The 144,179-nt window shown below is 42.5% G+C and overlaps 1 protein-coding gene across 1 annotated transcript; it reads left to right on the forward strand.

The window, feature by feature from the left end:
- Positions 1-22,011: 22,011 nt before the first annotated feature.
- Positions 22,012-107,170, forward strand: tmtc2b (transmembrane O-mannosyltransferase targeting cadherins 2b). Its single transcript, XM_031870077.1, has 12 exons — positions 22,012-22,491; positions 59,610-60,186; positions 77,171-78,017; positions 79,738-79,852; positions 80,309-80,394; positions 82,164-82,348; positions 83,312-83,390; positions 86,762-86,883; positions 92,064-92,145; positions 93,663-93,777; positions 98,505-98,568; positions 104,771-107,170. The coding sequence occupies exons 1-12, from the start codon at positions 22,409-22,411 to the stop codon at positions 104,948-104,950; spliced, it is 2,535 nt and encodes an 844-aa protein (XP_031725937.1). The 5' UTR covers positions 22,012-22,408; the 3' UTR covers positions 104,951-107,170.
- Positions 107,171-144,179: the final 37,009 nt, after the last annotated feature.

The following is a 144,179-nucleotide window of genomic DNA, read 5'->3' on the forward strand; positions in this document are numbered from 1 at the left end:
GCTTTCTCTCATGTGCAATCATCTGAGCTCTGATCCGTTTGCCATACGCAGAGCGCCACGCCTCCTGACAGATTTTACTGTTGTACCAAATCTTATGTGACTGGCTGCAAAAATCCTCTGCTATAGTGAGCTTTCTCCTTCCTAAACTCCTAAATGACATCATTGAGTTGCACCATTACAACTCAAGAGAAGCTACGTAAAGACTTAAGTTATGTGTAAATTGGTTTCTGAGAGACAAATGTAGCGCTGTCCAATCAAAAACAACCGGGAAGTCACTGTAGCATCTGTAGCTGTTACCTGACTACCAAACATTTGTTTTCGGGGGGTGCTAAAGGATATATTAAGGCTAACTGCCAATCCTTTGTAAATGTAGGTGTGACTGTTTTATCCAAGGAGAAAGATTTGTGTTTTTGTTTTTCAGGCTTTTTAGAATGAGTGGAAAGTATCTCACCAAATACCGATTAGCTAACCGATTAGCTAGCTAATGGGATATATTCCATCATTTAGTCGAACAATATTGGCGTCACATTTTGTAATAGGAGATATATTGTGTCATGGTTGTAATTCCACATTTTTTAAGTTTACTTCATTATTAAACATTTAAACAACATTTCATTCAGCATTTTATCAAGAGTCAGACCAGATGTGTCGACCATAGTCTATAGGTGCTTTGAAGACATTCTTGTCAAGATAAGACTAGCTCCTTTGCGCTTTCTCTACGAAAAAAAACCTTCTTCTTTCTTTTTTTTTATTTCATGAAAATCTTCAGATCAGCTTAAGTTTAACACACTCACGCTCAGAATTGAGAGCGAGTGACGGGAGGACTCACGTGTGTCGTCGGCGGTTGAAAACTTCAATACATATCTTTTCACGCTGAGGTTGAAAGGGATTTGTCTGTATCCCATCCAGACCTTCCTGCCACAACGGATCGGCACTGACATCCTCTTTCTATGGATAACAGCATATAAGACATGTGGTTCACCCCCAAAAAGTCATTGTTGAGTTAAAACTTCTCCAAACAACTGCTTTTGAATTGCAAAGCAGACTCTTTTCGTATCACTCACTGACGCACACTGTCGTATCCAAAGTTAAAACTGCTGGCAGCAGCTCATTTTCTTTGCTGCTGTTTGCATCACTTGCTCACAATGCTGTCTGGTCAGTGTGTTAAAGGAAGGTGCGGCTCTGTGTTTATGACAGCAAACATCTGGCTTTAAATCAAACACCTATCCACCATCAAAAAAATGCCTTAATTATCTTAATTGATTTTTTTGTGTAGATCATTGCATAGTTTTTTCCTTATACTCACATTTCTTCTCGTATAGTTAATTAAGCACTACATGGCGTGAGTTCATGACATACCTCTACAAATTGTAACTTTGTTTTGAAAGGTACGATATAAATAACATTATTATTAGTATTGTATATGTGTTTGTTTGTGGAAAAACATACATTTACCATTTACCTTTCTCTCAGGTAATCTAATGCATGGCTTACATTCTGGCACATACTTGTGTGGCAGCATATGGTACTTTTAACCCATTGGTACTTTTCCTCAGAGCATCCACATTGTGGCAGATCCATGGTACATAACCACAGGGTTATGTGACACATTAGCACAGCATTTACTCTTAATGAGCCAGAGGAAGTTTTATGACTCTAAACGGGTCACAAATTAGCTAGCTAACGTTAGTTTCGTTAGCTACGAAACAGATAGACGTTGCAGGTGGAAAGTACAAGTTTGCTGACTCAAAGCCACAATGGCCTCCGGCCGTTCTGGTAACCCCACACCCAGTGTATCCATGGTTGATGAGTGCATGGGGAGCTGTGGGAGCGGGCTGTAATGGACTTGTCAAACGAGTGAGGGAAGAGATCAGGTCCTCAGAACTGTTCTGTATGGGGAGAAAATGCTGCGTGTCCTCGTGGGAGGCTACCACGCTGCATATCATTAATTAAACTGATATACCGGCCTTTTGAAAGACATAAACACAACTGTGAAAGCAGAAACCCTGCCTTTCATTGTGGAGGCTGAATTTGAATTATAATACTAGAGCTTGAGACAAATTGTCTGTGCATCCAAGCAAATCAAATCAGAAACACGTGAGCCCCCTATTGCAGATTATTTTGTGTGATTTAGCTTGTTTAGCAGAGGATGGTGTGGGGCTCTGTCAGCACTCTAGCAGATGTTGTTCTTTGATTCCATGAAGTGATTATTAAAACATACGTTTCCACCAGGGTGTGGTGGCTGCTGTCAAAAATGTGTCTAATGAAACCGAGGATCTAGGTTGTTTTATTATTATTTATGTCATGAGGTTTATGTTTCCCACCGAGAACACATGATTATCTGCACCAACGGTTCTGAGGTATTGTAGCCCGGGGAAAGGAACAGCCACTTATTTTTCATTCATGCATCTTAAGTGTTATTTCATGTCCCCAATTAACATCAACGTGTTATTGTCAGATACATTTCAGTTCAGCAGATGGGACAGATTCACCACTGCTGTTCATTCTTTATCTTTGTATGTACACATTTCGATTCTTTATTCCTCAAGTCACTTATAAATGTCTTTTCTGGTGAAAGAAATCTAGGAGTAGCTGCTGTGATTTGACAGTTGTTTCCTTTTTTCGATGACGATTGGCTTTCACATAGACTGAAATACCATTTACTGGACGGATTGACACTAAACTTGGTACAGATATTCATAGTTCCCAGATGATGAATTGATCCCCTGACTTTACCTCCATAAACTTCACATATATTGGATGTATTGTCATGAATTTTGGTTCAGGCATTTATGAATTATGATAACTTTCGTGATCTTTTAACTTTTAATCTAGGGCCGTCATCGAAATCAAAATTCTAAATTATTGAAATTTTTTAATTATAATTCATACCTGCAAAATATGTGATTTTCCCATCTACCTCAACTGCACTTTGTGTTAAGTGCTAATTAGCGAATGTTAGTATGCTGACACACTGAGAGTAAAGTGTAAACACGGGTTCCAATAAACCTGCTATTCGTCAGCATTTTAGCATCAATTGTGTGTTTTCGCGGGCTGACAGCTCAAAGGGCCGCTGTGCCCAAGTGCAGCCTCAAAGCCGCTTGCATGGCTGTAGATTGGGCATCTACATTAAAAGTGAGTTGTGAGCTGCGTGTAAGCACTTCTGAAGCGTTCTTCTGACTCCCACCTCTATTCGGCCATCTCTGTTGTCAAAACCAGCTTTATCTGTGCCAGCATAGCTCCGCCAGGCTGACTGGTATTAGAAATGTACTGAACAAAAGCCATTTTCCAGTAGTCTGTGGGAGGATTTTACAGGGAATAAACAGCATTGTTTTTTCATGATTCTGTTGATTTCATTCCTGTCTACAGTGAAACCAACAAGTTCATAGCCACACTTGGGAGCCACACCTTGATCAATCATTAAACATACTGTGAATAAATTCACAACACACACACAGCAGGAGAGTTTTATGATTTACACAGCTGTGTTCTGTGGAGATAAGGCTTCACGGAGCACGTCAGAGGTTAAGAAAAATGGATCGACTCAGAGCGTTAAAAAAACTCCACGGTGTCCTGGGGTGACGTGCATACCACAAGCATGTCTCGGAGTCATTGTGGATACATTGATAAAATGGAAGTGTATCTGTTCCATAAGACAGGCGAGTGACGGACATCAAAAACACTGTCATGAGCACAATGTCGCTCACGGTTATGGCCCTTTAAAGCACTTTGATGTGGATCAGCATAACCATCATAGGCTTTATCGTTTCTCATTTAGGTACAGCACATTCAGACCAGATTTGTTTTTGCAGGTCAGGTCAGACATTTCTCAATATGTACAGTATCTATCCTTCACTTTTACGGCTGATGATCTCATGAATTTCATTGTGTGGAATTTCCTGTAGGCTAACTCATTAAAGATGACTAAGCTACAACAAATCAACTCCACAGCTGAAACTTTAATAGGCATAACTTTTCCATGTTACAAAGGCAGAAACGTGATTCATCAATTGCTGTGTCGACCAAATAAGGCTAAATATTCCTGTTGGAGAGATATATTGATGGCTCATGGTTGTGACAAGGCAAAACAGCCACCTGACATTTTTCTGAATACATAACGCTGCCGGGCGCTTTTCCTGACTACAGCCTAAGTCACGGGGGAACGGCACACATCACAAGCGAACCCATTACGGTTGAAAGCTTGCTGTTCTGCAGGCCACTATGACAGTGCCTCTGACACGAAGGGAATTCACTCTGTCACATAATAAACACACTCACACCTGGGACATTGGTGTTTCCAAACCCGCTGTGAGGGAAGCTGAACCTCCTCTCGTGTATTGAAGTTCATACATTATCTCATAGGCTCTTAGAAGGACATTCGATTGCTGTGTGGGAGTATGAGTGTTGAGTTATGGACATGGTGCAATGCCACAGAGAGGCGATGGCTCCCACATGGCCTCTGATTTAAAGTCCCTCCTCAGCCTGCTGCATTGTTTGCATGTCCTCGGGACTGGGTTCTTGGTCTGAATAGGAAAAAGTCGAGGTAGGTTGATTTCATCCCCCCCAAGGCTTGAATCTTGTGAATCTGTCCATCACAAATAATGACAACGGAGCTGTTACTGATTTTCAGGGTGTATGGTTCTCTCTGGGTAGATGTAACAGCACCACAATGGGTCACTACTATAGATGTATCTTTCTGTAGCGGCAATAAAGCCTGACAGAAATGAACTTCCTTGCACAGTGCCGCAAACCTTTCAAACACAGCTGAAATGTGTTTGTGTTTCCTTTTTACTTCGTACTCACGCACTGTACTTACTCACTACCGCTGTAGTCAAGACAGCTCCTTTATACTTCTACTCCATTACATTTCAGGAGGAATTAGTTTAGTTGTCACTTAATTCATTTGAGAGCTTCAGTTACCATATCGTCATTATGACCTCTCACAACAAAGCAGTGTGAGGTTTGGGCTGATTGTCACATTTCAGAAGTCTATGAGTTGTTCACGTGGTCTTATTTAAATGACTGTTCACTGCCCAAAGAAGTCCAATCATCCATTATTTCCCAAAACAAGGCAGAAATTCTATCCTAAAAATGAATACAAATTTGTTTACCAAAACTTGTTTTTTGCCTTTTTCCTCTCCCATTATTCATCCTATGACCTCAGATTTATCGTGTGACCCTTTGGAGGGGTCTTCACCCCCAGGTTGGGAACCACTGGACTAAACTACCTTGCTGTGTATCAAGAAAGTTAAAACTGGCTACCCGATCTTTGACCCGCTACAACTGTGACTACGCTACCTACAGTAGGCCTACACACTGATGCATCAGTATTAACAGCTGAATATTGTCATACATCAGCCCGCTCTCACTGCGTATGAATGACGCAACAATACGTAAGTCATTTTGCATGCAATAAGAAGACCTTTCTTACTTTTCACAGTTAATTTGTACGCTATGTAGTCTGTATTGAATATGCTATGCTCTACGTTTGTGATGGATTATCCTATTAAGTTGTTAATAGTTTTGTTTTTCATACGCCTTCCCATGAAATTGGGTCTCAAATATAATATGTTAGTCGGAGAGACGAAACAAGTACTTTTACTTTATAATTTAAGTTTCTTGCCAAAACTTTACTATACTTAAGTAGGATTTCTCATGCAGAACTTTTACTTGTAGTGTGTTTACATTGCCGTATTGGTACTTTTACGGATCAGAATACTTCTTCCACCACTGCAAGCCGGGGAACACAGTGGAGCATAAAGAGCCACACGCACACACACGCACACACACGCACACACGGAGACATAAAGGAGAGGTGATACATCAGTCAGTATAACATTCACAGTAATTACAGAACCCATTGTAAAGGCTTATTTACTGCAGAGAAGACATTCATCTTTACGTGTCCTTTGAAGGTCACTGCGTCTGTTTTGTCTACGAGATACAACCTCGTACCTCAGGTGCTGAATCCTGATGGTTTTGTTTCAAATGCGGATCAGCTCACTTCAGATGGGTACCATTTTGTCACGGCATTAGCATATCATTTACATTAATTTACATCAGTGTTTGGTCATCATCCCCTGGGTCCCGTTGATCAATAGCACTCTAATGACAATACTACTGAATAAATAAAAGGGAAAAGGTGCACCTGTCCATCAAATGTGTCACATGACCTGCTGCTTGATTTGAATGAACAGCATTAACATGCTGCCATTGTACAATTTTGTCTGTATTTTTGTGCTTTTCATTTTTGTCTTTTGAAGAGTGAGTTTATCCAAATGACAAAAAAGTCTGCCTTTTGCCTACAGGCTATTTCTTAGATAGAAAGTAGTTCCAATGAATGAAAGCTGTCTGATTTACTGCTGTTATTAATTGTGGTAAACTTTAACATGTGTGTTACCATTCAACATTATGGCAATCAGTAATGAAGGATATTGGAAAAGTTACATATGAAGGATATTGCAGTGTGATTGTTTTAATTCCTATATATTTTTCACTCTAATTATTTAATTGAACACTTAAATCTCTTTTAAAACAGGTTGTTCGAAATGTGTTATTTTATGAATTATATTGTATTATAATACTTTTAATAAATAGGCTTGATTTCACTTGACTTTGTTTGTGGATTAATGTGTGAATTTCTACATTCTGGTAGAAACACTAAACAGTTTCTCCAGTTGTGCAGTTACACCATAGAGACCATTGATGTTTACTCTTATAGTAGCTGAGAGAGCGAAGAGGTCAGGTGAAAGTGAACGGCGAATGTTTTGTCCTTCACTGAGCACTGCAAAAACATCAAGAAACAGCTTTTCGGTGCCAGCTCCAGCATCCCTCCACTGTGGGCACCTTCTGATGTTCATGTGTTAGCACAGCTCTGCTTTCACATAAACTCCTGTCTTCGATAGGTTTTTTAAAAAGGATTTATATGGCAGTTCAGAGGCTTTACTTTCAGCAACAGTCTAACATTCCTGCATGCTTTTCCATTTTTGGTGTACCGCCAGGACCGGCACCTGTCGGCTTTACTTGAAAATATGAAACATTGGTCTGCGAAACCGTCAAAGTAAAATGCAGCTCGCTAGCAGGAGACTTTGAAACTGAGATAAGCGAATAGCTGCCTGACACACATCAAGATGCGCGTTACTCAAACCCAAAAGCCAGCGTCGAACCCAACTTACTGAATCAAACTCTTCTTTGAAGCGTAGAAATGCGATGCTTGACTTTCCACTCTTAGGTCATCTCACCGTTTGCTGCACGAACCCTCCCCTCTGCTCCACTGTCTGCAGTGCACGTGCACGCATGTGTGCATTGTACATGCACCTTATAATCTAGAACATCCATATGTGTGCACAGATGAGCCTATGTTTGTACAGTGAGATACACCGGAGTGATATCATTCTCTCGTACATGGGACTTGTGCGATTGAGGTCAATGCCTGTGAGAGGGAGTGTGAAGATGTGCTCCAGATGGCTGGATGGTGGAGATTTATGGACAAAAGGTGGCTTTGTAATGTGAGCGTGTGGGACGGGGGAGAGATCTGAGACCTCAGCGCTGCTGCTTCCACACTGCGATGAGTCTGTCTCCAGGTTTGCTCTGCCTGGGACTCCTTGTGATTGTTCATCCCTAAGCTCTTCTCTGGGACACTGGGAGCAGGAGAAAGAAACACTTCTGGCAGTGATTATGAAGCTAGTGAGTAATAAATCCACCGTATTCTACAGCCTCGCTTCAGTTTTTGTGGAGTGAATTTTACTCTGCAGTCCTAATTCATCCATCCAAAACACTACACCTGCATTCACTCTCATTCTCCTCACTACATTTCTCCTGCAGGAGGTGCTGTTTTCTATCTTCCAGAACAGTTCCTCCGCTATGTCCCTACCATGTGGACAAACCCCATAGTTCTTATCATCAAAAGGACTTAGCCAGAGGCTAATTGGTTTCTCACCGGCCTCGGTTCACACTTTCTGGGAATGCCGCATATGGGTGGAGTGTGTTGAGTCCAGCCGGCCCGCCACTTCTAAAAGAGAGCGGCTGCATGAGGAGAAAAAGAAAAGAAGCCTTGATGAGATTAAGCGCTTCAAGATGTTCGCATGTTGGTTTAAAGCCGAGAAGGAGAGAGAGAGAGAGAGAGCCACTTGGGGCATTGCATTGTCACACATCCTGTTGATTGTAGTGTTGTGCGCTCTCCCGCTCTCCGATACTCACACAAAGCATGCAGATATACAATGGCAACACTGTCTTCGTATGAGTCTGGCGGTAGTAAACAATCTCCATCAATCTTCAGAGACATGAATAAAAGTATGAATATTGGAAGAGATGCACTTGACAACTTTTGCTGGAACCCTTTATTGGAAGTGGAAAGTGGGGAACTTGTTGCACAAATAGAGTGGAAAATGTGTCCGATTGGCTGTCAGAGGACATCTTTAACAACTTAAACACATTAGCTACCTGCTCCAAAGACATAAAAAGTTTCCGAGTCATATTAGTACATGGCAGGATTTTCACATTCAGTCATGGTTTCAAAGCAAAGAGTCAAAGTCCAAAACAAATGCAGTCGGGTTAGTTAATTTATAGGCACGCATAGCAGCACACTGCACACATATTGACACAGCCTGAGGCCATGCTTTGTGTCCTGATTTGTGTCCCGCCAAAGCTTTCTAAAATAGCATGCGTTTCGTTTCACTATGCAAAAGTTCATTACCCCTCTTCCTTCCAGTAGAAAAAGGGAAACTACAGTAGAATGACTTTTTTGTGCTTGGCACTTGTGGCGTTATTGCATGGTGAGAGTGAAAATGACTGTTTTAGAGCATGAGGCTCAGACGCACACACTTACAGAAGGCCAGGACAGCAACCACAGCTAACAGAGAGCTGGAAGCAGCAGTGATGAAAGGGCTTCTTAGCAAACACTATTCACTTATGTAGTATAAGGATTGCTATACTATTTATATAGCTTTGTAATGTAATCTCTCAACTTTCTTTATGTTTGCATTTATCCATTTCATTCCTATTATCTTTCTTTAATTGGAGGTAAAGGGTCCACATATTGTTGGCCAAATACTGTGTGTGTGTGTGTGTGTATGTGTGTGTGTGTGTGTGTGTGTGTGTGTGTGTGCGTGCGTGTGTGTGCGTATGTGTATGTACTGAAAAGTACATATTGTCCATTTTGACTTTGGGTAGAAGTGGAAAAAAGTTTTCCGTTTTTTGTCTTCATTAAAGTTTATCTTTTATTCTTCTTCCATTATGAAAACAATTTGTTAACCTGAACTTTGCGTAACCCGCTCTAAATGATTACAGCAAGGACAGAACATTGCTTCGAAGATTTAATGTGTAATCATCAATGAAAAATTCAAGGCTGATCCACCCACTGATCATCATCATCATCATTAACCTGATAATTCTTCCACGCATGCAAAGTCTGGAATTCATAGCCTGCCATTAGTATTCACAGCATCAATCCAGTGATGAATTGGTGACACTCCGACTTTAACAGCAAACTAAACCTGGCCAATTTCAAATGGAAAAAACATTAACAATCTACCTGTAAAGGGCAGCTTACACTAAATGAGAATCAATATGACTGATGCTAGTTCAGTCTAATCAGCAGTGTCTGCTTTGCTGCTATTGGCTTAATGGTTTAGGTTGCATTCATCACCACTGTGACCTTTGTTACTAATCTAAATCACAGCCTCCAGGGTAGCTCTCAGAAACACTGGAGAGAATGTGATTGTTAGATCTTGAAGTTCAGTTAACCTGTTCATGTTAAAGGGGTTTTTCCAACGATTTTGCATTGCACTAGCATAGAGTTGGGACAGAGAGACAGAAAAATGGTCCTGATATCCTGACTTTTTGCCAGGATATCAACCACCTGACAGGCCATCAATGGAACTTTCAAAAAAATACTTGGCAGGTGATTGGATGGACCATCTGTCAATCAAACTCTTACCGAAGCGAAAAACCTCCGCTCTGGCTTGCTGGACACAAACGCATTATTGAAGCCTGACAAGATAGATTTTTGTTTGATATGTGATCCACGATTATTCCCGTTTGATCTCGTGACATCGCGAGAATCCAGCTGCCGTGCAACGTAATACAATTTCTATAATGCAACAAAATAGTGTCTTTCGTTAAACCCTTGTGACATTATCAGAGTGCATTTTTTAACACAATTCATATGCCATCAACGGCAACAGATGGTTAATGCGTGGTGAGTCATTGTCAGTGCATCAGTGTGTACTTAACGAGAGACAAGCATCATCATAACAGAGGGCTTGAAAGCAAATTGTACATAGTGGCCAAACAGTGGAATTTCCATTTCTGGGTCGGTCACATGATGCCATGGGGCCCAATATGACTTGCATCATAGACTTGCATTGGGAAAGAGACGTCTGTAACACAGCGGCAACATTTGTTTTTGTTTTATAGTAAATCAACTTCCCAGTACGAACACATGAATAGGCCTTATTGAAATCATTAGATCCTAAAAGTTGTAAAATGCACTACTAGCTGAATCCAGAGCTATTTTCCTTCCTCTGTTCAAGTCAATTAGTCCGAGAACGTAGCTGGACCGAGGGCTGGGAGGCACTAGTGGGCATGCTCTACGGGCCCCAGACATGCAGATGGATTGCCAGAAGGACTGGGTATTTATATATATATATATATATATATATATATATGAATTTCATACTCAGAAGTCAAACTTTTTTTGCTTCATGCGACGGTAAAGCCTCCAGAGGACAAATGATAAAGAGCTGTCAGAGGCTTGGAACATTTTATTGATCAACATATAGAGTTTTGACCCGACAAGGATGCATTGAAAATCTGGGCCTTTGAGTCTATAAGGGTGCTGGATGTAAGATCAGGACCCTTCCAGTGGTGTATTGTGAGAATGAAATCCACTGGACATACAGTTGAAGAGGGTATGTTGGGTCCATCTTAGTGGCAGGGAAATTCCCTGTGGGGAATTCCCCATTTAACCTCAGTGGGCAATTCACCTAGGTGTCTCAAAATGTGCAATCAGCCTGCATGTTGATATTGTTTGCTGTAACCTTTAAAATAAAGTTGCAGGGTGATGTTTGTGCGAACAAATCGCACATTTTATTGACCGCATTAAAACTCTTTAAATAAAATAAAAGGAACTGGAACCAGTTGATCTCTGTACATAAAAAGCTTAAATTCTTCCTTGAATCACTTCCAGATGTCCAGGACAGAAACAAAGTCAAACAAACACATAGACCTGCACAACCCAATCTCCTTCAAAATTGAAATGTTGCAGAAAATGTCCAAACATTATCAAGCCACTGTTTATCACCAGTCAAAATATTTCCCTCCACATCCTCCACATCTGTCCCCACCCATGTGTGCTGCGCCCGGCTGCGCTGTTGAAAGGATGTGCAGATTAAAGGGCCCGTTAGAGCCTCAGTGACACTGTATCCTATATCACAGGGGAGTGTGGTGGAATCGCAGAGCAAAGGGCCTGCGTAATCCTAGTTGACAATACAAACAGTTTGAAATATCTCGGGCGCCCGAAGCGCAGCGAGGACAAAAGACAATCATTATGCGTGTGGAGGAATTTCACTCACGGTCATTATTTGTGATGTGAGGCTGCAGAGCTGCGGTATCAGAGCGCTCTCTGTAATTTCATATGGGAGTTGGAACCATTTTTCTCTGCTCATTATCTCTCAGGCTTTGGCGATGGTAGTCTGTGTATGGCCTGTTTACTACTTTAAATGCGCTCTCGCTCTCTTTTACAATGTTACTGACGGATAATGGGCTACTGCACTTATCACACCAGTATGCTGGAAGTATACTACAAAACAGTCTAATATCTGTTTCAGGGGCACATACAAAGCAGATTTTCATTTTTAAACACTGGGCTGGAGATGGACTGCTTGCCAGCTTTGGGCACTGGGAGTAATGGCAATCAGTGGCAAACAGCATCTGCTGCACCCCATTCTTTCCCCCTGAAAACCAGAAATTATAATGGTGGAAGATAGCCTTCAGTGAGAGCCATGTGATTCGCCAAAATAGCAAGGGACTGAGTTGAAAAACACGTTCTTAGTTTACTGAAAAAAAAAATAGATTTTAACTGAATCACATGATATCGAGTCCAAGTGGGGCACATTTCTGTCCATGCAACATTTAAATCCAATTTCATTACATTTGACGGAAAGTAAGAGGCTGCTTGTGGTATTCTGAGCGCTCGGGCTTTGTTTAGGATCTGTCATCTCTTTTCCTCGCATTTCGTGAGCTGGCAAACATGACTGCACTGAGAACCCTTGTTTTACAAAATGCACCGTGGAACTCAGACTTGCCAGACAAGAAGACATCTTCAACGAATGCAAAAAGGCCAGGTTGCATCTTGTTACATCAAGACTGATCTTTCAGCATTGATCTCATTTGCAGTCGCTCAAGATGCAAAGGTCACATTTCTTTTCATTCTGTTGTGTTAGAAGCCCAACACAATGCCACTGTGACTGAGATCTGTCATCATGGTCCACAAGAGCTAAGTTCTAGTGGAGCACGCTGGCGTGTCACTTCCATTCTGTTGAATTTGGCTCTGCTATTTCCTTTGACCATTGAGTAACAAATTTAAATGGTATTATGGTATTAAATGGAGTTATGTTTGATCAGGGTCCTGAGTAGTGGCCTTTAATAACGTACGTTCTTGCCAACAAGGAAAGGACAAAATCATTGCAATATGTCGCTAAATCCCAGAATTAAAGCAATGACACATGAAACTTATTAAGTATTTAGGAAAACAGCTGACTTTTGAACGGTTTCTGCTTGATGTGTTTTATCCCACTTGCTTGTCTCTGATGGCACTGGTCTCTGTTCTGTCATACGTGTAATGACATTATTACCAGTGTAAAAGATGTGGGTTCCCTCTGATGTATAAGAACACATAATCACCTAGACCACATTATATGGACAAATTGCAGCCTGAGTGCAGTGTGTTTTAGCCCCCAAACAGAGTTCACTGTGTGTCTCCTCCATATCTCTCTAGTCTGAAACCCTGGTGTGTGGCTCCGCTTCAACACTGAGGCACCATGTGAATATATTGGCGCTGAACACCACTGCAGCTGAGGGGGAAAAGAAAGCAGAAGGAGAACAAAGGAAAACTTTGGAGCCCGCTTGCTTGCTTTTCCTTGCTTTTGCGTGTTGTCTTCACCACTGAAACTGTTCCACTACGTAGAAAGCACGAGAGCGGCCCAACAACAATTTGTCAACTGAGTGTTGTGTCCTTAGAGAGAGCGGAAATGTAAGCCAGAGCGACAGCAAGAGCAGGAGAGCGGGCACAAAAAAAGAGAAAAGGCAAAAACGGAAGAAAGAAATAGTGCGAGAAGTGTGTTGGCAAAGGCGAGAGGGGGAAGACATTTGTATGCAAGGCTTAACTTTGGCACATTAGCATTCAGTGACTAGTCACTCTCCACCATGTGCTCACCCCACTATAAATCAAACAGCATGTTTACTGCGTAGGAGTGCAACGATGGAGGAGTTATTGCTGATGCAATGCACACCATGAGAACACTCTGAGCGCTTCACATTTGATTTTGATTTTATGTGCAAAGCCTGCAGTCTAAGCTGGTTTCTCTATGCAAATTACATTCAGGAGAAGAACATCTTGATAAAAATTGATTTGACTGAAAATTGGCATCCGACAGACAATAAAACCTCCTTTTTGCCAGGAACGACTTCCAGTAATTTCTGCAATTCAATCAACTATCTGTGTCACGATCAGGCTTTGCCCTGTGTTCTGTGTCTTTGTTTCTTTCTGTAGCTCCTCACTCACCTAATCAGTTCATTCAGTGCACCTGCCAGTCACACTCAGCTCATTACTCTCACCTGCTCACTCTGCCTCTTCACTATTTAAACCCCTGTCGCACACACACCCACTGCCAGATCATTGTTTGTTTTCCGACCTACCCGCCGGGTTTGCTCGTCCTGTTCCCGGTTTTCCAGTCTGCCTGTTCTGCCTTTTCCTGCCGGATTTTCCCCCTCGTCTTTTGTCTTGTCCCTGGATTCCCTGTTTGTTTTTGGTTATCATTAAAACCTTTTTTCATTACACCTGACTGTCTGCGTTTGAGTCCTCACCATGCCCCGTGACAGTCTGGGAGTTCTCTGTGATAGCATCTATAGCTGCTCTTAGCAAATATCAACTCATTCACAAGTTTAACAGGATCTCACTGTTCGTCACAGTCTGTCCCACTGTTCCTTTAAGCCACTGAATGAATTCTAACGGAACATCGGAGAGTCACTGATCAGAGTTGGATGTCCAAAGTAGCGTTAGCTGGCCTGAGGTGTGGTGAATGACTCTGATGTGCTAACTCAATAGAATACCTACACCTGCAATAACCTTCTCTTGGGGTCGTGGAAAGAAGCTGTTATCACAACAAACTTTTCCAGACTTCAGCTACTTTAGCATGAGCAGTGTTTCTGGTCTAATATTTACTCTGTTTTTAGTCTCCACCAACCCTAACTGTGTCTGTATGCTGCTCGGTGTTGAGCAGATAGTGTACTTTGGGTTTTTAGAGTTTTTCTTTTTATTGAAAACATCTGTGGATGAAAAAGGACGCCATGAGAGCGGTGAGACTGAACCAAAACCGCGAAGTTGAGGGTCAGAAAATCTAAACTAAGAGCTGAAAGACGCTATAAAACTCCATAAAGCTTTTGTAAAACCACACCGCTGTTTTCACTTAATTTGACTGACTACACCTCCTCAGAAAGTTGTGGATGTGAAGAGACTTTGGAACTGTTATTGGGGAATTTGGCGACTTCGACCAACCTGAGCAGAGGTCTAATCATACATGTGCAGGACCTTAAACACGTTTCAGAAATAAGAAATTGTCTTTCTCACAGTAGAAAAAGCACAGGTACAAATAATATGATAGTTGCTTTCTATTTAGCTGCTTTAGTTTCAAGGTGCTGGTGTTGTGCATGCTTGCTCACTCTCACACTGTTACTGGGAGACGTCATTAGTGTGATTAGTGACAACTGTGCTTTTCCTGTTATAACAAGCCAAAATGTCCGCCGTAAAAAGAACAGGCCTGCCGTAAAAGAATGTTACAAAAAATGTTTTTTTTTCCCTTGGTGGTAATTCATGTACATGTTCCCTCATTTCTTTCCTCTGGATGTCTATCTATGTCATCTTCAGAAAATACGGCTCCGTCAAACATCTGCCAAACTGCAGCTGAGCCAGGAGACCGGCGACCATGTAATTCTGTCTAACTCTGTCTAGAGATATGACATCAAAAAAATACACAATTCCTTAACATCAATGAAACCTTTATTTGTAGTCAGCCCTCCTCTGGTGTGCAGTGGTGAGCAGGCGGAGGAGACCCGAGCTGACGTTTAAAAGGATCCCTGGACTCGGTTCTCCTCTCCAATCCTCTGCAGAACACATTAACTCCAGATCAGCTGCGGTTCTCATCAGAGACAGGCTGAGGACCAAATGTCGCACATCAAAAAACGACTGGGATGGACGTATAAACACACACACACTGGTTCATGTGTGTGTGTGCAAAACAGACGCACACAACCTGTCTTTCTAGCACACACCGCACCGTATTCCAGTTCTTTGAACACACACTCACACAGCTATACAGCTCTGGGAATCCCAGCCTGCTCATTTTGCAGGAACAGATTCGGCGAGTGTTCATTAAAGCGGCTGTAAACATCATCTCATTGAACACATTCATGGTGTCTAGGAGAGAGATGCGCTAGCCCGTTGGGTCTCATTAAAATGATCGTTCATGATGCAGGTTGTTGCTAAAGATCAAGTTTTTACATCATCGTTTACTCTCATTTCGTGTATCACTTGAAATGTTCCTTTATTGCTCGTGTTTCAACAATCTCTCTGTTTTATTCCAATTATTCGTACAGCGAGGCACAATGTTATCGACTCTTAGAGCATCAAATGGGAAGTCTACTACCAAGCAAAGCCTCGCGTGTGACTGCATCTAATGTCTGCAGGATATGTTGAAGGAAAAACAAATCTTACTGCAGCAGAAAGGCGGTAAGATAAACGTCCCTTTGTCCATGAAGTGTCCTTCTAGTTGTTCTATAAAGGTTACACAAGGATCCAATGTGCAGGGGAGAGGCAGAGGTTGGAATAACAGAGGTTTCAGCGATTGTCTCTGGAGTGGGTAGCTTGATTCATCCGTGGAAATACCTTGCTCCGGGTAATTTCATTATGCAGATGACTATGAGTGCTCCTGTGTCCGTGACCACGCTGAAAAGGACACGGGCGGCGTGCGGCTGGCAGGAACACGTATGGGCTGGCAGAGTTATCCATGCACCACAGTGATCTCCTGATCACTTGCAGTTATCCCCTTTCCCTGATTTAACAGGGGGAAAATGGCATTCTGAAGAAAGAAAGCCACAGCATTCCTCTGACAATGCCTATGTCTGTATAGCATAAACAGATGGGAGTTCTTGGCTTTGCTGAGCCGCCGCTTAACTTTGCTCTAAGATCTATTGTTGTCATTTATTGCAGGCTGCTGCTGTGTTGGCATTTTTTATCCTGTGGAGACTTTGGCGCTCAATCAAAAAGAATTGGAAGGAACTGAGACCTTCATTGCTAATGATAACAAAAATAAAAGTGGACATTTAATATAACGGGCTTCATACGACGCGTTGAAATGCACCGTGGAAACTCTTCATTTTGTTGATGATTGGTTGGTTTTCTGTTCTTGGAGGCAGCTTTTATTGTTCTCTTTCCTTTCTTTCTTTGTGCCGTAAATAATCACCCTCTTCCCTCTTGCTATTAAATCTTAACCATTTCTGCCCCTGTGAAATGCGTGCACTGATCCTTCCGAGCTTCCCTTTGCATGTGATTGGTTAACTGCGCAAACGTACGCTGAATTCTCTCCTGCTTATCAGTTGAGGTGGCGGGTGATGTGTGGGTAAAATAAGGTGAAAAATCAAAGTCAGTCATCCATGGCTTACCCCACTCCAGCTTGCTTTCATTTTGGGTTGATAGCAAGAATCCGCCTCAGAACTTGTGACTTAAAATAGAAGAGACAGGGTTGGTTCCCTTCCACGCCAGAGATCAAGACTTTCCCTCTCTGCTTTGACTTGTGAGACAGATAGCAGCGTGGCTGCCGCCGCAGGGGGCTTCGGGGCTCAAAAGCAAGACGCAGACTGTGCTGATGGACTCCTAAAAGGGTGGTGGTTACTTGAAGAGAAAAAAAAAAGCAGTGCAGCCATAGAACCTTGAACTTGAAATTTTAGACAATATAAAATAATGGCTGCCCCCACTTAGCCGATCAGTGGACTAATCAGTTGTTTTGGGCTTAGTTGACCAAGATTTATTATGTTGATTATCTGTTTTGTATGCTTAATAACTTATTTTTAAGAATCCTATCAACACAACATTCAAAGTGATGCATCTGTGTGACATTTTTTTGTGGCGAAGCTCAGTTTTACTGTTTCTCTCGATTAAATCAACTAATCGATAGGTCGTATGAGTTGTAGTCGACAACGAATTTCTTTGGCAGACAGCCCTATAATAGCAAGCTGCAGACGGGCGCTTCAATGACACAGTTGATTCTTTGATTTAATTGCTTTTTAAATTGGAAGTGTGGTTCTCAACGCACCACTGATGTGGGAAGATAAACGTGAGAGTGCACATGTTGGCACGTTATCTCCATATATATTTAGAGGGACCAGGTTCAATCTAGTCTTTCTAACATCACACCACCAGGCACTCTCCTTTCTCCCAACAGCAGAAGTCCATCAAAGTCTCGTCACAGTTAATGGACCTGCCACACGGACTCACTTATTCTCTAATGAAAAAAGAGACAAATTATATGAATGGAAATGCCACAGCGTCCTGTTTGACGGACACATGCTTCTTCCACCTCTACTCGACCTGTCCATCAGCGCTACGTTTTCTCTGACTTCGTCATCAACTCCGAAGTGAAAAGTAATTTACTGATGATGGTTTACTGCTGAGTAAGCTGCGTCGAGATGAATATTCGGAGCCTCAAACTAACGATCTTGTGTGTTTTTTTTCCTGATTGCTGAAGTGTCTCTTTTGCATAGCCTACTGGTTGAAAAGCAGACGTGTGAGCAGACTCTCATCACATCTCACTTGATATTCTGCTGAATGTCAGTCCCTCCGAATCGGCCACAAAGTCGATTAAGCCTCATGGCTTCGTGCGAAGCCGTACTTAAGAGAGCCTGCGTTAAGCATCACTTTCTGTTTTACCGCACTCGCGTTTCTTCTTCATTTTTTATTTTTTTTTCACCCATGCAGAAGTGATTTGGCCCTCAGACGCGGGTCTGAACCTGTAATTATCTAACAGCCAGAGCAGTGTCCCTGTAATTCTTTTAAACCGTCTAGGATCCCAAGACATTCAGGGAGGTCTTCCTCTGTCACACACATCAGGCTAAAGGCCCCCAGTGCCCCCTCTTCACCCACACACACACACACACACACACACTCACACACACACACAGACACACACACACACACACACACACGTGTTTTCACTTTGGTGGACACTTTATATGCGTGAAGCTGTGAACTTATCTCCATAAAGTACAGTCACCGGGATTCCTGCACACAGAAGCTCCAGTGTAAATACTTTTTACAATACTTTAATCTAAAGGATATATATTTAACACAGTTAACACAAGGATCCAGTTGAAAGTAGCGTAAAAAGTATTCAGATTGTTTATCTAAGTAAAAGCAGCAATCGCACAATGTAAATACGATATATATTACAGCTTATGAATATCCTATTGTAAGTAAAAGTATTATTGTGCAGCAGAAAGGGTGTTATTATAATATTATATTTTTGCAAATGCATCAACATGTAGGCAGCATTTTAATGTAGTAGTTGGTTAAGGTGGACCTAATATTAAAAAATAAGTACTTTACTTCATACATGATTATTGCCACATTGACTCCCACAGTTCAGACATATTCCACTACATTTATTTGACAGCTGTTGTTACTTTTTAGATTACGATTTTACAAAACAAATGATGAGCTTGTTAAGTATGATGATCATATGATATTTATGAAGGATTAGCTGATTAATCAGTTTGTTAAAAGACAGTAAAACACATCAGCTATCATAGCTGGATGAGTTTGATTTATTTTTCATTCAACATTTCATGGCTCCAGCCTCTCAAATGTCAGGATGTGCTGCTGACTGGAATGAATCTGACTTCTGTTTGGACAACAGCAGTGCAAATGCATCAGTAAGAATAATCTGATGAGATCATATTTAATAATATAACAGTGACAAAATCCATGTTCGCCTCCAGTACTTTCTACGCTTCAAGTACATTGTTCTAACATGACGTACTTTTACTTGAGTACAATTTTCAATGCATGTGGTATTTTTAACTTAAGTAAATCTGAATACTTCCTCCACGACTGATATGTTTTAAGCTCTCGACATGTTTTTAATGTGACGTGTAAAGTATAGGGCTGCAACAGACACTTATTTTCATTATTGATTATGTTCATTTTCGATCAAATAAAAAAAAAATGATTTATTGCTCAATGTTTGTTGTATGAAATGTACAAGAAAAACCACAACAAACGGCCTGACATATATATTTCACCATCACACATGACAAAGATAAGCACATTCTTACAAATGATTGTATGGAACCATCGAATATTTTGCTTGGAAAATGACTTAAATGTAGAATTGATTATCAGAAGAGTCGCCATTTTCTGTCAGTCAACTATAACTGAATGAATGCGGTGGAATAAAAAGTACAATATTTCCCTCAGAAATGGATTGGAGTAGAAATAAAGATACTCAAGCAAAGTACACATCCCTCTAAATGTTACTTTGGTGCAGTACTGGATTAAATGTACTAACTTGCCACCTCTGCCAGTGGTAGATAATAAAGTTTTGCAGCGTAAAAACAGCGAGACAGTGTAGCACATGTGCACATGCTTTGAACCTGCAGGGTGGGGTCATTCATGTTTGGATATCTAATCAGTCCTCAGTGAGTTGTGGACCAGAAACAAAAACCTTGTGCCAGTCGCTCTGATCAGTCTAATTAATTCCTGAAATGTGTTACAGCGTAGTGTCCTGCTGCTGTCCCGTGAAAGGCTGCATTGAGGTCTGCTCCGACAGATGGGCTCGGTCTATTGAAACAACTCTGAATCAATATGCAGTGGGCCAGGCTACATGCGTTCGTCTGTGGAGCACTTTTACAAAGATTCTTTTTCTTTTTCTCCTTTCTTTGCTGCTGTTCTCTTACCTCTTTGTATGCAATATGGAAGCGAGTCAAAGAACATTTCAACAGTCGTGAAGAGTGGAACACTTTGATTTTAATATGCGGTATATTGCTTTTGGAAATCCAAACTTTCCAAAGGCTGTTCCTGCTGAAATTCACGAAACAAGACCCAATCTACAAAAGTATCGCAGGCCGACTAACCAGACAGCGAAGCTACACATAATGTAAATTAACACTCACTTTTGTTATTTTACTCCATCAGTGTTTTAAATGGGTCATGTTGGAACAATGAGAAAATCATTGTTTTGTTTTTTATTGAAGGACAATGCATGTAGTTTTACAACAGAGACTGCAGTATTAAGCATTTGAGTTGTACTGTCTCCCCACAGACATCATGCACTGTGAGCCCTCTACTGGTCACACATCTCCTCATTGTGAGCCTGCTCACACCTAAAGCAATAAAAAGCAATTACTGGAATGACATTGACAAGACGTTTAGTAGCCAGCGTGATAAACATGTCACATATTCTTCACATCAACTAAAGGCAAAGTCCCCCCCCTTCATTATGATTTAATCAGACAACCAGTCTTTTTGATCAAGTGGTCTCTATACTCAGACAGAATCTAGTCGGTGGACTGATAGAAGTCCAACGACAAAACTGATGATGATTTGATTGATTTTTAAAAACTTAAAACAGACTATTAAGTAGCTTTAGATAAACAATTGAGAATCTTCCACCTTTTTACAGATATGCCAAATCACATACAATGTTCTTTTCATATTTATTTTCTGCAGCTGTGATCATGTAGTTTATTGAAGCAAGATCAGTATAAAAGTTGTTGCATTTACTAAAATAATTTTACAACACACTGATTTTTTTGAGCAATGCTTTTGTATTTTACATAACCTCAGCACTTTTCCAATTCATATAATTCAATAAAGATCATTTCGATAATTACCTTAATTAGGGAGTAGGAGTGTACATACTAAACTATATCTTAATTCACTCATAAGACAGTGTTTGGTAAATGAGAAGAGGGACACCTCTGATGGAGATAATATTCCATTCATTAAGGTGGTAACACTTAGGGAATAAAATGATAGTCAAATGAAATGAAATATTCATGATTATACTCTGAGAATTCATGGTACCCACCTGCAATAACTCCTAGATGTCCCAGAACGTCACTCTGAGGACCACCTCCCTATTATTGACTACTGTTAGTGGTAGGAAATGACCCTTACCAAAGGGTCTCGGCATCATGTAGTGTGATTTATTCCCGTCTCCGGAGCAGGGGCAGTGCGCATGCGCTCAAGATCTCCCAACAACATGCGTTTGAATAACGCCTGCATCAATTTACCAGAGACACGAGGAGAAGGAGCGGAAGTGATGCAGATGTGTCTCAGTATTAAAGCATGAGATCGATTATGGAATGAGAGACCACTACTAGCAAAACAAATATATGTAGAAGCTATAATATGAATAACTTATATAAATAATCTTTTTGGCCAATTGCTGTTTTAGGTGAGAATAAAACAACATGGCACACATCAACGACCAGATAATGCCGAAATGGATGATTTTTTGTCTCCAAAAAAAAAAGGCTCCATATTATTTGTGTTAAAGCCTACAGTTAGCAGAACACTTCCTCGTGTATCATTTCTGATATGCACTTATATACGGTCTATTATTGCTCGTGAACGATAACGCCTAGTCAGCGAGCTTTATTTTGTAAAGCCTAACCGGAAGTCGTAGGTGAGGTTGCGGCTGACTTGAGAGCGGTCCGTCCAGCATCGGCCGCTGAGCATCAGAGCGCTGATCCTCTCCTCTGTGTCGGGGAGGCGTGCAGCAGACGCTGTCAGGAGATCCACTGAACGCGCTGCTCGTGTTTTATTTTCTACCCAACTCTCAGCCAGAGATATATAAAGCGCTCCAGCTCGGACCCAACATGGGTTAGAGAGGAAGCGACCTATGGATTAGCCACTTTGTGCACTTCGCCGAGGATGATGGGGGGGGGGAAAGAGACTTGTTTTCGCTGAGACATCCTGACAAAGACGGGGACTGAGAGGGAACAGAGATCGGGATTTCGCTGCTCTTTCGCTTTGCATCGTTGTCTTCTTTTTGATTTTCCTGTTTTTGCATTTTTTTTAAATTTTATTTTATACATTTATTTTTTTTTTCCCGCGTGTGTGCGAGGCAGAGAAATGTTTGCAGAATTGCTGTGCGGCGCCGTGGCTCTGGTCCTGTATGTCAACACTCTGGACGCCGATTTCTGCTACGATGACAGGTACTTGGGTGAATGAATGAATGAATGAATGAATGACGTGCGCTAACGTCCCTTGTCTCCTGCTGCTGTCCTCACCTGTAACCGTTATCGATTCTGGATATGAATAAAGGGGCTTCATTCATCATGTTTGCAATAACTCCGAATGAGCAGTTGGCTATTTCACTGCAGCTGCAGCAGCAACACTGGCAGCTGACCCGTGTGAAGCTTTTTCATTAACACGAGCAGTCTGCCCTCAGGACAGTATCGACTCATCAATAGACCAGGGTGCTTTGACTGCCCTGCTGGTCATCCTTACCCAAAGCTACAGTGTGTAAGAAACTTTTGAATCACTGTAGCATTCCTACAGACACGTGTGTGTGTGTGTGTGTGTGTGTGTGTGTGTGTTTTATCATGATCATACAGTATTTTCACACCCCCTGTCATATTCCTGCTATCTTTCCAGGACCACTATCTAGGATGAACATGGTGACACCAGGACTAAACAGGCAGTGTGCTCGGATGCCTCAGTGCAAAGTGTTGCAGCCTCCAGAGTTTTGGACTTGCTCTCAAGTCTTGAGTTGTGCTGAGGAAATAATTGATCTCTGGAGGACAAATGTGTCTCCCCACAGCCCGACAGTAGAAGTCCCCTTTTTCCCCTGAAAAACAGATCCGACTTTGCAGCCTTACTGGAACTTTCAGCAAAGTATTTCTTTATTTGTATTTAGGAAATAGGGAGTAAGTCGTCACCCTGCACTTGGGAACCATCAGTTTGAGGAGGCGAGGGCGGTGCTCGGTTCAGCCCGCTGCTCTAACGCGGAGTAATGCATCACTCATAGCTGGCCATTTGGTATTTGATGGCTGAATGGTTGTCGGTGCCTCAGGCTCATTTATGCAGCATCCACGCTCTCATGTAGGTCAGAGGCACCGTCGTAGTCCTGCCGCCCCCCCATGTTGCGTCTTGCTGTCGTTGTACATGTACACATTGTACACGGTTTGTGTGTGTGTATAACAGGTGCAGCCTTTCAAAGCACAGCCAGAGGATACATCTTAGTGAGCTAACACTACATTAACACCCTCCACATCAACCGGTGGTGTATTTCCTTTACAGCTTAGCTCTGTACATGGAACACTTCCTGCTCAACACGTCCCCAAAGGCCTTTTTAAAAAAAAAAAAAAAAAAAAAAAGATTTTGCTGAAAGTCTTGATACGTTTCTTGTGTTAAAGTCGCTTGTGTCTTTGCACTTTGTGTTATGGTCAGGTGGTTCAGGGAGAGAGATGGTGTTCCGTGTCCATAAAGCTGTCAGGGAGTGGCCGTGCTGTGCAGAGGTGAGAGGCTATACCTACCGCTGCTGCTGATGTCAGCCGCTGTGTGGGTGCTGGAGAGCCTCGAGCCTCCGAGCTTTAATGCAAGACAGAAAGCCAAATTGTTCTGTGAAGAGATGTTAAAACATAGTGTTATTTATTACCATTTGAGTTTTTTGGCCCAAGTTACTGCAGGCTTCCTATGAAACAGATGAGTCCTCCAGTCCAGGCTCTCTGACATGCTTTTTTTTTTATTGCGGCCTATATATCTCATCCGGTGCTATCTGTTTTTAACACCATGTGTTAGGTTCGGGCTTGCAATTAGCAGCCGTCTCCTGTCCCCCTTGGGCTCCACTGAGGGAGGGAGGGTTGCGAGAGCGATAATATTGCGAGGGGGGGAAAAGCAACCCTGGACACACAGACTGATCTAACTCTAATGCTGCATTCTCGTGGAGGAAATACTGAACGTGTGAGAGACGATAAATCAAACTGCACGCTTGCCATCACCCCCAACACCCTGCAGCTCGTATCGGCAGGATTTATTTTAACTGCGAGTCTGACGGTAATTTATGTTTTTCAAAGGACATCAGTATTACAGAATGTAAAGGCCTCTAGCTCCAAAAATAACAACCGATAGGTGGATGTTTTCTTCGTTTTGCATTTAAAAGTGAAAGTAAACTCTTCTTCTGAGTGTTCACGATGAATAGCTGCAGAGGTCTTAAATATGGGTATTTTGTCACAGTGCAACATTGATTCCTGTCCGTGAGAAGACGGATTGTGCTACTTTTTTTGTTGTTGCTCCTGGCTGTGAAACCGATGCATTGACTTAACTCGGCGAGTGATTAAAAGTTAGGATCCGAAAGTGTGGCGTGTGTGTGTTTGTTTTGGGTGCGTGTAAAAGGACTCAGAGCTACAGAGCCTCAGAAGAGACATCTGGGGATTTTGCAATCGATTGGCTGGTATAGTCTCGTACGGCGGCGGAATACGTAATGTCGCTTTCTCTTTGTGTATTCTTCTCGTGGTGAAAGGAGTGTTTGAGAAACATGAAACTGTTAATGGCTTCTTATCACTAACTCGGCTGGTCACACATTCATTTGAGCAAACTGTGTAGGCCATGAGGAGGTCACAGTTAAAGGGGAAACAAGTTTACGCGTGTTACAAGAAATACCCTCCAAGATGTAAAAAAAATGACAGCACGACAGTTTCTTGACTCTGCAGCCAGTCACAATCCCTCCCTGGATAAAAAAAAATACAGCCTGAAAGAGTAACCAATCTCCCAGGGAGCTTTTCCTCCAGGACACACTCATCATTAACACATACACAGCTTTGACACCTGTGCCTGGAAAATGGGAATCGTACGTCATGCAGTTCATATCTCTGCTGCTATATAATCCACAGCTAGGGCCGAGTGAAGGAACGGATAAATGTCAGAGGAGAAATACTGCCGCAATAGTGTGTAAGACTGGCCGTGAGCCTGCACACCTGCGGCACAACAGCGAAAACCCGGTGAAGGCATCGGGGCGTTATTAGCTTGATTGCAGGTGGCGGAATTTATGTCACAGCCCCTTTTTAAAAGTTTCTCAATGATGAAGCTTCCTGTGCCTCAGGTTAACCGAGGGGAGCGCACGAGTAGTGAAGTTAAAAACAAAGAAAAGAAAAGGCCACTTTCTCCATTGAACAGCAGAAAACATTGAGCTGTTTTCAAGGTATATTTCAGCCTGCCCACACACACACACCCACACACACACACACACTGGCTCTATGGATTATCGTTCCCTGTCAGGAGCTTTGACAGATGTGGTGAACTGCGCCCAGCCCCGGCATGATGTCTTACGGTTTCGACTGTGTGAGGATGTGTGAAGGTTGCATCCTCCCTGGCCATGGCCGATGATTTATAACGCTCAGACAGTCGGTGAGAAGGCGAGCTGGCGCTTTCTGCTCCGTGGCCCCGAGAGCTTTATTTAGAGAAGTCGGGATCGGGGGCACAACCGAACGCTTCACGCTGATGCGGTTTGATGTGAGCTTCGAGTCGATGGCGGCAAAGAAGCCACACAGCGCTCTGGGAAGTGACTCATGTTGCTTTAATGATCTACCAACCGGGTTACGGAGAAAACAACAACAGTAGGGGATCTTTATTAATGTATTTTGGTACTTTTTTTTCCCATTTTCGCTTATTTTATTCCACTTTCTATCATAGCGGTTTCCTCAAAGATGCGCACACAAACAAAAGTAGGCCGGATACTTTGACTTATTGTCTAATGACAAGAAGGTCTTTGCAGAATCTTCATACAGGGCTCTGTGTGGTCCTGCCGGCCTGTCGACCTACCTGGCCTGACGTGGGCTCGGGCGCCGTCTGTGCCGCCTCCTCCTCCTCCTTGGCACTGTGTGTCAGTGCGCTGATCTGGAACCCTTCTCTCATGGCCTATACTGTAGGATGGGCTGTCTGCGGTCATGTTGAGGGCCCAAGGGCGGCAACCCAGCAGTTTGAGTATCTCCGCTTTTTTTTCCCTCCCAGTCAGGCTCTCTCTGTCTGCTCCCTGTAATTACCGTCCTGCCTGCAGAGAGGGACTTACGACATGGTTTGGTAGACGTTCTCTCTCTCTCTCTCCCTCCCAAAACCCTTTAGTCCTCCAGCTCCCATCACCCAACAACTGCCTCCAGATGGTCCCGTTTGGTAAGCAGTTTAGGGTTTTTCTCCCTTCTGCAGTTTGAAGGGGAAGGTTTTGAAATGGATTCAAATGGAGGATGTCGTGTTTGCTTGTCGTTGCCAGGGTGGACACATCAAAGTGCCCAATGACACAGACGGTGCGTTACGGAGCCAGTGAAGAGGGCTTCATGGCAAAAGCACATGCAGCCATATTGTCATATGTCAAATTGTCAAATGGCAGTGAGTAATATGAAAGGGCTCACTCATAGTAGACAAAGAAGAAGCTACGGAGAATTAGCTTTATATCATCTTTCACCTAATTGGTTTTAAGACCAGCATGGTTCACTCTCACCTCTCTCATAGCGTTTTTAGGCCACAACAAGTAGCTGTTTTCAGTGAAAAAGCTCCAAGTACCCACTCGACACTACCTTCCCTGCACCAAACGCCTACTACTCCAAAGGAACGCTAATGTCGCTCTGTATCTGCTGGATGTGTTTCAACTGTTTGCTAACAAGTTAGCCTTAGCAACTAATAAGGTGATACTGTAGCTAGTGTTTGATAGCTTGTTTCTGCACGCAAGTGGCTAATTGAATCAGGGTCTGCAGGTTAATTTAATATCAATTATCAAATACAAATACCAACAAATTATGAAAATGATTGATGATGGTGTTTGTGGCTATTTTCAAAGTGCAACGGATTTGTTGTCTTGAGGAGGAAGCTTTGGTGTTCCTGCATTTCCTTCCCTTAAATCACCCGGGAGTACGATCTGTTGGCAGGAGAGGAAGGAGGTGTGTGGGAGGCACCCTGCCCACCCTTGTTGGCGCACACACTTTCTCAGATAGAGTCTCTCAGATGTGGGGGAAGACGGTGTTTGTGATTTCTGACCAAAGTTTACAGATTAAACCCAAATTCCATGCGCCAACTTGAGACTGTTCGCATACCATGCACATTAGCTGTTGACACGTGTCAACACACTTGTAGAGGTAAAAAGTTATTTTCATCCCAGTTCCCACTTTTTAATGTTTCTCTCAAGATGATTAAACGTCACAGAAACAATAACTGATCTCCTGCCATCGAGTCATTCACAGAAATGGATTCATCTCTTTTAATGTGCCGCCACTGGGGCCATCTTTAGTTGAGCTCCAGCAGCCCGGAAAGATCAGCTCAGTGTCTAACCACAGACAGATCGGATCTTCTTTTTTTCCTAAGCGCTCATCCTCCGACAGTTAGCCGATGAGGGTAGAAATAGTAATTTTCACCCTTGCCACCAATGCAAGATAAGCTGTCCTGGCAGAATTCCATTTGTTTCTTAAAATACCATTAATGAGGGGTTATGATATGTTTGTGTCGCTTCCCTTACCCCCAAAACCCTCCAGAATTACTTAAGCATCTGAGTCTTGGGTAGAGCGAGTTCATATTTAGGTCAATTGGAAACAGCTGACTAGATATGATGCTCCTTTTTCTCCCTCACTGTCATCAGACCCAGAATAGGGCTTCAATAGACTATATCTTGGTTGTTGAATTGTACCTCCCAAAGTTCATAAGACATTTTTGTACTGCGTTCCCTGTGATGAGGGCAGAACACTGAAATCCTGTTCCCTGACTGTGGACTTCCTTTTCCCTACTTTTACCTTTCCATTCTGGGTCACCACAGGTTTCTCAGTGACTGTCAAAACAGTGAAATTAGCTCCTCAGACTCCTGTGTGGCCCAGAGTGGGGCCGCAGCCTCCACCGTGTGAGCTGAGTATTGGCTGGTGTGACTTTCTCCTACCAGCGCCTCTCGCTATGTCAAGGCTTGAGCATTATTATTTTTTTACACAAGAAACTGAGAAAATATGTTATATATCTTGGCAATTATATAACTGCTGTACAGAAATGCTTCAGATATGTTTAAATAAACAATTAAAAAGACGAGGGAGGGATCTTATAGTAATGGGACACAAAGGAGGTGCTCCTAATGCGGAGGCATAATACTGTATAGATAGAGACACCAAAGAGCACTGAAGCTACACCGAAGTACAGCAATTATAGTCTTTATTATCACGGTTACATGATGCAACAAGGCCAATGCATAATCATCCAAACAGCGACACTTTTACACTAACAAGGTTATTAGCCTCGCTAGCAGCATGGCTCTACGGCAGTCTCAGTAGGTCACTTCAGCACATAAGTCCAGACTGAAATACCTCACCAACTGATGGATTTCCATTAAGCTTTGTACAGACATTCATGGTCCCCATAGGATGAATACTACTTACTTTGACTTTTCCTCTAATGCCCTCATCAGGTAAAAATGTAACTTTTGCCAAGTTTGGTTTATGGCCCAATACCTGCAGAAATAATGATATTACCAACACCTGAAAACTGTAAAGTGCCACCTTTTGGTCACGATTTTAAAGATACATAAATAAATGTTTGTTTATGTTATGCATTTAAGTAAAATCTCCTGGGACCCGCCAGTGGGTCCTGACCCAGTCTTTGGGAATGACTGATATGGTTTATATACACTATGCTGCAACTGAAAGACATGTTTTAAACAACTGCATTCAAATCTGATTAGCATGTGAACAGAAGCAGGTTGAACAAAGTAGCACCACTAAGCCGCAGTTCAAGTTTTTCACCTCGTCACAGTAATCCTGAACGAGACTTGACAAAGGTAAACACACTACCGGACACCCGTAATCTCCAGGTCCAGAGGATTTCTAGACTCTGGTTTTGATTACCGGATAAAACTGCGATCGGCATTTGATGAAACTGAATATGTGCTGAATCACTCCGGTGATTGCCCGCTTCGGCTGATTGTCATTTGTGATACTCTACTGCTATTATAGGTCACTTTTCTCACTGTGGGATTGAGAGCTGCTCACCATGACCATGGTTTTATGAAAGCCCTCGCTGTGCTCCAGCCTGGCCAAGGCAAGCTGCTTCAAAGCTGCATTAATCAGGCTCTAATGCTTTATAATCACCCGACTGGTATGCGGTGGGATGAGAAGCCATATGTAGATGTCTGGTTGGCTGACTGGTGGTGGATTGGAGCATTAGAGATAGTCTTCGCTGCCCTGCGCAAGACGTTGACCTTAGTCCTATTTGGTATTCTCAGTGCTGCTTGCCTGGCCATTTAATTAAAGGCCAGCGGATTATCTCTTCTAATACATCATGCGGTTATAGCAGCACACACACATACAGTATATTGCACACAGACAGACAGACAGACAATAATCGCCTTAAAATGGGAATGATGTTTAATACCGGACTGAATCATCCAATAAGAAAATCACTCACATGGTCAGTATTGCGTCGCAGATGTTCAACACAGCTACTCAATAATGTGAGAACGGCGTTAAAGCTGCCAAGGAACGCACCAAGTCAAAATGATGGATCAAATGTGCCGTTGGACCAACCGAATGAGATTAGTGGGATTTATAATCGAATAACATGATGCATCTGGTGTGTTGAAAACAATGTTTTGATCGTGTGCGGTGATGGGTAAATGCTGGCTGTAGGTTATGCTCCCATCATTAGACGTGGGTCTCAAATGATTTGACTCTGCCAGGCTAAATTCTTAATGGGTCTAGACAACGGTTTGGATTTCGAGAGCTAATGCTGGCTGATGGCTCTTAAGCCGTGGCCACTCTCAGGCTCTTGGCCCTCTTCATATTAATGGGATTAACAGGACTGTGGATGAGAGGGGGCACGACGTGTAAGCAGAGAACCCCAAGCCATTAGAAACAAAAACTCCCCTGTCCCCCATATCCAACTGGGATGCTATAGTTCCCCCTTTTCAGTAAAGAAGACTACCCCTCTTCCCCGGGCCTCTCCATCTCGGTGGCCTTATTCTCTGACAAGGAGCACTGGCTCGTTTCGATAGGGTTATGACACAAGTTGGCCAGTTCGGGGGCAATGCTTTTGTCCATTGTGAGAAGAAGGGGGGCTGTGTGGTCCCTCTGTTCTCCCTGGACCCAATGAAGGAGGCCATTTGTCCCTAAATAGAGGGGAATTAAGCCCTGGTTGTGTTGCTCTGTTGTTTATGAAGGACAAAGAAGCAAGACCTCAGTGTTCCCTGTTTGGACAGAGCCGAAAACTGCTTGCGAACCAAACCTGTCAGAACCAATCGGGTGAACTCATTACGGTCGTACGCGCTCTGGTTGGGGTTTTCAAGTGGCGAGACAGAGGACGGAGGGCAAAGGACTCCCAGTTGGTGAGCTAACAGAGGCTTATTTGTGTTATGAATATGCCATCTCAACTTGTTAGCTTTGGGTGGCATGGATGGAAAGATGATGCGCCGGTCAATGCACTCGGAGAAATGCGGCCCGACAAGTTTTTGGAGCTGCCAAGTTTTTGGTTGCCAATGCTGCCAGAATGGTTGCCATATTCAATTTAGGATTGGAGTAATTAAATTGCTTTTTAATTAAAAGCCATATTTTATTCATGAAAAAAGTGAAATCAAGAATGCTTCAACCTATTTTACATAACCCAAAACCACTTGTTGGTGCTCTCACTGTGAAGGGTTTTGGTGTTTTTGAAAACGGATTTAACGGTTGTGAAGCTTTTGTGAAAAACTTGACTTGCCGCATTTATATTCATATGCGCGGTCGTGCACTGCTGCCTCTCAGTATTTGAGGTTGTTTCTCTTTCATTTAGCTGTTGACAGTACTGGCTTAAGGGTTAAATCAGTGCAACAGCAGCACTCACTCGCCTCTTTGGAAAAGTCCCCACCGAGGGCTTTTGAGACTGTCCTCCCAAGAAGAACAACAGAAAAAGTTGTTTCAGCAAGTTCCCCCTTAACCATAACCATATCTTTAGTATTGTAACATGACAACGAAGCTCTCCTAACTGTAGTTTTTGTGCCACATCCTTCAAGCATATTGTTGTCACATCATAATTTATTGATTCTTTTTTATGCTGTCCTGCTGATATTGGGCATCACATCAGAAAACGACACAACTATGCGTCTTACTAAAGGGCAGTCGCACACAACATATTTTGTCGCTTCATTTGAAGGACTTATTTGGACTTTATTTACCAAAGTAGCAGTGGCACCCAAACCAAATGGCTAACCGTGAACTTAATTATCGGGGCTACTGGTGCGGCGTAGCAATTTCTGTAGTTGAACCCAGTGGAAGAAACTTATAACTCAGACTTGTAGCGCTGTATAGCGGGCCAGGCCATCACTGAATATACAGAATGTTGTGCTACATCTTCTATTCATTTGACAATATCATCCGTTAAGACTGCTTCCCCTTTCTTCTGAGGTTCAGGTTCAGTCCTTAAAGGACACAAGTGTTGGAATGCCTCTGACTTGTGTTATTATTGTGGTTAAAGCGGTTTTCAAGTATGATTACAGTATCTGGTGTTTCCTAAGTGTGGTAAGTGAGTCAAATGCAGCACAGAAGGGCCTGTGGTCTGCACAGTTTAGCCACTGTGGCTAACCTGTTGCTCCCCTCAGGCTTGTAACACTGGGAACACAAGAAGACTTTATTCTGATGCCGTGTGCTCTCTCAAGTCACCGAGTTGATGTATCTATAGATAGGGAACAATATTATACACTTCAGATGAGAGAAACAGGTGTGTTGTAGTACAGTTGTCTTTATTTGTGGACTTGTGAACAGGCTGACGGAGCAAACTGGAAGACTGAAATCTTGATAGGACCCACCTCCTCCCTCTCTCTCCCCCTCGCTTCCTACCTCTGACCAGACCACAGCCACGGAGGAAGCACATCTTTTTCACAAGCTGCCTCTAATTGATACTGTCGAGCCCTGGGAACCCAGTGTGTGGTTTTAATACACTGCAAAATGCGTGCAAAGCACAACAGCCTGCAGTGTGCCACCCTCTGGGACACCACAGGTTATTTACAACCAGACGACCAGTCTGGCCCAGGTCTTCGCATAGTTTCATTTAAGTAAGTTTAAAAAAATAAAAATACCCACCACACTTGGATGTGACCCTTGCCAAGCCTTTCATCAAATAGCTACACTGAGAGAGGGTAAGAGTTGAATCCAATCCAGAGCTGTAATTTCAGCCTTAGGGGTCTTTTCCCTCAATGGCTGTGTGGGTCAAGAAAGATTGAAACCAGTTCTATCTGTAGGTTAAGTTCCTACTGTTGGTGCTGACTTTATGCTGCTGTCTCCGTTAGTACTTTTGCGTTTCCTTACCAGCTACACCTGCAGAGTTGTTAAAATCTAATGATTATATTTCTAGTTAGTGATGCAGAAGTAAGGGCCATACATTTTGTTGGTGTTTCGATACATTCATGTGGCTTTACCAAATCCAATCAAATGGGGTGTAAATTGACTAGTTCTAATGTAGCTTGTCATGGCTTGGTGAGACAGACGTGTCTGACATCTCTCCAGATGGAGAACAGCTTGTGTTGTATTTTGTTTCACATGACGGAGCCAACTCTCCTGTTCGCGCTCTCTCTCTCTCTCTCTCTCTCTCTCTCTCTCTCTCTCTCTCTCTCCCCGTCACCATGAATAAAATGCTGGTGACAGATTGATGGAATCATGATGGTTTACGGGGTTGATTTCACTGGTTTATTTTGGCTGAGCGCTGACCCTCAGTATCTCTGGCCGCGGTGTTTCCCCTCATCTTTGACCTTCTGGCTGTTTTGCCAAGCGAGGTCTTCCTCTACGGCTGGAGACGGATACACACAATTGGAGTTTATTTTTGATCCAAGGAGGGAGTTTGGGTTTGGGAGAAAAGTGTGCGCAACTGTTTTGCCGTTACCAACCGCTGAGGTTTGAGGATCTGGAGAGAAGCGCTCTGACAGAATAACGAGACTCCTTTAAAGGCACTCTCAAGAAAAATACATGTATAATCTGGGAGGGATTGAGGTTTTGCAACAAAAAAAAAAAGGAAAGAGAAAAGAGCAGAGCTGGCAAGAACAAATGACTGATGGGGCATTATGGAATTAGATGGAAGGTCTGTTTAAGTGTGACTGTGAAGGCCTCGGGGCTGATCTCTTTCATTCTGCGGTGAGCACGTGTTGTCCTGACTGTGAACTCCGGCCGCTTTTGGGGTCTTACAACATCTACCTGATGAGATGTTAAGAGGGCTCAAAACCACACCGGATCCCCCAGGCGGCTCCTCCAAACGTGTCCGGCCTGTAGTAGACACATACTATCTCGATATCACATGGTAGAAACATCAGCGGCTGCTTTAATTACATAGCAGTTCAAGGGAAATCCGTCCACGGTCTTGCTGGCTCACAAGCTTTGTTTTCATACGTGTGAGTGACATGCCGGGGGTCCCCGATGAAGACCCTAACCTTCAGACACAAGAGGCTCACGACTGTTCAAACAAGCTGTCACTCAAGGCTTCTTTTTCTGCCAAAACAGTGTTGGCCTTAGCAAGTATTCTAGCCTCATGCTCAGGCTTAATGTTTGATTTTATGAAAACAAGCACCATTATCTTGGAAAAAAGACGCCGTGAGGAGAATGACACTTTTTTCCCCCAAGAAACTTCTTGAGGCGAGACGATTTCTGTGTGGGAAGGAGTGAAATGACGTTACCCTGCTGGCGTATTTCCATTGCTTGTGTAAAGAAAAAGACATCATCAGCACTAAACACGAGATTAAAGGACTTGCTCTCCCTGCCGCCGCTTCTCCTTTTAGCACTACCCAGTCTGAAACACTTGCTAATGCAGTGCGCCCGTCACTCCACTTGATTGATGGAGCTCATGACTCTCCCTCATGACAGCCGACACAGAGCAGGCAGGCCTCGGGGGGGACCTGCCATGTGGGCTCGTACGTTCCCCGGGGACCCGGCCCTTTTGTTGGGAGACGATGGACCTTGATTGCCGCTGTGATTATGGCACCTCCTAATCCACACGTCCCACAGCTCATATTCTCACTCTCCCCAGTAGCTAGCAAACTAACACCGGCAGCTCATTCAGAGGTTATTGATTTCTAGCGACGGAACAATCCACCACAGTTTCCCCGTGAGCATGCAGCTGGCAGGACCTTTATTAGGTGAATAACAATTTCATTAATTTCTTCCTGCAGCTGTTGCAAAGCCCATTCATTCAATGAAATATGAATCAATACAGGACAATAAGAATGACTTGTGTGTCTATTGCCTGCAGTTTCAAAGCAGTATACATTTTTATGTAGAATATATTCTCTCTGGGTTAAGTTTAGTATTAAGACGTAGTAACATGCATGTGGCCAACAAGTGCAGTTCAGATTTATGTGTGGAGATGATGGTGCATCTCACACTCCACCGGTGGAGGCGTCATGTGGACGAGTGATGGATATAGGTGAACAGATGAGTTGGCAGGACGCACGCTGGCATGTTTGCCTGCTCAATGAGCTTTTAATTTGCGGTAACAACATGATGTCAGCACATGAGATTCAGCATTGGAAATCAGAACATCTGACTTCTGTGGGAGAATGAAGGACATGTTTCTAAGATGCACCTGTTTTCAAGATGATCTGAGCTGCACACAAAATGACTAATTGACTTTTTGGAAGAAAGGCACAGAAACGGTGTCCGTGGAACTTTTCATGCAAAGTATAGACATTACAAAATAAATGTTCAATAGAAGAGTGTTTGGCTGCATTTGGGAGAAAGTTCTTTGGCACAAGGCATAAGTGAAATTATCTTTTTGTCTGTTGTGCCAGTATTGTTAAACCCTTTGACTTATTTCAAGACAATTTGCAGTTGCATCCATGGCTACATGGCTACTTTATTAATATTTAACACGCATAATTATCCCTCAGTTTGGCTTTGGTTACTAGTTTGCTGAGATTCAGCTGTGCTTGGTTTCCACAACCTGCTCAACGCAAGGCGAGGCCTCCTATTGGTAGTTAGTCAAAAGTATGTTTTGGAAATGGAAATGATGTGCTGTAAAGCACTTCCTCAGTCATTCCGATTTGTGTCTTGAGAGTCATACTGCGTAATACCAAAGCCTAATAGTTTTACAATACACCGTCTGAGTATATTGTTGGAAAGGACAGTATGTGTAGCTTTGCCATAATCACATAATCATCATTATGAATGATCTCATGGTATTTAGACCAGCAAAGCTCACATCATGTCCAGTATCTGATCGATGGAGGTAATTGCTGAATGAAATATAGCTTATTACATCTTGGAAGCCATCGGTGGTCATGTTTTTCACAGTGTTGCATTTCCAGTGTTCAACCTAACCAATACGTCTCCATTCAAATGTCATCATTATGAGCAGGGGAATCCTTGGCCTGGGAATGAATGGCGGTGAGGGGGAACCTGAGCAGAGCTGAAGAAGAGCCGCGGGTCCTTTTAACTGCAAAACAATCAAAAACGCAACCCCACAGATAATACTGTTCTTAGCAAAGGTACCTAAATCAATTTAACAGATGGATACTGCATGTTTTTCTCACGCAAACAGCTGCATCCTCAAAGATTTAGAATGAATTAATTAATAAAACAAGAGGATTCTCCCAAAAGCTTTAATTACTTGCAGATTTGTCTGATTTTGGAGGCTTTCTGTGTAACCGTCAGTGGACTCCCAAGGGTGAGTCGACTGCTACAGACCAAGCCTATAGTCTAAACCAGATTACAAATTTAAACCTTTTAGTCCCCTGTCGAGAGGATGCTAAGCTTTACCTAATTTAGGCCCATACCTTTATTTCTGCATGCAAAAGTTAAACATAATGGTTACTAGATGATTCATGACTGAACTGAAAGCTATCAAAAGATAAAAAGAAGAGCTTTGAAGGCGATGTGCATTTGATCTTGAGCAGAGAATTCGTGAAAAAAAGATTATTGAGATGAAAGTGCATCAAAACTGGTCAAACATCTTGATCTTATTGATCTTGGTTTTATCTCCAGCGTTGCAGCTGGAGATAAAACCCAGTTCTCCCCCCAACGAGTGCGTGCACAATGTTTTCACCTCAGCACTTTTACACTTTCTGACAGCTCTAAACCTTGAAGCGAGAGGTCACTTGCATATTCATAAAGCTTGTGCCGTTGACTTGATGTCTGCCGGGGATGCTCAGCTCTAAACATTCTCACGTCTGCAGATGATGCAGTGCGGTTGTTGCGTCGCTGAGGACAAACTGCAACAAAATAAGCGGCAGCTGCTCTCTACTTCTTCTACATCGCGGTGCTGTACATTGTGCGCCATAATGAGTCCAGAGTTGTAAGTCTCGGCACACTAAGTGAACACTCTCCGTGAAAACGCTGGATGCAGCATGACAAGGCCCTGATGTAAAATGTGGAGCAGCTAGGACCTTTGACTTTGTTGATCCAATGGAGCCACTGTGATGCAAGTTTAGCTGTGTGTGGTGCAACCTTTGGCTGATCTATGAGTCCTTCTCCCTGCCAGCTTTGTGCAGTAGCCAACATCAGCTTTACTGGAACACTCGCCTTCGCCTATATCACACATAGAAATGTTAAGCAGCCTTCCTCGTTTTCTTGCACTTTTTTAAAAAAATTTTTAAGGAATACAAATGCTCTTTTGCTAAAACCCTCATTAGCAAATACTGTGAAGGTCAACCACACTTTATTCCCAGAAAAATATAATATGAAATAACACCTGATGCCTTACGGTGTTTACTGCAAATGATGCAGGATAATGAGGCAGTCCAACAATGCCAAATCAACATGTACTGACTCTTCTATAAATCATTCATAGCTGGATCCAGTGCGATGGACAAACATCCTGGCATATCTCCAGCATCAGTCAACCGAAAAGCAGAAGTAAACACAGTTTCCTCATTCTGAATATGTCTGCTAGGATGGACAGCATGCACTTTCATTATTTTCAGCAGCTTCGGTTTGGGTTATTAGCTCCGTTGCGGATGTGTTTATGGCTGTTGGAGCTGTGTTTATTTGAGCAGGATTTAAGGCTGTTTATTTGGGACCAGCTTCTGCAGTGTACAGTAGGCCCAGTCAGATAATTGTGAGATGTATTAGCTGAATACAACACCAGCTCAGTGTTCAGCAGTGTTTACCTCAATAGTTTCGGTACAGCTAAAACATCTGCTACCTTTACGGAACACCATGATTATGCCTGGTTTAGAATGAACAGAAAGCACCTGCTGATTTTTCCCTGAATGCTGTCTGATTGTGAGGAACTGCACGTGTGGCTGACTTAGTGCAGAGTAATTATCCTGCTGCTTTTTTAACCCAGCTTGCTCTGTAAAAAAACTGAAACTGAACAAAAATATGTGCAACATCAGGCATTTTTTCTTCATGTTACATTCCAAGCATCCACATTAATGTCTTACTTACTTTTGCATCCATTGAAGTCATAAACATGATCCACATTATCTTTGTAAGCGTTTATAGTCATATCCCTGATCCTTGTGATATGGTCACAAATATACCCTTTTATTTACCTCATTAAACAGCTGAGCACTATAGTTTCTAGTAAAAGTTACCTAAACACGAGTGAATAAGGCCCTTTTTGGTGACTACTTTCAGTCGAGGATTAATACGCATATGTGCTGCTCTAGCGAGCGTAAACGCCAGCTGGACGATGTACATGTAATTGAAACTGAACTACAGTGCCGAGTCGACACTAATGGTGATGATGGAACATGTCACCCAGTGCAACGGTGTGGCTCATTTACGTGTTTTTAATAGCGTTTGGACAACAACAGCATTCTATGGCACAGAGAAGGAATCTATATCTGGCTTTGACTACACAGACAGTACTTGTCAGCTGCATCAATTCATTATTGGTTTTGGTCTGTTGGTGGGATTTGGGAGAACAATAGATAGCGTTGCCGTTCTGCGATGAGATATTATGAAATGTAAAAAGTATTTTGTCAGCCAGCACTGGTGGAGCTTCATGGGTTTGAATGACTCAAGCATAGAGCAGTATCGGCTGGTATAGCATAGTGTTTTGCCCCAAAACAAAGGGCCGGTGGTAACCAGCATTAGACTGGTAATTGATTTGTTTCAGACCCTCTACTGGCCTGCTGAAATGAGATGACGAGTACAGTCCTGAGGCATAGCTGCGTGGGGGGGAGAGAGGTCCATGACCCACAGGGAGATCAATACTCGTGGAAATGGTGCCGCAGCCTTTTATTCTCATCCAGGCCTTGGCTATAAACCAACCATTTTGCCACACTACTCTTGTGATGTTATTAGAAAAAAAAAAACATATCTAAGTGACACAGGCCATTTGTTTTTACTGGCCATATGTTTAACCATGTGGGTTTTCCATGCTGCAGGCAGAGAATAGTTATTTTTAACTGTCTATCATTGTAATATCAAGGACATAAAATGCAATGTGGATCCCAGATAAAAGGCTCTTGGTATCCCATAGTCCCACTACAAAGGAATGGACACATCACTCACTTACTTATGCTGTGTTTCGTGTTTCAAATCCCATATTAGAAGATGTTGCAAAGATTAATAACCACAGTTCTGCTCTTTTGGAAAAAGATGAGCTCACGTCTTTGGGATGTGGGCTTGATTGCAGCGTACAATACCTGCCTGATGTGTGGGGGAAATGGTCTCCATTAATCCCACCAAATCCTGGCATTTGCTCGGGGCAAGGCCGAAATAATTTGTTGGAGGACACTACTGCAGAGATGATGTGAGCCCGTTTCTTCTTCCTGGGTTGTGGATCCGACTTTGAAACCAGCTGTAGTGCTTCATCCATCTGTTTGCATTTACAGTGTAGAATCCATGCAGTGCAGCATTTGGTGGCTATCGCCTTCCCAACTTAGCTTGTCCCCAGCCAAAAGAGGGGATAGGTCAATTGCAAGTACACCTTTCGAGTCATAAAAATCCATATACAAGTATTTTTCTTTGGGGTTTAGAGAGAATTCCTCGCCCTCAGGAAAGACGGCTGAAGGGTTGGAGGGAATAATAGCTCACTTTGCACCTCGTAAAAAAACCTGTGAGCACACCTCGAGTGCTGCTGCTGCTGCTGAAGGCCTCTCACTGAAAGTCCCATGCTTGCAGCCCTCAAAGCGGTCCCTGAGGATAATAGAAGTGATGGGGAGTGCAGTGGAGAGGATGATATCCGCCTTCACACCACTGACGTTTGTGTTTAGCCCTCTTCCCACCATCCCTCACCATAAACCACCAAGTGTCGTACAAGAATGACAGGGCATCATGAATACCTTCTTGGCTTCACTTTTTTTTTTTGAAGTTGAGCAGCTTTTTTCCCCCTGCTGGCTCCTCTGGACGGCCACAGCTTCCAGTCGACACTCCAAAGTGCTGATAGTGTGTTTCTTTGCCACAAGATGCAAGAGTCTGGCCTGAACCCTTGGCTGTTGAGCTGTGCTAAATGTGTGCACGGTGTGGCGTTTTAACCCAGTTTGTGTGACTTGAATTTTTAATACCTGCTAAGCTCCAGGAATGCACTCTGTGGAGCTGGCATAACAGGCATGGCAGAGAGCGGGGGGTCTCCATTGCATCCACTACTTTTGGGCAACGATAGGAGACTGAGCTAGAAGTGAACTGCAGTGGATGAATTACAAGGGGATGAACGGACGGATGAGCGCTTTGTTTCGTCCTCACTCTCAACAGAGAGTGAGGACGATACCTGCTGTATTAGCCCTAGCTGTGTGGTTGGAGTCATTTTATTACACTGGCGGAAATAGTTGTCGGAGGACAATAGTCATATTGATTATCTGTGCTCTGATGAACAAAACCAAGAAACTATATTTGATTATTTGTACTGAAACATAAAAGACCACAACTAGCACAGATTTATGAGCTCTGATGGCAGGGGCTTGGTGTCATTGTCGTGAAGTAGTTCACAGTCATTTTATTGGTTAATTGATTGGCAAACATGTTGAAAGCTAACCTTTTTAAACATAGAGCAATTTATCAAGCAACAAGACTAAGAGTCTACAGCCATGCTAGCAACTCTGTGAAGCTCTCATTAGCAGCAGTGCTTTGAGCTAAATGCTAACGTCAGTGTGCTAACATGCTCACAGTGACAATGCTAATAATTTTATGATATCATTAATCAAAGTCACCTTAATCTCAGTTTAGCCCGTTAGCATGCCAGCGTTTGCTAACCAGCAAAGTGTTGAGGCTGAAGGGCTATAGTTTTGCTTGCTTAATGGCAAAGGGTGGAAAGTTAGGGGAATCACTAAAGTCTCATGCATTAATCGTCGAGGGACTTTAAATATTTGAAGCACTTATCATTGCAATCCATCCGGTCGTAGATCAGGGGAGCAGAAAAATCTGTTGTCGGAGTCATCCACTGGGGACCATGCATGTCTGTACAAAATGTCATAGCAACCCACAGATTTGTTATACTTCAGTCTGGACCAAAGTGGCAGACGACCAAGAAACATTGCCATCCGCCAAACCGCTAGCGTGGCTAATAAAATATTGTAATACTTTTTAAGATAAATGTATTGCTCTGCAGCTGAGCCATAAATAATCAAAAGCAAAAGGGGAGATGGACTAGGGTATGCAGTACGTAGCCAAAAATGTTTGACTGAACCGTAATTCTGGATTGTATATGGCTCACTAGGTAGGAGTCTGAAATGAGTCCTGACTGCACTCTTAATTCACTGACTTCTTCTCGGTCAAATAGGGCGGTAAATCTCTCCTCTGAGAAGGCCCGTCCTCCTCTGAACTCTGTTATCTGGGATCCGACATGCTTGCAGGTTCATGTAATTAAAGCCCACTGCTTTGCTCACATCTGCATGCAGCTGTGTCTCACATGAGCCGTCTCTGTCTCTTTCACCTCAACACGTTTTGGCCTCCCTTGTGTCCCTCGTTCGCTCATAATTAAGCACATCAGTGAATTGAGGGCTCACTGGTGCTGATTTGTTTCGGGGGTACGCTGGAGATGACGCTGTGTCTCACGCTCATGCACGGATATGTAAACACAAACCCACGCCAACCCATGCAGCTCTTCTTAGGCTGATTGGACCGATGGCCTAGTATTTGGAGAGCACCTGAGCTGAGTGTAGTGAGACTGCGTCACAAAGAGCCCGTTGAGACGTCACAAGCAGCAGGTGTTCTTGAAGAATTCATATCACATTATGACTGTTTTTTAAGGACAAAGCTGTGTTAGTTGGTTATGTATTCTTTTTTGTAGTTTGTGTGAATTTCATTATTTACCTTTTCAGTGTTTTGGTGGAATTCACCTGGTTTCTGTAATTTCTTTTGCTGATTGCACTTCTTAAGCGGAGGCTTGAATCACCATGTTTTATGATGTTCTGCATTTAGCTCCTTACAAATCAATTGCTCTGATGCTTTTTAGCCGTGCTAACCTCATGACTCTGGATATCGAAGTCCGTCGGTCCACCACTGAAATAACGCAATGATTGGATAATTTGCTTTTAATTTGGTACAGAAACTCAGCTTCTCCTCAGGCTGAAAGGTAATCATTTTTTTATGATCCTTTGACTTTTCATCATCTTTATGATCTTTTTTAACACTTTAGTTTATGAACAAATACCAGCAAAACTACTGACATTACGATCAGCCTCAGCTGTACTTTGTGTTCATTACTAATAAACAATGTTAGCATGCTAACATGCTAAGACGGTGAAGATGGTAAATGTTATACCTGTTTAGCATAAACACCTTATGCATTATGTTTGCTTTTGTTGACTATCATAAGCTACTACATTAGGTGGTTGGTAGTTTATTAATTTCCACAGTAGTCTTGAATATTTCTTCATTACTAATCTTCGACTGTGAGTCACAGGATTGCAAATTCGAGGCCAATGTAATTCATCGCCACTTCGCTGTTTTGGTCATCGCCACAGAACTGGTGAGAAGCTGAACACACCTTCTGTCAACATGTATTTTTTTTGAGATTATGGCTTCCCTGCTCCTTCATGAGGAAATTGGGTTGACACATTGAAATTCTTTCCATTTAAGCAGCCTTAATACTTAATGCTGTTTTGTCTGCCCCTGGGGCCTGCTGAGTGCGCTTTGCACTTTTCTGGGCTGGCACAGATTCTCATTACCTCTGGAAAAACTTCCTGTGTTCATGTGAAACAGTGTAACCTGATACCCCGAGACTCTAAATTGTTTGCGGGAGACACGATCTGGTGGAGGCGACGCTAGCTCCCAAGACGAGTCGCACAAATAGAAAATGGTAGAGCAGGCGATGTAAAGAAACGGCGTGTGCTTGTTTAACACCTATAAATACCTGAGGCGAGGTAAGCATTATCTGTTCACTCTAGTGAGAGGAATTAGGGGTAATTAAAGATGACAAAGGGGCTTGCAGAGTGATGCTATCTCAGCTATTTTTATTTGGCTATGTGCTCTTTCTTACATGGTAATGTCTTTAAATCCTGTGGGGTACGGCATGACTTATGGTGGTAAAAAAAAAAACTGACATCTTTAGAAGTTATGTCTTTGGCTTATAGATTTCTGTCTGATGGATGTGTTCCCACACAGTCTTACAGTTACTGTAGTGCTGGAAACCAGTAAACGCTGACAACATATACTCCATCAGAAGAACGGGATCGCAAAATGTCTACAAGACGTCATCTGTTTTGTGCTGGAGGACGTGGTTTCTTACTCCCCGGCGAGATGATCTATTTTCACTGGCAACTTTCCACACCGGAGCCACCTGAAGAGCAAATCAAATACCAACCCGCTGGATAATGATTCTTTGAGTCTTTCAGGACTGTTGATAGTGATTGCCTCTGGGTTTATTGGAACGTGGCTCAAATTCTGCAATGCGTGTTGTTCGGGGCTGTGTGTGTAAACGCTTGTGTGTGTGTGTGCCTTTTTTATGAGCTTGTCTGAGTGATTTCCCAGTGAGAGTGCATTTAACAGCCGGATTCCTCCAAGATGAGTTTGACTGTTTGATAGAAAAGCCCCATGGCGGCCTCCCAGTATCCAGCCTAATGAGCATCAAGTCTAACAGGTGGTCTATCAGAGCACTGAGTACAAGAGGAATTAGGCTGTTTGCATTTAAGTTGCTTTATTTCATACCGGTAGTGCTACTCTTTTCTCCATCCAGAGAGGAAATGGAATTCTAAACACTTTCCTTGGATCAGCGATTGGCAGCCTGAGATCCTCTGTGGTTTGTGGTTGTAAATTACCAAAACAGTTTCAGAAAAGCTGTGAGTTCGTCCCAGTTGATTGAATGGTTTCAGGATGATGACGTCACAGTGTCTGACTTGTACGGTGAAAAAGCTGCTTTGTTTTATGATCCTGAACTTATAAAACGGGGGCACAATTTAAACAGCTGGAATGAAAATAGCTGTAATATAGTGTTAATTGTTTCCAGTTGCACTTCCAGGTTATGTTATATGCACTACATGGGTTTATTATATACTTTGTGAAAATTATTCGCATGACATTAAGCAGTAGTTGCCTAACGGAATTATTCCGAAACCCAGTGGTTTTTTTACTTTTAATGGCAATTTTACTAACATACAGAAAGCTGAATTTCTTGCAATTGTAATGTGCTACAACCAGACTAGGTTCCCTTGCTGTTGCCTTTTACTGTTAATGAAAGTCACAATAATATAACTATATTTTTGAAGTGCTTAACTAGCAGAGTTTACAAAGTAATTTTATCTGCTAGCAACGTGGGCGTGCCAATGTTGGTCGATCCATCACTTTGGTGCAGAGTGAAATGCAACGGGGTTTATGTACAGACGTTCCTTTTCCCCAGAGGATGAATCCACTACAAGGTTCATACTTGTAGTTGTGAATGTAACATCTAGTGCTATCAACAGGTCGACATTTCAATTTGTCCGATACACAAAATACTTTGTGTTTAGTGCTAATAAGCAAACGTTAGCGTGCTAACACACTAAACTAAGACGGTGAACATGGTAAACATTATACCTGCTAAACATTAGCATGGCATCATTGCTGGTGAGCATGTGTGCATACTGGTGTTAACACTTGGTTCATAGCTTCATTGAACATTAGAAAAGGTGCTTGCCTTTCTCTCCAGTACATGTCCACGACTAAAAGACATAAGGCAGATAATGTTATTTTCTACCATTTGACACAGGGCAACATCTTGTTTACATTTTTCTTTCTTTCGTTTTTCTTGCTGAATTCATTAAGTTTCTAGAATTACAAACCTTGAAAGGATATGAGAAACATGACAAGAGGTTTAGCTCTACTTCCAGCTGTATTTGCTGCTTTGGGAAATGTCTCGGTCATGATGAATCATTTTATTGTTCATTAGCCTTCAAAGTCTACTGATTCATCTGCTTTATGTGCAACTGTGTTTTTTAGGGGTTCTTTCAGCAAGGTTCTTATCTCAAATTACACTCATTACACAGTATTAATTGGGTTTAGTTAGGTTAATTACTTATATCATACTTGTATCTAATCATAATAGGATCTATTTTTATGCTAATTACTCAGCCAGAAGGAAAGATAAATACGGTAGAGAGAAAAATATCACGTCATCTGTCATTAATGCTAATGTGTCTTCTACTTTTTTTTTTTTTTTTTGCTGCTACAACTTTTTTGTTTCCCCTTTTTATTGATTTATATTAGTATCTGTGTTGTACTCCCTCCACTGGATTACCAATATACAATATTTTGGAAACAAAGCAGCATTGTTTAGCATGACCCCCGCCCCGCCCCCCCTACTTTGCTGCTGCAGCTGACTTTTAATGCAATCTGATTTAAAAGCTTGTGAATAATTCCTGTGGGGTTGTGGTTTGTAGGTCATTGTGCCATTATGGTGTGTTCCTGGTCCGTCTGCGGGAATATACATGCATGTGTGAGTGTGTGTTGGAGGGGGAGCGAGTCAGGGAGGCTTCTCTCCTGCTTGTCTGGGTGAAGCATCCTAGCTTCTCTCTCCACACTACTGTAGATGGTCACAGACTGAACCCATCCTCCCCCCTCAGGCTTCCCCCGCAAATCCCTTCCTCTGGGCAACAAAAGGGATTATGGGAAAAATAGACAAATCTGCGTGTTTACTTATGCAAAGTGTCTGCAACACAAGCCCCTGACATCAGCTTGATCTTGGAAAGCAAAAAAAAAAAAATCAGGAACATTTAATTAAATTTTTTTTATTCAATAATCATCCAAAACTGCATTTTTTCTATTTAATGCTTTCTGTGCAGAGCAAAGAAAGAAAGCGCTGCATTTCCAATCTGAGGGCCTTTTGTTTTCTTTATTTGGGAGACTTGAGAAGGAACACTGGGCTTGTAAGGGGCCACCTGCGATAACAAATTACTCCCCCAGTGCCTGAGGGTTGTGCCTGAAATATAGCTGGAGGTGTCGCGAGATGAAAAATACGACTTTGTGAAGGGCTTCCCAGCCAGTCGCATTCAGTAGCACATACCAGAAATGACAGTTTGGTACCTGGACAAATGCTTGGAGAGCAACTTTTTCACCTCCGAATGGTATTTCTGGCCCGGCTCAACTCCAAACATCTTTGATCTCCTCCCCTTCGGTTTATATCTGGACGTCGTGTCTTTATCTGCCGGCGAGGTGGGAGTGGAGTGACGGTGAGTGGAGAAGGCTGAACGAGGATGAACTTATCACCTTCTCTTCGGGTGAAGGATTTCACCATAGCTGGCTCTGTTTCACGTGTTTAAATGTTCCTGTCTTGATGGTGTGATACGGCGTATATCTCAGGATAATTCAGTCCGGGGAGAAATAAGCCAAGGGATTTTCTGCAGTGAAGGTTTGCACGCCGGAGTGGCTGGAAGCAGATAGAATAAAAGCTTCTTGGCAGTGATCGCGTTATGGTTCCACCTCAGACTTTCCTAGACGTTCGGAAATTAGCCTTTATGTTTGCACATTCTGTAAAACGATTGTTTCCTTCGCCACATTTGGCCCGGCGATGAAAAGAGCGTGTGATATTCTTTGTTGGCCGATATTTATCTTAGAAGGAAGAGCTTTGATTGTTGCGCCACAGGAAGAACATGTGGTTGTTGGTCTTTGTGTTGCACAGCGCCGGACTGGGTTTGACTCATTTCCAGACTCGATCCCAGATGCTGGACCTGGGTGGTCACACCCATCGCGATGTTGCACAATGTCTGTTTGCTGCCTCTTGTTTGCTAACCAACCGTTGTCTCTGCGTGTCCAGGGGTCTTGGAAAAATCAGCCCCGCCCATCAGAGGCATTTCACTGGTTGACCAAACCCTTTAACAGGCAAAGCCACTCAACTGTCATAGATGTTTCCTTTACAGATGTTCTGATGATAGTCTCATCAGCTCTCACCACCTCCGTGTTCACAATGTGAGCCAGATGGGGTTGCTCTCTTCTGAGGGTGGAGCTGGTCCGGCAGCATGGATGTGGGGACACCCTGTGTTATCATACTGGCCAGAATATAAAACGATTTTTGATTATAAGACATCCCTGCTTTTCCAACTCATATTTTTGACGTTTAGACTCCTCTTGGAAGTTTCCCTGAGATATTGTAAAACACTGTTTAAATACCTCCTTTAAGCAGAACCTAAATCTGTATGTGTAGGTGTGTCCTTGTCTGTAAGACGAACTATAAACAGACTTGAAGAAACTAACTAGCAACAGTGCGTAAACGTCCTCAAATATAATATGAACCCACCTTTTTAAAACAAGGAGAGCATGAAAATCTGTTTGCTGCTAATGGCCGATGTCCTTGAAAGGTTCCGACGTGGCGACTTTTCTCAGCCTGCCAGGCTTCTCGCGCAAGCTTCAGTTTGGCTTCTCTCTCGGCTCTCTGTAAGCAATAAATGGCCCTCTGGTGACTTGTTGATCTTGTTACTCACAGTGTGATCGCATGGTTAGACTGACTTGTTCATTTTATCACTTAAAAGCTACCATGGGATCAGCCTGGATTCCTCCCCCACCCCTAAAGAAATCTTGCTTTGACAGCTGCGTAACATTAACTATCATATTTCACAACAGTGAGACACGCCACTCTGTCCGGGAGCGAAAAGCATATTCTGTGTTGCAGCTCATTCAACCTTATCTGAGCTGATTTCTAAACATGGCCCGTTGCGTGGAAACAAGAGGCACTGTTCAGCTTCTCGAGCACATGGCGGCCGCTCCCAGGCATCCATCACAGGCTGTAACGAGCTGCAGAGTGCCGTGTGAAACGTGCGTGTTTATGTGCCGTACGTGCTTGGTGCTGACGGATATGCAGTGACAGTTGTGAGATATGGCCTGCTGGATATCCAGGACGGGGATCGTGGTGTCTGATGAGTGGCATCTCTCTGAACCCTCCTCCTTCTCATCTGCTGTTAGCAACGGATAATGCAGCTCTACAGCCTCTTGTGTAAGGGACCTGGTTCCCGAAGACGGGGGCGGAAGGAGTACAGGGAATGACGTAAGTGTCCTCCCGTTCTCCCTTCCTTCCCCCCCCCGATCTCTGATCCCGAGCTCTCGGGAGGTCAGCGGAAGCAGAGCCACTGACCCTAATTCCTTAAGGAAAGGTATCCTGAGAAAAGTCGCCGCCTGCTCCCCCGCTCCCTTTTGGCGGCTGACCTGCAAAAGGCGGCTGACGCAGAAGGAGGCTGCATGTTTGTAGAGGCTTCAGACAAGGCCCTGGAGGGCCTGAACTGCCTCCCTGGCTTTTTTTTGATCTGATGAAGGACACGGCTCCATCTGTTTCCTGCTCCCAAGGGCTGCGGCTGCGGCATTCGCATCGGATGAAGACAAATGAACAAACGGGAAGGATGAGTCACAGCTTTTTTCCCCGTGTTATGACAAGGACTTCTGCTTGAGTGCCTGAGCCTGGAAATATTGCCATGTTTGTTAAATGACTGCGATGCTGGTCAGGGATCAGGTGTCATGATAAGCAGATGAGCACAAACAGTAGACGGTTCCGCTGACAACGTTTCGGTCTCTAGCTGTTTACCAATTCAACATCGGCACGTTTACTCGGCAAGCTTCCATTGTTCGCTCCGTCAATAAACAAGCCAACTCAAGATGTAGGACATAAATGCTCGTTGTGCTCTCCACGGGAAGCCAGTGTCTCCCCTTCATCCACCACCACACTCAAACCCACCAGTCTCCTTTCTCTGTGCTCTGTCCTCTTGTCTGTCTTCCTCCAGCACCTGTCAGCTCCATTGTCCTCCCCTGAAGACGAGTAAACCCATCCAGGCATGCTCCTGCGACCTTTTTCAATGGCTCTCTCCCAACGGGGCCGGCGCCTTTTGTTCTTGGAGCCCTTTTTTACCAGGTTTTGGGGGCCATCAGCGAGGGGGCATCCGTCTTCCCATTGAGGGAGGCGTGGTGCTTGCTGGTTGCGACAATGGACCACACATGGTCGTGCTCCAGCGGCTCACCAAGACCCACGGCCTCGGTGCGTGGGCACAGGCCCCCGGCTCCGCATCCTCTCCCTCCAGCCGGCCCATAAAGCACTCTTCTTCTCAGCCTTTTGTCAGGGCCCTTTTCACTTAGCCTGAGCTCTGCCTTTGTCCTCCTATCTGGGGGCCCAGTGCCTCAGCATCCACTCCCTCAGCTCTGTTCACTCCACCTACAATATGCCACCAACAAGTATTCCAGAAATGCAATGAATGCAAGTCTTTCTGTCAATGTGAAAGTAAAGACCGAGAAATGGTCTTTTTTGATTTCATGTTGCTCAGGAGGATTCGCTGATGATTTGGGCAGTTTATTGAGCTGATGATGTAGATAAATTCATTGGGGGGGGGATCCTTGCATTCTTTCCCTATTGTTAGAAAAAATAAAATGAGATTCTTGCTTTTAATAAATTAACATTTTTACTATATGAGGTGTTTACGTGGTACAGTGTTATTAGTGAATTAAAGCCTCATGTATGGTTTTAATGGCAGTGAAGTCAGCAATACAGAGCAGACCTCAGTCCCAGGAGTCCCCAACGGTTGAGTTACCTCCATCGCAGACCACATGAATCCCAGAAAGGGCTATTTTGATCAGACCTGTAGACATATTTATCATACTTGACCGAATTACAGAGCCAAAAAAACAGGCGTCAGAAGTCTGGATAGCACACTAAATACGTAATATATGTCCCTCTGTCTCCACGTCCACCAACGGGTCTGACTTTGCATCAATAAATCTTTATATGCGAGGCTTATTAAGTTTCCTTTTTATCTGTAGAGTGGAGCTTTTTGATGTTTGACACACATGTCAGTGAGGTTTCTTTCTTCTCCCTTTCATTATATTGGAGGCCTCGCTAATTTAGAAAACTTCTGTCAAGGCCCGTGGTGATGGTACCACCCTGACACTTTATTAACATGGGGCATGTCGGATGGTAATGATGCAAATTTAATGAAATCCCCATCCTTCTTTGACTCGGATTTCATAGTAACTATTTTAAACTATAAAAGGGATGTCATTTTATATACCTCATGGATTCATTCGGCTCTGGTTTACCAGACGGATGGCATTGATTTGTTGGTGCTGCTATGCTGCGTTCACAGACCTGCAAGGCCGATGCGTAACGTTCAGTTGTTAATGCCGGTCCGCTCAAGTAATAAGTCCTCTGCACCACATGGTCCTTTGTTGTTTTGCTGCTAACCAGGAATACAGTATGGGGAAACATCAAAGGGAAACCGCTACCTCTTGGGTAGCATTACCAGAGGCCTTGAATTATAATTTTTTCCCCCTGTTTCACTCATTCAGGTCAGCATACTGCCTGTAGTATTTAAAATAGTTATTTCAGTCCAAGTTTTTGCGGTATCGCTGGGTTGAAAAGTTTCCATCTGTAGAGCCGGCTTGGATTCTTTTCATGATATCTATCTGACCCGTGTAAAATTTTTAACCGTCTTTACTGAGCGTCATTTTATTGCCACTAAATCTCTGTAACATCAGATCTCAGCCGTGCCAAACTTTTACAACCCCTCATCAAAAAAATACGAGCTCGAAAACATTGAGGCCCAGTGTGCTGCCCATGCTTCCACATTCGTAGCAGGAATTTTAAACAATGTTTTTGCTACTCACAGCACCGGCTAAATTTGAAATGTCAACGTGCGCACAGTTATCACCACCTGGGACTGTTTCTCACCTTCAACACCAGCCTCTCAGGGAAATATTGAAATTGAGCTGCTCTCCCTGTGGAGTCACATGACCGTGATCATTTGGGCCGGCCAGTTAGGAACGAGAAAACAAGCAGCTGTCTGGTTAACAACCAGGACTGCCCTCAGGACCCAGAAACTATGGATTTGCCGCTGTTGTGTGATACCTGCTCTCAGACGAGGAGACTCGACCAAACACATCGATCGCCGCCCACTTTATCCAATTGATTCTGTTCACCTCATCCCACAGTAATTCAAAGCTGATGCTACAGCCTCATCAACATATATACAGTTCATCTGAATGTTGTTATTATTTGATTTCTTGCATTGTGTATATTGTACAATGTGGCAAATCCAATAGTGCTGACTGTTGCAGTACATGTTGTGTCTTAGTTCGGAATTCAATTCAGCTCCACAATGGGAACTGAAGGAAATTGCCTCCGTCTCTGAGTCAATAACAGTCAGAGATTAGCTCGGGGGAAGTCTTTTGTGGTGCAGTGACGGGGATGACAATACAATAGAGAGACGACACGAAGACGCAGGAGGAAACATAACTTAATACAGCAGGTTTTCCATTTGTGTCCATTTCAGGGCACAAAGACTTATTGGATGCAATACGAGCTGAGTAAAATGTCTGATTTGTACGCAATTGTTTCAGATTGGTGGTGTAATTTTTCCTTCCCTTTGTCATCAGTTGACTTTGCTGAATACTTGAATATTCTGTTCATACCGTATATGTTACAGCTGGGTTGAACAGTTTTGCACTCGTCTGAAATGGAGAGCAAAGAGTTTGCGTGACGTAAAAGAGCGGCTGTGTGTGAAGATATCGAGCACTTAAAAAGCTTTCTGGTAATTATTCGAACAGATGGAATCAACTTCTGTGTTTACATGTGTTGATTTATGTATTTCAGAGATTCTACACTTTCTAAATGGAAAACTAGGCGAGCAAATCCAGAGTCTGTGAAGAGCACTGGTTTACGGAGGAGGTGCGGTTTTGTGTGATTTGGCGGCCATAAACTTTCACATGCGTAAATGAGCTCCTTTGCAAAAATATAAATTGACACCATGTGGAAGACGAGGCATTTAAAAACATGTAAGAGGCTATTTGGTTTCCTCTTGGACATGTTTATAGGTTTACAAGTCAGTGTCTCATGCAAGGATATTTAAGGTTCTTTCACTTTAATAGTGGGCTCACTGTTACTCTCCTTTTTTTGGTTCATCTGTTCAAAGTTCAACTTTTTCAGTTGCACATTTAAACACTGGTTTTAAACAGGGTTATTCTAAAGTAAAGATGATCTTTCATCTCATTTCGTAACATATAAGCATCAACCCCCTAAAGCCTTGTTTTCCGGTTCCAGTTTAAGCTAAAATAAATGCCTGATTAGCATCGCGCCTTAGCTTGATTTCCTCCCTGTGTACCAGCTCACATTGGCCTTGACTATCTGAGATCAAGCAAAAGGTAATGAGGCAGCAATATCGGCTGTCGGAGGTGCATCAGTCCAGTCTGTCACGGAAAAACCTCGCTGATCCCAGAGGGAGCACCGACCCCCCCCCCCCCCACCCTTCCCATCCTTCCACTGTCGACCACCACACACCCACGTGGCTGTCGATGGGGGCCCTCGATCTCTGTGTGAGCAGACTACATGTGCCTTCAATTAGGGCCTGGAACTGGAGCCCAAATGGGAGAACGAAGAAAAAAAGCCGTGTGAGAACACTGGCCTGTTGTGATAGCATCTAATGAGATCACTCAGAGCTGCATCCTTGAACGCTGCCATTCATTAATGTAATGATTCTTTGTGTATGCGCGCGTGTCCCAATTCATCCAAGGGAGCTTTCATGCTGTGTTGTGGTTGCTGCCTTGTGGTGAGCAGAGAGAAGCAACAATGAGCCTGCATTAGAGGTTTATAAGTAGCTAATGGCAGGAGGATCTGAGCAAAGTAATCAATTGATCTCTTTCTCCTGGTCTCCATCTGCCTCTCTCCTGTGCCGTTAGTGCCTGTAGCTCTCATACTTGTTTGTTTGATTGATTGCACAGGGCTTTCTAGAAAATAGCCTCTAATCGCACCGCCTGCAGGAAGACCAGCTCCCGGAGTCCTCCTGCACTCCGGCAGCATCTTCATATTTAAACAGAAGAGCCTCCAAAGCTGTGAGGAGAACTGGGACGACACACAGCTGTTTCAAATGCTGCAGATATAAGATGGTCGGGCCACTAAAGATGTCCTCTCCTTTCTGCACCACTGGTATTCTCAAATGCTCTTCCTGCACTTAAGCCCCCCCATGCAATAAACATCAGTGAGCGGAGGCCTCTGCGTTGACTTGCCATGATTCAGGCTCATCCTTCAGGGCTGCTGTGCCTCGTAAAGCCCCTCCATGCAGAAAGGTTTGGGAAGAAGGACGGCAAAATGTTGGCCGGGCGATCCTGTTCGCTCATTCGTTGAGCTCTGGCTTGCGAAAAAGATGTTTCCATCCCACTCTGCTGGTCCTCTCTATCTGGCTAGGGTCTCGCTGAAGCGCTCCGTGGGTCAACATCTTCCGAGCCCAAATCCGAACACTTAAACGGCCCAGTGGTTGGCCAGGCCGGATGGGTCTTGCGTGCTACATGGCCATAAGCCCAGGATGGGTGGCCTCCCCCTGCATTGATCTCCGACTCCATGTGGAAGAGAAGCACTCTAAACAGGAGAGGAGGAACAAATCAAACACTTTTATTACCACATGGCTGAAAAGGTCAGAGCGTGACAAAAGCCCTCCTGTTGTGAGGAGGAGTGCTGTGGAGTGGCCCCCTCCGAGCAGAGCCTGGGTGACCGCCGCGGCATTAGCCATGGGTCAGGCTGCGGGGAAACACGGGAGGTACAACTAGCTGGAGAACAAAGACCTTGTTCTTCATTCTTGTTGAGCTGTGACGCTCATTTAATAAGAACCTGTGCGGTTACATTTTCCACTTAAGTGTTTAAGCGGATAAAAAGACACTGAGAAATGAAATCAATCAATTTGGTGACCATTATTTGACCATTTTGAAAAATTCAACAAATAGTAAACAGTTAAGAATATTTAAGTTTGTAAGAAATGTAGTGCTATGTTATTGTAATAAAGCGTTCTCAAGCGATTACTTTTCATCCTTATTTAATAGCATTTTTAGCTTTTATTAGGAATTATCAAAAGGGGATACATACAGTGCCTACATCAGTCTGTGTGTCGGATGTTTCCCCTCTTTTAGTTCAGACTGAGATATCTCAAAAAACGTTTGGATTAATTGCTTCGAAAGCATACAGGCGCGTACTGCGTGCATCATTATGTGCAAGTGCAGGGGTTCCATTTAAATTTCACCTAACTCTTGTGATAAACATTTGATGAAAAGTTCTGAACTCTGACTGCTCACCACACTTTCCCAACGAGGCAGCCTGTTGAAGATAGAAGTATAGTGACGGATACAAAGACAGAAGAGAAGAGAAGAGAAGAGAAGAGTTAGTGTGTGTGTGTGTGTGTGTGTGTGTGTGTGTGTGTGTGTGTGTGTGCGTGTGTGCGAGAGGCCTACAGGAGTGACCAGCAGCCCTGCACATGCTGACAGATTTACTGGATACAATAATCGGAGTGTATCACCCTGCTGTGCGGTGCACATGCAGCTCCTGTAATTGGCTCTTACACCTGGAATGGCCCATAAACATCAGATAACTTTACACTTCGACATTTAGGTGATTTGCTCACAACACTCCTGGTTTGGACAGTGATCAACAGGCTTTTCTCAAAGTTTGCTTTAACATGGGGAGCCGCAATAACATTGTTGATATATAGTTTGGGATTTTTGTATCCTTGTTATTTCAGTGTTGGTGAGTTGTTTTGATGTCTGGTTGGTCAGGAAGTAATGGAAACAGACTTCCAGACAGCTCCATCAAAGAGAGCAGTGGCCCGAAGGCCTTTTTGCTGGACATCAGAGGTTTGAGCAGGACTCATTCGTGCCCCTGGCAACTTTACACCATGCGATTCAATGCCGGGCTGCCAGGATTCCTGCTCTGCCAGCCCGGGGGTTGGCTGGATAGAAGTGTGGCTCGCTGGTTGGTTGGTTCGCTGGCTGGCTGGTTAGCTCTCGGGGATCAGCATTCAGGTCGTGCCCTACTGTGCCCATCCCGCGCAGCACAAAAGGCTGATCAGGGATGCTAGACAGCAGGCACGGGCATTCACCGAGCTAGTGCACACCGCGGTGCTGGACGGGCCTGCCCCGCTCCAGACTCCGAGTCTCAGTGTCGCAGTGTTTGCTTGTCTACTGTGTCTTGAAATGGAGCGAGTGTGTATGACTGTGCCAGTGGAGCAATACAAATACCCTCCCAGAGGGGAAGACTTATTCCACTTAGTTAGGGAACGCTGCTGGATGAATTGGACACGGTGTTGCATGTTGCACTCTGAACGAAACACTTTGATCCTTTTTTTTACTCTTTCGGGTCTTTAGTGAGATCCCTTGTTGTGCATTTTATGTGGCAGCAGGTTTGCAATATGGTAATGAATGTTACAAAAACAGACACTTAACACTTTTACAAAAAAAGCATTTTTTTTGTTAGGAAGTGTTTTTATCTTGATTGAATGGAGTTACAACCTGAAAAAAAGGTGCACGCATACACAATTTGGCTTGTTTAACAAAGTGTATTTTCCTTTTGTAAAAGTCGGCAGAATGCAGGAAACAAAGTCTCTGAAATTACTTCTTTTTTTTTTTTTTTTCAGAGATCCTCCTTTGTTTTCGAAATGTTTGAGGTCTCAAGACTACCAGTTACGCCTGATCACGTTACACCACATCATACTGTATAAAGATCCTAATTTAAAAGAAGCAGGTAGAGGAAAACCTGCTACTGTGCACACACAAAGGATCTGTATACAATGCAGCAATGACAAAAAGATTTTGAGGAATATTGAAGGGAAGAATTGTTCCATTAGGAGAACACAGAGTAAATTCAGTGTAGATCCACAATTAATTAATGACCTTTATCCTGATTGTCCATCGCAATGAGCTCATACGTCTTTACTCTGCTGCCTTTCATCAATTACAATGATGGAGGGGAGGCGTCACACAGCCAGGGATAATATTGTAACAGCCTCCGCTTCATTTGCTCGAAGGAAAGGTGAAGAGGACAGCTTGGTTTGTTTTCCTTGTACTGTAAATGAATATAATATTGGTTAGTTTGACAGGAAAAAAAGTACAACTGTTATATTTCTCACTCAGACATTTGCAGAACAGGTTATATTAAGGTCAGTAAATTAAGATGTAATAGCATGAGATATTTCCTCTGCCTAACAAATTCAAATTGTAAAAAAAAATATGCTCTTCGACGTTTCCTTGAGGCCGTTTCCTTTTATTAATAGCTTTTATTATAGGCTTACTAATCACATGTCAAAAGGAGGAAAGCAGCAATTCATTCTTGACAATAGGGATTTTACGGCGGCCTCAGTGGTGGTGTGTTGGCTACAGTGAGCGACCCCACCACTTTCTCTCTTTGTCCTCTCTAGCCTCCCTCATCTTTCATTCACTGCTTCCACTCTTGTTCAAGCTAGGATGTCAAAACATTCAGGGACACTGTGCTACTGGAGTTATTAATCACATTTTAGCCGAAAAATGCAGAAACGGATAGTTTTGAACACAAGCCGAAAAATAATTTGGACTTTTTCTCCATGTTGAATGGGACCCAGGTGCTTTTTTTTCCTCCCTGCCTGAGCTAGTCTTAAAATGTTAATGCTTGATTACATTTTATCTTACTTGGCGTCCATTGCCGTTGGCTGGTGGGGACTCATCCATCTCCCCCAGCTTTAGCAGGCTATTAGTAACAATGCCCCAAAATAGTCATGTTTCACTTTCTCTCATTTGACAAATTGTCAACCCATCATTGTGCATTTCATCTTCATCACCCTCTGCATTAATCATTTGAAAATGAGCTTATTGAGAGTTGGGTTGAACACAAGTAATCACAGCAGAATTATTTATCTTTCATTTCCTGAAAAGACAATACTTTGTTAAATGAGCTGTTACAATTTTGTTAAGACGTTATTTTAACCATATTTGCTTAGTTGTGAAACTTTTCAGTAAAGAAAACCGATTGAATAAATGTTCTTAGGCAAAGGAAAAAAACTGTTTTTCCTTTATTAGGTACCATATAATTGCGGTGGAGGTATGCCATTAATGGTCGGCTAGCATGCCCATGGGAATAGACATTAGACAAAAGAGCTTGCCGGAAACACTGAGCGGACTACCCCGGTGTCTCTGTGGGCAGTCTAAAAATACTACTGTGCCTCTTTCAGATATTGAAGCCGGGCAGTGACACATAGTTGGCAGACCTTCGATCACTTTCTCCCAAACTCCCACCAGAGTTGATTTTCTTTTCATACGCTGTCACAAATGGAAATCTTCATATGGCGTGTGTGTGTTTTAAAGGGCTGACTTTCTCCTCAGCGTTTCAATATCCATAACAAGTTCGTCTGGTACCACTGTGTGATTTGCGGATAGACGCCCCCAGGATATGCATTCTTTGTTGAGAATAGTTTGCCTATTCTTTTGGAAGGATTTACGAAATGTGTTATTCTGCTCATGGGTCCATTTCACTCACAGCCTCGTCTCAAATTCATGGAGTAGTAGTATAGGGGAGAATCCTGAAGACAATGTCCTCTGTTTTCAATCTCCGTTCTAATATCCCGTCTCATCTCCTGCGTGTGTGTGCACCCACCGCATGGACGCCGATCAATCTCCAATTTTAGTTCGCCTCTTCTTTTCCGTGGGATCCTGTCGTCTTTGAGTTGCTCTCCACCCTGCTGGTGCGTTCACATTATACATGAAACTGTTCCACGAGGTGAAGAGGTTAGCTCGCTCACGTGATTATTCCTCATCTTAGGAGATAAGGAGGTAGCAGGGAGCATTTTTCATGGAAATGCTTTTGAACTCCGCAAAAAGGGTTCAAGGTACGCCCACTCAGGAAATTGTTTTACTCTGGCTTTATGATTACACGGTCGACGGCTGTGGGTGAGCAATTGTCCCTCATTAGAGGCTCATTTATGCAAATACTGAATTTCATAGAGTATTAAAAGCAAGGCTTTTTTTTAAAGCAGTTTAAAAACAGTAGGAGGAATGGGAGGTTGTCAGTGTGCTTGCTTTCTGAAGAGGTGTTAGAGTAAAAGTGATCTGTTTTGTGAAGCTGTGAGGAGACTTAGTCAGGCCTTTGATAGGAGCAACAGACACCATGTTGCCTTTGTTTTCTCTGTACACATGTCTAGGGTCTCTGGGTTCACCACAGTTATTCCAATCAGTGGTATTGTCTACAGTGTAATGCATAGGCACAGAAGGCTAACTTAGCATTATGCTCCTTGCAATCGTGATTTTGGGCTATACAAAAATACATTGAATTTAATTGAATATTCCATACCTACATAAGTACTTAAGCCTTTACTTTAGTTTGTGATTCCACCCCTGCAGTTTCAGTCCACATTGTGACAGATTGAGATCCAGACGAGTTGTGGAGGAATAGAGGCCGGCAGCAAGAGGTAGATGTTTTTCAGGGGCTCCTCTCTTGTTAGCGGCCACACGATTCCCCTCGCTCCCCAGGGAGTCGGCGTACGGGCGCGCGGTCGGGGGAGGAATGTGCTCCCGGGCTGGAAAAGGTTTGCAGTGCACAGAGAGGTCCTCCTCGCCTCCGGCTCTGCTGAGAAATGGGCCCGGCCCGAGCCGCAGAAACTCAATCCACCTCTCCTGGCCCCTTAGCTGGGTCCGATGACAGTGATCGAGACCTGCAGTGGATTAATGATTTGCCATAGATTGGGGAAGACTGCCCACGACTCGTTGGACTACGACGCAAATGTGTTAATTCAGTTGTGGTTGTTTCCCATTCAACCGCTCTGAGCAGTTGTCGCAGAGCGATTAAGAGGTTGCACTTGTCTCCAAAATGGCTTTTGAGATGTAATTGAACCATAATGCTTCTTATGTGAGCATCTTGTAGCGCAATGAAGATCTCACTTGACAAATGGGCCAGAGAAAACAAACCGGCATATCTGAGTCATGAAGTGGAGTTGGGCTCTTAATAAGCCTGGCTGGTGGAGAGCTGGAGCCTCCGTCAGTCTGACCAGAGACCCTGTAGAGAAACCAAATCATCTGTGTGCTGACAGCCAAGGCATTTCTATTATATCCCAGCTGATTATTTCTATGCCTCTTCCAACATCCCGAGGCCAGGTAGTATTTATTTCCCTTAGCTGCTTTTTAAGTTTTGTCTTTTTTCATTTTCCTCACATTTACGTTATTTTATACACGGATACAAATACTGATTGTCCTTCTTGTCTGTGACTCCCTCCCACCTTTTCTGCACCCGTCTCTCTTTGCCGTGAGGACACATTACAATCTGGCGCACTTGGCTTCTTATCACGTGTCATGTCCTTTTAATTACACCTCTGCGCTGCTATAGCCAATGACCTTGTCTCTGCAGGGGCTCATTCTGTTGCCCTCAAATCATCCCCCATGATCATGCCCCCCCCCCCGGTTTAACGGCCTGACGCCTCAGATCGTGGCGGAAAAGACGGGAATAACATTTAGGGACTCCTGTAGGGAGAAACGTGCCTTCTCTTTTGCCCCTTCCTTGACCCCTGTTGTCCGTCCCCCTCAGCCACTGACACGCACAGCTTGTGGCTGATGTAGCTGCATTAGGTTAGGTCACACAGGTTCATCCCTGACAGAGAGGAGGTCAAACTAGACCCTTACTTAGTGGCCATGCCTGCCAAGAAAGCCTGGTAGTACACATGTTTAAAATGTTTTCAACCACGAACGTAGAGCTCTGTTTTGCACCACTGCTGCTTCGTCCCCAGACAGACTCTGAGCTGCCATGTCGATTGTCACCACAGGTCACCTTCTCTCCAAGCTGCATTTTGCCAACATGGCGTTCCCCTTATTGCGTGTCAGTTTTTGTTTGGGGCTCAGGGTGTGGTGCTCTTGCTTAAGCCCCACAGATTCCGCAGCTGTAAGAGCTGTAACAGCCGCGGAGGCAAAGCTGCCCAGAGCTTGAAGCTCGCCTCTGATTTTCTGTTAGTCAACGCCACATGACCACACTCTGGGAGTAAAGCTGTGAGCAAATGCAAAGTTTCATTTCGCAGAAAATTGTATTTTGTGCTTAGTCCGCACTGGTGAAGAATAGCTATACATCCTCCTCGGGGAATCAGCAGTGCGTTGCCAGTGGAAATACTGTATACCATAAACACTGTATTCACACGTAGCATTTTATTGAATGTGGCAGGGCGGTGGTGGCCAGGCAGTGAAGCAGTGTGACAGTAATTGAATTGACATAAATTCAGCAAAGTATCCAAGATTCCTTTTCTAACCGTTTTCTTTTTTTATTCTCTTTCCAGCCGTGCAATCAAGACCAATCAGGATCTGCTTCCAGAGACCCCTTGGACAAATATCTTCTACGATGACTTTTGGGGTACCTTACTCACACACAGTGGCAGCCACAAGTCCTACAGGCCCCTCTGCACCCTCTCCTTCCGCCTCAACCATGCTGTGGGTGGGCTGGAGCCCTGGGGTTACCACCTGGTTAACGTGGCCCTCCACGGGGCCGTGACGGGCCTGTTTACCTCCCTGGCTCGCCTGCTGCTCGGAGGAGGCCTGTGGAGCCTGCTCGCTGGCCTGCTCTTCGCCTCTCACCCCATCCACACCGAGGCGGTGGCGGGCGTCGTGGGCCGGGCCGACGAAGGGGCCGCCCTGTTCTTCTTGCTGTCCCTGCTGTGCTACATGCGTCACTGCGAGCTGCGCGGCCACGCCGGGCCCTGGCGACTTGTGGCCTGGTTCCTGGGCAGCCTGGGCTGCGCTGCGTGCAGCATGCTGTGGAAGGAGCTCGGGGTGACCGTCCTGGCTGTGTCGGCGCTGTACGACGTCTGCGTTTTCCACAAGCTCAAGCTGCGACAGGTCATCATGCTCCTCTACAAGGTAAACAGTTTGCTCTCGCCCCCCCCGTGGTGCTGCTTTTTCCACTTCTATCATTTCCTGCAGCCGCTCCTCTGACTCGCAAGAATATGACAAACGGCATTGGAAAATTGTGTATATATAGGTGTGTGTGCGCCTGTGTGCGCACTATACAGTATGTGTTTGCTTTTCATCACAATATGATTTGAAAAACATTTGCAAGTGTATGCACAGCTGTCAGATTATTGTGTTTCACATCAAATGCAAGGAAACACATGTTGAGACAGGAAAGCGACCAGAACAGAGAGAACAAACAATAGGTAATAGGTCATCTGAGAGGAATCTCATTGATCATTATCATCATGAAAAATCATTATAGCAGTCGGTAGGAAGGAGTTCATTGCTTGAATTTAAAAACGCGTAATCTTAATCTATTCAGCCTCAGGACTAAATGCAAAACCCACATGTATATGTGTGTGTTTCTTTGCCTACATTTGCTCGTATATTCACATTACACACTGCAAAAGACAGCGAAAACCAGCTGAGATGGCAAAAAGTGATGGCCATTTTATATTTTCTTGTTGCTTTTGAAGCATTCAGCTATTAAGAAGCCTTTGTTTCCCCCAACAGCTCCTGTCACAAGTATTTACTGTTTGCTGTCTAGTCAATATGACATCCACACTCTCTACCCATCAAAACAAATTCAACAAGATGTGTGCACCAACGTGACAAAAGGGCTCCAGAGCAGCCAATGGCTATCCGGCACGCCCCAGCAAAGAACAACACTTTGAGAGATGTTGTGTGGCAAGGGGGTTGGGGGGTTGGAGGGGGGGGGGGGGGGGTCGGAGAGAATAGAGGCTAAAACCAAGAGGGACACACATGGAGAAGGAAACAAAGAGTAAATGGTTTAATTGAAGAGCAAATCCTGTCCGTCCCTTTCATTGCTCAGCATAGTGAGGAAATGAAGAGCGAGGTCTTCTCCACGCTGTCCTCTCTTGATTCAAGCCTCATCTGACTCCCTGTGTCCTCTGGAGCTAGGCCCATCCATTGCTGCAGGCAGACAGGCCTTTTAATGGCTTGTCAGGCAAGGCTAGACTAAAGAGGAAACAGGGCCAAAAGGGCCGAGGGAGATGATGCCTCATAGCTGACAGTTTTTCAACCTTTTGATTGAAATTCCACAAAGTTTGCTGATCCAAATGTTTTTTTTGGGGGGGGGGGGGAAACGGACTGGCAAGATAGTTATACTTCTGGCACGGGGCAAGCCGTACAGTTTCCTTTCATGGCTTGCCATCATGGTAAACTGAATTGGCAAGTTCAGTTTCAGTAAAATAAGTGAAGCAACTAGAAACTACATGAAAGCAAGATTCAAAAGTCTCAATGTTTCTTGAAGGAATGTTTTGCAGTTGCATGTGGAATGTTACTGGCAGGTTTGGTCAATAATAATAAGTAAAGTCTTTGTCCTAACTGTTTGTTCGATGACCGATTATAAGGCAGGAGCTGTGAGTATAGAGGGACAGACCGTTGACTGAGTAAACCGTTTAGATTCTTGTGAACTTGTAAGCTACGGCGAAAGATTTCGTCCCTCCAAAGTAATTTGTTAGATGAACAATATCAACGATTTAATTGTTAATGTGGATGCATTGCAAAAAAAAAAAAAAAGAAGTATGAAGGTGAACCTTCACAAAACCCCTGAATGTGTCAGTCTTACTTTAACAAAATGTTCAATTTAGCACAACATAGAAGGCTGCAGGTATGTTTCCAACACTGCAAACTGCAACCGTCCAATATCTATATTTGCACACTTAAATCTTAAAGAAAAAGGAAAAAGCCAATATCGTGTTCAACAAGTTTGAAGTGAAATTGGCCACACTCCCTGGTGTAATGACACATTCAAACTAACACACTAGATAGAGTCCAGGGAAAGAGGAAGAGGAGAACTCACAATGGGTTTCTGTACTTTGCAAAGACAAATATGGAACTGCATGGTTTGTCGGGCACTTTTGGAAACACTGCAAAACAGCTAACTGTTGTTGTCTCTGTGGAGAGAAGGCGGTAAAGCAGCTGGAAGAGAGACTGCCGTATATGGCACCATATTATACAATTGTCATTATCCTAGCGTGTCATTTACTCGCACCACAGACAACATAAAAGGCAGCACAAACTGTCATCATCACGTCAGTCATGTTTACTTGGGAGGTTTCTTGCTCTGTGATCATAGGTCCGTATGTATGAGTGGCGAGACCTTGATCTGTCATCGTCACGGTAAACAGTCCTCATCAGCAGCGTGCGCATTCGTCCCCCTTTTGTCCCCGTTGAGGGAGGCGGTCACTTTGACTGATGATAAGCAGAGGGAGTTATTCCTTCAGGGCGGTGTTGAGCCTTCGGCCGCCTGCATAAACAATTAGTTGTGTGCGGAGCTGATCACGGTGAAAATAAATGCAGTTCCCTCCCTTTAAGTTGGGATTTGAGATCCATCGGGTGCTGATAAACGTGGTCACCCGAACTGTCGTTTATGAATGGGAAAGCGGCATAAGAGGGAGACTCATGAAAGCCATGTCCAGCCTTTCCTTTGTTTGAGAACATAAAACCCATTGTTCAGCCGGACGAATGAGCCCGGCTTGTTGCATGACTTGACGGGCCACAGTGGGGGGCCCGGCGCTACGTTTTATCACCGAGCTCTCCACTCAGCCGCAGCCGTTTGACATTTAATGTTGGAAACGGTGAAATGGGGGCCTGCTTATCTGATCGTGGCGCAGAGTCAATTGCATTACAGTTTTATGTCTGCTGCAAATCTCCCGTTGTGCCATTACGGCTTCTGTGTGCGGGTTTGAAGGTTGTGTAGGGAGGTGAGAGTGGGAGCTTCACTGTAATTCCATGTCGGTTCATAACTCATTTTATCAAGACTTTTAAGTATATAGGCTCTCTGCATGCAAATCTGAGGGAAGAGGTAATGCATGGATATTATCTGGATTTATTGGTCATATGTTGCATAATGGATCTTGGAACAGGAGAAGCACTCGGTACAATTAATCATATGCAAAAATAAACCGAGGAAATAATAGCTTTTAAAGAGCAAAATCAAAGGTTACATGCTGTATTAGGTCAGAATATATTGCCACTGTGAATGGACTATAATTTGTTTGTGTACTGTGTGTGTGTCTCTCTACTTGCAGGCTTTTGTCTGTGTGATGCCGGCTCCAGAGCTGACATGGATCCAATTCTTCCATTCATCAAATTTAATAGTCTCCGGGTAATATAAAGTTCTGAAAAGGATTAGACAAATGCATGTCAACTTTAATTACACAATGCATTCAGCGTAACAGCTAATACAAGGTTAGGACTGCTTCTGCTCTTGTTCATGTTAGTGGTACAGGATCCGCTCTAGCTAGAACAATTAAAGTGCGGCGGCGAGAGGGAAACAATAGTGCCTGGACAGTAATTGAATAAGCACACGTTGGGTTTACGGGTGGCGCTGAAGTCGAAGCTCTTGGCATCCTCTGACATCTCTGGGGAAAGCTTTTATTAAGAGATCTGGTGCAACCTTTGCATGCACGAATAACCTTTCTAAGAAAAACATAGTGCCCTCTAGATGAATCCATGTCACCCATCTGCACTTTTAGATGATGTTTTTATGAATATATATACACACAAAACACCTGGTTCTTACAGAACCTGCCTGCACTAGCTTGCAACTTAACTCTGTATGACCTATAATCTCCTATATACCTTTCAACAGTCATTACCCGCTTCCTTTTTCCTTCCTCCAGTCATTAGCCTGAGCCCACCAGCACATATAGTGCTGATAACCAGTGTAAGTCTACAGCTACAGCCACTTATTTCTAAGACATGTGCTGTCTTCAAATGTGGGGAAAAAAGCATCATTAAATTGTTTACTGGGTTCTTATGCATCGAGCGACTCCCAAGCAATGAGTTTACGGCGCACAAATGTGACATAGTTGGCGATCGTGAGGGTGCGGTGTTACCACGATTAATGTGGAAAAACATGCTTTTTACGAGACCGTTTCCTGCACAGTAATAGCCTCATTTTCATTAAGAGATACTGAAACACAATTAGAGCTCCTAACTTTGTATAGGAAGGAATGCTTTTTAATAAGAACTCGCAGTCCTGAGGACTGAGCTGTTCTTTCTTTGTTAGTTTCCCATTCAAATAAATGTTTGGACAGTTGAAGACAGTTTACTTTGCCTGAACACAGACTCTAGCAAAAACAAGACCAACGTTAACATTTTCACTCCATCTTGACTCCTTTTCTTTTATTGAGTCATGAGCATTCATTCTTCTTCTGTTTCACAGTGCTGCCCACATAATGCTACTCTCCGTGTCCATATTTTCACCCAGAGAGAGAAAATGTCAGTGAGTTCCTTTCACACTGCAGAGACAATGCTGTGAACATGCAGGAGCCGTATGACACGCAGTCCCCAACGGGGCTGACACTTCTTACATGACGATGACGAGTACAACCCTTTGGAAACACAATGCAGAAATCTGATGCTTTGAAAAGTGTAAACTGGACACAGAGGAATAATATCTCGGTGATGTAACTTCAAGGCTGTACATCAATCAGTACACAGGGGCTCAGATGTGTCTTCAGAGAAGCTCGAGGTGTTCCTCTGTGATCGCTCTTTGTTCACGTCCGGTGACTCTGCCGCTGGAAAATGATTTCCAAAATCTGGGACAGGACCCAGCTGGCCCTTGGTGAATGTCAAGCTTACACAGTTTATCTTTTCACACCTCCCATTTTCTGTTCACACTTTGGCTATTAGTGCAAGGTCACTGCTTTTGACGTGTGTGGTTGTGTGTGTGTGTGTGTGTGTCTGTGTGTGTCTGTGTTATGTGTCTGGAGGGTGAGAGAGCTCAGGTGTCGTGGAGCTGGTGAGGCCGGCGAGTTCTGAACTCAGGGAGGGAAGATGTGAGAAGTGAGTTCCCTCAGAACATATGTATGTGTGCCAGGTTACACTCCAAGGTGTGGGTGTGTGTGCGAGTGTGTGTGTGTGTGTGTGTGTGTGTGTGAGAGAGATATACACCCTGCATACGAAATATGACGCCCATACATACCCTTGCTGTGTATTAGATGAGCTGAAAGGAAACACAGCCCAGACAATACATTCTTACCTGGGGCTCCACAGATGCTCCTCCGTGCTCTAATGGCTCCCGTCACTGTGTGATGGATTGGGCCTGGTGGGCTCAGCTTGTGCCCCCTGCCCTCACCCACCTGCCTCTCTCACGGGGATACACACCACCGCTTCTGGTTTGGACATGGAAATGGGTGGGAGGCATGCATAATGGAACGACACTCATAGGAAAACAAAAAGGTCATGCAGGTCGATGTTTAGGTTGTATAACTTTAAGGAATAGTAAGCAGTTTGCTACTATAGAATGGAAACAGGGGGGAATAGCTAGCCTGGTGTCTTGCAGTCACTGTGAGCTTGAGAGGAAACCAGAAGAGACTGTACGGCACAAAACTACGTGTTGTTTTTCATTCTTAGGTTATTGTACAGATAAAACAAAAGAGATATGACTTATTTATTGAGCTTTAGAGTCACTGGTATGCAGATGTTGGTACCTTTGGACTGGGCAGGGGTTAGCTGTTCCCCCCCCCGGTTTCCAGTCTTTATGCTAAGCTAACCATGTCAAGCGTCAGCTGCACATTTAGCAGACAGTCGTTCGAGTTTTACCAATCTCCTCATCTTACACAAAATGTCAAACTACTCCATTAAATATGTTTTGAAACTCACTTTGCGTCTCTCATTCTGAAGAACATCACGTACAGAAGCAGGGCCATAGTGAAGACGTTCCAAACACAGATGATTGGGCAGGTCTTCCGACCCCTGAATGTCTACGCTGTGGGGTAAAATGAGGCAAGTGCAACACGCGGTGATAGAAAGTGACTTGAGCTGGGTTTTGCTTCAGCCGACCGCTCATCACGTCTAAGTGAACCTGACAGGCAGGGTGCCGGCGACAGCCAGCACAGTGACCCTGCACTTTGCCTGCTGTGAGACGATGGAAGCGGAGAGAGAGGATGAAAAATCCCTGAAACAAAGCCTCACGTATCGGTATCAGAAACAAATCGTGAAATGCAGCACGAGGCCTGAATATATGTAACACGGTGCCCCTTGTTTCGCTTCTCGCTGTAAATGATTGTATACCCCGTTCTTTTTATAGCCAGCATGTCTGTGAATCTATAGTGGCATGTTATGTAAGATCTCGGTCCAGGAAAGGAACGTCCCACAGCACCGCTGTCCTGCAGCATCGGGGTTGTCTTAATGGAGACACGTATATAGATTTGCTGGGTTTCCCGGAATCGTTAAGATTTCACAAGAGATAATTCACCCAGAAGTATTACAGCAAATAACACACTCACGGTGGACAAAATCCCCTCATTTTTAATTACTGAGACATGCTTCCGGTGTGTTTTTTTATTCTTTAGTCTTGATCCGCATCGGACCTACTCTTCTGGTGGTAGGAACAGCTACTGCAACAGCTGAAAGCCTTATGACAGCTTTACAGAACTCTTGGGAATTCTCTCATGCTCGTTGTTTGTATTTTTAGTACAGTAAATATGTCTTTTAGGAATTCTTTTCAAAGCAAACAACCAGACAGCCAATGAACTATAAACTGCCAGCAAAAACTTCCTGATTGATAAGAGAACTGAAATCGTTCACATGTGGAATGGGCAAACTGCCACTTTCAACAAACAGAGGGAAGGGAACCAAACGAAGGGCTAAATGCATCGTCTCATCGCGTCCTGTATTCACGAAAGGCTCCTGAAGGCAGACCACTCCAGCCTATTACCTGAATAGGTCGAGTCCCAGCAGAAATCCCCCCTTGTGCGTGCTGCTACAAAGGACCACTGCGTTTTCCAGCAGAGGTCCTGTCATCACCGTGGGCGCTCCCAGCTCAGAGGGCGAGAACTGAGGAGGGATGGTCTATGTGCGAAAGAGACGCCGCAAGAATGTGTTGAAGAGGAGGGACATTAATGGATGAGGGTCCAAGGGACAGAGACAGAGAGAGAGAGAGAGTCTGCCGTAGACTTTTTCAGTGTGATCACATGATCCATGATCACATGGCCTGTTAGTCACCGGATGCTCTATTTTGGGATATACAGACAGGGAATAGGTTCTACTCTGAGCACCCTTATCGCTACTTTTTACTGATTTATTTGTGCCAACATTAAGTCTTTGTTGAAGTGTAGTGTATTCAGTGTTGAGGTGTGTCACTTACAGTGCTGTAAACCTTAACATAAATCAGTATTGTTGGGTTCAATAAAATGTTATGTTGAAGAGGCGTAAAAAATTGGGAAAATATATTTATATATTTGTTTTTGTTACATGAAAATGGTGATTCAAAAGAGTAAATATACTGATTCTAGGCCTGTAATATTAATTTATGTTAGTTTTGGTATTGACTTCGGTCATGTTCCCCGTCTGTGTTCAATATGCATTCACGAGGAACACCTCTCGAGTACAACCCAAGAATTAAATAAAGGCAAGTTGCTGTGGCAAAAAAAAAGTCCCATGATGTAGTCTTAAAGAAGACGCATTCAGGACACGGTCCAGGAATTATTGAAAGTCAGCAACCACTTTGGTGTCATCTGGCTGGTCGGGACAGGTTGTGCTGTATTTAATGGCTGTTTTATCCACTATATCCAGACATGATGTTATGATCAAGAATGTGTTTCTTCTTTGAGATGAACACAAAGACGCCATTGTGAATTTTGAATAGCAAAGCTGTGAGGCAAACTTTTCCAAAATTATCTTCCAGTCAAAATTCTCAACTTGTCCATTTCTTTTTTTCTTTTTTTTCTCCAATTTCTCAACCCATAGGGCATGCGAGCCATGAAAGACAGAGTGCTGCTTTCCAGATATGTCTCCCTCATTTCTGCTCCTACAGTACTTTTTAATTGTTTTCAAATGCCTTCTTGTTTTGCTGCCGAGTTGCAGTTTTTTGTCTTTAAACGTCCAGTCGACTGTGTGGACTAAATAGACTCTGGCCCACGCCCAACTCTAATTTCTCCTCTGTGACACATTGGAGCGATTATCACAGCAGTAAAGCGAAGCCACACGGGACGATCTACCGGTTGTAAACATGGATGCCAAATTGTGGAAAGAATCCTCAACAATAGGATCTGTAAAAGGAAATTCAGTAGTACAGAGAGTCGTTATAGGTGATCAAGTCTTGGTTTTGTGAGCAATAACATATTAACTTAGCCCATAATATAATTAATATTTTACCTCAGGATTAATAATTAATTAACATCCTGGCTGTGAAAACCCGTCACCGTCTTGTCACAGAAGGATTGAGTGTTCCTCAGCAAGGAGACATGCAGGTGCTTGATTTCTGCACCAGCACATCTGGGAGATTCTCCTCCCGATCCCCAGATTCATTGGTAATCTCGGAGCGTACCGGTGTAGAATTGAGTTATCATGCCCTTGTGGGAGTTCAAGTCTGCATGGAGACATGTGGAGGCACAGTGCGCTTTTGGTATTCTAAGATAATTCTACCTGCTGGATATTCTGTGAAAGCGTCATGTTTTTAATTGGATTCAGGATCAAGAACAGCATCATCTGTAGGTGCGTATTCTCTTCATTTCTGTCTGAAGAGGTAGTGTACAGTGGGGGTTTTGGAGCATTTTTGCACAATGAGAAAGGTGAGAGTGAAACAAAACAGTAAAGTGAGGTGTCGGACACTTTAACAATGAAGCTGTAACTCTCTTTAAAGCTCTGTAAAGCTGAGCGAAGCTAGGATGTGAGAATCATTACAAATGAACCCTTTCACATCGTAACATTGTTTTGGCATTGTTATAGTAAAAATATGGATTCCAGCAGCTTTGCAGCCTTGTGGCTGTAGTCTTGTTTCTCACAGAGACACTCCCTCTGTCTTTAGATTGCTTTTCAATTATCCGTGAAAAAACATTCAAGGTTCCAATGGTAAAAAATTTGGAAGGCTATCATGTGATGATGAATCTCGAACCTGACTGCTTTATGGTTGTTTCTGCAGTTTGTCATTATCCCACACACCACAAGTCATCTTTTTTTTTTAACGTTTCCCGAGTCCCTATCGTGCTTGTTACTAGCCAGTACAAACATCAACAAAAAAGCTCATGCTGTCACTGAGACGTGGTGGTCAACGTAATGTGACACACCAGAGAGCTATTTTCAAAAAGTGGTTCAGAGGAAATATGCAATCGGAGCAATTTTGCTACTTCCAGCTTCTGACATTTCTCTTGACAGTTCATCCGCTTAGCTTTGGACTCCGGCTTTGTGCGTCTCATTCATGCATGCTCCGCAGTAGCTTACCGCCTCTCAAAACCCTGCAATACAAAGGCTCTGATCTCCCAAATGCACAGTAATGACTGTGAATCCATGCATGGACAGGACTAATCTAGTTTGGTTACAAACTGGCAAAATGCTTCGGAAAAGCTACAGAGTCCATGAGCAGCATGGAGCATAAAGCGCATCTAACCCTAACCCACATTTCATCCCCCCTCCGTAGAGCAGTAGTGGTCACACAGTCTAGTTGGCCCTCTCAGTACAAATAAATGCGTGGAACGAAAGACCCGATATAAGGAACACTCGGTTTATTTTTCAAACCATTACTGTGGTTTCACTCAATAAATACGTCTTATGAAATGTTAAGTTGTTTTGAGTTGACTTTGGTTTTCCCATTGTCATCATGTCCTTATTGTTTGGTCTGCCTTTTCCCAAATGTGACAGTTTGTATTGAGTGCTAATGAAGATGGATTTAGAGCGCTTTCATCTTCGGGACTTTCCGGTTCCTCTGCTAAATCACAATGCATGACCTTGATTGAGGCTGTGTGACCTGGCAAACGCACTTTGAAAAATAACAGAAAACAAAATGGCACAGACTCAAGTTGGTGCTTGAGTTGAACTTGGATAGGGCAAACTGTTGTGACATTCGGAAACAATATAGTGCGAAGTTTCGTTGCTTTTCCGTACATTTGATCAACTCAAGTTCTCAGCAACCGCTGAGAACTTGGCAAAGTGTAAGAATTTCCATTGATTAGCTGTTTATGTTCCTTGCCTCAGGCCCTCCTTCATCTTCCTCCTGCCTACCTATAACACACTTCTCCATTTAAACTCAACCAGAAGTTTGGATTCCATCCCCTGAAGAGGCACACTCTGGTTGACAGAATGAGATATGTTTTTTCCTGTGCCGTTATAAATCTATAGATGCCTGATTGCCACTGATGACAAAATAAATGTACTCTGATTGTGGCATCGGGAGAGGGAGACCCTTTCTGACCCCTAAACAAGGATCATCTGGCTTCCAGCATGAAGCGAAGAACATTTTGCAGCGTGATTGGGACATCTTAAATAAGTGTGCGTCAAAGTGAGACGGGGTGAGACGAGCTGGAATGTCAAGTGAAGGTTTCAAAAAGAAATGTATCCCGTGTTGGTTCAATGATTATGGTTAATAAAAGCTGACCAAGAGAGCATGAGCTGGCGTGTTTTTACGACGTCTTGGTCTGAAATTTTCTTGACTCAATTTATTTGCTTTCACCACGCACGTTTGAATCCCAACTCTTTTTTTTTTTTTTTTTTTCACAGTACGCCTTTGGAGAGATGTTGCTCTTTTTCACATTGAGCACAGAAACGTAACCTGTCAATGGCTTTCATCCAGCACCGCATAATGTTGCGCGTTGCCCTTCTCGCTCTCTTTCCCACTTTCTCCGACCTCCCTGTAGTCCCACACCAATATCCCCCTCACCACTGGAAACGGCATGTTTTTAATTTCTCTTTATCTTTAATGTTTCACAGTCAATAAAAGTCTGTTTCTTATCTCCAACGGATTCCTTCATTGGCCTTTTTTTTTTCCGGGGCTTTGCTGTTTCTGAGGCAGATCCTCTCCCTCTCCCATCTTTGTGCTCTGCCTATCTGCCAGACCAGCTGACTCTGTGGGTTTTCTGATGGGTTCACACGGGTTAAAAGCTTTGATCATGAGCAGTGTGAGGCAGGTCCGCTGTGGGGTTCGACTCAGTGACCTTTCGCACCATGCGGACCGCGACCCAGCAGTTGTCCTCTTGCCTTTAAGTAAACTATATACTCCACCCACACGCAGTCATTTAGAGAAGGTTATCTATCCTAAAGTGATGACAGCAAAGATGTAGCTTATCTTAGCTACATGACAAATTGAGGAATGTGAACTTATAACGTGTGCCTTGAGATGACTCAAGGTCTGATTTGCTCATTACTCTGTTTATGAAGCAGATTGTGAAAAGAAAAACCCCAAAAAAACAGACACTTCTTGGGTGTTCGCAAACTCTGAGTCAAGTGAGTGAACCTGTCGCCTTTTAGCTTTAAATTCATCAAAACTCTGTGTTACTTATTCAAATGAATACACATTTTGGGAAATACTTATTCACTTACTTGCCTAGTGTTAGTTAGCTTAGCCTAGCTAGAGACTCCACTCGCCCAGCCAAGAAATAACCCCATAAAACCACTTGTTTTACACTTCATATTTTGCACAGATTAAACAAACGAGATATAGCGTGTTCAATTATGAGCTTTAGACATGTTGGTCGGCTGATTTTCTTACATTCATAAAGAGCCAGGCTAACTGTTTACCCCGTGTCTTTATGCTAAGCTAAGCTAACTGGCCGCTGGCTTTGGTTTCATTACCATCGTACTCCTCTCATCTAACCCACAAAAAACACAGAAAAGTGCATTTTTCAGTCTTTATGTTGAGCCAGAAATGTTACCCAATTTATTTCTGTTATTGTGACATAAATGGCTATGAAATGGGCCGAAACTAAATGGGGCATGCTTACACGTTCTGTGCGCGGGAGTAAATTGTCAGGCATCAGCTTAATCACATTTTGAAAACATGAGCCAGCTGTTGGTAATCCATAACACGTTGTTAGGAAGTGCAATAGTCGGGTTCTTATCTTGTCTTGCCTGCTAACAATCAGGATTTTACAACCGACGGTTCTTTACTGTCTCATAGGAGGGGATCACAACAGCTGTAGCTGATAAGGAGAAAAGATAGGTGGTGCGTTTGTGCTTCATCCACAACAAGCTCGATTAGCTGGTCCAGCGGTCAAGGAACAAGGACACGGAGTGTATATCCATCCATCAAACCCATAGAAAGATTTATGCAGAATGTTTAAAGGGGATCCGGTGTTCATATCAAATTTGAGCTTTCTGTATGTGTGAGTGTGAAGGCTTTGAAGGTGATTATTCCCTCTGATTGGTACCCGGAGCTCATTTTCACTTCCATTACAAGTCCATCAATGTGAAGCCGGATCTTGATGAAAAGCCCTCTGCAGACAATTGATCTGGGTAATGATGAAGAGGAGGGGATAGGTCAGACATGCCACTTCTTCTTCCACAGGATTCTCTCTTGAAGCTCGCTGGAGTGTGAGCCAGTCACGGCGCTTCAGTTTGATGGGCTAGTTAGATGTGTCGTGATGGATTGTTCTTAAAATGGTATGGTGTGCATCAGCCAATTATGCAAAAAACCGCCCGTGTGTAGAGAATAGAGCACTTTCTCCAAAATAATTAATGAATTTTCTCTCTCAGCTCTTTTGTACTTTATTTTCCAGCAAACCTTTTTTCACATCACTCGAGCAGATGTAAGAAAGAAAAAAAAAAAAAGAGAAGAAGAAAAAGAAACGGTTTAGAACAAGTTTTCATTTCAGTCAATTCAACTTAATGTCTATTGGGGGGGGGGGGGAGGCAGGCACAGGCACGAATAGGGATTCCGTAATTGGCCTGTTTTGCATTTCATCTCTAAGGATATTTTATTCACATGCCTGGCTTATAAAAGCTAAATTGTTTCAATTCTGGACTGATTGCGCCTGAAACACAAAAGGGAAGGAAAAAAAAAACACACCCTCCTCAAGCCTCCTACGGGGCTGTGCTAAACCACTTATTTCAAACTAAACTGGATTATAGACAAAAGACACAGAGCTGGAATCCCCTTGGTTTCCCCTTCATAAGAGAGCTACAGCGACCAGGGAGCCGTTGCCCGGCTGGTAATTGAACTTGTGCTTTTGAATGGTAGACATTTTAACCGCAGGTGTATTAGGGAGGATGCACATGTTTGTTCATTCAAGAGATAATAGACATGAGGTTCATGTTGTCGCAGCAGTAATGTGTCCTCCAGATCATCTCCAGAGCACGTCCTGTTTGCTTGCTGCCTGTATACGTCTTTGCGTTCACATTTATTGTCCTTTTAGAAAGTCACAGCAGTTGGAAAAGTAGGCCAAGAGGAGGAGCAGGGGGGGTTACAAATGTGTGCTGAGGTGCAGTCAAAGCATTGTTTTGTTTTTTTTGTTCTCAATACCACCCATAGACCTCATTCTGCATGGAGAAAGGGGGAATCTGAATGTGGAAGTGCAGCACAAGAATGTAAATGGAACACCGGCTCAGCCCTCAGCATCGACACGTGGATGTGGTTAAGGTGGCGGTGTCCCAGCGTGCGCTGCGTCTGGGAAGAGTGAGGTTGACATATCTTTTTGTCTCGGGGGGGGGGGGGGGGGGCAGGGGGGGGCATGTATGGGAGCCATGCCAGGTTGTCGACAGCACTTTTAAGAGGTGTGTACACAAAGACATGAAACACACATGCCACCTCGTTGCCCTTCGGACGGTGGTCTCGTTGCAGCAGGAGCAAAGCTGCTCTGCAGAATCGAAGGTATACTGCACGGATCGGCCATGAACGGCAAATAAATTGGCTCATTGAATGTTGTCTGGGAACCTGGCACAGTGCCCCATACATATCGCACCCAATTTTGGATGACCTGTTTGCTCTAAAAATAGAGGAAGCTTTTATTCCACTCCTCTAGAGTGCTCTAAGATAACTTTGAGGGGGTGTCTCATGAGCAGGCGCGTCGGCCAGAGAGGCGACTTGAGAGCTTATAGAAGAGCCTCATAAATCCAAGCTGGATCTCGCTGAAGCAGTGATTGAGATGTATTAACCCTGCTCAGCAAGCCTCGCTGGCAAGGTCTGCACAAAGTACAGCCCCCTGGGCCTCACAGACCACATCAGCCTCCTTCATTTCTTTTGAAGAATGTATGCTCACCTGCTTAGACCTCCATTTTTGCCACTCCAGTGATTTTAGGGATTGATTGAAACCTGGTGTTTGAGATTTGAAGAGGATAATCTGCACCCACCCATCCATCCATCCGTACCAAGAGTTCATATGGAGTTCGGATGACAGATTTTCAGTGTGGGCTGCACTTTGTACAGTTATACATTTGAATATATTTGGGATAATAATATGCCAATTTTTTCTTGTTTTGTTAAAGTTTAATTCAATAGGCTGTATTATTTTAGACATCATGACATATGAACGGGACATCTAGTTGGAGAGAAGACAAATCGAGACGATAACATCTTGTAAAGCATTGAAGGAGTGGGACATTTTGTGGGTAAAGTGTGTTGCGGATAGTTAGATAAGTAGATTGACACCACTCTCAGGATGAATACGACGCTACAGCTAGCCGCCGGTAGCTCTTAGCACCAATGATGAAAACGGGGGAACGGCTAGCTTGGCTCTGTCGAAAAAACACATTTCACCTCCATTATATCCGAAACATACAGAAGGGCATTCTCTTGACTTGTATAACAGGATCTATGTCATCCTGTCTTCATGGATGCATTCATATTGGTTCAAGCCGGCCTCAGCGGTCAGTCCCACAATCAGCAGGAACATAGATGCTGCATTCTTTTGTGTCACCGTATGCTAATTAAAATGATACATAGCCATGCTGTTATTCTTCATATATTTTCTTTTATGCTGGACCATTTCAATATAATTTGCATCGTGACGCGTGTGCCTTCTGTTCTAGCCTTCACTTGAACTGGCACAGTTTCAGTCGGTCACATTGAATTCTCACGAGACAAAACTCCACTTTTCTCTTATTTCTGGAACCTTGCACCAAGTTATCAGTTGTATCTGAATACAGCAACATATGTTAGTACCTTTCCTGTTTTTAATCTTTAATAATAGCATTGAGATCATTGCAATTATTTGTTATCGACTCCATTGTTTTGTATTCAGTTGCTTAGCTGTGGTCTTCTGTTTTTATGCTGGAGCATCCGTTTTCACAGTGGGTTTCTAGCTAAAGTAGATTAATTACGGCTTGAAATGTTAAAATAGTTCACCGTTCACAGAGCCTTGATGTTCATTTTCTTACTTTAATAATCTTGAACTCTGTCTGATAACATTTCTCATAATTCTAGCCTTCTATTGATTCCTACTCTATAAGACACATTACTTTACTTTCTCCTGTCCTCCCATTGCATTCATAGCGAGCTGACTGTAACACCTTTGGCTCATATTCATGAGACATGGTGATGTGGATTGAAACAGTGACCTTTTGTTGCCAAGCAACCATATAACTTCCTCAGCAGTGGCTGAACATCATGACATACTGCACTCTGGGTTGTTGTCAGGCCACCACCGAAGGGTTTGACAACGTTGACCTTATACATGTAGTTTTTTTTTTTGTTTTTTTTCACGTTTCTGATATTTTCAAAAAATACTATGAATATTGAATGCAAATATTCAGCACCACAGTGTTGTGCTTCAACCACACAAGTGCACCTGGTGCTCTACCGAGCACTTCAGAGGTCGGTATGACCGAGACGAGGAGTTCTGCTTTCACTCGTCAGAATACAAAGGTGTTGTGTTTGATTGCATTGTATGTAACCGGCTGTTGTGTTCACCTCCTCCGCTGCACTACAGCACATATTGTAATGAGCTGTCATGGTGTTGTCACGGTGTCGTCTCCTGTGTTTCCAGTCTCCTTTCCTGTTGAGCTGCAGCTCGTGATCATTAGCAGACAACAAAGCGTTGGCCCTGTAGTCAGATGTCCCCTGAGGTTATTGAAGCATCTCTTCACAGATGCAATCTGCAAATAACAATGGACAGGCAAGGGGATCAATAGTACACCCCCAGAGCAGTGGTGATATGAAGAGTATGATCACAGATGAGACATGTTTGTGCCCTTTGGTATGTAGAGATGAAGAGGGATCACATCCACTGGAATAAAAGTAATGTGGGGTTGGCCTGTGCTGCCTCGGGTTTAATTCTAAGTAATGAAAAGCCATTTGTCTGAGAAGAAATCGAGGACTGTGATGCCCTGAGATTTAGATTTAGACGCCTGCGACTAATGGAACCATCTATTGCTGCATAGTTCATGTAGGACACTGCGGGTAACGAGTGGACATTACTGTGTGTGTGCTCCAGCTGCTGATTTGAGAAAAAGCAAGAGAAAAAATTAATTTGGATTTCCAACATGAGCACAATACGAAAGGTCATTTGGTCCTAACTTGACAAAATAACATGCTTGTGGGGAAATATGTCCAGTAATTTTTCAATGCTTTGACGGCAAAGTATTAAACAACCAAACACACTGTATATATTTCATAGGCATTCCAACATAGCATTTGGAAAAGTGTTTAATATCGAGTCTGTACTATGATGAATAGTTGTGTTTGTTTTGATATGTCTATGAAGGCCATGGAGGAAAAGAATGTGTGCATGAATGGAAAATTCTGGTGCAGAGTCATCTTATTTATCAAAAAAAAAATTGATTAATTGACATGTTCTGGCTTAAATGAAAAGTCAGTGTGCAGTTTTTCCCTCTTGGATGAAGCGCAGCAGCCAAAACAGAACAAAAAAGAAATGTATCAAAGCCACTCTATTTAATGAACACTTTCTAAATTGTCTTGGACACTCATTTTGTTCCAGATGGCAGCTGATTATGCAGCTGTACCATTGCAGCTATTTTATTTTCTTGAGAGTCGAAGTAAATCGGGCTTTCCTTTCATCAATTTCCAATCCATAGCCCCGGTTCATAGTAAATGTAAAGGTCCAAGAGTCATAAATATTACAACCACCCAGAAAGCTAGGTTTAGCTTGATGCTTCCACATGTGCAGTATATTTTCTGCAACAGTCGTTCCTCTCCTATCCTGTGGACTGAGGGTTTGATCACTGTTTCTGTGTTTTCTTTGTCCTTTAGAGAAAGAACGTCCACCTGCTGCTCAATGTCTTTTTGCTGGCAGCCTGGGGAGCCGTCCTGTTGGCCGGCCGCTTCTACTGGATGGGTAACAAACCCCCCAACTTCTCCAACTCTGACAACCCGGCAGCCGACTCCCCCTCTCTCCTCACCAGGACGCTAACCTTTTCCTACCTGCCCGCCGCCAACTCGTGGCTTCTCCTTTGCCCGAACACGCTCAGCTTCGATTGGTCAATGGACGCCCTGCCTTTGATCAGGAGCCTTGCCGATTGGAGGAACATTCACACTGTAGTCTTCTACCTTGGGTTGCTCTCGCTGGCTGGGTTCAGCCTGTGGACGCACCGGGCGGCTAAAGGCAAGGAGACCAATGGCAAAGCGCATCATTACACCAATGGCAGAAATGGGAACAGCAATGGGCACAGTTACCAACATAACAATCATGAACATTTGAACAATTCCCACACAGACGCTCACATTAATAGTGCCCAGAATGGTACCAAAAAGCACTATGAGAGCAGGACTCCACTGCCCACCACTGAAAATGTCGTGGTGTTCTCGCTAGGCCTGTTGGCAATCCCTTTCCTCCCTGCCACGAACTTGTTTTTCTACGTGGGGTTTGTGATAGCAGAGAGAGTACTGTACATCCCCAGCATGGGCTTTTGCTTGCTGGTGGCAGTGGGGATGAGGTCTCTGTACGTCCGTCTGCGACACAGGTCCTCCAGGGCGCTGTTGGTGTACTGCAGCGGTGCCGTCATCCTTCTTTTCAGTGTCAAAACTGTTCTGAGGAACCGGGACTGGCAGAACGAGGAGATGCTCTACAAGTCTGGGATTTATGTCAATCCTGCTAAAGGTAAGGAGGCCCTTTCATTAAAATCAGCACGCACAAAGGTGCAACCGCTCTCGCATGTGCACGTACACACTTTTTTATGCACTTTTATACATATTCCAGCACCAAAAAACCTCTTTCACCCAACATATTTTGTTGAATAGTGAGCGAGCTCTTAGGCACAGTTTTGAATTTGATAATGTGCGCTGCTGTCTCTCTACTACTGCCGCCCTGAATAATTCAAAGTCAAGCTGCTTCAAAATGTCTTCTCTTCGTCACTCAGCCTTACCACAGAATATACAAGTGCTCACAAGGCGTGCCCAAAAAACCAAATGAGACTGGAGTACTACTCGAGGCTTCTTTCTTGATTTTACTTTTCCAAGGCCTAGAACAGAGTTGTACCTCTTTATCATACATCTTCTTATACCCAGCATGTGATCTGTTTAATGACACCAGATGCCCCGTTTAACTCGGCAGGACGAAATCACCCGTCTCCTATTGGCACCTGTAACAGAGGAGGAAATATTCAGTAGCCTCCACATTCAGAGGTCATAGGACACAGATTTCTATCCGAAGCAAAGTTCTCAGAGCTGCTGAGGAGGGGCAGCAGGGCAGGGTACTCGCAAGGCAACAGCGGGACATGTTGTGTTAGCTAATTTCCCTCTCAGATTCTGAGCGGAGCTGAGGCGTGACAGCTGTTTGCTTTGGCAGGCCATCAAGCCCGAACAGAGCAGCAGCAATGTCCCCAACTCACATTCGTTATTGCTAATATGAGAGTTCAACAGAACCCAACCTCAAACACGGACACACTCGTTGGATTGTTGTGAACTGTGAAATGTCCGAGTGCACAAAGCTTTTCCTGTGAAAGACACTTCACGAGTTCGTCTGTGCACAACTGGAGCGCAGTGGAACGAAGGACGCTTGGGTTGTTTTTCTGCTGTTCTCTGTTTATGCTGAATATTCTTCTGAAATTCTGTGGATGTTTGGATTTTCAACAACTAAATACTGTAAATACGTTGCTTAAGGGCACACTGTATATTTTAGCACTTTAAATGCATGTCAACAAAAGCAGAAAGAGCCAAGATTTTATCTTCTTTATTCAATAATACTTTGTGGAGATGAAAGAAGAAACCGTATAATATAACACCATTGATGCACAATGACGTCATTAGGCCTATTTATCTATTTTAATGATTGTTTTTTACACCTTTCATTCTGTTGAATCATAGTTACTCAAGTTGAGTTTGTGCAGACTATAAAGTAACCTTAAAAACAGATCAAAGAGGATGTTATGTTGCGTACCCATTGACATTGGCTTCTATTTTACATCCATTGATTATTTTTTCTGCTCCCTATACATTTATTTTCACACTCCATGGTCTCTGCACAAGCTCTTTGCAACTTTATTTCACCTGCCAGTTGCTGAACTCTGCCATTCAGACCCAAATGCCATTCTCTGTGCAATAGCTCTGTGGTGGTCTTCTTTTCATGCCCACCGACGTAGGACTGACTGGTGCTTTTGGCTCAAACCTCCCCCGTCTGTGTCTGCCCATAATGTCTTTCTCTTTAGAGGTTAAAAAAAACACTGAACTCGTGAAAATGATTACCTGCCACAGAAATGTCCTCTCCTGATGCTTTTAAATCGAAAAAGCTTTTAAAGATTCTGAAAAAGTTATTTCAGAAGGTTGCCACAAATGTTCTGTTTCACTCTGTGTGATTAACCTTTTCTATTGTAACCTGTCAGCATGGGGCAACCTTGGAAATGTCCTGAAGAGCCAGGGCGAGATGGAGGAGGCTGAGCAGGCGTACAGAAATGCCCTCTATTACCGCAGCAACATGGCTGACATGCTGTATAACCTGTGAGTTAGTGTTTCATCATACTGCTGTGTTGTACTTTATATTATCCTTAATGCTCACGTTCGTTCGCCTCTGCTGAGTTTCTTTGTGTCTCCGCTCCTGGCTGGTTGAATGACTTGGGAGCGTGCGAACAAATGGACACGTTCTCATTTTACATGCCTGGGTCCATTGATCATAGCAGTTCTCTCAGAGGAAGTGCCGTCTTGTCTTGTATTCCCCAGAGGGCTGTCTGTCTGACAGGGTTATTAATGACGCTGTCTTAGCCTGAGGTCCAAACACAAAACATCCACAGCCAACACTCAATGTGTGCTCAAGTGTCTGCGGTTTGTTGAGATCTAAATCTTCCTCTTCACTTGTATCAGCTGCTTTTTTTACAGAGGCTTCTTTCAAACGTCTCCTCCTTTGAGTTCTTTAAAGCTCTAAACTGCTTGTACCGTCTTTCCTTTTGTCTGTTTCAGCGGTTTGCTGCTACAGGAGAGCAACAAGTTCTCAGAGGCACTCCACTACTATAAGCTGGCCATTGGGAGCCGGCCAACTCTGGCTTGTAAGTACAGCTCTTTATTTATTTATTTTATTGACAATCTCCAGCTCTTGTGGTTGCGGCTGCGCTGTGTCCAGGCAACAGGGAACAACGGCCGTGGCTATGTGAAGGGAGAGGAGTAGGTGGCAAAGGGCAGTGAGTGTGCGACTGAGTTCAACATTCAACACAGCCGTCTGACTGCCTTTCAAAGCCAAGCCGTGTCAACAGACCAAGCAACTGCATGATGTCATTTAATATGAATTCAGGCCATTACTCTCTAATTTCACTTCTATGTTCTCCCAGTTTTGAGTGCGTCTCCTTCCTCTTCCTCTTCATCTCCTTCCCGTGAGAATGTCCCCCTGCTTTTTGCTGGAGTTACGTTTTTCATACGCTGCCACCTTCAGCAGGTTGATTAGAACAAATCGCTCACAATCTTACCTGATCATGCAATAGATGAGCTCCCCGTTGTTCTAAGCGTCAGTCAATGACAGGTGAACAGAGAATCTTAAAACGTCTCCTTCTTTCTTCCCTGGATTAATTATCCACCTAATCAAGATCGCGGTAAGACGAGAACATTTCCATTCAGCGTGCAATTATCCAATCTGTTATAGCCGATAACGAGCTTAATTAGTTACCTCAAGCAGCAGACATGTTCGAGGCAGGATGTTAATGTGACGGTTAAAAGCGTTTCTCAAGGTTGAACCATTACTCGCTGACTAATTGGGAGCTAACTAGTGAAAACTGTAGCGTTATTTTATTGAATATTCAGAGCGAGGCTGTTTTTGTGATAAAGTGCTATTGATTTGTGACATATTTGTTGCGTACAGAAAATCAGTTTAAAAGAGCAAATTCCTAATTTCTTTTGTCAATCCGTTGTGTTTCTTATCTGTTCTGCTTTCATTGCAAATCCATGCAATGGGAAAAAAAAAGGCCATTTATCTTGACCATCTAATGCAACGCCATGTAGCAACGATGAGACTGTGAGGTGCAAGGATGTGGAAATACAACAATGTGAGCTTTTAAGATAACAAATCCCAAAGACAGAAGAGGAAGAAGACCACTTGTTTGATCGGAGGAAAAAAAGGCTGTTTGGTTCTACACCCTATAGAAGAGCCCTCCAGATTGATCTTCTGTATCAAGTTAATTTATTCCAGCAAGTTAATTTATTCCAACAACCAGACTTGACAGGGAGTTGTTTTGAGAGGCAGGTCCACAGAGATTAATTACTCTCCCGCTGCGTATTGATTATTGGTGTCTGACCACTCAAGGAAAAAGTTTAACAAGCATCCAAAGTATCCCACAGGATGCAGCGCAAAGGCCAAATATACAGTGAAGCATTAGAAAGAGCAACAGTGGTTTATTGTTCCACCTCAGATGTGGAATGTAGAAATAGCCATTACTCATCTTTTCAGCACCATTGATCTGTGAGGATTCAGGTCAGTGAGAGACACTTCTGAGAAGGAAATGACCATTTGGGGGAAATGGTTATATTGTTCGATTTGGCGGAACAGGTTCTTCTCTTTGAGGAAGCTCTCGATAAGTCCAAGCAGCAAGGTTTCTACTTAATTAACTGAACCCTACTTAATGAACACATAAATATTGTGTCGTTAAATCAACGGTACAAAAAAATGCACCACACATGGAGGAGGTTGGGCGTTGTGGAGGAAGCTGCAGCAGTGAAAGTTGTAGGCATGAAGTCAGGTTTACAGTGCACGCCTCCGTGAATCTGGTTGAACGTTACCGATGCTCAGCCAGAATTCACGCTATTGTCCATGTTTTGTTTTTCCCAACAGCGGCCTACTTGAACACAGGCATCATCCTGATGAATCAGGGTCGCCTAGATGAGTCCAAGCGCACCTTCCTGACCTGCGCCGACATCCCCGATGAAAACCTGAAGGACCCCCACGCCCACAAGAGCTCAGTCACCAGCTGCTTGTACAACCTGGGCAAGCTGCTCCACGAACAGGGACGCCAGGAGGTAAACATCTATTTCACATTTGTATATGTCAAAATATTTCAGCGTGCTGGGCACTTTCTTGGCAGGCGTAGTGCTGTTGACGGGACTGTGATCATTTGAAGTAACGGTGTACGACAGAGATATACACATGTCACACCTAGCTATGTGCTGAGTTACACTCATTTCCTTAACTTACATATTTATTTTCAGTAAGTTCAGATAGGACGAGTCAGTCAATATATATGTTGTCTAACAAACCTTTACATGCTGGGAAATGTGAAACCAGAGTGAATTGAGATAAGATGCAGGCTTTTGCCCGAGGAGCTTTTGGGACACTGAGAAAATGCTCATTTTTAAATGGACATGATCCAGAATTGCTTGTGTCACAGGGGACGCAGAGTTTTGCGCAGACAATCCTCGGGCTGTTTCTACTAATGAACTCTCTTTCATGCCTCTAAAGACCTACAGTGCTGGCTAAAGTAACCGTTTTTCCAACGCTGCACATTTATACTGTACATAAGCACCGATTCAATCAGCACAACTGCAGATTCAATAAGGGCTTTCATAAACTGTTGGCATGCCGGAGGAAGAGAGCAGTCCCACTTCCTCCGGTCTTTAACCGCAACATTTGCTTCAGCAATAAAGTAGCTCCAACTCCTTCTACCATTTAAATTCGGAGGGACTCTGAGGTGAATCGCTGGACCTACGCGCTATACATCCCAGAGTCAAATGTGTGACGCCGCTCTAGTCGTCTTAACAGCCGTGACTCTGCGGATAGACCCTTTCTGCTCGACTCTGTATGAAGCAGCCTCCCAGCGACCCCCAATTCCACGCTGTGTATTCACAGTGTCAGGGCCCCCGGCTGCAGGGGAGGGATGACTAGTTACCACCACGCCAGTTCCTCTGGCTGGGTCTCTCCGTTCTAATGCAAACATCCCCCACCTTCTCTTTTTTTATTTTTTGTGTTATTTGTTTCATTCACAGGAGGCCCTCGCCGTGTTTAAAGAAGCAATACAGAAAATGCCAAGACAATTTGCACCACAGAGCCTCTACAACATGATGGGTAAGAGCTGCTTTTGTTTTACAATAACAAGCATAAAAGCTGTCGTTTTTAAGTCCACGAAATATAACAGTCAGCAGTATTTAGGAGTCAAAGTTTATTTTGGAGTATTATGGAACAATTGGCTGCTGTACCTCGTTCATTTTTGTTTGACTTTGTTGTGCTAGGTCCCTTAAACAAATAACTATTTTTTTTCTTCCGGACAGGCAGCGTTTTAACTGAGCCAGACTTTTAATTAGCATTAATGGATTACTAATTACAAGTAAGACCACTGCTTACAGCCCCATTAGCTGTTTTACACTTGCAGCTTTGAATGTGGGGTAGCATTAGGCTCACAAACACCCACTGCGGAGCAGGGATCTTCCACACTTTTGGGAATTTGCCGCAAAAACGCAAGTTAAAATCAGTTGGATAAGTTAACACAAAACCAATAGAATGGTTGTCCTTGTTTGTGATTCTAGATTTTTGTCCGTTAATGATTAAATATTCTCAAGAAGTCAAACACTCGTCACACAAGTGCTGTGAGACGTCAGAAGATGTTAACCCCCGGGTTCACATTCCCAGTTGTAAACATGAAACCTGGGGCTTAGCTTAAGCCCTTTCTTATTAGATATGAAGATGAACACTAGGTTAAGCTCACTCTAGATTAAAAACAAATGCAGTTCACTTACCAAAGCTGCTGTTCACTATTTAAAGACAAAGTCCATCCTCCTTTCTTTGTTTCGGTTGTTCAGTACATCCGTGCGTTTTAGTTCCAGTAAGAAGTCCTTCTCGATTCATGGACGCCAGTGAAGACAGTCGAGCCTCCCCAGTTGTATTTCTTGAATACGTTTTAATGCGTTTGGGATTGTCACCGCCCAACATGGCAGGCTAGCCCACTGACCAATCACGTACTTGTAGGCCAGCTAGCAGGCTCTGGCACGTCAAAGAATACGCCCAACATGTCAAACTAAAGATCTGATTGGTTGAAGAACATGACAATCAACAATATCATCCCCATTCACTTAAACTGCTCAGGGATTCACCTGTGACTCTGCAGGCCTCGGGCCTCAGTTCTTACCTAGAGACAGAGGTGAGATCTGATTGGATAAAAGCTCTACTTAAAACAAGCTGCACTGGAAGCAGAGCAACTGAGGAAGACAGTAGCTGTGCAATGAGAAAATAAGATAATGGGAAAAATAATTACAATACATGTAGTGTATTTATGAAAAATTATTAAATTATAAAATAGATATAACTTTGTGATTCTGTTTCGGCCAGCAGAGAAGGCCTTGCACTGGGTTAAGCCCATGGAGAAAGTTTCAATGAGTGCTAGAATAAAGTAGATTGTCATAAAAAATCAGACATCAAACAAACAACCATTTATATCAGTGAAGTCGTTCTTTAAGAAATCGAACCCGACTTAATGCCGCTAAACTGCGTTTTGAGACAGTAGTCAGCTTCATAATATCATGTTAAACAGAGTTAATTTGCTTTTCACTGTAATATAACAGCCAGCTTGTTATATTACAGCTGTAGAACAGCTGCTTTCAGGCTCATTATATCTGCTTTCTCCTTGCTTTTTTAACTTTTTTTTTTCTCTCTCTCTGTCTCCCTCCTGCTTTGTTTCTCTCTCACTCACACACATGCAGCTGCTTACACACACACACACACACACACACACACACAGTCTGTAATCCAGACTTGGTAGTGCCACAGGTTCGCATATATGTTGGCAAAATGCATTTTGACAGAGCTGGCGAGATTATGTCAAAATGTTGTTGAAAGCTCCAGTCAGCGTTAAGGAGCAGCGCTGCATCTGTAATGGGGGCGCTGAGCCAGAGATCTGTGATTTCTGCAGCATAGCCTTGTTTCCTCGCTGAACTGATTTGCGCATTTGGCACACCTGCTCATACATGTCTCCAGCTTTCGCTCGCTGCGCTGCTCTCATGCTGTTTGTCAGATGCCAGGCAGCAGAAGCTTTCATCAGAGGCAGACCTGGGTGGTAATCTGCACCCTGCTGGTCTCGCTCCAACACTCTCTGGTGGGGCCGAGGAATGTTCCACTCCGAGGGGCTGCTTTTCAGCTCCTCGGATTCAATGTCACTTCTAATTGCACGTTGATGTTTGTGCTAATCTCATACAGACGGCTTGCTGCCGCGAGCGCGAGGCAAGTCATTTTGCCACGTTTAAACCCACAAACTAATGAAGCGGTCGTGTCAAAACAGGCCTGTACATCCATTAGTTTAGCTCGGTGCCTTGGGGTGCTGGTAAATCTATTTTTAGTATACATATCACGTTGGAGTGCGGGGGGGCAAACTGGCTATTGGAAGCTTAAAAATAAATCTCTATTTTACGACAATACGGAGATCCTCTCTAATCCATTCCGTTGCTCTATTTGATGTTAGCTGGTGACAAGGACATTTGCGATAATGTGTTCCAACACTCAAATCTGAAACATAAGGCTGTGCTGATGGATATCATCTTGAAAATATATTCTCATGTATCGCTTTACATCTCAAGGGGGGAGGTGGATACACACTTGTGTGTTAAGAGGTATTCATACACAGCGGTATTGCTCATTCGCAGGGAAAGGGGAATGTGTGTTTTCAAACCATTAAAAAGGTCCCAGAGTTGTGATTAGGCGTGGGACACCTGTTGCTTATCACAGTTTCCTATCAGGGAAGAGATTAGACCTAATCCTCTCAGAATTAAAGTGTCGGTCCACTCTAGTCCAAACAACTTGTCTAATCATGTTATAGTGAAATTTTACCACAACTGGTGTACATTCAGTTTCTTTCCCTAAATGTGTTACGATGTTGATTTTAACTGTGTTGTGTTCAATCACCAGCCGCTGTTGTCACATTCCTGCAGTCATACACGTGTTGTTGGATGGCTATGAAAGAGAGGGTATTGTTTTTTCAGGTGCAGGCAGAGGGTCAGATGTGGCGGTGGGGGAGGTATCCCATGATGTCTGACACATCAGGGAGAGTGAGGGAGTGTGTTATAAGCCCAGTGTATTCTCCTGTAGTTTTTAACGCACACACTGAACTTTGCTCATTTCACTTTTGAGGAAATAAAAACCCTGACGGCGACTTGAGGTATTCATTACTGACTGGGTATCAAAGATTTACTTTTGTGAAAGACAGAAAGTAGTACATTTATTTTTGCATTGTGGCACTCTAAAGCAAAGGCATCTGCATTCTTTCCGTTTAGTGCCAGGCATCATGCAAGTAAACGTATAATTTGATGAAAATAAAACATGGGGTTGAGAGGCCCTCTGGGTTGAGCTTTGGTCTCGCTGCTGCATCGCTCAGCTGAACAATGGGAAGATGTGTGATGTCTTAACCTCTCGACAGCTTGACCCCTGACTGGACGCTCACTTTGCTCCCACAGGAGAGGCCTACATTAGACTGAACAAGCTGACCGAGGCTGAACACTGGTACAGAGAATCCCTGCGAGCCAAGCCGGACCACATTCCTGCACATCTCACCTATGGCAAACTACTGGCTATGACGGTGAGACTTTACATTTCGTCCTCGCTCGTTCTACCTTTGAGGCGAGACACAATTTTCCCTTTGAAAGAAGAAATTACATATTCTTTTTCTCATGGATATTTTTGCCGGCTGACTGTATCAAAGCGGTGACGTTGTCGCAACTTTTTGTTTCCCTGAACCGGTTCTCATTCTCTGCCTGTGCTCACTCTCCTTTTTATTACACTCTCTTTCATCTCCCCTGGCTTTTCATCAGCCCTCTCCAGCTCTTTACTGATAGTTCCTAATGTCCTTCTCAAGTCTCTACAGTTAATCAATAGTGTGTGGGTGAGAGAGAGGGAAACGATTGGAAGATAGTGGGCATGAGAGAGACGGTTGTCACGTTGTGTTTCTCAAGATGCTCCTGTCTAAGCTGGGAATAGGACTTCCTGATTAAAAACATTGTCCTAGCAGCCTGTTTTTTTGGTTCTTGTAATTTGTTACTATAGGATTTTAAAGAAGTAGCTCCACAAGCTGCATTCACAACATTGAACCAACAGCTAAACAGCTTTCCAAGACGGAGATAATATCCTGTCGGGGTCACACAGCTGACCTGTGTTTCAATAACCAAAGAAAGTGCCGTCTATGCGGGAAAGTCTCGGGGGCAGAAACGGTTTCCAGTGTCGCCGGGTTTACGAGGAGGTGGTCACGTGGTCAGGTCATACAGTCATCCGTTAAAGATCGCAGCTAGATAGGCGTATTTGGAGTAGATGCTGACCGAGGGGAGCAATTAGAGCTGAGAGAGACGGTCGGAAGAGAAATAAACAAATTAGAAGAAGAGTTGCACAGATGGTCAAAAGAAGGGTGGAGGCCCTTCTCTTCAGCTCGTACGCCTCTCTCACACAGTCTGGGCCCTAATGAAAAGACGTTAATGTGTTCGATAGCCTGCGGCAGGAGCTGGAATTCCACAGAGAGGCTAGAGTCTTCCTGGCCCCGTCCCTTTTCATTTCCCTTATGGAAACAGTCTTCTTTTTATTTGTCGTCTTTCCAAAATGATGGGTTTTGTGTTTCACAACTGATATGCGTGGAAGAATTTTGCTCGCACATCGGTTACCGAAACTGGCTGGAAAATCCAAGATTTAACAATTTTTGTCAGTTTTTGTATCGGAGCTTTATTTTAAGCCCATAGGAAGGAATAGTGTGACTTTTTGGGAAATATGCCTGCTTTCTTTCCTGCCGAGAGCTCGATGAGAAGATTAATACCGCTCTTGTATCTGCACATCAAATATGAAGCCACGGCCAGCAGCTGGTTAGCTCTTAGCTTAAAGATTGGCTCTGTCTACAACAAAAATCCACCCACAGGACTACTTCTTGGCAAGGATTGGCAAGTGACTTCTGGCTATAACACGTAAAAATATATGCTTAAAAAAAAGACATTTAGGGAAATGCACTTGTTTGTGTGATTAAAAAGTGTGTCATTTCGCTTTGTTGCGGAGAGTTAGATGAAGCTTGATACCACTCTCATGTCTGTACAGTAAATATGAAGCTACCACCAGCAACATTAGCCTAGCTTAGCATTAAGACTGGCAAGAAGAGAAAACAATTAAACTGTCTCTGTCCAGCAAAAAGTTCACTTATTAACATGTTAAATCTTGGTTATTAAATCCACACAAAGGTGTAAACAAATAGGCAGGTCTTGTTATCTTTGGAGAGTCTTACAGTCTTTATGCTAAGCTAAGCTAAGCTGCACATACAGGAGAGTGGTATAAATTGTTGCATCCAACTAATTTCATCTAATTTGATAATTGTGTAGATTCTTCCTCATGTGTGTCATAAATTTGTGGCTCAATCGTTTCATTACATCGTGTATCCTCTGTGAAGAAGTCTTACTGTTATAGTGCAGATCATTGTGTTTAAATGAAATAGAGCTCCAGCACTAGATTGATGTTCCCATCCGTAGACAGACAAATGGTCAGCTTGAAGAATAGTTCAGCTGACACCACAGACAAAAGTCGCTTGTTAAGCTGACGCGAGTTCCGCTCTGTATACAAAAGCCATCGGATATCAAAGACTATCTGAAACCCAACGCTGTCAGTGAGGACAGTCAACAGGAACAGCACACTTCTTTAGAGGGGAGTGTTCAGACTCGTTGAAGTGGACTCAGGGAAGGCTGCATTGGGCCGTTAAGAGAAACTCATTTCATACAAGAAAGTGTTATTGATTTTGGAGGAAAGTAGAGCTCAAACCTGCAGGGATGAATCTCTGTAAATCTCTGAGCGTGATGAATGGTGAGCCCTCGTGATTCTGTGAGTGCAAATAATGCCAAAGGAACTTAGTTGTTTGCACAAGCTTAAGAGCCTCTTTATCCATAAAGAAGGGTACCACTTCATGTATTCTCTTCCTGTTGTAGCTATGGCCTCTGTGCCTGATGACAACATCATTTAAGTGTGATCAAGACCAGCACAGGATGTTGACCTGCCCAACAGCCCCCTCTCCTTTCTACCCCTATTACCTCCGCACTCATTGTGGCACCACTGTGAGTGATGAAGAAACTTTAGATACTGTCAGGGTTTTTTTTTTTGAGGTTCAGATCCCCGTGGGGGAGGTGGAGAGACTTCGAGATGGGGCTTGGCAGCAGGGTCAGAGAAGGGTGAGGGGAGGAAGGGAGAGTTAATAACCCAGATCAGTATCGTCCTCTCCCCTGCTTCGCTGACCCCTCCACACCTCCGCTGACACCCCGGAGATCAGGATGTGATTCGGGCTCTCGTCACAAACCCACGGGTCAGAGATGGACACGGCCATCCCTGATGCTTGCAATATTGGTTTCAGTCATCTACTTGTCATTTCCTCAGCTAATACGATGCAGGCGTCATTCATAATCACCTCAGCGTCCGCAGAGCCCCGGCTGCATCTGCAGTTTATCTGATGTTATCAGGAGGTTTGAGGGTGTCAGGCACGCACCAATATCCTCAGCATGTGTGTGACAGAAGGGAGGATATTGTATCCACACAACGAGCTGACTAAAAGGAGAAGTGGATATATTTAATGGAAAGTGTGGTTTGAAGGGTGGCTGGTATTTTGTTATTGACTTCCCATATTATTTTTCCACCCCCCCTCCCCAAGCTAGTGGTGCTTTTAATTAAAAAAAGAGGGAGGGTCAAGTCAAGAGATGTGGAAAATACCTGATGGGTACGACCACATTCAAGACCAGACCCAAGATCCTGAACTTGTTTTTGCTTCAATATATTCTTTTTATTATGTGCAACACATTGGCTATACATGTTTTCCTTTTTCCCAAATGGATATCTTTGCTGCAACGAACAACACACACTGTATGGACATGGAGGTTTGGCACAGTCAGAGAAAGAAGGAGAGACATTTCAGATAAATTACGTTTGAACCCGATCCAAGCAGAAAACAGCTGCAGAAAACGCAAAAGTTAATTTCTCTCCCTGTCACACGCATTTTTTTTTTATCCCTTTTAGATGATAAGTGGTGGAGTAATTAACTCACATTGGGTTGGAAGCATTGGCGTGATTGACGTTGCTGAGAAAAACAATAACAAGACAATTGAGCGTCAGTGCTGGTTGGGTTTCATGATTTTTCATGGAGACACAGGTCAGCCTAATGCGTTGTAATCCAATAATTTGAAGATGAAATACAATGCAGTTGGCTGTGTTTTAAAAAAAACAACAACGATACAACAGCAACTGTAACAAATTGCCTCTCTAGGGATTAATAAAAACTGCAATAGGAGGAGAATAGAGCAACTTGTTACTTTTTGAGGTCCTAACTGCCATATATCTTACTCTGGGCATGATATCCATTAATATACTTAGACGTGTCATTGTATAAATCCGCCGACCACTTACAACTGCTCAACTCATGTCAATGTGTGAAAGCTTTATTCTGAGGTTTAATAAACAGACGAAGGCCTCTGTTATTGTAAAACCAGCTGGCCCTCAAACTTACACATTCCTACATCTGTGAATACGAGTATAAAAACACACAGAGAGGACGCTTTTCAGCCTGGAACTGTGATCGCTACTTGGACACCATCAACTCTACTAAACATATACTTAGCCCAGGCTTGATTTTCCGCAGCATCAAGGGAAACCCCACTCATATATTTACATTCGAAAATTATGTATTTATTGAATCTACAGCCCACTGAAAAGGTATACGCTGGACTAAGTGTATGTCATTCTTGCTACTCTGCACTGATTGGATTTGAGCCCATTCTTTCGATTTGACTAAACTGAAGCATTTGCTGTATTTCACGCTGAGTTGATATACATTATTTCTCCTGGCTTATGCAATCTGTTTTTAATCCTCCATCATTTTTGACGATTTTGAATTTAGCAATATACTTCATGTTTTATTCATGCGAAGGCATCTTCTTGTAGTGAAACACACACTAATGGCTGCATTGTCAATGCTACAACATCAGCCTTTATAGATGAGTGTGCATTGTTAACTGTTGATCAGATGGTATCTGGTGCCCTACTGAGAGCAGGGATGTGTCAAAGTCCCAGCTGGCACCACGATTGGCCAGCTGCTCTGTTCCGTTTGAGCTATGATTGGTTACGTCTCACAGTCTGAAGGACCTGAGGGAGCTCTGCAGCTCCTCAGGGCTTCAGTGATGCTTCTCTTCATCATGGTATGCTCACCCTCCCTGTATGGATTCTTTTATCCGTCCAAAAGCTGGTGCAACACACACATTAAAAAAAACAAACTGTGTGTGTGTGTGTGTGTGTGTGTGTGTGTGTGCGCGCGCGCCATGCACCTCTGTGTGCTTGTGTGAACCTGAAAGTACTGTATATGATCACCCTCAACCCCTTCGTCTCCTCTCGCTCCATTTCCACCCGCTGCCCTCTGCCATGCTTCATAGCACTCAGGCCACACACTGGCAATCTGTGGTCATGCTCTGGAAGTGTTATTTGCACGGATAAAAGTGTGTAATGAATGAGCCTGTTCTGCTGTGCCAAGCCTGACAGCATGCACTTTGACAGGACGACACATGAGCTTGAAAGAAAAACACTTGCGGTCCATGTGTTTCATGTCCATTTATCAAGATTTATTGTGAAAGTAGGTCTGCGGCTTGGAGAGGGACATTAGCTATACTGAAAGATATTTTTGCTGTTGAGTGCAGCATTTTTATTATGATGAGTAGTTTTGAGGAGCAGTTGAAACAATAATGACGCCGTTTCATTCGTCCCTCACAGGGGCAGAAAACAGAAGCGGAGAGGTACTTCCTGAAGGCCATTCAACTCGACCCCGCAAAAGGCAACTGCTACATGCATTATGGTAAGTATCGAGTTTTTTTTGGGTTTTTTTACCTTTAATTTGTCATATCCTGTCTTTATCTTTAAATCCTCAAATATATTTTTTGTCAATTCAACACATGCATGATGCACTCGAGCACAAAGGCAGGAACTTCCACAGCTTGGCAGGTTGTTGGCTGACCCCTTTGCCATCTCTTCCCCTAATCAGTCACTGTGTCAGTCTGTGGTCAGTAGTAGATCCCATCGGTAGGGGATGATTTCCTCAGATTGTTCTCTTTGATTTGATGAAAGTGTGCAACGTGACAATTTCAGCATCTCTCTTAGCTTACATTATTTCCATACGACTTGAAGTTGCAGCGTTACCTCTTTTTTTTTTAAAATTGAATTACTACAATAGTAATATTGATTTTGAATAAGCCGACGAGTTAAATACTTCTGTCATTTAAAACCTTGTCTGTCTGAAACAGCATTTTACGATGAACTGAAGTGTGAGCTCGCTGTCGTTGCACCAGCTTGCATGTGACATTTAAAGCCATCAATACACCAGGTGGATGGTGGATTTTTTGCATTTTCCCAAAGTACTTTATTATGTCTAAGTTGTCCCCTTTAAAGGTTAATGACTCATGCAATTGATGAATGATTAAAGGTGGAGCGTCCCCATGATGCAAACTGATTTCTTATTGGCTCAGACACAAACCATCCATTTATTACAGTACCTTATTCTGATCAGGACTGGCTGCTGGAAGTTGTGTTTTTGATAGTTGCTGACCAGAAAAACCCAAAAGCTCAAGTTCCCCACTGTACTGTACTGGATCTTCCAATATTCCCATAAAAGCCCCGCTGTTACATGATGAACAAAGGATTACAGTATCAAAGTCTGTATACATAGCTTTGTAAAATACAAAAAAATGTCTTATTACTCATAGATTGGCTTTGATATATCATAAACCCTCCATAACTGCAGAGGTGTTTGTAACCTGGAGCTATTTCACCCTCTGAAGACTCACTTTACATCCGTCTCTCACCTTAGGCCTGTACTCATGGCTTCAGTTTCATCCGCAGTTATTAAGGAAAATATGCTTAGGTTCACACAGTGGTTTAGCCTCCTGGTACAGTAGTGGGGATAACCAAAGTCAACAGGGTATTAATTCCTCTCTAAACCTGGCCCTGACCAAGCGGTCCGACCTCTGTTCAGAGCCCTGTCGGGCTTCCACGATCCCGGCTCATTCTGCGGGTCCACAGAGGTCGACTCCAAACGCAGCCGCACCCGTAATAAGGCACAAACCTTCCGCCAGGAACAGTTTCATCTTAAAGAAACAGATCTATCAAGGTCGGCTAACCCTGAACAAATGAGTCTGAGAGATGGCCGAAGAGTGATGGTATGTTGCACTCATATCTAGTATCGGCGTGTTATTTCAGGGGCAGACCAGGCTGTTGCTCTACCAGGGCCAAAGGCAACACTTGTGTATCCCTCTGTGCCTCCGTGGGGATCCCTCAGCGTTTTTTTAACAGTAGTGCTGTTCTCTCCTGCCGTGCCAGGTCAGTTTTTGTTGGAAGAGTCGCGGCTGCTGGAGGCCGCAGAGATGGCAGAGAAAGCCGCACGCCTCGACAGCAGGGAGTTTGACGTGGTCTTCAGTGCAGCCCACATGCTCAGGTGAGTGTTTGATTGGAATGATTCTGTAAAGACACTGCATGTACTGTAATTCATTCTTTGTCGATGAGACGGCTCGGGCCACAGTTTTCCATGGTTGAGTAGAAAGGCGGCTGTGTGTGTGTGTGAGAGAGGGAGGTCTACTGTCTGCACGGTTTATCCAGGGGGCTTACACTGCTCCTCAGCCAGTATGATTTACTTGGCTGTACTTTGTAATCCTCTTTTCTCGCCGCACCGCCAGCCGGAGAGAGCTGCTGGTTTGTCTTTGCATGCTGTGCAGCTATGTTTCCTCACGTGCTCGCTCTCACTCTCGCTGTACCCCTCTCTCACTCCCGTCTCACTCTTTCCCCCGCTCATGCTCGAAAGTCAGCTTCCAAATCAGCGCAAGGCTCAGCTGATGAGCCTCAGCGGCAAAGCTTCAGCAGCCCCACAAGCTGTTGTGTTTCTGAACAAAAGCCGTGAGTGCAAGTTTGTAAATACAGCGATGTGCCAACTTCCAGTCTGCTGCCCCACTGACTGAATAAACCTACAGAATGACGACCCTGTGTAGAGATTTCCTCCTTTAAACGCATCAAAGGCCACTTAATGCGTTTTTAATTACTACTGCCAACAAGTAACGGTTATCTTTTAAGGAATAGTATGACATTTTGGGACATATGCATATTCTCTTTCTTGCAGAGTTAGGTGGGAAATTTGACACCGCTCTCAAACTTTCCAACTTTTATGTGGATGTCCAATCAGTGCTGACGGCAAATATAGTCTTCTAAAGCAATAAACCCCCAGTGCGTGCAATATTGTGAGAGAAAGCTGATTTCTCCGGCTGAGAAGCCGTGCCGGCTGTGCCTACATGTACCAGGACGCATTGCGTGCAAGTGGCGAGTTTGCATACGTCTGATAAATAAACATTTTTACACCGAACAAATAAATGCTTAATTGCCTTGTTAAAACACATTGTAAAACACTTCAAATTGGACTGTGGGAAAAAAAATAAAATCACCAAAACTATTAGTCTGTTAGTCTTTCCACTATTCCAACAATCAGCAACTCTGAAATATATCCTTAATTCACAGAATAAGATGTGAAGATATGCCGGCGCTACACGCTGTTTGTCTCTGCCGTCCGGCTGCCAGCTGAGCTGCGGCCCGTTGGCGACTCTCACTCCATCTTTGCTGGCAAATTACAGCCAATTTAGGCAAAATAAATGATGGAACGATTTGAATATTGCATGAACACTCTGAAGTTGGAATCGATGATTATCTTTTTCTACTCATTCCATTGATATCTCATGGCAATAAGCAGCTGCCTGTAAAACCTAATGTGTCATGTTTACACTTCTCGATCTTGGTTCAGATTAAACAAATGAGATATAACATGTTAATTAGAGAGCTTTAAAGGTGCTGGTGGGTGGCTTCATATTTAGGTTACAGTCAAGATTTCTACTTTATCAATCTTCACATGTCACTCTTGGCAAGCGTTTACTAAATTGTCGAACTATTCCTTTAAGACCATGAACCCATGTCTTGAATCACCAGAGTTTGGTGTCTCTTTACCCAACATTGTTACTCGGCTGCTTCATGCATGGCTTCCCCCTCCCTCCCCCAAGAGGCTTTCTGCATCGAGAGCCTCTTCCATGGCCCAGACCCCTGGCAGCTAAAGAGAGCTTCATGCAATGCTCGGGCTGAACTATTCTCTGCCTGCTTGGCATGGGGTCCCACTCCTCCACAGCTCATGTTCTTTATGTGTTTGTCTTGGAAGCAAACACGGAAAGGCCCTCGGTCGGTGGGGACACGAGTGAATCTACGCGGGGGAAGGGAAGAGATTAAAAGGAGAGGCAGGCGCTCTCAGACGTACAAATGTCTTTTATTGCTCTCCCGGGCCGCTCGGTCTTTTGACCATTCCAAACTAATAATTTCCTTCTACCTCCTTTGAACAACGTTTTTTCATTTTTCTTGTTTATACTTTGAATGTTGGTCAGAAAAGACCGATTAGTGGTGAGGCAAATGGGGATGTGTTTATACTTCCCTTTAATGTGTCAAATGTCAGTGAAAGCCAAGAAATGACACCGTGACATCATATAGTAATGTTAAATCTGTATATTCACAGACAGCCGGGGGGGAAATGAATCTCTAAAAGACAAACTCAAGCAGGTTATGCACTCATAGTTCACATCCTGGATTCCTATCCAAACCACATGTCTTACATAATAATATAATCGACCATATCTAAAAGATTACTGTATGTTACTGCCACGTCATGATGTTAGATATGCCAATTTGTGCATTTTTAGCCGTCCCAATTTCCAAAAAAGTGTATAAATTGCTAACCTCATAATGGTAATAAAAGGATTACATTGGTAGCCAGTTACATTACACTACACGTACAGTACTACCGTTAGGGAGGATGTCTGTGTTCAGTGTAGCATTCTAACTAAAATAAAAAAATATAACTCTGCACTCGAAACAGATGGGACGGCTGCGGTTTAAGCACAAATATCTGGCTGTTGTTGAAAATCTGTCATTAGTATCCAACAATGTCACGCTTCTAAGCAGTACTGTCAGTGCTCTGATTTGTGCATGCCTGGGGTTAATAGACCATCTCTACATAACAAGACGTCAGGGTAAAAAGATGAGTGTTAAGTTGCTGATTTGAAATATGGTCAAGAGTTCTTTTCTTCGCAGATTTTTTTCATTTTTATTCCTGCTCCATTTCCCGTCCTCTTCCTTATTCCTGTGCTCGTGCAGCCTTACACTCTCTCTTCCTCGGGTTTAAAGCCGGGCAGTGGTTTACATACTTGGCCTCCATTGTCTGCCCTGTGAGAACCCGCAGACAGCCCCAGGAGGTCCCGCTGCCCCTTTGGCTCATGGTGTGGCAGCTCTCCAGTTCTCCTCTGATAATGTGATAATGATATTATACAATTACATGTTTTTTTTCTTTTTTTCTCAGAAGGTTGCACCTTCTAAATATTATACTGGCAAACAAACATATGGTTGTGGTTGGACATGAAACCCACATTTATAATCTCAGGACAAATTCAGTAACTCGCCTGGAATGGAATTTTTTGGACCAGAGCTGGAAAAACAAAGAGCGGCGGCATGTTCGTCTGTATTTCTGAAGTGTGCAACATGATAACATGCAGCATAACTTCTTCAAGATCAATGTTACACAAAAGACATTTGCGTCATGTCAGCATGATAAGGGATCGCCGTGTCAGTTGGTCCACCACATTGCTTACAGACTCAAATTTCTCAGCAACTATCTGACTAATTACCATGGAACAGCCGTTCGTGGTTTCCAGAGGCTGAATCCTATACTGACTTTGGTGATTCCCAGCATGTTAGCCTTGTCATTGTGAGCATGTTAGCATGCTGCTGGAAGCATTTAGCCCTAAAACACTCTCACGTTGTGGCTTTTATTTCTCACTTAGCATAATAACTGTGCTCTCTTGTTTAAAGGCCCATCACTGGTGTTAGAGCATCAAGGTGCTTTTATTGGTCGCCATTGGTTTTAAATGTCAGTTTCTAGGTTCACCACTTGACTCACAGCTCTTGGTAAATTAAAAAGTAATTATTTCTGTCAATATATTTAACTTTTAAGTAAGAAAATATGTTATATCTTACTGAAGAAAACATTACTTGTCTTCTCATTGATCAGTGGTGAATAGTAAAAAATATTAGAATAAAAAAACGTTAGAACACATTTGACAGTGTCTTTAAAACCGAACATAAATACTATGTATTTACTTTGGCCACTGATCTGTTAATCCTAAAATAAAAGCGTTGCCTTTTATCTGGAACCAGGTGGATGATGATCCTTTAATAGACCCCGACAGCCTAAATGAAACTGTGGTTCCAACGGCCTCGCGTCCTTTGATCATTACAACTTGAGGGGCTCCACGGCCAGCCGTCGTTGACTCTCTCCTTGACTTCGTCAAAGTTAAATTGTTTGCAATGAGACAATTGTTACCATCGGTGAAAAGCATGCAGCTGTGGACCACGAAGGTGATTTCTGAAATACCAGAGCTTTAATAACAGGAAAGGCCTCGTGGCAGAGGAGCCACAGGTTTGTGTATAACAGTAGGCAGAGCAGGGGGCTTATGAAAGAAGGTAAAGAAGCATAAATATAGGACATCCTGTCTTGACTGCAGGTTCTATGTCCTCAGGAACAAAATATTTCTGGTTCCAGGGACTCATGCCGATAAGCCATCTGCCCCAGAAATCCTTTTTGTCGCAGTGTGGCATATGCAGCGTGTTTTGGTGCATCTGCGCCATCGACTCTGCTGTCCCGGTTGTTATGATAGTATGATTAAATGACTTTGTGTTTCCACACTGTTTGCATTCCTCCAGTGTCTCAGTATCCAGCCAGCATGTCAAACCACCATCTCCCCCACCAGCTTCAACAGAAATGTACAGTGAATATTGCCGATCGGACTCGGTTTGTTAATGAGTTCTCTTGAAGTTCCCAATAAGCCAAACGTCCCGAACATCGATGTTCAATTAAAGCAGAAAGTGCTTGCTGTGCGCTGCTCAGCACAGATGTTATCAAGTGAAAGATGCTATCGAAGGAGAGCAGGCGATTGGATTGGCTTTCCTCATCCCTCGTCGTGCTCTTCCCTCCTGTTATTTTCTCAGTGACCCCTGAGTGCCAGTAAACATGCAGGGTTCGAGGCCTCATCCGAAGCCAGGAGCAATAAAGATGAGTAATGACCGCCTCTCTCTGTTTTCCCTTTGCAGACAAGCCAGCCTAAACGAGGCCGCCGAGAAGTATTACGGACAAGCAGCGAGCCTGAGACCCAATGTGAGTAAAACCGCAGCTAATCATCCCCATTACTATTTACCCTGATGGACACTGTGCAATCACAGTCTGGGTGGCTTTCCAATATTATATATATAGGTCTGCCTTGTCACAACGGCCTTCATTGTCAGTGAGGTTTTTGCTAAGCTCAGAGGTTTGTTTGTGTAGCATCCATCACCGGCTTCAAAGGGGCAGGCCAGGGTAAGTAGATTGAAAAGAATAATGACAACAACACTCAGTCAGGGGACTCTGACATCTTGAAAATGAATGGGGTCCAAGTCTTTGAGAGCTTTGGCAGGAGGGGTCGAGTTGTTTAGGTGAGGGCCGCAGAGAGAGCAAAATGTGTTTGCCATGTGGTCGGCCTGTTTGTTCCCGTGTCATGATTAGAAGAAATCACTTCAGGATTAATGATCTGAATATATATGGACAATGTTGTAGTTGAGTTCTGCAAGCTTACAAACCCCAGTATAATATATACAAACAAAAAGATAAATGAAAAGTTGAGTATAACAAAGGGATAGAATATTTCCACTGAAACCATGAAATTGAGCTGCTATCACATCTCTGTTGTTCTCAGCGTCAATGTAGCGTATTTTTAACATTTAACTAACCCCAGATGCATTTTTTCAAACATGTGTAAGACAACCATAAGTTTACGGTGAATTGTGTGAGTGTTTCCACGGAGTATCTGTTAATAAATAGCACAAACTCCTCTTTGTGCAGCTCGCTTTCTTTCTCCGTTTGGAAATCTTAAAGGATATCTTCTTCAAAACTTGTAAATCACCTTGAGAACGAGTGGAGTGGATGTGAGGAAACAGAGTGGGCCATTGAGAAGAACCCTGTCGTGCCGCCACCTAGATGGATATGCACTTCTGTAAAAACGTGCGGAGGATGTTTGTGTTCCTTACGGTTCCATTTCCAGATCCGTGCAATTTTTTCATGACTGTTACTTGGCATCTGTAATTGTACAAACACGCATTAGATGGCCACATCCACACTCAGGGGCACTTTTTTTGCCCCTACTTGGTCCCTTTAGCTTGGATGCCTTTTGTCATATGTATTGCTTACAGCTGAATTTAGCATCTTCATCCATCTCCTTTACCATGATCCTTTGTTCTCTCCGATGTAACTTGACTTGCGCCATGTACCCTGTCCATCTTTGTTGTGTCTTGACTCTTCACTCTCCAAAAGCACTGGTGTTTTATATTAAGCACATATTTTTGCTTGCTCTGAGTGAGAGGACAATTCCCTCCATTGGAAGGATTTACCCCCTAAATCCGACAATTCCTTCCATCGAGACGAGCTAAATCCCAGCGGATGCTTGGTTTGCTTTGGCCGTTGTCTGCACCCTATGACATGTAGATATTCTTAACCCAAATGTCAATCTTAAATCATTGTTATCGGGTCATTCTCACAGCCTTCCCAGCATATGTTTCTTTATGGTCTAGGGCTAAAATGCTCCACATCTGGCCATGCCTCTGCTGCTACATGCCAGTTTTGGGAACGGTAGGCAGGCAGAGAGGTTGCAGAGCAGCAGGAAATGAGGGAAAAAATGAAAGCTTTTGACAAGGGAACGTTTAGCAGAGAGTTGCAAGTGTTGCAAGGGTGAGGAAGAATGCAGGAGTGAGGTTATAAATCATAAAAGTCTTCGCTATATAAAAGTAGGGGTAGAAAGGCTTGGCTGAGGAATGGTGGGAGCCTACAGGGGAGAGTGGGGAAGGAAAATTAACTCAGGCATTGATAAGTCCCGCATGGGCGGAGAAGAAAAGATCTTTTGAGCTGCACTGAGAGGAAAACCAGGAGTCAGTTAACTTTCTATCCAGGGATCAGAAGCCCATTTCAGAATTGTGGGCACACATCTTCACTGACCTCACATTCATCCAAAACACTCTTTTCTTGACAAACTTTATCTTGTTAAAAGCTTGCTCCCCATTGGCTTTTCAAACTGTGTCTATTGTATCGATTAGTTGGGTTCATGCACGCACTGTGATAACGTCTCCATGGGGGGGGCAGTAAACCAGCCACCTAACATGATGAATAACAGGAATTGACGCAGACTCCTTTGTCTCTGGAGTAAACTTTTTTTTTTTTTTTAATTGCACAGGCAGAGACTAATGATATAGCGGTAAAAAGTGCAGCGGCAAACGCAAGATTACAGGTTCTAATTTAAAAACAAATGTAGCGGAGAGAAACTCCCTTCCGTCTGTTCCCTAGTCTCGATGGACCAATGAAGCCCGTCCCCATAAAAACAATCTTACAACTAACGCTTGATAAAGCTAAACTGCAAAACGGTGTCAAAAACAGAAGGAAGGCGCCGGGTCCGTCACACTTTTAATCAACCTGATTTGTCGGACTGAGTTAACAGACACAAATCAGTCGGTGGCGGCAGATTTAGTCGACGCTAATTGGCTGAGATTAGGGTCGAGACACTGACTATAGCTTAACATAAAAGAGTTTTTGGAATATTTCATGCAGGTTCTGTCAGAGACAGTCAAATGTAAATCCTTCCTTCCCAACAGTAACTTGAGCAATATTTGATCAACCAGAGTGATGAAATTACCCCGATCTTCCAGTGATCTTGCACATTTAAGGGCAAGCGCACTAGTCTTTTCTTTAACTCCGCCTCCTAGCTGCGAGGGCTCATTCAAATATACGGCAGCACCAAAATAACTCTGGATATCTGCATTTTACAACTTTTAGGACCCAATGATATAATAATAAGGGTTATTTAAGTGTTCATACTGGGAAGTTGATTTCGCTAAAAATTCTAAAACAGCCGCGGATTTACAGACATCTCTTTCCCAATGTAGGTCTATGGGGAAAAGTCTTTTTGGGCCCAATGGCAACAAGTTACTGACCTGGAAGTTATAATTGCACTGTTTGGCCAATGCAAACATTTACTTCAAAGCGCGTTTCTCTTCCTGGGGGGGTTGAATAAAATCCTCCAACTCCTCTGCATTTGGGTGAAAAAAAATTATTTAGTTGTTTTTCTTTACAGACATTTCTCCTAAAAAAGACCCTCATACTAATATAATAATAATCTATAGCATCATTTATTTTGTTATTAATTTATTATGATCAATAATAAGTTAATCAGAACTTCAGAAAGCAAACCTACGCCCCTGACTGAGGATAAGTGATAATTAGAATTCACCTCATACTGGATCCTCACCAACGCCACAAAATGACATTAACACCAGAGTTCCACATTTTCACCTACTTCTCACATATGTTGTGGGTACAGTAATAGTGTGTGGCCCCTCGACTGTCACTTCCAACTATGTCCATATGTATAAACAGTTATATATTTTGGCTAGCATCATTCTGAGTTGTAAAAAGCCCTGAACTTGCAAATGGATCCCTCAGCGTTGTTTTGTGGTTTGACCTTCCAATGGTGAGTCAAACTGAAGGTAATTTACTGCACAAACAGCCCTAGAATTACCTCCACTATTAAAGTCAGGAACTCTGGCTTCTCCTGTGAACAATAATTGAAACACAGAGAGAAAATGTTGTTTTGCTAGGGGATTATTGTAATTGCTGAATATGCAGCGAATTTAGTGAACTGGTATCTAGTAACTTTCTAATATGTGCCAGCCTTTACTTTGGCCGAGGCGTTGGTAGCATGTTCTATATGTGTGCTGTGGGAAACTGGACAACGGGATTATTCTCTTTGATTTATTCACCAATTTAAGTCTCCCTATGAGAAAAGCAGCACAATTGGACATATTGTTCCAATTGAAATTCTCATGCATGGAGCATCACTCATCCAAGCTTTACACTGGAAAAACAGAGTTGTGAGACAAGAGTGGAACAGTCCGGCAAAGGACACACAAGGTTCACACAACCTGCAGAGAGGACAAAGCAAGACAAATGGCCATGTGATGCGAGTCTGTGTTTGGTAACCTCTCTGAAAAGGTTCTCTACACATGGATAACTAAACCATAGATATGCAGAGAATGAACTGGTCATCTTTGGCTTTTTAAATCTGATCAAAGTTTTTGTATCATATGTTTTATTTTATAGAAATAAAACATTAGCTGAATTGGATCTGAATCTCTTTTTTGATAAGTCATGCAGCTACGCTTTTTTACATGTTTTTTTTTTTTTACTTCTGTGTATTTTTGCCATTAGTAGCTTTGGTCACCACTGATGCATCGCAACACATATTGGATGGATTGCCATGAAATTTGTACAGATATTCATGGTTGATCAGCCATGGTGCTTCCTGTAGCTTCACTAGATCAAAAATGTCACCTATCGTGTGGAATAGCTCAAATCTAACAGATGAATTGAATATTCGTTACAGACAATAATGGTTCCAAGAGAGTAAATCCGAATAACTTTAGTGACGCCATGACTTGTTCTTTAGCGTCACCATAAGGTTCACATTTGTAGTTTAGAGTGAAAAAAGCCTCGACAACTATTGAATGGATTGCCATGAAATCTGGAACATACTTTCATGTTCCACTTATGAATTGTCATAACTACTGAACATTCTCCAGCGCCTTCATCGAGTCCCAATTTTTCATTTGTCCAACTTTGATGTACAGCGAAATGCCTGCACGACTACTGACATTCCCATCAACCTCAGCTGGACTCCTTTGTTGAGCTCATTAGCAAATGTTAGCGTGCTAAAACACTGAACTAAAGATGGTGAATATTGTCAACATTGCCTGCTAATCATCAGCATGTTAACATCGTCACTGTGACGTTGCCATTAAGCTCAAAGCACCACCTCACGCAGCCACTGGCACGCTATAACAGTCTTACTGTTATTCTGCAGCACTGCTGTTGTTTTGAATGGTTCACATTTCCACGCGTTTCTCCTAACGTTCCACACATTTCTCATAACATTTCTAGAAAAACACTATTCTCTCGTGCAGGACTGTTGCTCTAGGAATTACTCTTGATTATTTAATAGGCCATGAGAAAGAAATGAAGGCTTAGGCTTGTGGTGGAGCTCCTAGTATATGTCAAGATGCCATAATCAGGTGCCATTCCATGTGACAATGATGTCTAGGCAGACAATTATAAGAAAAGCTCACAAAACTCTGCAATTACAGCACCGTTTTTGCGAAGACTGTTTTTATTTGAACATTCCTTGTTTCCTAGAAATGGCAATTATAGAAATTACAATCGTCTCGAGCAGTAAAACAGTAGCCTTGCTACAGGATTAGACATCTTTTCCACACTTCTAACTAAAATGGAGATCAGATGTGGGCCCCTCCCTTGGCCTAGATACTTCAACGGTCTTGCCGTGATTGCACCCTGGACACTTTTCCTGTACTTATGTCCTCGTGACTCACCCGCCCGTCGCACTGCCCCTCGCAATTTGGTGTGTATTCATTCTAGACCCACTTCAAAGCGGTGGTTGATCCCTCCGACATCTGTGGCCCCAGACAAGACAGAGGAACACACAAAGCAGCCTGGTTACCAAACTCCAAACACTGCACCGCAGTCTGTGTGATCTGACAAACGTACCAACAACATGTTAGGGTCTGCTGAAAAAATGTTCTTTTACAGTGACTGTTTTATTTAAAAGGAGAAAATAACTGTTTATACTATAACTTCTTGTCGTCATCGACTGTCATTTTTCACTGGTCTTGTTATATGATTGATATTTTATAGTGTCTAAAGCTTTAAGTTTCAGAAATACCATCTGGTCAATGCTTGTATGTGTGGATACCCCCGAAGTGTGAATAGTTATACTTCATTTGCATTATTCATCTTATCCATTCATGCCCTATGATGTTGTAAAAAGTTTAATTTTTTATTAAATGAATTCTCTAAACACACCATTAGTGGCGAGTAAATAAGCCTTATTATCCGAAGTCCGCTCACTCTCGCTATCTCTCAGAAGATGAGTCACTGTGTTTGTACTCTGTGTGCCTGCTCTGTCTCTTTATTTTCTTTGTTGATAGTGCAATACAAGTGAGCAACGTGAAACAAACATATGACACAGCACAAGACAAGCCAAACTAGCTCGAATGCAAACTAGACTCAAACTTACTGAAACAGGAGAGTAAGCAACCATGTGGGCAGCAACAGTAACAACAACAACAACAAGAACAAAAGGCTAAAAACAAAAAAGCAAACAAAAGATAATAAGGATTTGATTTTTGAAACTACCCCGAGCTGTTGCTACTTATGAAACTGATCTTGTCCTAAAATGTCCAATACTCTCTTCTTTTCTTTTTGCTTTTAGTATCCTGCCGCCTTGATGAACCTGGGGGCGATCCTCCACCTCAATGGGAAGCTGCAAGAAGCTGAAGCCAATTACCTCCGAGCACTTCAACTCAAACCGGACGACAACATCACCCAGTCCAACCTGCGTAAGCTGTGGAACATAATGGAGAAACAGGGCCTGCGGACCATGAGCCCCTGAGCTCACCCTGCCCACCTACCTGCCCATCTGTACGCCAGACCTGGGGGGGGGGGGGGAAGGACGGCCTGCACGCTGCTCATTCCCTCTTCTCATCCAGGAAAGATGGAAGAGACTCAGGGAGGATGTTTGCTCAGAGAGGCCATGACTGTGCCGCACAGCCCTTCTAATAAATCCTGAGCTCTGCATACACCTCAGGCCAGCAGCTTTTCCTCTGAAGCATTGCTCACAGTTTGGCAGGCGCTGCGCGGTATTTGGATTCTTTAGAAATTTCTTCAAATTAGTGCTCTCACCGGAACCACTTCTTCGTTTGTTTGTTTTTTCTTTTAGACCTAGAGCACTTGGACTTGAAGTAAGACCATACAGTGGGTACATCCTTCAACATTTGTGATGAATTTAAGGGTTTTTTTTCAATAAAAGAATTGTGGTTCAGAGATTTTAAATTTCCCCCAGAGCAGTGTGAGATAAGGTATTAAATGAAACATCTCAGACCGCTGCACTGAGGGCATTTTCCATCACGTTTTATTAAAGTTCTTTGTTTGATCTCATTTTCCATCCTGATGATGAAGAAAAGAGGCAAAATAAGGAATAGGATATACCATCCAACGTCACCAAAACAGGTTTAAATCCCTAAAAACTCACCAATTACCACCAATCGCTTTGTTTCCCTCATGAGATTACTCACACGTCACCATGAAGATGTGAAAATTAGCACCATCACTTCAAACCATTTTGTAGCAGATGTCCTAGTATTTGGTGAAAACTTGAAAAAGGGAATTTAATTTGGTAGCGAGTAAAGCACAACAATAGCCTCTAGAAGCTCCACCAAGGCTGGACTTTTGCCGAATACAGTATGTTTTGGCAAGAAAACTGTGACTCTGTTCACAATGGAATGCCTTATAATAAAAGGTGTGAATCTCCTGAAGCATACAGTTGGCAATTCTACCACTTACTGCCTCTTGTTCTGCACTGGCAAGGAAGCCAAGTCACCATGGTAACTCGTTTTTTTCGACAACAGTAAAGAGCTACGAGTGGAAATAACAAAGAGGCCGGTGCAGTAGTTCGGTACACGTCTGAAGTTCTTACAAACGAGCGTGAGGAGCTGAAACTGATGAGTTATTCTAACCAAATACAGAAGCTATGCCGATGTACACCTTTTCATCACTGAACAGCACACAGACGTAGCACGTCTTGAGGGAAATGTTTTAATGCGTATGTTTTTTGTTGGAATAAAATTAATTTCATTGTGTTTGTACAAATGAATTCTAATATATACCTACATTGTCTGCAGTATACAGAGAAAACCTTGCAGCATAAAAGTAGCCGGACTTGAAGTGGAATCTCAAGATACTGAGAAAGTTTGGTCCGTTACATGAAGTATTTCCCATATTGTCAAAACTCAGTCTTAAAGTCTCATTTTGTATATAATCAGTGTTATTAACATCTACTTGTTTGTTTGTTGTTGTCAGCATAAAGTAAGTGAAACGGCACCTTGCGGGAAGTAAGAATATGTACAGTATTTGTTATCACTTGTTTGTCGTCGGCCACAAACCTGGTGAGCTTTCCGTGTCCTTAGTCTAAACATTGATAGGTATTGCTGTGTGTGTTACATTAGCAACAGAACCAGCTGGCACTGTGTTTTTACATGCAACATGAAGGAAGTTAGCGGATGTGGTCATTCCTGAGAAAAATCTCCAAATACAGTTGAGTGGCTCATTCTTGGTGAATACAGAGTAACGCCTACAGTTGAGGATAGAGATGTTGAATATATATACGTCGCGTGTTGCAGTCACACTGTTCTGTTTTTGACTGTGATGGTCACCAGTGATATGTTCAGTAAGGTGATCACGGTTCACCTCACACACCCCTTTGTCAAAGAGCTCGCTAAGTTCTCCCGTGTACATAAAGTGTTTATGAACAAACACTGATAATTATTGCTTGAGTGAAGATGTAAAAAAAAAAAAAAAAAAAAAAGTGTTTCACTCCGTGTCTCTGCTCAGGGATCTCAAGCGGTGGGTTATTGCAGAAACTTGTTCACAGAGTGTTTACTAAATTAAAGATTTATTTTTGGAAGTTGTCGTATTTGTATAAATTATCGAGATTTGTAGCCTTTTTCTCCTTTTTGTAATATAAAGATGAACAATGTGCCAGAAAAGACTTTTTTGTTTTCTTTCTAAACAATGTTGCTTCTTTTCCCACAATAAATTGATTGTGTTCTCCTTTTGTTCTGGGTCCTGTGCAGCTGGTTTTTTACAGATTTTTAACATTCACCGCCATACTGAAACACCCATTCCCTTCACACTCTGTGGCAACATGTACAGTACTAAGTCAGATGTCCTTTGTATTCATGTGGGCTAGCACACTTAATGGGGTGGTCTTGCATGCTGTGGAACAGGTTTTACAGGGCATTTAATGTTCCCCCCCTGCAAATTTGCTAAAATGTGTCATAAAATCAACTCAAACGAATCTCCTTCCTCCTCTTTGATCTTTTAACAACAGAAGACACATAAATAATCCCATATGGAAGGGGTAGCACAGTGTCTACATATGGCTGGTGTGTTTTGATTACGACTGCCCCCACAATTCAAACCCCAGCTGACAAGCAAAAGACCCTTCCCTGAGAACGAAGCAGTCTGCCTTGTGATGTTTCTCACATGTCTACATGGAAGGTATGGGCTCACTATGGTTCCCGGCTTTCCTTATTGGACTGGAATGCACAGGGGCTGTCTAGTCCAGTTTGAATCTTCTTCTCATAACACAGGTGCGCCTCACTTATCTTGACAAATAATGAAATAGTGAAGCTTTGTTGGATTGTGGAGTCACGCTACGAAGGCAATGCACTTTCATTTCTCGCATTTGGCCTTCTTCCCATTGTTAAGTAGACCGCTGACTTTGAAATGATATCACACTGCACGTGGCAGTTGCCACAGCAGCAGAGGATACTGTTTTAGGCTTTATCCAAAAATCTTGCCAAAGAGAGAGAGAGAGAGAGAAAGCGAGCACGCATTGGCGATCCAGAGAAGAGTCAGGAAGCATTTGGGCAGACAGAGAGGTGAAACTTAATTCATATCTGATTATTATGTAATGAACTAGACTGCAGACCTGAGTCCCAAAGAGAAGCCGGGTGATGTCTGTCCCATGATGGGTCGATCACCAGTCAAAAATGTGTTGAGTATACTCTCATCATACGTCTTTTATCTGAACTCTTTCTGCGCAAGTCTAGCTATGATATGTACGTAACTGCAGCCATTACTCACATGCTAGCTTTCCTAAAATGAACTCAGCATGTTGAGCTTATGAGTTTATTTGGATCTCAATGCCAGTGGCCTAAACAAATAGTAATGTTTCCAGGATTCTTTTCCCCCAGGTTCTTTCGTCCTCATTTGCCTTTAGAACTCTCAACACTTTGTTTTTGGGTGTTTATGCAAGCATATCATTTCGTCACTTCTTATTTGTACCGCACAGCTCAAATTAGAGTGGTAATGATGAATCAAGTCAAGGGTCCTTTCCCATTGACACCATCATTATGTGCAGCAGAGAGCCTGCTAATGAAATCATCTGAAGAAATACAATTTGACCCAAAGAGATAAAGTAGTGGTTCGAGTTAATATTTTATCGTGAAAGATACATTTCTTTCACAATAGATAGTCAGAAAAGTGACGAGTTAGTGAGATGAGAAAATACACATCTCATTCAACTTGATTTCTTGTTCTGATATTAAAATATTCACATTTGATAAAGCCTGGATTCCCTGTGACCAGCACCTCAAGCATCTAGAAGAGTACAAACATGGTTGAAAGAAATTTGTCTTTTTATGCTCTGATCTGACAAATCTGCCCGCTGTTACCAAGCAGATATTTTGTAGTATGTGCTGATGAACTATCACCCCTTTGATCTGAAGTGCGTGAGCCAGCTTCTGTCGAGTGGACAGCTGTGCGTGATGCTGGGAAGTCTTCCCCTCTGGACCCAATATCCACTGTTATTACTAGATAGAAGAAGCATTAGGATGAGACTGCTTCATATTATTGAAGTGTTTTGATGTCCAGAAAGGAAATTGTCTTTCTTTGGCATTATGTTGCTATGCAATATCTACTACTAGCCCAATGTTACAGAAGCTAGTTCTTTTAAATACAAAGTGTTCATTAGAACATTGCAAAGTTCACAAGGAGGTGGATTCTTGAGCCTTTTCTTGTGTCAGATTTCTCAGTATATTGTAGGTAAATCTCCCATTGCCATATTCAATCCCCACTGTAATATGTGGTAACACAGGACATTAATATTCTCCTCACATACTTTGGGGAACTCGATTGTATATGCATATACATTATGCATATACTAATGGCATTAAAGAGTCATGATAAGAGCTTAACACAGTCCAAGCACCTTCTCATGAATCCCGGCCACACTAAGTTTAGGCAACAGATTCATCAAAATGACACTGTCACATCATTTGCTTTCAGGACTACTTATACATGTAGATATGCAGTGTAATAGCGCCCGACTTAGATTTTGATATTATCATTGAAATGAGTGTGTGCGTGCATGTGTTTGTAGAGTGAGAGAGAGAGAGAGAGAGCGAGCGCTCTGGCACACCACAGGAAATGAACACATTGGGCGGTTTTCTGTCATCCGTGCCATAAATCTTTTCTTCAACACTACAGCATTCTATATTTGGTTTTTAGCCGCCACACCAACTTACTGACAAGAGTACATAGTGTAATATGCATTTGGGTTTGAAAGGTTTGAAACTAAAGTCGCTGATGCATGCGATTCCCAGAACTCAAATTAAGAGTTTCAGTGCCAATGCTCTCCCAAATGTCAGCAGAGACATGTAGGAATCCTCTAAAACCCATTATTTGGCTCTGACTAATTGTTGGTCGAAGGACTACTCTGTTTTATATCCGACTTTATTCCCATGTATACCAGCTACTACCACAGTCATGTGTGTGATCTTGTCTGGGTGGTCACGTGTGCTTGTGCAGGTGTACAACGTTAGCATGAAAAAGGAGTCAGAGACACAAGCCAGATCCCCATCTCCCCAACATGGCCACCCCTGAGGATTTACAGAGCGCTATTAACAGCCAAACTCTTGAGACCTTGTGAACACACAGTTTTGTGGTTTTCTTGGGGCAGCTGGGAGCTATACACATCTCAGGAAATGGCTCCATTTTTTTTTTTTTTACATCTATACCGACAGAATGTACTTTGTCTTTCTTCGGCCCTGTAGAGAGAGTACTGCAGTGGTCTCTGAGCATGTGTGTATGCAAGATTGTGCATATGCCGTATGTGTGTATGGTAGCCGGAGAGGGGACGCAGGTGCGGCCTGTGCTTAACGTGGCGTCAGGATTGATTAGTTCCAGAGACAGAGACAAGATGTGAAGATCCAGCAGCATACTGTCAAAACATCAGGCTCCTCTCCAGACAGCTGGATTTTCATTCAGACCATCACATGGACAGAATGCAGGCTTAGGGGTGACGGACTCTCTAGGACACTATTTACAGGGAAGTTGTGTGCAATCCAGTTTAGCCTCTTTTGGGCAATACTTTCTGCCGCCAGAAGATCAATGACTTGCAATAGAACGTTAGAGAAGAATTATTCATTTGACCTACAGAGAGGTGATTCCAGTTGATTTAACTGACAACCATAAAGGAGGTCCTCCGCTGTATGAGCAGCAACGCGGGTGAGCAGATTGTACATTTGAATGTACAACTTGGTTTTCTCAAACTACTTAAACATGTGTGGTTCATTTTTTATGCTGTCTCGACAGCAAATTTATCAGATTTCATCACTTATCAAATATCACAATGTGGGGGGTGGGGGGGTTGGAAAATAAGTGCTGCTGCACCATGTTTATTCCAACGTACCAACTGTATGTTAGCTGTGAGCTGCAAACACACCAACTGTGTGTGTGGGACTGTGTCTGTGTTCAGTCTCTCGCCTCTATCGTATTTTTATGAAGCAAATTTATGAAGCCGTGAAAATATGTTCCAATTATTAATTCAAGTTGAAACATTTTCAACTCATATCTTCGCTGTAGCTTCACATCAATCTGTGACACACTGGACAGTTTTGAGTCCAATCGCCAATGATTCACAGGACAGGAAACATATTCTTGCTCGACAAAAAATTGTAGATTTCTTTGGAAAAGTGTCTGTTTTCCTCAATCAGACACGGAAAAATACATGTTTTGTTGAGCAGCTCAAGACTCATACAAATACAGGTATGCAACCTGTGAGGATGGTTCAGTAGATATTTAGAGGTTTATTGACTTATAACATTCTAATTGCATTTTTCTGATATCATTGAAAATACTGGCTTTTACTGATAGTCAGCATAATCTCCAGTTTTAGTACCGCCCCCTCTCTATTTGCACTGTGTTTCATTACGCTGCATATATTGTTAAATAGGTGAGTGTTGCAGTGTGTTGTGCTCTTTCAGCCACCATAATACAATTCAATAAGTACTCTACTCCCCTAGTTCTGGGAGCAACTTATTTCAGCTGGTCGACCAGATGATGCAGGAATATCGATGTGTTTCTTACTCACTGATTCAGCCTCCACCTGCTTTAGCTCCGCTCTGTTTGTATGCACCTTGGTTCCACTTAGTACCCACCGGTGGATTATTTGCATGTTATTTATCATGTGTCGTGTTTTTCACACTGTTCTGCCGTGTTGCTGCAGCAGGCTCCTCCCAAGAGGAGACGTCTACCGCCAAGTCAGATTTTATTGTCATCCCCACTGGCCATGTTATGTAAGTCTTTCTGACAGAGCCGAATTAACCCACACCCACGTCACAACAATCATTTCTGTCATCGGTCTTGTTGTCAGACTGCTATCTTGAAAAAATAGGTAATGTGGTCCAAACAGAAAGGGTGAGAGAAATGCGTATACGCGATGGAGACATGGCTGGAAACAGTTATTGTATGGACATAGTGTAAAATTCAGTGAGGAACATCAGCGTCACATCGGTGTCCACAATTCTAATCTGCATTTGTTTCATGAACGCAACCAATTTTTTTTATCAGAACCTCCATTATGGCACCAGTGGCTGGGAGATTTATGACGCAAGCTGCAGAGCCTCTACATCTGGGCAGGTTTCCCATCTGTCCGGTCCTCTGTCCATGTTGATGGAGTTGACTCTCTTCCAACTTTAAAGTACACTCTGTATATTGCATTTCTCAGTTTTAGCTCATACACTGTGGGTTCATGAGCCAGGCTGACCAGTGGATGCAGGCTACTCTGCTCCCCTTCTTTGCTGTATTCAACCATCTGCTGCAGAACATTTCTAAACACTCAATCAACACATCCTTGACAGCTGCTGCCATGTATTTCAAGTAGCCACATCCATGCTCTTGTGCGTAATCATGTAAATGTACTAATCTCGCTCCATAAGAGCATATCAGAAACCTGGATGGCAGCGCGTCTGGCTGTTTAAAAATACACTTTCTACTGAGGGCTCTTTGACAGTTTAATTCTCTACCCAGGCCAGTTTCCATTGAACATGAGCATACTGCAGTGGAGCTCTTCTCACATATAGTATGACTTTGCTGTGCGAGCTGACTAGAGCCTGTATATGTGGTTTGACCAAGATCCGTCACACCTTATACTCTTATACCCTTACCACAGATAGATAGCCTGGTGAGCGCACACATATTGATTCACACAGTTAGATGAATTTTCAGAGTATGTGTCTCAGTTTCTCAGCCTTCACTCATGATTAAGCTCATTATCTTGCAAAAGGGATCTCTTGCTAGGTTTTTGTAAGAGTGCCATCAGTCAGCTCTTTCTTGGTTGGGAGCCCCCCCCACCCCGCAGCAGAGATGTCCGGCTTGTTATTTATCCTTAGCGCTGCAGGAATGGCTGATTAAGTTCCTCGGAGACCCATTAGAGCAGGCAACCTGTCCCTCTCAGCCACTGCCACCATCCATCATGCAAATCTAGAACAGGAACACCGTGCTCAGCTCTACCTCAGTCTGCTTTACTATACCCTCATGTCAAAAAACAGTAAAAAGTCTGCTGCTAACAACTCTGGACACTTCCTTTAAAAAAACTCCCATAATAACAGAAATGGGACACCGATGGGTGAGCGTAGAAGGAGCAACAGGTCTCGTATCAGTTGGGTTTGGTTAGCCAGGTTTGACACCCCCCCATCCCCCTTGGTCCTGCTCCATATCGCTTCACCCTGCGGTAGCTGACCCCAGGTAGCTGGGTCTTGGACAGACAGCAGGCTGCTGTGTGTTTTTCTACCCTCGACTCTGGTAAAGGAGGATATTTGCAAATAGGCTTGAGGACGCTCAGCACCAGGGTTTGAGCCTAGAGGCCCCCTGAAAGGTCCGATACAAATTCCAATGGAAAATCTCTCAAAGCTGCGGTTTGGACATCTACCAGTGGGCCTGACTGAGCTCCAGAAGAATCCTGGGGCTGTTTATTCTGATAAAAGCAGTATGTTTCCTCCCTTTTTGATAATTTTGGGAAAGTGAAATTAAAGTTTACGATGAGAACACTAATCCGTCCTTTGACATCAAAAGAATAAAAAGGCATCCGAAGCAATGAAATGCAGTTATGCTATTTATTGCTTTTACAGCTAAAATCAGTCTTCCATGCATTTGTTTTTGCCATCAACATTTTTTCTCTTGGACTCAGCTCATATGACATACTCTTGATAATGCTTTTGGATCTGGCCCCTCTGAGGTATGAGCATGCACAATCCATTTCATGCAAAACAATTCTAGCTGATGAATTTGAATAGCGGTTTTAGCTCGTTGCAATGATGAAGTGTTTGTTTGGCTGAAATACATTCAGTGCTGTTGAAATAATTAACAGGCTCGACCACATTGCAAATCTGTGTTTTTCATCTGTTTAAGCAACCTGAATGCAGCCTCACACACATGTGGAGTCTCTCCGCTCACACGCAAACGTGTCTCCTATCGAAAAAAATCCCCTTTTTTCCTCTTCAGGCAAAGTTGCAATTCAGCTCTTTTTCAAACAATGCCGATAGCCCCATTACATGCCTGATTATAATTGATGCCTTTGATTGTGTCAAGCTCTGCCATACACTGCCACGCTGCTAGCTTGAGGCCACAGACCATCGTCATGCGAGGAGAAATCTCAAAAAACAGCACGCACAACTGCTTCTGTTGTGTATCATAAACCAGAGAGTGGAGAAAACGAACAAAGTCTCCATTGAGACCAGCAGCAGAAATGTTGTTCATTTACCGCAGCGTGTAAGACTAATGAGGAAAAAGCCTTGTAAACACCCCCCCCCCCAGGTTTGTGACAAATGTATGCAGTATAATGGATGTGTGCATAACAGTCTGAATTGTAATCCTAAAGCAAAATGTGACGTACATTTTCAACGTATTTCCAAACAAAGCACACATATTGAATGGGTTATTCCTCTCAAATAAAAAAACAAAACTGACTTACTTTATATCAGATTCAAGCGTTGTTTTGTGGGGAGTTTGATTCTGCTGCTGTACTGATTACATATTGTCCTGTCACCAACCCAGAGGTGCCGAACGGTAACCGCTTTTCGTCCATCATATAATCTGTCAACTGAGTGGATTTGGCGTGTTGTTCCACTCGACTGAGAAGAGCAAAAAAAGAGCTCTGGAAGTAATCAGAAGATGTTTATAAATTTGGCAAAACGATATTCACTTAATGTTGAGTATGAAATGGAACTAAGGTGGTTAACTGCTTGCGATCGCAGCCATTAGGCTGTCAGTTTTAACCAAGTCATATTTCTTCATTAGCTTAAACCAGTGTGTCACTGGGCTTTGAAGGCTTTTAATGATGAGTCTTGGCGAATATGTGCACCATGACCAGCCTCAGTCTTTATTACCAGCCATGACAACTTGTGGCTGGTGCTGTTTTCACCTTTTGACTGTGTGTGTGTGTGTGTGTGTGTGTGTGTGTGTGTGTGTGTGTGTTATCACAGCAAAATGTGGTCCTGCGAGACAGCGACTGTAACAGCAACTACTACAGAAGCCATTTCGAGTACTTTGTAATTTATATGTCTGTGGCCAGATTTTGTCATTTCGATAGCGTCACAAAAGTTTACAGTGTGTAGTTGAGATCAAAATAAAGGTTGGTTTTGAAGATGGCTGTAGTGGGGCAGGAAATGGGTACTTTATGGCCACTTTTGGCCCTTAGCTAAATTTGACGTTCCAGCTGTTGTGATCCCATCGTAAGATGGTCTCTAGTTTGAACAGTCTTGGAAATGTAAGCATTTACTTTTGTGTGGATTTGTGTTTGATTCTTCGTTTTTGGAAATCCTCTGTTTGTGTGTTGTGAACAGAACCCTCTGCTAACTTGCTTACAGTTATCTGGAGTGCTGTTTCTGCGGCTTTTATATTTGTTAGTTGTAGGAAATCATTTCTGCCTTTTTAGCAGACGGGATGCAAAATGTTAAGGTTTAATACACAGTCACTGAAACTCTGTGTAGATGATGTTGTTTTTTTGCTAACGTTCTTCATCAGAACTCTTCGGCATTTTCTCATCCAAAAGACTTATTACGTTTCTATTATTTTGACATTTAAGCTGCAACATGCATTACAGGAGAGAATGTACACTGGTACTTTTGACAAAGCAAACTATTTTCTGTTATTTCCTAGGACATAGGACATTACCGAGGACAGCTCAAGTTTTAAAAAGTGAAGAAGGATAATTCTAAAGGTAAAGTTAGATGTTTAATTTTTCACATCACAACCATTGGAAGTTATTTTTTCAACATCTTTACAAAGGGAGAAAATAAAGCCTTTGGGTAACAGGACCACCCACGTTTTATCTAGAATGAAATGAAGTATAAAGAAACAAATGGAATCAGATTTACACTGATCACTCAGTAAACTAAGGTTAAATATCAAGGTGAATACAGATCCTATTAAGTATCCGCTGATTGGCTGTTTGTCCAAGCAGATGTGAGTGTGAGAGCTGGGAATGTTCAGGAAATTCATTAGAGGGATTTAGATTAATTCAACCTCCCCAAGGGCACATACAGCCAAATCATTACTGGTCACACAGATGGGAGTGGATTTCCTCTCGATTTGCAAAAATAAACAGAGAAATTACCTGGTTCAGGTCACACAAGAGGTCAGATATGACTTGTGTTAAACCTCCATTATTGCCTTCCGTTCTGAGTTGTGAAGATACAATTTGAATTAGAGATGCTTTAATCACTCTATTTTTTTCTCTGCATAGTTTGTACACAAAATAAGTTCTGTTTTCTGTTTTCAACCACTCAACAGGGTCTTGAAAACAAGACTGAATGCTGCTTTAATATGAGTCTTACAGGAGCCGATTAGTTTCAGACCTTCTGACAGCTGGGCCTAAATTGAAAACTTTGGATTGGATGTTTTTTGACTCGAAAGAAAGAAATTGGTTCAGCTCATACATAAATTACATTCAACCCAAAGGGCTCTGTTCGTTAGAAACAGTTTGGACCTCAGCGGGATCCACTCAGCTTGTCCACTGCAACGAACCAGCCTTAGGAAAGAAGCATAATGTGTTAATAACAGCAATGTGTATCAAAGATGGTTCTTTTTAGGCTCTCTGTTCCCATATAGTGCCACACACACACCACACTATCTTTGAGATCAAAATGCAAGTTGTGGTGTAGCCTCTTACAGGCATTGTCATACATTGAAATTCAACATTGAGCTGTCACTTGGTCTCGAGCAAGCACAAAGTCTTTGCAGCACCACACTTAATCAAAAAGTGCATCAAGACTGCTGCTACTGTGGATACTGCATGTATCCTTAATGGTGTGTTTGCCTGCTGAATTTAAAAGCAGTGAAATTCAGAGTGAGCCTTTCTTAATTCATTTGAACTTTTTTTCTTCAAATGCGCCAAAACATGCGGCACCTGGACAAAGAGTTTCATTGTGGGAGTGCTGCTATGTAATGACCCCAGGTATGGTTTGAATCACAGAGCAGCTCTTTGTGTGATCGACACCTGGAGGAAATAGCGAGGAAGGATGGAGGCGGTGCAGAGGCAGGACTGCTCTGTGGTTCAAAGACTCCACTTCTCCCTCTTTTTCTGTATGATTTACTGTGTGATTCATGTCCCTGCTTGGACTGAATGAGCTGCTGGACGATATGTAAACAATAATTATATGAAACTGCACTGGTCACTCCAATCAATTAAGATTATATCGATAAGAAATCAAAGCTATGGCATCACAGGCATCCAACAATCTTTTTCTGACTTAAGTCCCACTCTGTTTGCCAGACCTCTGACCGGGCAACAATGTCCAGTGAACTGCGAAGTGCTTAAAATGTTTCCCTGCAATTACACGTTCACCACAATTTCCTGGAATTCCCAGGAGGTCATAAATCACTGTTGGGTCAGTCAACTAAACACTTGTGTTAATACAACATCAACAGCAAATGACCCTTCAAATGAACATCTGGGGGCCATATTGGGCACACTCCCCTATTAGATCTCAGTGCAGGAGACCACATGTGAAAGGTGCTGGTGATTGACAACTGAATAAACAAAAAGGTACAGGTGCGTGAAAGAAAAAGCTGGGAGCAGGCTGACCTGACTGTCTCAAGGGTTTTATTTTAATAGTTGATGAAACAAAGAATAGACAGACTTGTTTGTGTCGCTTGCCCTTCTGCCTGTTAGTTGAGGGATTTGATGTGGTGACTTTTGGTTCACCCCCCAGTTTTGTAACCTTAGAGCTTCCACCACTACCACACAGTACAGTCAGCCAACTCACTGGGAATGAAGAATATGTTCAGAGATTAAATTTAGCATCTAGGCTCTGACCTCGTTACGCCCCATAAGGGCACACCAAGATCCACGCAGCAGGGATTCTGTAGTGACGATAATGATTAACGTAGACTTAAATCCTAGAGGTGTTGTGGGATGCTAGGGTGGGTGGGACTGCACTGATTAATTTTCTTAAGCGCCAAATTTAGATTTAAAAGGTGTAAAGGGAGAAAAATGCAGTTATTCATGTACTGAAAGTTTGCTAGATAAACAGTTTCTCGCTTTTATACTTTTGGAGATATTTATCAAAGTACAGTATGTTGAAATAAGTCATAATGATATTTTGATGGGGAAATCCAGCAGGACCAGGCGAGGCCGGCAGACGGGGAAACCGGGAACAAGACGAGGAAATCGGGTGGGTAGACATGGCAATGATATGGCAAGGAGTGACTGAGAGGCAGGGGTTTCTATAGTGACTGGATAGAGGCAGGTGAGGGGAGTTGTGCTGATGAGGAGGGAGTGCTTGATTAGTGAACAGAGAGAGGTGAAGGGAGTTAGGCTGATGATGAGGGAAGCAGACAGGTGCACTGAATGAGCTGATAGGTGAGTGAGAAATACAGAGTCAGGAGAGAAGTGCAGAGCTGTGACAGTTGCATACTATATGGTATATTTATGACATTTGCATGAAATACTATACCATGATATGTGTATATGACCTTTTAATGACAATTTTATGACAAAGTATAATATTATATTTATTTTATTTGTTCATGAAATTGTAATGGCATTCTGTTCTATCCTCTTTTATGACACTTTAATGACATACTGTACTATGATTTCTTTTGGCATATTATAAAACAATAAGTCTGTTGATAAACGGTTATACAATAACATTTTTATAACCTTTTTATGGCATACTGTGCTTTTATTTCTTATGACATTTTAACAGCTATGACTTTTTTAACACTTTTCATGGCATATTTTTAAAAAGGTTTGGCATACTAAATTATCATACGAGATACTATGTTATATGTTTATGACATACTATACATGGCATTTTATGGCAAACCATACCAATACATTTTGTATGGCGACATCCTATTATGACATTGTAATGCCATACACAACTATGAGAATTCATACTTTGACTTTATTATGACATTTATTCATGTGATATTTTATGGCATACTTTATTACTACATTATTGATGGCATGTTCATAGTATGACTGTTTTTTGAATACAACAAATACTACTGCTACAATAACAATTACGGCTCATACTACGACAACAACTACAGCTGCAACAACTTAAATTATTATTATAAATTTGGTAACAGAGTTAACAAATAATAAATTGAATATAATTTAATAATACATGCATGTCCAGGTAAGCAAGTGGTATGAGAGATGCTGCTGACGAGCCTCCCTGTGCTTCTCCAGCTGCTCCTCCAAATGTAAAAATCATGTCATTTGACTGTTACAGTTTCCAGCTGTGTACGGCTGGTGTGTTCTTCAGCTCCACCTCTCCTGACCTCGATGTCCTCGTCTCTATCCAGTCTGCTGCTTGAACCACAACACCTTGAGTCTTTTCTCTGAGAACTAACAAAGAAGACAAATGAGCTCCTTAAATGGGCTGCATTTTCACATTCAGGTATTCTGAAATTCTGGACATCAGAGACAATGATATACTCGGGAAATGTAAATCACTGAATGAAGTCTGAATGTCAGTGTCTACCTCAGACCAGTTTTTATGAAGTTCTTAACGAAGCTCAAGAGGACACTACATTTAAAAAGTGTTTAAGTGTGCTTTCAATATTTAACATCAAACACAACGCAGCTGGTAATGATAAAACATGTGTTACCTCAGAGCTGTAGCAGAGAGATGTTGTATCAGTTGGTCTGTATAACGCTCCTCTTCTACCCAGATGTCATCCATTAAGACCACATATCTACAATTGTGTGACAAATAAAAGCACCTGTCACATTAAAGACATACCTTTTGCTGCTATACCACGGATAAACAGTTGTGTGTTTTTGCACATCATGACTGTTTTATCCAGATAAAAGCAGCCGTAGACCAATAACTGGGCAAAACAGGCTGTGCGAGTTACAGACAATAAATTATTTCCAAAAAGTGAGTCTGAAGACATCACTCACATTCATTTTATGACAAATGTCATAAAAGTAGTTGGGGGGGGGGGGGGGTGGGGGGTTAGGAGGGAGAGTTGGAAGGGGACTTAGAGCTTGAGCGGGTGCTGCTTCTCCTGTCTTTGTTTTTGTATAACGTTAGTTTCGCACTGTAAAACTGTGAGGGCTCCAATACTGCCTTCTGAAAAAGTGGAAGGGACATGTCCCCGTGTACCCCTTGCAAATGATGCTGTTGCATTTGAGTCAGCATCAGTTGGGGCTGAAGACTTCAAGTTTGAAAATAAAAAATTTGGTGATGTGGCGCCAGAAAGAAGTGAGCTTACCAGACTTTAGACTGTAGCCCTCTCATCAGCTCTACTTCGAGTCTACATAAGCCGCTATTAGCATACCACACTCCAATCTCGAGTTGCATTGTGGGTAACGTAGGCAGAGGAAAGAATAATGATAATGCATGGAATAAAAAGGCATGTCTCTAGTTCTAATACACTGATTTTGATCTCTTTTTGTTTTATTTCTGTCAAGACAATGTTATATTTGTCATAATATTGTTATATTGTTGTACAGTTTTGCAGAATCATACAAGTTTTGTTTGAGAGTAACAATGGACTCAAGTTGATTGCCTGAACTCACAGACCTTGTTCTGTAAACATCATGCACTGTATGTGAATGGTATGTGTCCATATTGTTTGCTTTTGTGGAAGCAAAACACTGCAATCAGTAAAACATGATCCAAACCATCTTATGTTCACAATCCAACTCAAATGGTTCACATTTAGTAGAAAAGATTATGGTGTAAATCTGTATGGTAAACACAAACATTCTGCAGCGCCTGCTGCCTCTTTGATTGGCACGTGAGCTCAAGAGGGGAGACGTTGGGCAGATGAAGGAAAGACAGACTGGCTGAAGGTAAGAGAGAAAGAGGTTGCTTTTTCATTCATTTAATGAATGACTTTTTCTGATATTGTTTTTAAGGTTTGCTCTATAACTTCCATCTACTTACACCTTCAGCACGAAGCCAGAATGGCTCACTGCTGGTGTGCAGGCCTATCCAAGATGATTATAGATTTTCACCATGTAATCATCTCTTCTAATCACAAGATAGGCCTCTCTACTTTAGGCATCATACTTAAACGCAATTACATTTACTTTCTGGCCAAATGTTGAATCCTTGAGAGCTTGTTTATACACAAGAAATGTGAGCTCGGGTTGTGTTTATGTATTGTAGAGGCTTTACATTTTGCCAAATAGACGAGTGTTCTGCATGCAGGGCAGGGAGGTAAATATTGCTCCAGGATGGCGGTGATTTTGGGACTGCTGTTGACAAGAAGGACGAAGGTAAAAACAGAAAGCATCTTATTTTAAAAGGTTAAACACATTTGAGTGGAATGATCCTCTGAGGATATTTGGAAGCAAACAAAGAAGGAGATGGCAGTAACACGTTTTTTTTCCCCAACCCAAGCAGTGAGTCTTAGATCTAGATACTTTCACACAAGTACTTTTTATTATCGTGTCTTAAATGTGCGTTCAGCAGGGGGCAACTCTTCTGGCTGCAAAAGAAGTTTGATTATATGGAAGTCTGTGAAAAAAGTAGTACAAGTACACATTGTAAACATAACGTTATGGTCTCAATCGTCAAGTCTTTTTCAATGCAGCATGATGTTCTTTTAGCAAATTATGGTTCCATTTACAGTAAAATGGATGATAACGCATGGTATGCTTTAGGGCGTGGCTACCTTGTGATTAATCAAATTTTTCATGAATCAAATGTATTAATTCTAAGTCAATTAACTCTTCGCCTACCATAACACCCTTGTTTGCACTACTAACTGATTTGATCAAGAATCTGATGCTTCACCATCTGTTTTTTATCATGACCGTCCGGTCCCTGGATGGCTCCTTTCACTGCTCATCAACCATCTTAAAGGTTGACATGGGGAGGAAAAAACAGATCTGGTTTTATAATCAGCGTGGACAGATGTCCACGGCTTTGTACCACGAAAGAAAAGCATTTGAGAAATAAATGCAGCTTATCACTTAAAAGGCTCCCACTGGGCAGGATGCTCTATTTGTTATAAACATGGAAAAGTAGAACTGATTTTCATTGCTGAGAAGCACTCATCCATCATGCCATGGTATGACACTGGAGACAGTGGCCAAATATGCTGATGTGATGGATCTTCCTGTTTTCTTCACTGTGATACTTGCCAGGGTGGTGAGTGTATTAGTGAGTGGATCAGCTACTTTTAAACAGTTTATTTTTATGTGTCTCTGTGGCGAACGTTGCTTAGTAGTGGAGTAAAACTTCCAAATAAGAGTGATAGTCACTGGTTGAAAAAAAAAAAATTGATGTCAACACAAAAAATTGGGGTAGTGACATTAACCTGACACACTTTAGATAGAAAAAAATGTGTTTTGGCAATGTTTTAATGAACTTGTTTGCTGTTTTCTGCATTTAACCGAGCACTGAAACACTTCATAATAGTAAAATTACAACATCTGTATCTTCCATTGACCTTGTCTCCTTAAAAGCACGAGCCACTTGCATGACTGTGTCTTGTCACACCAACAATCCACTCCAGTTTCTTCCTTCAAATTCTGAGCAGCACATTTAGTAATTTAATGTGACGCTACATGTTGACTCTAAAACATTGAATTAATCTGGTGAAAGAGATACCTAATATAATATTGATTACCTTTTTAATCTTTGGCTCGCTGTTGCAAGCACATTTGTTTCATTCATAAGGACCTTTTCAAAATGAATTGAAAAAGATTGCCATAATGATAAGTATGGTGAGGTTCCAATCTATACCACAGCATATAAACTCAACATAAAATACAATTGCTGTGAAGCAGAATAATGTGATATTAAATATTCATATTAAGTTATAGTAAATACTGCCAACTATTTCCCCTTTCAACAAGGGTGTGCTGTGGCTGAAGCACCACAAATTCAAAATTCCAAAGTGCCTGTAATGTAGGCTATTACGGCTTAGAAGGTATATTAACACATTGATGCAAAACAAACCAGACTATTGAAAGAATTCATACTATCTATTAAGCATTAAACATTTACAGAAATTACGGATTCAACCAAACTATGCAGTGTGTTGGCTCTTTACCTGACAACAATTAAAAACAACTTATTGAACACAATCATAGCATTTCTAGACATTTTTCAGGGATCTTTCTTTTCTCACACAAACCTGGGTGGTAACAAACTGGCAAAAATCATAATTCTCTTGTCATTCAACACAGACTTCACCATCCAACAAAGGCACAGCCAAACCATTTAGTGTGTTTGGTTTTCCACGAATTTGAGACCACATTGCCACGTGGGCATTGTTCATTACGAGTAGATTTGTGCATTTGAAGTCTCTCCTCTGTCTCGCGTTTCATACGTTGCAGAAGGCTGTTTCATTTCCACATCAACAAGAAAGGTCAGAAACATTTTCACCAAAAAACTGAAAGCTACATTATATTAAAAATGCATTGTGTGTGAAATCCTTCATGTTCCACTAAAAAACACACTGCGGTGCATCTGACCCATTGAGATACTTGTTGAATTATTTATCATTCATGAATAATGAACTGAACATCACAACAACCCTGAACATCCCTGATAAAAATGTGAACAGTCCATTTTAGGGCAGCAAGAGGATTATTAATTTGTCTTTGTGTTGCTGCTTTCAAAAACACAAACTGCTGGAAAATAAAGACTTGAATGCTGTAATTGAAAGCTGAAAATGATTTAAATCTTCACGTCTATTCTTGTTCAAGTGAGTCTTATTGCATGTAACTTGGCCATTTTTAACACAGCTGCTGAATAATTGTTCAACCATACAGGCTGAGGAAATGTACCCAGTAATTGCTTTTGAAAGAGACCATTTTACATTTCACATTAATACTTTTGGCTTGTTTTAATCTGGGAGACATTTTAGGGTGTGGACTGTTGAGCAGCTTGTCCACGATAATTAGCTACTGCATTTCCCTCGTTTAATTGGAGTGATCATTTTAGCCAAGAAAGGAAATAGGAGAGTGAGAAAATCCAAACGGTGCTTTTGGAAATGCTCTTTTATAATTTTTCTTCCCAACATTGTCTGAAAACATTGTCTAAAAAGTAACATCTTGTTGAAGGAAAAGTTTTATATTTGCTTTTCTGCAGAGAGTTAGATGAGAAGGTTGATACCACTGTCATGTTTGTCTGGTAAATTTAAAACTACAGCCAGCAGCCGGTTGGCTTAGCTTAGCACTGTCCCTAATAACCCTGTAAAACTCTGTAAAACTAAGTTGTACACTTAGTTTGAAAAATTTGGAAAGACTTGTCCATGCAGTTAGGGTTAGCTATCTTCAGTAGACTTGACTACTGTAACGGTGTCTTTACCGGACAGCTGAAGCTGATCTAGAACGCTGCTGCTCGAGACCAAGGAAGTGGATCATATCACACCGGTTTTGGTGTTTTTACACTGGCTTCCTATCAAAGAAAATACTAGTTGGTTTAGTTAATGGTTTAGGGCCAAAGTACATTTCTGATCTCCTGCTACATTATGAACCATCCGGACCTTTCAGGTTGTCTGGGACGTGTCTGCTTTCTGTCCACAGAGTCAAACACAAACAGGCGTTCAGTGTTTATGCACTATAAATCTGGAACAAACTCCCAGAAAACTGTAGGTCGGCTGCAACTCTCAGTTCTTTTAAAACAAGACTTTTTTCTTTGCCACTTCCTTTTATTAAATCAAATAATTATTCATTTCTTACACTGCACTGTTACTTTACTTATGCTTGCATTTTAACTATATTAAATTGTCTATTCTTTTGCTCTAATTTGTGTTTTTAATTGTACTAAATATTGTACATAATTCTATTTAAATAAACTTGCCTTGGTCTAAGCTAACCAGCTGCTGGCTTTAGCTTCGTAGAGATGTAAGAGTGGCATTGAGCCTCTCATCTAACTCTTGGCAACAAAGCGATTATGCATCTTTGGCTGGATTCCAAACTATTCCTTTAATTGCACTTAGTGTCAATCAGAACAATCTCACAAGCATCATACTGTAGTAAAGGGGAAAAGCTTTAATAGCGTGTATTCCACACATTCTACTTTGTGTCTTGAATGCAGTTGACGCCGCCTGTTGTGAATCATGTTCTGCCCACTCACTAGGTTTCTCTCTGTGCTGAAATAAAGAGTCGGCTTTCACACTTGTCATTCCTTTGCTAATTCAAGATGGGCCTTACACTCCTAATTACTCACTCATTCATCCTCTTCACACAGTCTTTCTTCCATTCTGCTTCACAGCACCAGCAGGCAGGAATGCTGGGAGAGCGTCCTCATTATGGAGGAGAGACACCAGTTTGGAATAGTTCTTCAAACACAAGTTTGGTAGCGGCTTTACTTGGGAGAGATACAATCAACCTTGGAGTGTCCCTGTGGGGGGAAACAGTAAAGCTGAGTTATGCGGCTGAGTGTGGGAAGAAAAGTGTAATAACTTTCACCTGAATGCCTCCACTCTACCCAACACCATGGGTTTGTCATTCACAGGCGTCAGACCCCCCTGTATATAGAGAAGGGGGCCTGTAGGGATCTAGCACTAATGAGGCAGCAGGCATTTCTCTGGCTCGTAACTACCCGCTGTGTGTGGAGCCTTTCTCTTGACCAGAAGCTGCACCCAGTACCAGCAACTATTTCTCAGAGTGAAAGGGATTCACAATTAATGATGCAATTATGCTAATGGGGTTGCCAAGCTGCTCGTTTGCCTCCCCTCCTACTAAGTATCAATCCTGTTGAAGAATGCGACAGTGAAAGCATCACTGCGCAGATTCAGAGCGTACATTTGCCCATGAATCTGAGGTTTCCTGAGAAATGGCAGGCAGTGCAAAGTTGATGACAACAATTGGCTTAGAAATAACCGAACTCTTGTTTATCGTCACTGAACTTTTCTTGCTTATGTGGAGAGTAGGATTGGCAGGCAAGCCTAGAGTATCTTCTGGAGATCCAATCAGGTTGTTGGCGACATAGTGATTCATTTAATATTGACAGTATGACATCGTGTATGCTGCAGCCACAGAGCATGGTATGAGCTATTCTGGCAGGAAGGTGTATTTTCCTTCTGTCAAACGAGGTCCAACATTTTCAATCCACCTTTAAGTTGTATTTGCCAAATCTGATGGTCTGATTGAGTCCATGTTCCTGTCATTACTGGATTGAAACACTCATACTGTAGGCCTGTGTAAGTCTTAGCTGGCAATATGATCGCACCTTGTCATTTGCCTGGCCACAGACAGTTGAAAAAGTTCCCGTAAAGACATTTGCCAGCACGAAAACCGGAATTTTTCTCCTTTGTGAAAAATGGCAATTTAATGACAAGAGTGATGTAACTGTTCTTGAAAATGCCAAAACAGTGGCACATAACATCTTTACAGTTCATGCATTCAGCAAAACGACTTTCTAACCCTTTTGTTGCCTTATTGTTTCTTCTTCTATTCTGTGTACCTTTCCTCAGTGCACCAGCTGTTTGTTGGGGAATGCAAGTTCTTACTGTCCTTTTCCTGGTCTTAAAGGGGAACTCCACCGACATATTAAAGTCTGTTTACAGTTATTTGGGAGTTCTGCTGTATATGTGAAGTAGTTGTACTGAGCCCTTTGTGGCTCTAGAGTGAAGCCTTACAACTTGATGCAGCGCCAGTTGGAGCAGAAGACTTGAAATGAGAAAAATCTACCAACATTAGCCACAACTAGCACAACACACTGAAACCCCAACCGAACTGTCTGCAGCTGTGTTGCATCATGGGTAATGTAGGCACTAGGGTTGACAAGGTAGAATGCGTGGAATAAAAATAATATCTCTGGTTCTGCTACATCAACCTTTTTTTTAACTGTTCATTGTAAGTGACAATGTTATACGAGCGCAGTGCCAAATCGGTGGAATACTCGTTTATCCTTTTGAGGATGTAATAACACCATATTATTAAACCAGATGAAGAGCAACTGTGCTGTAATCATCATATTGCAAACATTTTGCAGGAAAAATAAAAAGCAATACAATGTTCAACATCTTTTCTATCAGTACCTACTTTTACAATGTTTTGCGCTAAGTGTGTAACTATTACAATCGTTTTTCACTGGCGTTTATTGAAAATATCACAATATAACACCGTGTTCAGAAAGAGAGAATGTGGTAGCAATTGTTTTGTCTGCTTTTGTTTACAAGTGCTCAGCGTCATTAGCATAAGCTGCAGTCAGTTGCTGTTGTTTGTCTTGGCTTTGGAATCATTTCAAATCTTTGATTGCCAAAATGCTCACAGCTTGGATTGTGCTACTAATGCCAAGCTGGAAATCCCACCTTATCAACAGGCGAATCAAATCAACAAAGTGATAAAAACACCTAAACTAAAATGCTTGTTTTGTTATTGCTATGAAAATATACTTTTCTGGACTGGATTTGGTATAGAATGACTGATTTAAATATTAATTAAACATTGACAGGCAATGATTATTCAAGCATTTTGGCTGTGTACCACCTAGAATAAGAACAACACAGTGCAGCCAACTCTCTCGACTACAATTCATAAACATGTAGACGGTGATGCTCTGGGGTGGTTGTGATTTGATTGAACTTAGAGCAGCAGTAATTGGAAACGTTACACCTGCGAGTCCCTGCTTAATCACATTACTTCCCCCGTCAGGATCTTTCCATTCCTCCTCATTTCATCAGAGAGAAACTGTATTTGTGAGCATGAAGCCAAATGCGTGATTATTTTGCTCCAATGTGCTTTGGCTTGCACGGATGAGTAAAGGTTAATTATATAAGCAGTGCACAAAGGAGTCCTGTGTGTCAGCTGCAGATAAAGTGTTGAATTAAAGGGCTATTTGAGTTCCTTGTAGTATTTGTATTTAGCACATCATTTTATTACAGTTTGATACAAAATCTTATTTTATTTCCTCCTTAGCAAGCAAATTGCCAGACTGCAGTCAGCTTCATTAACAATAACTGTCACACTACACAACATCTAAAACCACACTACACAACCTGAACAATGGCAACCTGGAGCCTGACAATCAGTCAGTGGAAGAAATGAATACTAACTAATGGTAGACAATCCTGCCTGTGTCTGCAAGGGCTTGTAAATGTGTGTGTGTGGGGGGAGTCTGCTGAGGGTTCCCAGGAGATTTCCCTCCCATGAACAATACCGTGGCGGCCCGAGTGTTTGCTCTTGTCATTCACCTGCCAGATGACGCCAGAGACAAAGCAGCCAACAACATCTTGAGTCAACTCCAGACTATGATGAGAGAACTGAGCTGCTTCCAACTCTCTGTGAAGTCAGAGTAAGTTACGTTTTACAAAAGCAAAACTACTTGACTGAGATGCTTTTGCAATAACACGCAGATGCAGGAAAACCGATAATCATTAGATGCACATTTCAAATGTCTTAGTTTGTTGCAGTTTCTATAATAAATCATGCTAACCTTTGTTTTTCTCATGTTGAAAGCATAATTCATGAAATGAAAACAACCTTGTTGAAATCATAATAGCCAAACTATTTTGATAAGCGGACTGCAACACCACAGAGCACATTGCAGAAAGTGTTCTTGACATTCAGACCTCACAGAGTCTCCCTGTTTCCTGAGAGAGAGACATTTCATATGTGTGATATATTGGAGGTAGACAATTAATGTTGTATGGGAAATGTACCACATGTGGGTGAGCCTCCACAGACGGAAAGAGTTCACAGGGAAACAAGTTGCTGCAATTCATGTTAGACTGGATCATTATTCTTCCATTAAGAAGTTTTTTGCCAGAGCAACTCATTTCACAAGCAGAAAACACATTCAACAACATCACCTTTTTTTTCACAAGTGAAGATGGTGAAAATGACCGAGGTTAAATCTAATCATAGATTTTACTACACACAGCTACGGGCTGTTAAACCATTGATATAATATTCATACATTTATTTTGCTGCAACAAATTTCAGTGAGAAAATAAATATACGACACAAATGTCATTTCCACACAATGCAGATGCATTTTGTTTAGCTATTTTATGTACAATATCATATCAAATAAATCAATAAATATACATCAAATAAATCAGTCAAACATGTTTAATTCCAACAACAAGACTAAGAGTCTGAAGCCATGCTAGAGGCTCTGTGAGGCTGTACTGAGGAACAGCGGTTCTTTAAGCTAAATGCTAATGTCGGCATGATAACATGCTGATGTTCAGGATGTTTACTATGTGGTCACCTTTGTAGTTCAGTAAGCCTTGGCATGCTAGCATTTGCTAATGAGCACTGAACAGAAATTACAGCATAAAGCTGGTGGGAATGTTGTTAGTTTTATATACAAAGGCAATTTTAAAAGTTCTACCTGATGATGGCGTTACATAATAAGTGAATACAATGCATACAATAGTTGTTGAGACATTTCACTTGAAGCCACTAATGTCAAACTCATGATGGTAGAGGCAAAGTTGGGGGATCTCCAAAGTCATTAGGATTCATCCTCTGGGGACCATGAATGTCTGTACAAAAGCACATGGAAAGACATCAAATAGTTCTCGAGATATTTGGACTAAAGTGGTGGACCAATCAACTACAGACCAACATCACCATCTCTGGAGCCATGCCATTGACATGTAGCGGCTCTTATGCAACAGAGAACTCGTTCACTCGTCCACAAAAATCCCAATTTTCTTCACTTTAATGTGCCCATCACTCTATCATGTTGGCACCATGCCAGACACTGTACCACTGACATGGCTGCTTCAAAAATTCAGTTGACAGCAGATGAAAGGCTACAGCCCTTCAACTCAGTAGCTTATCATCTAAATCCCACCAGCTTTATACAAGGCCTACCAATGTATAAAGTATGCATTTTAAATCTATATTTAGATCATTTTGTGATGAAGTATCCCCCAGGAGCTCTGCTCTCCATAGCAACAGAACTATACATTTGGAAACAAGTTATTTTCTTCACTTAGTGTCTCTCCTTTTCTCCTTTTCATATTTCTACCATAACAGGGTGGTTTTTTTTGACCGCCAAATTGACATTATAGTGGCAGTTCTGGTGGCAAGACTAACAAGAAGCCTTCAAAGCCTTTGCCCAGGGCTTCTCTTTACATGTTGTCCACTGTTTGAAAGATCAACCACTGGTCAATCCCTAGTTCATTTCCCTTTTCTATTGTAGTGAAGTATGCGGGTTCTGGCAGCTGCTGAGTTGATGAGCGAGCTGTCTCCAGGTCTGTCATAGCTACACAGGGCACTCGTCATATTTAGAGTCACAAACCATCGACAGGACTGTTTCATTCATGAGGAAAGAACCTTTCCTGTGATCTGATGAAAAAAAAGTTGAAATCCTTACTGTAAACCAGTGTTTAAAGGTGCAAAAAAATATTTAAAAAATCTGATATTGCGTATTACATTCCAATGCACAGAAATGTAAAACAAAATTCTGTGATTACCTCTGGAAATGTTTATCTTGAAGCCAAATCAAGCCAGTAGCAACAGGTGTATCCATAAACAGGGTTAAAGAGCTTCCTCAGTGCGGCTTATCACCATGTGTCCAAAGTAAATGAGCGTCGCCCGCCCATCCTGTCACATCCTTTCGTGTCCTCCTCAGACTGTGACATTTCAGTCATGTCCCCCATAACAGAATGCCAACCTGGATGCTGTATCCTGGGCCATTAATCTCCCTAATTGAATAAAGATGAAGAGAAACCACTGTGATGAGAAAGGGCAGAAGAGTGTCTGGGGTGTCATTTAATGACCCAAGTGATTTATGGCAGAGGATAACGCCCTGCTTAGAACTGCGTGGGTGGCGTGTCAGTGGACAGCTTGCAAAAAATGCTCTTTCCGTGGTTCTCCCTTTACTACTCAGTGCAAACACCCCTGCTACACCTCAGCATCGTAAATTTCGAGCCAAAAGAGAAGCCAGTGAAAGAAGGAAAGTTTATTGCGTTTGAGGAATACATAAGTAGTTAAACCTGGAGGCAAAGGAAAGGAAATAACACGAAAGATGATGGAAAAGGGCAGGAACTTCACATGAAAATAAGGTAAAAGGCACAGAAAAAGAATGCAAAGGAAAATAAAATACAGACAGAGAAAGGAAAGGAAAGGGCTGTAGGTTGCCAGGCCAGTCATTACGGGGCCTGTTCTGCTAAATGCAGCATCAACTTGACAAATTAAAGGCAAACCCATGTGGAATATGGTCTCTTTCAAGGCTCATTACTGTACAATCACAATGTGTTTCATATACTGTAAGTTATATGGCTGCTGAAGTGGCTACTGTAAATATACTCAGATTTAGACTTCGGCACAGCGTCCTTGAGAAACAGTGCACCATTCCAGGATCTGGCTCGGCCTTTTGATTGATTTCATGTGAATTACGAAAATGACCGGCACACTGCAGTCTCTAGTTTAAAAACCATACAGGAGTTGAAGGAAGCAAACGTGCACACACCTGTTTTTGAAAAGAGAAGCCTCCTTCCTTCTTATTCCCTGACATGTTTCAAAGGAGGTTAATGGCATTCACAGACGCAGCGTGATTACATGGCATGTTAACGCTCCTGAAGACAAAGTCGTGTCTCAGACCGAGAGGGGAAATATATTTTACAGCAGGGGCAGCCTGACGCAGATGTTACCAGAATCACTGCCATCTGCCTCGAGGTGGCCACTCTGCACGCCTCTGCTGGTAAGCCATGCCATGTTTGTGCAAAGTCACACTGCGCCATCAGCTGTCAAGTCATTCACAATGAAGTAAAGGGTTAAATGTGAAATGTTAGATTCTCAAATAGAGCAGAAACTGCTGCCATGGGTGTCTTGCTGGAGTGTTTTTATACAAGCCCCTGGCTGACTGTGTGGGCTTGTTTCAATATCTGTGAATTTGCTTTTAATTCATTTATTGTTCCCACTATTCCAACCTCAAGACATCTGGGCTCAGCCAGGGAAGCTGAATATACAATAATATGTTGAAATAGATGCATATCTTTCATCCTTCAAGTTCCCAAATGCGCACAAAAAATATTTTTTGAGTAAATGTGGGCAGCCTCCCCATAGTGACTCTATGCCAACAAAGGATGAAGGAAGGAGGATGCAGCAGAGGTTTGTTGATGCAGCGAAGCTGAAAAAAAAAAAGAGGGAATCAGCAACAGCTGTGACATTATAGCAAAGCACAAGGCACTCTATGCAATTCCCTTTTCACCTGCCTCAGCAAGTCGTCCCTGGACCGTCAAATAGTTGACCAGGACACATCTCACACCCATCTTATCTTCTTCACATTGACTTTTCCATTAAGTTCAGGTTCCATTTGAACCCCTTATCCTACTGGGGTCCCTGGGGAGCCCAAGAATAAACTACTGGAAGATACAACCATCATAGCAAAATGTTGACTTATTTCGTCTCAAAACACTATTAGTAATTCATATTATCTGAAGAAGAAAAAAAGGATTAGTAGTATTTGCGGAATTAACAGTTTATTAGCATATTGTAAAAAATTAGGAAATCTGTGTCTTTCTCCTTCAAAATGATGACAGAGTTACAGCACGAGCAATACCAGCTGATAACAATGGAATATGCCAGTATTTTATGCGAACAATCTTTGTAGCAACAGTCCACAATTAGAAGTTGGACAGTACTGCATGTATGTCTGATTCAACAAGACAAAAATAAGACAGAAGTGCTAATTAACTGCTTATTACTACAGATTTTTTACTGTTGATGTGCAAAGCAGCCATTTTGGATTTTGAGTTTGTGGTTGGTGGGGTTCGCCTGACTTCCCGGGTCGGAAACCCCACTTCAGGCAATGTTCCAGTTAACATTTCGTACTGGGAACTCGGAAATTCTGACCAGGTGAAACGGGACACAGCATTAGCTCGACTTAATAAAACAGATAATCAGGCCTTTGAAGTTGTGACACTTAGGAACACTCTTCCTTCAGATATTCGCCTCAGATGCCTTTAAAAATCAGCTGGTCTTTGTGTCGCCTCGTGCTGTCAAGTGTTTGTAATTTTGAGTGTTTTTAAGGTCCGTTGTTTTATTGTTGGTTTCTTTTTACTGTTTGTATTGATTTTTTGATTATAACAATGTTACTCTTGTGAAGCACTTTGCTCTGTGAAAGGTGCTAAATAAGCTTTACTGACTTACTATTACTATTACTACTATAGAGCTGGGATTTCAAGGTTCAGTGAAAGCTGATGTAATAAATACAGAACAAAACGACTGGACGGAAACAAATGAAGCAAACCACCTGTGTCTTTATGTCTGCCTCATTATATCCCTCAACTGTTTCACGACAAAAAAACGAGAAGCCAGAAGTCGGAGAGTCGTCACATTCACAAGTTTTTACTGGAACTTGTTTGATGTCTAATCAAACATCTCGAGGCCTGACTGAAGTCAAAGCTCTGAAGCTCTCCAGCAGAGTAATTGCACCTCAGTGGCAGCTCTTGCCTGCAGCTGCAAACTCTGCAAGTTCACATGTATTTGGTCCCCTCATTGCCACATTTACAAAAAAAGGAACAGAAGAAGGCCAGACTGTGGTTGAGGAGACAGTGACAGAAAGACGAGGGCACACCAGAAGATTTAATGCATTCTCTGAAGCATGTCAATGCAGAAAGCACATGGCTCATTATTCTTACATAATGTCTTAAAGGGTGATTCACGTATTCACATACTGCGTAAATATTGAATTGCGTTATCTCTCAGGCATAATTGAGATGGCATATGCATGCTAGCGACAGGACAAGGCTGCATGCTCTCCGAGTCAATTACTAAGTAAGTCTGTGAAACAGTGGAATAGGAGCAGTGGAGCCAAAGATTTATAGCAGAGCTTCTTCTCGTATCTGAGCTTATAATTTAAAATAATCTTAATTCAGGGCAGGTGTGTGATATCAAAGTAAAGATGCACTAAAGAATGTTATTTACCTTCCTAAACTTCTTCCTCTATATACAAATACATTACTATCATGATCAATACATGTAATTTAAATTTAAAAAAAGAAAAAATTTGGATTTGGAAGAAAATATAACCTAGAATAACCGTTTGTTTTTGTTACGTGACCATGCAGTCGCCTTTTTTCTAAATCATTCAAACAAACTATGTAAATTGTGAGCATCTCTGTGTGTAAGAGGCTAGAGGGATGTGTTAAACTACAGTAGATTATGAGCTGTCATTAGTTGGAGACCCGGTGTAATTATACGATAAAGTTTTACTCAAACTGTTATAATGAGTTACTGTTGTAATTGCATGCCTAAGCAATACTTTCCTGTTACCCTGAGTATCGTTAGTCTTTATCCAATTTTAGGGGGCAGATATACAGATATAATGTGTGGAGGAAAGTTTTCTTTCCATATTGCATTGCAATAACATGTGAGCATATAGCAAAGATATAATCAATTGTGATACTGCATGTGCTGATAGATAAAGGAGTAATGATAAAGTATGCTTTGAATTCCTAGCTATGCAGTATTCAGTGGATGGCGTGCAGCAGATGACAGAACCATTACAACCATAAGAGACTTGAGACTTGACCAAAAAAATTACTTGTGAGCATTTCTGTGTCAATTTAGAAAATATTATTATTTCCCCTAAAAAAACAACTACCACAACTTTAATCTCATCTGGTTGTACTGATCACAAAATGCTCTCAGTTGAACAGTCCAGACTCTACTAAGCAACCCACATCCACCTATGATGTTGTACATCTTAAGCAGAACCAAACTTTCCTTTTCCCATAGTGACATTTTTTGAGACAGAATAGCCTTTTTTGTCGGAGGTTTTATCATATTAAAACCGTTACCGAGCAATATGTAGCCCTCTACTGGCATGAAGAAGAAATGCATCATTGTTGTTGTTAAATACCAGTCTGTACCAGTAGTGGTCTTTGAGTAGAGGATTTGTATGACCCTCATCAAATCCTCATTGTCTTTTGGTCAGCTCATTTTCTCCAGTTTTGGTAAAGGAGCCAAACTGCAGTCCTTACAGAAAACTGCACTTTTTGGCTCTGCCTTCAATAACGCTGCTCAGTATTTGTGGTGGTGAAGTATGGTGCCTCATATATTGAAGTTACATCCAACAAAGGTCAAGTAGTTTACCATGATGTGCCTGGTGTTACGCTTTTCTGCAGCGTGGGAGCTATATAAGGATAATAACGACAGAATTTATCAGTAGCATCACTAGAAATAGCTTAAGAACATTTTACTGTTATAATGGAAACAATGCAATAAAACCAAAATAATACACCTTAATGTAATCAAATGACAATTTAAATAGACTTTTGCACATTTGGATCAATGGAAATATCGTACTGACCAGCAGACAGGCATGCATGAAAAAAAGAAAACCAGTGAGTAAATACACTCAGAGAATTCCCCTGGGAAACGTAATAATACAATAAAATTCAAGATAGAGTCTCTTCTAAATTACTTTTCTTGTCCCACATAACATAATTATACATTTTGCCCCACTTTCATGACCTTGTAAAAGTCAAATAAATGTAAAAAAAGCACCCTATTTTAGCTGAGGCCTCCCTCTGTGTTAACACCAGCCCTCTAACAAAACTTTATCGCTTCTTACTCAAACACTGCTATGAGTCCGTGGAGCACTGTCATCATATATGCATACACATGGAGGTACATGACCATAAAGCGCGCAGAGAGCAAAACAAACCATCTGTTTGGCAGTAAAACCGAAGGACAGTGACGATTTTCAGAGCGAATCCCGTTGCTTCTCCAGACCTCAACTTTTGCTCTTAATGATTAAAAGGGCTGGCTAATTTTGAGCTATGATAATCAAACTAAAGTCATGTGCTGGAGCAGCAATCTTACTTTTGGTTCGAGGCCCACCGCAGATCAAGCCAAATCCCCAATACTGGATGTTTAATGCGGTAAGCTCGTCTGAAGTTGTCACGATGGCCTGTGCCCGTCCCTGGACGTCATGCTCACTGAGTAAGAGGCTTTGAAATATTAGGAACAGTCAGATAGTCCCACAGTCACTGAAGCTGAAGACTCCAGCATGACAGACCAATGTCGAAAGGCCTAATCCCAGTTTCCACTTGCATTGATCCATCAATCTGTAATGATCCCTAACGCTGTAATCTGGTTTCTCTTTCCCTTCTCTCTCAATTGCATGTCTCTCTCTCTCTCTTTAAAAAGGCCGGATACAACTTTGTATAACTCTGTTTAACAGATACACGAATCATTAACTGCTGAATTATGTGTTAGTACATATATGATTGTTGTGTTGCCGCTGTCTCAGGCAGACAAGTGCAGAACGCTCTAAATTATGGATAATCCTTTCTTGAATTATGGAACTGCTGAAGTTTTTGTATTGAGCAAAGATAAGATAATTATTGTAATTGTTAAGATATTCCAAAATGAAATGGAGACGGGAACCTCTGTGTTACTTTCCAACGCCGTCTCAAACTTATTTTCTTACGTTCCAAACTTTCAGACTCTGTGTTGAAATAGCCAAAGTTTATCTCTTTTGATAAACAAACAAAAAAACCGCCCTCAAGTATTGGGAGCTAAAAGTTTCCGCTATTTATATCAGCATGTCAGCATGACCCTGAAATGTGTTACTGCATAATCCAAACAAAATAACAGACATTCTCCTCTTTCTGCTTCATGAGTGTGAGGCTCCCATCCTTCAGTGTTCTATAAGAGGAAGAGCACACAGGGCCAGCCATCCTTCTTTGAGTTGATTAAAAAGAAAACTCCCGAAAGATAAAGGTGAAGACGGATTCCTTTCATATCTTTATCACAACACAACCCGGGACACCTTGTCCTCAGGCTGCACTTCTCATAGATATTGTCCAGTCAAAAATGATTACAGCTCTCTGGTTAGCAAGGCCACCGAGGGAATGAAGGAGCAGCTGTCAGTTCTCACAGGGCATTATGGGATGATCAATCATTCGCTGTGAGGGTAGAGGGAAAGAATACGTGTGGGAATAAGACATGGAACTTCAGTTTTTAACACTGCGCAATCGCAAATAAGTAACCAGTACATCATTAATATTTGATGGCATTCAATCACACACAAATCCATGTTCCTCTGACGAGGCTAGTTGGAAAGTTCAGACGTTAAAATTGACCTCAGCGAAAAATGAATGTCTGTAGCTAATTGTATGGCAATGCATCCAATAGGTGTCAAGACGTTTCACAAACAAGCACGGCTAAGTACTACAGGTGCAGCAAGTGAGAACATTTGGGTGAACTGACCCTTTGAGAGGAACATAGTTTGAAGGTTGTTGCCGTCGTGGTTCAAATAGTTAGAAATAGTAAATGTCTTAAGCTCTTTTCCTATTTTAACTATTTTTCTTATTTATTTTCTATTTATTTTTTCTGCACATGTCAGGAATAAACATCTGATGGCTATTTCTAAATCAACCCAATATTCCCACAGAGCTATTTACAGTTAACTCAAATCCAAAACATGTTTTATGGAAACCCGTTGGACCAAACACAAAAACACAGCTCTCCACCGCACTTAAAAAACAATTTCTGAGCATCAAACTAATGTTTGAGACATTCCACAATGGTGATGTGGTTGAAAACATCCTAAATGAGCTCTCAGGGTGAGAACAGAGGGGAAGATGTTAAATCTTTTTTTCTCCACTATAATTCACATATGACACACACAGGGCAAAAAGAGAAAGGAAACAAGCCTCTTCCCGGCCACAAGAATGCAAGTGAGCAGTGTGTTTTCAATTATATGAAACCAGCTTGACCATAGGTTGCTTCATTTAGCTGCCTGCCTTGGAGTCTACATAGTACTCCTTTTCAATGAATTGCAGTTTAGAAAATAAAACATGTCTTTGTTCGTCCACTGCTCATCCGACCGCCGGAGAAGCTTCTGGTTTTCAGCAGCTGATTACTGGATTTACATTAAAGAAATATGCTCCCTTGCTGAGGCAAAATGTACATTTTTGTGGGATCTGACAAAAGAAAATGCCACAGTAACAATTATGAAATCTCCACTTCAGTAGTATTGCACACTGTGCTGGCAAATTGTGTAAGACAGCGCCTTGTATATTTTACATCATTCATATTAACAACAAAAAAACAAATTACATTCGTAAAAATTGTATGAATGACATATTGCATGCATAAAACATGTGGGAGGCAACAACAAATGATTAGTTACACATGTAATCATAGGGATAAAGTTTGGTGGTTTTCGCTTTGTGACAAAAACCTGGGATTCGGGAAGTTCTCCGGATAGTGGTTTACCAAGCCTCCTAAAAGATACACGAGCCCAGCAAATCTTTCCCATGCTCTCTTTGTGCCAGATAGAGATTTGCTTAATTATTCCTCATATGAAGGGACCGGTGAGCACAATGTGTGTTATTATGCTCATCCGCCGAGTGCTGGTGTTCACGTTGTGCCCCCGTGCACTTAGCTTTTTCAGACTCGGTAATTTCCCCCCGGGTCTCTTGAACATAGCTGTCAGTCTGACTCTGGCTCATAGTTGGGAAAGTGGCCACCTTCTCCTAGCAGACATACCGGCTTGCCTTGGCTTGGAGACAGCGGGCTCCCAGTTCCCAGTCCAGCTTCCTGCTCTCCATGGAGGGCCCGGCTTGGTGTGCAGCCTGGGAATAGAGGTTGAGAGGTTGGAGTGGGGACAGAGAGGAGGGAGCGGAGGCTGAGGAGAGAAAAAAGGGGCACATTTGAGGGATATTTCCTTTCACGGCTTCCGCTTCTCTCATTTTCTCCTTATTATCAGGATGACTGGTGCCAGACCTCCAGCTTGATCCAGCTGAGGTGAGAGATGAGATACAAAGTGCAGATAAAAAACTGAAAGTAGCAGCTGATCATTTTAGGATGAGGGGAAAATGCCAGCTCTTGTAGTGAGGTCTGCTTTCGATTAGGCTTTCCGTTGGTTCTTCCACCAGTAGGGGTTAAAGAAAGAACACTAGTCCTCTTTATTTGAAAAAACACAAACAAGTTATTTATTCATCTGCCCACCCTCCCGTTCCTAAAACTCCAGAATAAAACTCAATTATTCATCAGCAGCTTATCCCTCTTCACATCTCAGCGTGTGTTGTACCTCCTTGACTTCAGCTGCCTTGCTATTCACAGAGGCCCATAAAAGCCTGTGCACCTCCACTCCCACACTCCCACAGCCTTGAAGGCAGATAGAGGTTTATCGGATGTGAAATATATAGTGCACACTGCAGCTTTACATCCACCAGCAGGCTACTGCCCTCCTTCGCCAAGGCTCAACCCGTGTTGGCAGCCTGTGATGAGTTGTGCAGCCGCAGCCAGCACTTTTATGCACTGCCAAAGAAATGAGAATATAATTGTGCTATAGGCAAAAGCAAGTCCGCAGGGCAGCTGAGAGACTGAGTGGTTCCTCCACCACAGGGATCCACAGCACAGTGGGACAGAGAGAGCTTCAAGCACACATAGTGACATTCCAGAGGAGCACATGCATCGCTACGGGAACCGCCGAGCTCTCTTCTTTCAGGTTTCATCTTTGTCAAAAGGAGCAGTGACTGATTTGATTGGTCGTAAAGCATGATGGCTCAAACTCAACTGAAGACATTTTATACTGTACAATATTTGAAAAGTGATTTTAAGTTGTAACCCTTAAGATTTCAGTTTTGGCATCTGATAACAGAAAGTTGAGTTTAACACAACCGCAGACACTCACTGAGCAGCTACTTTGTCAGAAGCACAACTGAATTGACTGAACTGAACTGAAACTTAACTGCCTAAATATTTTAAAATGGTCCACTGTCTAAAAAAAGTACAAAATACTGTGGCTTCTTCCCCCCAGTTGAATGGTTTTAATGTAAAGCAGCAGTAGGATTTTCAGTTTGCAGTGACTTAATGCACAGTAGAGCTGATACGGTGAAAAAAGAGTGAGCAGTAAACAGTAAGACTGATATTATATGTCATAAAATTGCGCTGAATTACATGCAAGTGTAATTTCCTGTGTGCATACAGTAGGTAGATGATTTGAATCCAGCGTGAGAATAGCAGACTCTACCACTTCCAATGAAAAACGACTTCAGGATCAGAATCTAGTTCATTGCAAGGAATTTGCTTTGGTTTATTAAGACAAGAAACACATATAGAATAAGAAAAAGTTACTCATTTTTTTTACATTCGTGCGATGTTAAAAGTGGGAAGAGCTATACAGGAATGTGCAAAATATATCTTCTAGGGGACCGACAAGGGTTTACAGTATTAATAATCACAATAATATGCAATGTACGGAGATAATGGTCCAAAAAGAGGTGTTTTAATTTAATGCCAAATGTCAAAAATGGGGTTTGTTTTCATGAATATCTTTAAGGCGATTGTTTGATGTGATGTAAAAATAGTAACAGTAGTAGAGCAAGCGCTGCCAAACCTAATCTCACTCTCAGACTGTGTGCACTGACATTTTAAATGGAGTCACTCCATACAATTCCTCGGCAAATGGTTTTCTTTCAAGTTAGAACTTAAGCTTCACTGCTCTGCATTCGCTGCTCTGTATTAGAATGGATTACATGTTAAATCAAAAGTGACTCTCAGGAAAACAACAGAGAGAACCTGCTGACAGCCTGTGTATAGACAAAAAAAAAGACTTTATTGACCCAGTCCCTTTTACAGTCCACGTGGAGGCTTTAAAAAGGGCTTTTCTCTCTGGGCAACATTAATGAGGTTTACCAAACTCTGCTACCCAAAGGTAATGTGGTCTCCAGTATGGCTGAGATGCTTTTTAATACTCAAGCTTATGTGATTATTTAAATCTTATGGGGGAGCATAGTGGATAGGGCGTAGATGGCATCAGCCACGAGACAACAAACATTATTCGGATGCGGCGTACTGTACATGACGTTGATATATGGCTGTTTCACAGCAGAGCTTCAGCTAAACGCTGAGTTGTGTGTTAATGTTGATCATAATCAGTGATATTTCTGCAGCCAGTCCTGTGTCCCCTTCGCCATAAGTCACTGTCATGCGTTTGCCCCTGAATATACACAGGTGGAAAAACTCACAGTCAGCGGGTCGAATTGAAGCAGCATAAGCGGAACAACTTTGAAACGGTGATATTTTGCAAGAGGCGCACTGACAGGACAGCGCAGAGGAGAGAGAGAAACTGGAGAGCGCGCTCATTATGCTGCCTTGACCCCTGAGGTCAGGGACAGGAAGGAAGCCGGCGGACACAGAGCCAAACTGGAACAGAGGTATTTCTCTGTTTTCAAACCAGCCACAGATAATGAGATTTGTTGTTTTCTACAGGAATTAGAAAATGATCTCTGAGCACCTCTTCATACTTTATTACTACAAGTCAGTGTTTATATTCAGGTTATCTAGTTTGAGAATCCATGCAAGAATTCCACAAAATGTATTATGTGATATATATGAAAGAGGTCACCCTCGCACTACTGCTTATAATGTGGGAAGCATCCACAGGGGACATGTAATTGAATGAATCTGATACATTTGTGGACAATGAATAAGCATGACTTCAAAATAAGCATTAAGGATGAGTCTGGTGTTTTTCTTTATTTTTTAAGCTCAATGAATAGACCAAAACCAAATACGTGTTACTCCACCCATCTCTCAATACCTTCCTACTTCTCTACCCTGAACTCTGAAGCCCTCAAAGCGTACCTACACACTAAAAACAGCTTACATGAATACATTTAATACTTTTTTTTCTTTTTAAAAGGTTAGTTTCCTAAAACAGCTCTAGGTTTACTTAAACTTATCTATACTTTAACAGGAACAAATCGTGTATTTATTGGGGAAAATGCACATTATTGCACATTTGATGTAATAGTGAGTATTTATGGAGAAACACTATATGTGGGATTGACCAAAATAAACTACATTTCCCATTTTCATGGTAATGAAGCGGTGTGGCTTACTTGTACTTGATTTGTTTTTAATAGAGGAGCGCTATGGTACAGAGGAATACGATACAATAATATCTTCATGTATATATGTATCTTGACAAAATAAACAATATTGCCAGACTTTTATTTTCATCTTCCAACGGGGTGCTTTATAAATAAAAGTCTTGGAACCACTGCTGTTTAAAGTTCAGTTTAAAATGCATTACATTCTTCATTCAGATCTGTACCGGGCTTTACACTCGCTGAAAATGGAGCCAGTGATTTACAGTAGAGAGTCATTGCAAATGTCTTGGAAACATCTCATTGGTTTGTGGACTGAAAGTCTGTTTCGCTATTGCCTACAGTTGTGAATAAATGAATGTAAACTGGTTGCACCTCCCATGAGTCCCGTCAACCAAGTCATTAAATGTGATGAAGCTTTGCTGGAAGGACGGAGGGGAAAAACTAGGAATGGACAGAAAGGGGAGGGTTGGAGGAGCGGAAGGGAGGGAGGATACAGTCTGGAGCGAGAAAACACTTTAGTGTAATTAAGACTAATGAGCATTGGGTGAGAGTCATCATGTTTAAGGAGGACTGGTGCGGAGAGCTCGGCACAGCAAGAGAGAAGTGCAGTGGCGTTTCACAGCAGATGAAGCATGGCCTGATTTTATAAAGTGTTCTATACCTGCAGTGTTGATCATGTTTCGCACAAGCAGCAGGTAGGGAAGGTCAGCAGCTTTATTGCTTTATATCTCAGTCTTAAGAGAGCAAAAAGTCATTTCCCTCAATAAATGTACTTTGTTACTACAAAATGCAGTGCATATGATATTATAAGGCATTTCTGTTTTTTGTTGTCCTAATAAGAATTTCAAGTCATTGGATCTGTGGATGCCAACCGCCTTACAACAGGAGAAGGAGCAGAAGATAGGGCCAGGCCGGATGTTCTTGTGGTGGAAGACGTCCCTCATTGTAGGAACATGGTGGGCAAGTTGCTGTTTTTGTCTGGTGCCAATGTGCTTGTGATGTATTTAATATTCAAAAAGTCAGCCAGACAAGTTATGTTTTTTTCTGCTAAACTAACAAGTCGCCGATTCAAATACGTCACCGGCGGAGTGTTGTGATTAGTTTGCTTGCTCACGTATAAGCGTCTTTTACATGCTTGTCCCTTCGGTGTTACTGCTTTCTTTTACAACACAGCCGTAAGAGAATTTTCCCTTAAATGTTACGAGGTCTTGAGATGAGAAATTGTCGATACAGATTTCACTGGTATCGATCCCTGCTCCCAAGAACACATGCAGGAAATGTTCCTGAACCTTTCAGGGATCTTGCATATGCAAAAGGGACTTAAAGTAGTTGATTTTATAGCTGCAGAGATATTTTCAGTAGCTATTTACATAGTTTTCAAGTTCTCATTCCTCCCGTAGTGCCTCTGGCCAGCGCTGCTTCTAACATGCTGAGGTTTTAGCACACAGACAAAAGAAAAACCAAAGTTAGTTTACAAATGTGGCAAAATGTATTTCCTTTATTTATTCTCTTTCTTACTCTAAATTCATGGTCACAGGGGTCTGGACTAAGTCCCAGCATGCACTTGGTGGGATGCCAGGTTGTGGCAGAATTTGATTTAAGCAGCGTGAGGTCTGGGTTTTATTGCAGTCTGTGTCTAAACAGACAGTGAAACTTGCGTAACTACCTCCTCCAGACTTCTTCAGAGACAAATTCTACATAATTACACAGGCACTGTCCTTAAATCATGTAAATGGTTCAAATCTGCTCTATCATTTAATCCATTATGTTGTACACACAAACGTACATGTGCGAGTCATTTCTGTGTTTTCTTTACCTCATCTGAACACTTAACAGACAGAGTTACCGTGCAAATAAAAATGGAAAATGTAAAGTAACAACAGCATGGTTCGGGTTTGACAACAAGATGATGCGGGGTGATCCGTAGCATAGTGGTTGATTTATGTGAACACTGCTCTCTGTAACACACACACACACACATCAGCTGCTGGGAGGCAGCCCAAGCAAGAGGTGGAGACCAAACAGCTGCTCCCCCTATATCACCTTTCACTACCACACCAATAGAGTAGCTCTCTGGGCCTGCTAATGTCAATGTAGATACAGTCAGAGAGGAAATGTCACGGCTCCCCCATGGGTTAGTCGGTCTACCAAAAACAAATAGCTTTAGAGCTACAACAACGAACAGGAATGCTTTAATGATACTGTAGTGAGGCACTACTCCCTCCCTCCTAAACCAAATAGGAGATGAAATAATGAAGTGAAAGTTATTGCACTGTGTATAGTCATCAATCTGTTCTGGAAGACTCTGAATCATTGGCTTCATTTGTTCATTTTATAATGTTGTAATGACATATAATCTTATAATTACTACTACCTAGATCTAATCTGGCCATCATTTTATATTGCAGTATGTTTTGAAATCATTATCTTGAGTGTTCCACCCTCTTTGTAACTAACAACCTGTCCAAGTGTTCTGATTAATGGGATTCTGCATCAGATGAGGCCGTAACACAAAGAAATAATTGCTT

Source organism: Anarrhichthys ocellatus, unplaced genomic scaffold (genome assembly GCF_004355925.1).
Source record: "Anarrhichthys ocellatus isolate YVR2014 unplaced genomic scaffold, GSC_Weel_1.0 scaffold2, whole genome shotgun sequence".
Lineage (NCBI taxonomy): Eukaryota > Metazoa > Chordata > Actinopteri > Perciformes > Anarhichadidae > Anarrhichthys > Anarrhichthys ocellatus.

Bases quoted from the DNA above. Each gene is read 5' to 3' on its own strand.
- tmtc2b (XM_031870077.1), top strand. From the start codon at position 22,409: ATGTTTGCAGAATTGCTGTGCGGCGCCGTGGCTCTGGTCCTGTATGTC. The intron at 83,391-86,761 runs GTAAGAGCTGCT...TTGCTCCCACAG, and splicing joins GAGCCTCTACAACATGATGG to GAGAGGCCTACATTAGACTG. The intron at 86,884-92,063 runs GTGAGACTTTAC...CGTCCCTCACAG, and splicing joins GCAAACTACTGGCTATGACG to GGGCAGAAAACAGAAGCGGA.